This window comes from Ursus americanus, chromosome 9 (genome assembly GCF_024610735.1).
Source record: "Ursus americanus isolate L20-20 chromosome 9, mUrsAme1.1.p, whole genome shotgun sequence".
Lineage (NCBI taxonomy): Eukaryota > Metazoa > Chordata > Mammalia > Carnivora > Ursidae > Ursus > Ursus americanus.
Window position 1 is genome coordinate 40,066,748 of NC_142135.1, and position 132,826 is coordinate 40,199,573.

At 41.7% G+C, this 132,826-nt stretch overlaps 4 protein-coding genes across 8 annotated transcripts; 2 read left to right on the forward strand and 2 right to left on the reverse strand.

The window, feature by feature from the left end:
• Nucleotides 1-4,037: 4,037 nt before the first annotated feature.
• TP53INP1 (tumor protein p53 inducible nuclear protein 1) lies at nucleotides 4,038-21,943 on the forward strand. 3 transcript variants are annotated; one of them, XM_087864718.1, is made up of 6 exons: nucleotides 4,038-4,249; nucleotides 11,628-11,886; nucleotides 12,458-12,815; nucleotides 13,545-13,717; nucleotides 15,872-15,909; nucleotides 17,050-17,142. In XM_087864718.1, exons 2-6 carry the CDS (start codon nucleotides 11,775-11,777, stop codon nucleotides 17,065-17,067), a joined length of 699 nt encoding a protein of 232 aa, XP_087720844.1. In that variant the 5' UTR covers nucleotides 4,038-4,249; nucleotides 11,628-11,774; the 3' UTR covers nucleotides 17,068-17,142. The 3 variants fall into 3 exon arrangements, with proteins under 3 accessions (XP_087720844.1, XP_045661880.1, XP_045661878.1); XM_045805924.2 differs by lacking the exon at nucleotides 13,545-13,717 and having other exon boundaries at nucleotides 17,050-17,190; XM_045805922.2 differs by lacking the exons at nucleotides 13,545-13,717; nucleotides 15,872-15,909 and having other exon boundaries at nucleotides 17,050-21,943.
• Nucleotides 21,944-27,834: 5,891 nt separating this feature from the next.
• Nucleotides 27,835-66,097, forward strand: CCNE2 (cyclin E2). 3 transcript variants are annotated; one of them, XM_045805929.2, is made up of 12 exons: nucleotides 27,835-27,934; nucleotides 54,230-54,269; nucleotides 54,364-54,460; nucleotides 54,540-54,593; nucleotides 55,537-55,688; nucleotides 56,568-56,703; nucleotides 59,138-59,284; nucleotides 60,469-60,564; nucleotides 61,794-61,928; nucleotides 63,514-63,625; nucleotides 64,369-64,526; nucleotides 64,903-66,097. In XM_045805929.2, exons 2-12 carry the CDS (start codon nucleotides 54,256-54,258, stop codon nucleotides 65,014-65,016), a joined length of 1,215 nt encoding a protein of 404 aa, XP_045661885.1. In that variant the 5' UTR covers nucleotides 27,835-27,934; nucleotides 54,230-54,255; the 3' UTR covers nucleotides 65,017-66,097. The 3 variants fall into 3 exon arrangements, with proteins under 3 accessions (XP_045661885.1, XP_045661882.1, XP_045661883.1); XM_045805926.2 differs by lacking the exon at nucleotides 27,835-27,934 and adding an exon at nucleotides 52,925-53,042; XM_045805927.2 differs by lacking the exon at nucleotides 27,835-27,934 and adding an exon at nucleotides 53,260-53,290.
• LOC123797974 (uncharacterized) lies at nucleotides 38,119-54,023 on the reverse strand. Its single transcript, XM_045806103.2, has 4 exons — nucleotides 53,800-54,023; nucleotides 53,290-53,488; nucleotides 52,517-53,146; nucleotides 38,119-42,910 (listed from the first exon to the last, which is right to left on the reverse strand). Exons 1-4 carry the CDS (start codon nucleotides 54,021-54,023, stop codon nucleotides 42,770-42,772), a joined length of 1,194 nt encoding a protein of 397 aa, XP_045662059.1. The 3' UTR covers nucleotides 38,119-42,769.
• A 385-nt stretch (nucleotides 66,098-66,482) lies between the features above and the next one.
• Nucleotides 66,483-110,554, reverse strand: INTS8 (integrator complex subunit 8). Its single transcript, XM_087864719.1, has 27 exons — nucleotides 110,259-110,554; nucleotides 108,962-109,136; nucleotides 107,225-107,365; nucleotides 106,340-106,411; nucleotides 105,369-105,420; nucleotides 104,310-104,492; nucleotides 101,976-102,083; nucleotides 100,373-100,528; nucleotides 98,108-98,208; nucleotides 97,547-97,688; nucleotides 91,604-91,674; nucleotides 91,062-91,237; nucleotides 89,795-89,928; nucleotides 88,511-88,621; nucleotides 84,573-84,774; nucleotides 80,681-80,802; nucleotides 76,023-76,207; nucleotides 75,586-75,619; nucleotides 74,666-74,722; nucleotides 74,515-74,576; nucleotides 71,925-72,043; nucleotides 70,036-70,139; nucleotides 69,251-69,301; nucleotides 67,597-67,670; nucleotides 67,455-67,521; nucleotides 67,269-67,310; nucleotides 66,483-66,678 (listed from the first exon to the last, which is right to left on the reverse strand). The coding sequence occupies exons 1-27, from the start codon at nucleotides 110,386-110,388 to the stop codon at nucleotides 66,562-66,564; spliced, it is 2,988 nt and encodes a 995-aa protein (XP_087720845.1). The 5' UTR covers nucleotides 110,389-110,554; the 3' UTR covers nucleotides 66,483-66,561.
• Nucleotides 110,555-132,826: the final 22,272 nt, after the last annotated feature.

Genomic DNA, 132,826 nt, shown 5'->3' on the forward strand with positions numbered 1-132,826 from the left:
CCTCAGGTAACTGTTGCAATTGCCCTAGGACCGGGTTGGGTTTGCCCCACGGGGCCGGTCCCTTCAAGCTTCATGGCTCCCTGGGGCTGGGACAGTATATGGAGGGACATTCTATAGCGTGTATCTAGGCCACATCCATTAAGGGATGACTCGTTTCCTCACTTTCTGCTCTGCAGTTAAGTTTTAATATAATTTTAAATAAGTGGATACTTATTTGTGCATTCATCTAGAAACTAAAAAACCTTTAAAGTCAGGACTTTACAGGAATTGAAGAAAGCACTGTGGGTCGGGGAGACTGTCACCAATCACTCACAATCTGGCCTATGCCACCACAGCCCCAAGGGCTCTTCTCCCCAAATACTGGCTGCTGAACGGGCTAGACCCCTAGCCTCTCCTTTCTGGTACCTCAGCCAGAACACAGACTCTTTTCATTTTAAGGATTTTGTTTCTAATCACCATGTGGATATAGGATTTAAAAAATGAATATGCAAGAGTTACCAGTTACCCAGGATCTTGGAAAGCTCTTACACCTATGGCCCTGGTATCCTTTCTGACCTCTTCCTGAGATGGGAATGGCAGCCCAGTTAGGTTTCTGTTTTCTGTTTTTACTTCAGAAAGTAGAGGTCACCAAACCTCTTGCTTCCTTCTGTTCCAGGCTTTCTGGAGACCAAGAGACACCCTTTCTTTCCTTCTCTTAGACAATAGATTTCACTGAAATTCCAAGTGACTGTTCTTCTAAAGTGCAATTAAACAGACATTTTTTTCCCCAGACATTTCACAACATGCTGGCTGAATGGTAAAAGCCCAACAGACAGTATTTGCTAATGGACAGGTCGTAAGTTACCTGAGTAGATTTCACTTTCAGATTCTTCTCAGTATAGACTGGTCAACTTGTTGCTTTGTTGTTCTGAGTTGCCCTGAGTAGCCACCCAATGGGGTTCCCCATCTGTGGCTTGGTAGGAAACAACATTCTTTAGCAGCCTTGATGCAACTGGCAGGGCAATGGCCACAGCCTGCCTTTGTAAGCAGGACGCAGGGGCATTAACTGCATTGTTTCTGGATGTTGGCGTAAATGTTGTCCTGCCCTGTAGTCCTTCAGAACAAAACTTGAGGTTGAATCCCTTTTGTTGGGGGTAGATACGGGAGTGTATTGAGCTCCATGGAAAACAGACAGGAGGACTCTGACAGATGGGGAAAGGGTCACCCCCACCACAGGGAGCCAGCCTGGACGTGGGTACTATAGCAACCCACTGAGAATTATCCTGCGAATTAAAGGATGGTTGGATTCACTAGGTCTGCCCAGGCAGGGAACCCGGCTGGGTCTTTGTCAGCCGGCAGATGAGAGGCCGGTGTGCGGCGGTGTGATCTGACAGTTTGGTTGTGCTTAGACAGCTCTATGCTGCGGAGGTGACTTGACTCCGAGTCTCACTGCATGTACGTATGTCAACCAGTGGCACAGCAAGGAGGGAGGCAGTTGGGAGCAACCCACTCCCGGGGCAGGCAAAAAGTATCAAATTTCTGAGTGCGTACATGTCTGTAGAAATTTTTAAAACAATAATAAAACTTAAAGTCCGTTTGCTTTTTATTATTTTCACGTTCCAACAGTTCCAAACAATGTGCGGTGATAGAATACTTCTTCATAGGGGCAGACGTCTCGCATGCCCCTCCCCCACCGCCTTGGTGCACTATGGGGATAAACAAGCACCAGGTGGGAAGATTACAAATCAGTGAGAGAGTAAACAGAAAGCAAATGACCCCTGAGATAAGATAAGAAGTTTTTTTATCCTCCAAATTCCATTTTGTGGAGTTTAGAGAAGGTTGATCTGTCTGCCATGGTCCTTTCTCTTGCTTAGCTTGTGTCCTGGTTATCTATTGCTGCTTTTAAAACCACACCAACATTTAGTGCCTTAAAACAACAATCTTTTGTTTGCTTGTGATTCTGCAGTTTTGACAGGGCTCAGTGCGGATGGCTCATCTCTGTTCCATGTGGTGTCGGCTGGGTTTGGAACTTCCTAGAGTGCTTTTTAGCTCATATGTCTGGTACCTGAGCTGGGATGAGCTAAATATTTAGGGGCTGGCCAGGCATGTGTCTCTCTCTCCATGTGGCCTCTCCATATAGCTGGCTAGCTTGGGCTTCCTCACAGCATGGTGGTCCCTTCTGATGTGGCAGCCGGCTTTCCCCAGCGTGCAAAGCAGCGGTTGTCAGGCTTGCTTAATGTCTGGTCTTGGATGTCCTAGAATGTTTTCTCTGCCACATTCTATTAATCAAAACAGTCCCAAGGCCAGCCCAGATTCAAGGGGAAGGAAAATAGTCTATTTCACAATGAAAAAAATAGTCTATTTCACAATGCTCCTTGGAAGCATCAGCTACCTCGCACTGTTTTCTCTATCATAACAAAGTATTGTATGCATTCACATTTTGCCTTTACTAGTTGATAAACCTTATCAAATTGGAAAAAGTAGGTCTTGATTTGACTTTTTAAAAAATTAGACCTTTAGAATTATCACGCCTTTGTTCTGAATGGGAAGATGGTCTCTTCAGGGATTCCTAAGAAGAAGGAAGAGATTATGGCACTCCAAGGATACCAATAACATTTGAGAGAAAATATGAGGGTGTGCTTGACTTGCCAAAACCTAAAATCTAAAGCACACTCAATTCCATGAGGTTGTCCAGACCAAGTTACAGCCTCAGTCTACCTCCTGAGAAAAAATCAAATGGCCACCATATTTTGGTTATTACTTCTGGGTATCAGACAAATACCTGCACTTTGATTGACATCCTTCAAAACCAGTATTGTTGGAAATGGGCTGACCACAGGATTCTTGGGAGGGTCAGAATGTGAGAGTTCTTCAGACGCTACTGTAGGATATACCTGTCGGTGGGTTGCTATAAATTTCGCCTTGGGTCAGAGAATTGCATCTCAGTCCGAACAGGACCCACATGAAAGTGGAGCTGTACCAACATGACTCCCTTGCCCCTGCCAGACACAGCCAATCCATCTATCCGCATACACAGCTTTGGTTTGGAAAGTATTTTCCAGCCCACTGTCTCATTTTCTTCTCACTATAAATAACCGGTGAGCAGGTTGGCCCCGTGTGAATGCCAACGGTTTGCAGGTATGTAAACAGTAAGACAGAGGTCATCACCTCCCCGGGTCACATGGGAGCTCGGATGCAGAGCCTGGGGAAGAAGCACTCTCCACGCTCTCCTTCCTCCAGGGTTCTTCAGGTCTGCTGGAGCAGAGGGCCCTCCAGACACGGACCTCTCTGCCTTGGGGTCTGGTCTCATGGCCCCTTCTGCCTTGCCCGACTGTAGGTTGAATCCTGAGCCTACAGGCAAGTTCAGTCAGCTCCCCGTGTCAGTTATCACAGGGTGATGGGGTCTGGCTCAAAAACGAGGTTAAGTGGGCCAGCACCCCCTGTATCTGGAGCCAGACTTTCTTTCCCAAGAAGGCCAAGAAGTGGACCTGCCTTTACAGGGCCACGTCTAAGGCTTTACCCCTACAATGGCCTCAGTGGGCCCCTTGGGGCCTTTGGCCTCCATCACTCTCAACGCCCTTAATTTTCCTCTCACAGCAAACACGGCTTTACGTCGCTCTGTGCCCCAAACCCTCGGGCCCTTACTCGGGCAAAGGGTCGCTGGGGTCGGGGCTCTTCCTCTCCTCTCACCCTTCCCGTTCTTCCTCACACTCCTGCGGGCTCCCATTTCTGCTCCCCCCGGCCCTCCCCTGCTCCCCTTCCCGGTAGCCCCAGTGCCGGCACCCGACACACACCCCCTTCTCGCCCTCCCTTCCGCTCGCCCCTCTGGTCGCCCCTCTGGTCGCCCCTCCGCGCCCCGGCTTTTGTTGCCCGGGCTTGTTTCTAACTTGAGAGCGTCGCCCGGCTCGGCGCCAGGTCACGTGCGTTAGTGACAACCTCTCGCAGGGCGGCCCCGGGGCCCCCGCGCCGCCGATTGGTGGGGTCGGGCCTGGCGCGGCCCCGGGGCGGGGCGGCCAGGCGGGCGGGCCCGACGGGCGGGCTCAGCGGCCGATCAGCTGTTCCGAGCGCAGCACAACAACAAAAGGAGCGAGACGGGCGGCCGGCGGCCAGTGGTTCAGCAACGGGACAGGCGGGCAGGCTCCGCGCCCCGCGCCCGCCGTCCGGGAGCCGCAGCTACCTCAGCAGCCCCTGCGCGCCGGTCCCCGCCGGTCCCCGCCGAGCGACGCGCCCGCCGCCTTCGCCGCCCGTCTCCGCTGCCGGTCGGGCCCACGTAAGTGCGGGCGGGGCCGGCGCCCGGGGCCGCTCGCTCCTGCCGGCCCGCGGGCCTCGGACCGGCCGCGGGCCGCGCCTCCCGCCTCTGCCCCTGGCGGCGGCCGGCCCGCGGCCCGGAGGTGCGGGCGGAGGCGGACGAGCCGCGCGCTGGGCGGCGGGTGGGTGTTTGGTTTCTGCCTCCTCCCGCGAGCGTGGCCTGTTTTCTTGGCCGCGGCAGGACCTCCTCCTCTTTCTCCTCCTGCTCCTCCTCACTCCCCTCCACTCCTCCTCCTCCTGCCCTCGGCCGTTGGACTGGCGTCGGGGGCTCCGGGCTCCGGGAGGAGCGACAGCGGCGCCCCGCTCCGCCCGCTCGGCCGCCCCGCGCTCCTCGCCGCCCCCGCCAGCCCTCGACGCCCCGGGTCGCCCTGCGGCCCGGGTCGCCCTCCTCTCTTCCGCGGCCACCAGCGCCTAAAGTGCCCCGGGGGTCCGCCTGCCCGCTGCAAGTCCCCTGACCCTGCTTGATCTTACACCTCGCTCTTTGAGGCTGCACCTGTGGAAGGGGCACTGTACTTGCCCGTCAGGGTCAGATCCTCATCGTTTTCCCCTGCCGCCGATGGAGCGCTTACTCTGTGCCGTATACTATGCTGAGGGCTTTACGTGCACCAGTTATCGCAGTTGCTCCTCACCGAGGCCCTCTGAAGTAGGTTTTATTATCTTGTGGATGGGAAGCCCGAGGCCCAGAGAGATTAAGTTATTTTACTCGAGGCCAACAGCCGATTAAAAGGGAATGGTGTTTTCCATTTCAAAGTTGCAGATGAATTTTATGTGGGCATTCCAAGTTTTGTATTACATTTCCTAGTTGCCTGTTTTCATCATCTTCTGTGTTGATTACAGTTTGGGAGAGGTTAAGGAAGAGCCCCTTCCATCTGTAACTCCCAAGTATTTGGGCATTTGTTGCTAAAAGAGCCTTTTCTAAATGCAGAGTAGTTTTGGAAAAGGGGAGGAGAAAGTGACCCATGGGGTCATTGAACAGAGGTAATAATGAGGTAAGATCCTGAAATCATTTGCTTGGTAATTGAAATACATTGTTGTATTTGTGAAATCCCTGGGAAGCATTTCATTTTAAGTCACAGCCACTATAATTCTGAACTGGCAGCATAGTTTTTAAAGGCTCCTACCTGGAACCAGGACCTCATTAATTTATATGACCAAGGCCTCTTTTGTTTTTTCATCTCATCTTTTGTTCTTTTCTGTGAATGCTTGCTTGCTCTGTTGTTCCCTCATACTTCTCTTGGGAATGGCCCTACCTTAAAAATGGAAGGTTTATAGGCAGGGAATGACGACTTACTGCTGTCTGTGCCCACTGTCGTTCATCCTTCAGGGCAGACAGTGGTGGGTCTCTGGGAGAATAACCCCCTATGACCGGTTGAATAGGCGTTGTAGAAACAGAACAAGCGAAGACAACTTTCTTGGCTCGGTTTTTCTGCAGTTTACAATCCATTCTAAATTACCAGCACATTTATTTTTCTAAACTAAAAAGGGTGGGCTATAAGGAGAAAAATCATTTTGAGGCCGCTTTTCAGTGAAGATGTGTTAGGTTCACCACCTGATATTTCGAAACTGTCAAGAAGCCACAACTGTACACATGGTTCACAAAGTTAGATCATCAAAGTTGTGGGTTTTTGTTTTTTTTGGTTTTTTTTTTTTTTTATTCAAAAATGTTGTTTTTGGAGCCTCCTACTGGCAGTCAAAATCAACTGAAAAGCACTGTTCTCTGAAGTTCATAGAAGCAGAGGTGAGGCTGAAAGGAGCCTGAGCAATCATCATGTGCAGGGAAAAGCAAGACACGTGGACCCACACGGATTTATGCTCTAATGCTGGCTCCACACCTGACCAGCTCTGTCACTTTCGAGCGAGTTACTTAATTTCGGAGCCTCAGTTTCCTGTTAGTGAAACATGACAATTACCTCAACTCACTGTCACGTACAATGAGTATTCAGTAGATTGTAGCTCTAATTATTATATAAACATTTTGCAGATAAAAACATTCAGACCCAAAGATGCTAAGCGGCTTACAGTCACACTGCTGGCTTGGAGTGGATTTAAGTATTCCAAGTTATATTTAATATTCTGAGTTAATATTTACTGGCTGCCTGCTGTGTGTCTGGCACTATTCTGAGGGAGACACACTTAATCCTCACATTGGCACTATCCTCCCCATTTTAGGGATGAGGAAACTGAGGCAGCAAAAGTTTACTAAATACTTAAGTTCATGCAAGCTGCAAACAGCAAAGCCAAGATTTCAAACACAGCAGGGTAATGCCAGAGCCACACTGACTGTTGGTCGCTTGCCTGTCTCAAAAATAAGAAAATAAATTATTCTAACAAGCTCTTCTAGACTAGCAACGGCTTTTCTAAGAATGCCCTTCCCCCTCAGTATTAAACTTAGCCACCTTTCTCTCCCCACAGAGCATTTCTAACTCATGTAATAATACGAAAAGCATTAATGATAAAATGTTAAGTAACAAAGCAGGATACAGTATTGTGCATTCACTAGACGTCCTGATGAAAAGAAACCTTATGTGGAGAAGAAAATGCATAAAATGCTAACAGTGGTTGCAGCAAAGCAGTGAAATAATTATTCTCCCTATTTTCTAAACTGTTTATAATGTAGTTTTGTTTAATTTTAAAATGAAAAAGACTTATTTGGGGAGGGAGGGAGGTCTTTTGAGCCAGGAGAACAGGGACAAAGCTGCCTTCTTGAAATGCTGGGGCCCAGATACTTTGTTTCTTTTCTCCACTGGGGTGAGACTGCCCTGGTAGATTGGCTGAGGTTGGTTAGTTACTGTGGAAAGCTCGCAGATGCCCCAGACAATAGCAGTGCTACCTTACCTAGCCTTCCTTGACCCTACCTCTTTCCGAAATTTCAGAATTGTATTTGTAAATTTGTCCTCTTAGGACACATGCTTTCTCTGGAATTTTCACTTTACTTTTATTATTACCCTAGAGTTGTAAATATCAAAAAGTCCATGACCGGGGCGCGCCTGGCTGACTCAGTTGGTAGAGTGTGAGACTCTTGATCTCAGGGTGATGAGTTTGGGCTCCATGTTGGGGTTGAGTTTACTTTTTAAAAAATTAAAAGAAAATGTCTGTGACATGTAGTGAGAAGTGAAGTCTGAGGCTCTGCTTTGACTTACAGCTCCACATAGAACCAGCCCCATCAGGAGCCTCCATTTCTGGGCAGGAGCGAAGGTGAGGGATAGCAGTGACTGGATAGGGCCAGTCCCTGGGTAATTGGAAGGTTAGACTATCAAGATTTTAGAGAGATTTTTCTAGAAGGCCAGTAGAAGTATATAATGTGAGTTATATGTATGTTTAAGTTTTCTAGTAGCCACATTAAAAAAGAAAAAGAAATAGGTGAAATTAATTTTTTTAATATATTTTATTTATCCTAACATATTCCAAAATTCCTTCTTATTTCAACATATAATTAACATAAGAATTATTGAGATATTTTACGTTATTTTTGAGGGGGCACTAAGCCTTTGGAAATACACTCTGGTGTATATTTTGAACATCACATCTTAATTCATATGTAAAATTTTCATGAGAAATAGTTCATCAGTTGTTCAGAACATACTTGAAAGTTTCCAAAAATTGACTCAATTTTGTCAGCTTTCAAATTTGAATTTGAAGTGGATTAAAATTAAATAAAATCTGAAATTCAGATTTTTGGTCATGCAAGTCCTATTTCAAGTGCTCATTCACCTGATGTGCCTTGCGGCCACCTCACTGAACAGCTTTAGCATGTTGGGGGCTCTCCAGCAGCTCCTGTCCTTTCTGACTCCTCCGGAAAGCAGAGCCAAAGGAACTTTGCATAGTTAGCCCTACCCCACTTCCTCATTGTGCTGGAGGTCTATGGGGAGAGTAAAGAGGTGATCCAACACAGTCTCCCATTTTCCTAATGGTGAGACTGAGGCTCAGAAGGGTTAGATTGTTTAGCTCCAGCCACCTATGGTAGAGAGAGAGCCAGAACCCTCTCCTGCCGGTGCCCAGGCCAGCCCTCTTTCCACCTCTCCCCAGGACTCATCTTTGTCCTTCCCACGGGGCCTCAGCAGGTGTGTCATGTAAATGCCAGCCATGACTCAGGACAGATGAGAATGAGCTCTTCCCGTGCCTGGCGGGGCTCCTGAATACTCTGCCCACCTGAGGTTGGTTGCCCTTGCAGGACATATGGGATATCTCAAGGCAGCCTCTGACTTCAGGAAACTAAAAGAAGATTAACTTGTGCTGCCCCGTGGAAAGTTCCTCCAGAGGCACCTTTTCTGTGGCAGAGTTGTCTATGTTCTAGGCATAAGCTGGCTTCTCTCACCTGGATTTGGAGCTGTAGCCGCGGGGGGTGGGGTGGGGGTGGGCGCAGTTTGCAGTTGGGAACCCGCAGCTGCCCAACCACAATGGCGCCAGCATGGTTTTCTGCCTTGTAGCTGCCACTTAACTGGCCTGGGCCCCAGTAAGTTACCCTCACGTGGCATCGCAGTTGGGGGACAAGGTGCTCCTTCAGGATGAGCAGGGGTTTTCTTGTGGGGTGCTCTGCTTTGCACCCAGCAGCTCCAGCTTCCTAGCTGATGCAGGGCCTGAGGCCAGCCCTGTACTCTGGAGAGTTGGGATTATTCTCTCAACTGGTTCAGCAGACACAGGATTGTACTTGGGGCCGATACATGCCTTCATAATTTAAGAGAAATGGGGGGAAGATTTTTTAAGTATCTTTTTTCCCCTCCTAGCTCATATGCGGAAAACCTTTGTTTACATCAGACCTTATGATAGCTCATCTTTTAGGATGTAACTATGACACCACAGTAGGTCAAGCAAACTGCGCAAGCCCGCTTTTCTTCTGACTTCTCTTACATGGAACGTAAAGCTGAATTTGAATTCTGTACTAGAGCTCCAGCCCTCATGATTTGGCCATGCTGCTTTCCAGAAGGGTTTCTGGAAGACTGGTTATGCAAGTAACATTTCCTGTTTACTCTCTCTTAATAATTAATGGCTGATGATGACGGATTGTGACCACAAAAGTGTTCAAATGTCATTTATTTGAACACAGAGTTGTAGTACTACACATTCGTGGTCGCGTGCCAAACGGTTGTAGCCGTCCCATTTGCACATAAAAAATTCAGCCAAGAGTCTCCTCCACTACAGATTGTAACTACATTTACAGCTAAAAAATGATGATTGTTTTGAAAGTGAAGGATCAAGAGTCTGGACTTAGGGATTCAATCATGAGAAAGAATATCATTTAGTGAAATGCTTTTCACCAGGCCTGGATGGTCTCATCTACTCGTGGTTTCTGTTAGCCCTGTTGTGTTGACGAGTCCCGAATCTGTGCCCCCAGCTGAGACCGTGTCCTTGCACTCCAAAGCCCTGTATATCTTCAGCTGCCTGCTAGACAACACCAAGTACGTGACTTGCAGATTCTCAAATTCAGCATGTCCAAAGTGCCCAGCCTGCACCTTCTGCAGTATGCCTCTTCTACTGAGTGGTCCCACCGTCCCCCCTCCATTGGCTTCTGGTAGAGGGTCATCCTCCACATTGCCCTCCCCGTAACTTCTGGCTTAGAAGGTCCTATAGGATCTGGTTTCTGCTTAGCACCCCCAGCCTGCCGTCATGACCATCCATCTGGATCTTGAGTCAAACAGAAGGGGCCACATTCTCACTCATCTGTAGGCTTCCTCCATTCTTGGTCTTCTCAACCACTGCAGACCAGAGTCATTTACTGCAGGAGTCCTTCCTGACCTCTACCTGCGCGGATCTGAGGAACACCCCGTACGTTTTCCATGGCGTTCATCACATTGGGTTGTTCACACTTGCCGTGGGAGAGCTGAATTCACTGCTGCCTCCCCTGTGCTTAGCACTCTGCCTGATGCATAATAGGTACTCAGTAAATATTTGTAGAAGAATAGTTGACATTGACTGAGAACTTTGTGCCAAGTACCTTGCTAAGTAGGTTTCCTGCGTTATCCCATTTCACAAGAGTAGGGTCAGGGAGACCATCAGGGAGGTAGTGATTGGCAAAGTCCAGAGGGACAGCAGATCGGCTTCAACTAGGAAGACAAATGGCAAGAAGTGGGCAGGTTGAAGGCCCACCCATGGGCCTCTGGAGTCAGCAGGACTTGGTGAAAGTTCGGTTGAGAGGCTGGATGGGAGCAGAAGGAGCCGCTGCTGGGTTGTTGGCCTGGTCACTGCTGGCTGCTGCCGCCCCTTGCTCAGAAGGGAAGGAGGACATGTATGTACGTTTGTGTGGGGAAGGGGGGTATTAAAAGTGCTCTTGGTATGTGTTAGGTTTGATATGGCCATCAGGTAACCAGGCAGAAATGGTTATATAAATCTGGAATTCTGGAATGAGATCAGACAAGGCTGGAGTTCCTCACTTAGAACTCACCATGGGGCGCCTGGGGGCTGAGTTGGTTGAACGTTCTACTCTTAATTTCGGCTTAGGTCATGATCTCAGGGTCATGAAATCGAGCCCCGCATTGGGCTTAGCATGGAAACTGCTTAAAGATTCTCTCTCCTCCCTCTGCCCCTCCCTGCTCCCCTGCTCACATGTGCTCTCCCTTAAAAAAGAAAGAAAGAAAAGAAAGAAAGAACTCACCAGAACTCACTGAGGTGAACTATAGCCAGCGACAGTAGTAGAACTTCCAACTTGCGCGGAGCGTAAGCAGCAGAGCCAGCGTTTGGAGCAGGTGTGCTGACTGCAACACCTTGCTTCTCGCCACCACACGGGGAATGGTTTCGGGGCTCGTGGCTGTCCTCCTCAGTCCGCTTCGGTTTAGATTTCTTGGTGCCAGTGCAGGACTTGTTTTGAAGGTCAAATGATGCTGTACTTGCTGATTTTTACATAGAATTAGGTATGCTTACAGTCACATAGAAGAACAGAACAGAAGAGAAAATGAGCCAAGGAGAGCTGGTGGTCACCCAGTACCGTTGCAGGCTTCCTTCGGCAGCTCCTGGGCCGCTGAGTGTCCTACGGCAAGACCGTTGATTTCTGGTGTTTGCTCTTCTTCTTACAGAAAAGCAGTATTTCAGCGGGAAGTACATGAGTCAGATTTATTCCTTATAAAAGCACAGATGTGAAAAATAACCACCTGCTTCCCTTTCATTTCACATTGCTTTACAGGTTGCATTTGAGTATTCAGTTTGTAACAGTTTATAAATAAAAGCTATTGCATTTCTTGTGCTTGACGCCTGTAGGAAGAGAATAGCTGTAGCTACAGGCTAAGGCCTTGAGCTTTCGTCTATAGGGATGTGTGTGTGTGTGTGGGTACACGCTCTTGAAACCACACACACAGGTTGTATGAATATATGCTGAGTTGAAATAACCTTCCTGTCCTATCTTATTTTAGGGATAACGACTCTTCTTGCTCTCACCTAAGTTGAATAAGCACCTCGTGCACTTTATTCTCCTGTCGTGCCATCAGGCTGACTGAAGACAGTGTTTTGAAATCTCAGCTGTAAAGACATCCCGCCAAAGTCTCAATCTTGCCTTAACAATGTTCCAGAGACTGAATAAAATGTTTGTGGGTGAAGTCAATACTTCTTCCAACCAAGAACCAGAGTTTAGTGAGAAAGAAGATGATGAATGGATTCTTGTTGACTTCATAGGTAAGGTATTCCTAACTGTTCATCATCACAGCAAAAGTGGAAACTCTCGCGTCTCAGTTTTTGCATAAGTAAACAAGTAACTCTGAAGGTTTTGAGGCCTTAAAAGTAAATAAGCAAGAATTTGTCTAAAAAATTGCAGGAAACTTCCTGTGCCAGATGATCAGTCAGTGAAATTGATTGACGTCAGATCTTCCAGTTTTGCAGCTCTCATGCCCTGTTCATATCAGATGCACTTGAATAGGAAATCCTATGCTAGACGAACAGTGACACGCATTGCCCATCACCTTTCCTCAGCAGGACAGAAACAGTCTTCAAAACCCTTCCCGTAAAGCCCCATAATCCATCTGACGCAGGGTTACCCCACACATACACATACATACACTAGGTGCTCAGAAATTATTCTGTAATCATTGTGAGTGACTATAAATGGTTTTGTGTCTCACCTAAATGGCAAGAGGAATGCACCTCAGCTAACGGTATCATCTCTTCTTTTCCCGTGCCCTGAATGTGGTACCGTTGGGATACACGTGTTCCCCTGGGACTTCGCCACTGCCCGTGGACTGTGACGTAGGCGCCTGCGCTGGCTTCTCAGCAGCCGAAGCCAAAGCTGAAGCCATCAGTGAAGAGTCACGTGCTGAGCACCCTTCCGTCTTTTCCTGTTTACCCGCATCTCTTGAGTGCTTGGCTGATACAAGTGATTCCTGCTTGCTCCAGTTTGAGTCCTGTCCGATGGAGGAGAGCTGGTTTATCACCCCTCCCCCATGTTTTACTGCAGGTGGATTAACCACTCTCAAGGTGGAAACCAGTCCTATGGAAAACCTTCTCATTGAACATCCCAGCATGTCTGTCTATGCTGTGCATAACTCCTGCCCTGTTGTCGGGGAGGCCAGCTGTGGCGCTGATGAATGTGCTGACCCGAGCAGCCCCAGGTACGTTGTAAGGACAGCTGACCCTCGAACAGCGTGGGTTTGAACTGCGTGGGTCTACTTACACACACAGTTGTTTTCGATAAGCGGAGCACAGTACTGTAAATGTATTTTGTGTTCCTTATGATTTTCTTAATAACATTTTCTTTTCTCTGGCTTACTTTATTGTAAGAATACAGTAGATAATACCTATAACATGCAAAATATGTGTTAATTGGTGGTTGATGTATCGGTAAACTTCCCAATCAACAGTAGGCTATTAGCAGTTAAGTTTTGGGCAAGTCATAACTTACACATGGATTTTCAACTGCACGGGGTTGGCGCAGCTGACCCTGAGTTGTTCAGGGGTTGACTGTATTTTACTCTGTCCATAAGCGGTCTGTTTGGCGTGCAGTTTATTTATTTCTACTATAATTCAAAGCTAATTTTTTAGAAGATGCAAAGTGGTCTTGTTATAGATTTATGAACGCATGTGCATAGCGCACAAGGTAGTGGATGGTATGAAAAAAGCATGTTCATTTTAGACTTTCAAAAAAAACTCATTAGAACATGGCCCCAATTATATAATGGAGAGACATTGGATTTATAGTACTCTGCTAGTGACAGAGAAGAAAAGACTGGCATTTCTGCTAAGTCTCTCAATGTAACTGGCACTTTATACACTGAGTTATTTGGGGTATCAAATTCAACAAGAGTCGTATATCTTTCTTTCTTTCTTTTTTTTTTTTTTAGAGAGAGCGCGCGAGCAGGGAGGGGCAGAGGGAGAAGGAGAGAGAGTCTTAAGCAGGCTCCCCGCTCAGCGCAGAGCCAGACGAGGGGCTCGATCTCACAACCCCGAGATCATGACCTGAGCCGAAATCAGGAGTCAGACGCTCAACCGACTGAGCCACCCAGGCGCCCCAAGAGTAGTATATCTTAAAATAAAATTCTTATTTTCTTCCAGGTAGTCTTAGCTGGGTCACATCAAATGGCACGTAACCTCAAAAACTTGACAAATCTTAAACATGAAGTAGAATGGCGATTATACTGAAACATGTTGCTCTGCCTTACAGAGGAAAGATTTCATACCCAAACAGTATTTTCTTATGTGGAAGTCCTGATTGGTCTGAAAGGCTCTGTTTGAATGGCAGATAGGCTGAGGGCCTGGAAAGGTTCAGGGCGAGTGCCTGGTCAGTAAAGATTGATACGTTCCAAAACAAACTTATAGACATTCTATGGCCTTTATCCAATGAGTATATTCAAGATTGCTTCCACCTGCTAAATTAAAGCCCATGGCCATGTTAATCAGCTCAAAGTCTGGCTATTCACAATGCATGTTAGTGGAGCGTGCCTATGGTGGTAACAGTATTTGGGGGATGCTGGTCCTAATTCCCTATATACCTGTCAGCACTGCAGGTGAAGTGGAATCTTTGGAGCAGTTCAGAATGTTCCTGTAGTTAGTCCTGGATTCCAGAAGGCCTCTTTTTAGATTATTCGGGCTCTAACTCCACTAACTGGATCATTGTATATATCTTCTACTATTTCCTGTTTGCCAAATACAAACAAAACCCAGGCAGCTCATTAATTTAACTTACCAGAGTTTGCTGCACTCACAAGTCTTAATACTGCAAGTAATCTCATGATCTTCTATGAGGATAAACATATCCTTTACCAAACTGAGAAACAATTTGCTTATATAGTTACCTGGCTTTATACTGAGTAAGATCTTTGGTGGGAAATGTTACTTTAACTGGCACTTGCCAGCGCTTTAAGTTTTATCAAGAGATCAGTGTTTCAGGTATTCCAACAAAAATTTAAAATTTCTTGGACATGGTATTGATTAAATTGCCTTATAGTTGATTCAAATTAATTTCTTCAGTTCTCAGAAATGCTTCCCACCTGATTCTGATCTCACCTCTATGGAATTTCACTCAAGAGTTTAGCATGATTAATAGTCACTTTAAACTTACTGATATTTGTGTATTTACTTCTCAGGGTTTAAAGTGTGTGTATATGTACAGCAGCTTTTAAATAATATTATTATTCCAGAAGCAGTACATATGCATTGATGAAAATTAGAAAATGCAAATATGTAAAAATTAAAAAACTTAAAAAGACATTTGCACCATCCAGAGATGAACACTGTTAACACCCTAGCGCACATCCTTCCAGGTCGTTTTTTCTGCCCACCCGCGTACACACACACACACACACACACACACTTTTAACCTAACGGGGATCAGGCTATATATACTGTTTTATAACCTGCTTCTTTAGGCAATGATCTGCACCTTTTTCTTTTCAGTGAAATTTCACTTCATCTACTACTCACACTATACTCTGCTTTCTGCACTAGAGTCCAGAATATTTCACCTCATTTGTCCAAACCAGCATCCAGTCCAAGACCATGCTCTGTGTCTGGTCATGTGTTCACAGTTTTGATGCAGTCAGAATGATCATTTTTTTGGTATCTTGTTTGTTTTTATATCTTGTTATATGTTTTGATATAACATCTAGGAAAGTTAAACAAATATGTACTTTTCCATATACATAGGATCAAAAGAACACACATCCCTTTCCATGAATTCCTTCTGAACATAGGAAAGTACTGCAAATTATCATAGTTTTATAATAACTAAAATTTTTTTAACATCTTTATTTCTGGATTTCAAGTTCTTATTTAAAAAAACCCACTAAACCAAGATAGATCAGGTGTTACCAAAATTAGGATGGCTATGTAGTAAATATCTATATTTTCTGAGCAGGAAATAAATGATGTCTTTCAAAGTTAGATTGCTTCCATCCTGTCTCTCCTTGGGGATGTTACCATAAAGCATGTAAGAGGAAGGCGCTTCATAATTACAGATGGGCTTCCGAGTGTACATTTTATTGTATTTGGGCCTCTGTAAGTATTGTTTATGAGGTTTATGTGCTATCATAATCTTAAATAATACATGTGCCTTTAATGACCCATAGTAAACCAGTTTTAATACAGAAAATGCACCATGTCCTAACAGTAAAATTAAATAGCATTTTAAATCTTACTAGTGATTTAATAGTTCACCATTTAACATTTGTAGGGCCAGGAAAAGCTGCTTATAAGACTCACGGGCACAGAGTAAGTATACTCCCTTTGAGACTGTGTAATGTGTGTTATCAGTCTGAGCAGGAAGCTAAAGACTCAAAATGCCCACCTTTTAAAACTGCTGTCTTTATATTAACTTCTTTCTATCGGCTTCTTAACGTGACCCCCTTTAATTCTATTTTTAAAAAATCTTTTAAAAAAATAGTGTTTTCCTCTAGTGATTACAGGTACAATCTATAACTACCCTTGTTCTGTAAAATAACCCTCACAGCTCCTACAACTCATGTCATGTGTTGATATAGCTTATATCTATCCTATTAGACAGCTTTTAATGTAGAAAACATAGAATAATCATGTCGTTTGTAGCCATATTTTAAGATGTGTTCTCCACAGGTCTTTGCGACATTACTTTGCAAAGGCCATTCCAAAATGTGCCCTGTTGCGATATCAGTTAAAAACTTAGAGTTGTCTTTTACAATAAGCAGGTAGCTTTTTATCTAGAACAATGTTAAATGAATAGAATTTTCTTACGCATATTTCTATTAAATATCGATTTTAAGCTTGTTTCCTGGAGCATTTACTTATAGACAGAAAACCTGTGTGAAGGTGCGGTTAGCGTATTGCATCAGGGTCAACCCCGCTTCCTAAACACAGTCTTTGGAGTAAAACCTCTATTAGAATCTTGGTTGCCTGAGGTGGTAATTGTGACCTTAACATCACTGAGCCTCAGCTTTCTGATCAAAATTTGGCAATTAAAATATTTTCCTTTTAAGATTATGGTGATAATTAAATACATTAGATTTGCAAAAAAGTTGGCAAATAGAGATAGATATTCAATAAATGTTAGTCCCCCTCACAGAAAAGCTTATCTAAATGCGTTTGCTGCATAATTGAAATTCACTCAAAATGTAAAGCACTTTTCTAAAAAAATGCAGTCTACTTAACTAACCATCTGTGGATATGACCTATTTCTATGAAAAATTGGCTTCTCCTTTCTATCATTATCAGTCAGTGTGGACACAAAATATAAACTTCTCTGTCAGCCATGAGATACTAAGCTTTCATTCAATCATAAACAAATTAGTGTGGCAAATTGAATCACTAAGTACCTTTTTCAAGTTCATTAATAACATACTCTGTTACTTAATACATCCCCATGATTTTCTGTTTCAGAGTGGAAACTCCAGATGAAATGGGGCAGCACATTCATTGCTACGTTGCAGCTCTGGCTGCTCATACAGCTTTTCTGGAACAACCCAAGAGCTTTCGTCCTTCCCAATGGATAAAAGAACATAGTGAAAGACAGTCTTTGAACAGAAATAGCCTTCGTCGCCAAAATCTTACCAGGGATTGCCACTCTAGGCAAGTCAAGCACAATGGCTGGGCTGTCCATCAGCCCTGCCCCCGTCAGTACAATTACTAAGAATTTCAAGATTGGTTGGATTCTCTTGGTTTGTGCATATGTGTGTGGACGTGTGTGGACGGACAATGAAGATGCTGTTTCTTTACAGCCAACTGATGACCAATCACATAGTTTTACTGGTGTGTTTAGACACTATCTTGAAAACCAGATTTACATGCTGTGTATCACATAATGCCTTGCTTTTAACATTTACTTTTTTGTAAATTTTTTCAGAATATTTTTGGAAACATATCAATACAGTTACAGTGTTTGGTGTTTGGGGATGTCTTTAAATCTATTAAGGTGTACATGAGTTAGCATTCTAAAGACATTTCTTCCCAAGTATGAGAATAGGCATCTTTCAATTTCATTTTATTTTGTATTACTTAATCAATATTTTGAGTAAGCAAAAATTTATTCTCAGGGTCAGCCATACACTTTATTGACCAGTACTTGATAATCTTTTCTGTATATAACGAATGCATTTTTACACACTAACATGAGCATTAACAGGTGATAGTTGCCATGGATATAATGGAATTATGGCTGAACTTTCTCTGGAAAGAAAACTTGATACATTTCTGTGTGTATAGGTTCGTTTTTTTGTTTGTTTGGTTTTTTTCCCGGATTAGCCATGCAGTTCACTTTGGAATTCAGGTACATTAAGTGTTAGTGAACAGTGCATTCAGTAATTCCGACGTGACTGTGTGACTGGTACAGAGACATTGCAAGTATCGTGGGACAGAGCACTCGTCTCACACGCAGAGGGATTCAATTAGACCTGTGAAGTTGTATTTGGAAAAACTTATGTCTACAACTAACCCGCTAGTCCACTATTTAACTTGTTGGGAGTCTTTCCTGTCAGCTCTGCCCACTTGCCACCTCCCGTCAGCTGTTGACTCAGAAGTACATGTCCAGGCACTTTAGGGACTTCTTATTTATGACTGTCCAAGGGAAAGGAAGTAGGCTTTGTATTTCTGATGCAGTGATCCATCCTCTGCCGTGGAGACTGTCCTGCCAAGTGGCAAGCAAGGCTGAGGAGGGATTCCTGGTGACATCTTTTCCTAGCATCTAAATGAAGAGTGACAGGTGGGCTCCCTTGAGTTTCCATTTTTTGGTTTTTTTAACTGGGGCTTCAAGCGAAATCTTTAACCACTTTGGCCTCTGTTTCCTCCAGCAACGGGGTGGGGGGGGGAGTAGTAATATTGACTTCCCTCACAGTTGTTGTGAGGGCTGTGGGCTGTCCAGAACTGAACTTTGTGTGAAATTCCAAGGGCCTCTCTACTGAATCTAAGATGGGGTGGGGCCTGTGGCAGTGTTTCTGCCACAACTGTTGTTCCGAGTGTTGGTGCTAATGAGGCCAGGGTTCAGGGCTTGATTCACACCGGAGGCCAGTTAACACAGAGAAAATCTATTTCGTACCTCGTCAATCACTTCATTTTTTAGCAGTTGTGATGGGTTTTGCTGAGCCATCCACATTCACCAGTTTCCTCTCAAACTAAATTAAACAGACACAATCCAAAGCACATTCTACTGACAGAACAGTAGCATAACCTTTGTAATCAAATAGCTTATTTTTCCATCTCCTCTGCAACCCTAATTAAATAAATACATGTCTATCTAAGGTTTTCAAGGGAAAAAGCATATAGTTATGTGAAGTATTATATTTTTCAATAACCCTGTAACAGCTCAGTGCAGGGAACTATGGGAGACTTTTTTTTTCTTTTTTTTTTGTAAGGGAAGAGCTGTGCTCTTTCCTGCCTAGACTGGGATGTTTGGAGCCTGAAAAGGTCAGATAGCATCATTCGATGGTGGTAGGGGGTGGTTCTTCTGCTGGCCGATGAAGTGCCAGCAATGTCTGTCCCTTTAGAACAATAGTCTGCATCCCCCTTCTCTCCTTATTCCCTTTCCATTTCGACTACCCCTTTATTTATTTGTTTTCTAATGAGGGGCCAAGTCTGTAAAGTTTTGTCAAACTGAGCTAGAAGTTATTTTGTTACTCTTTGTGTTTACGAGAGTTGCGAGGTTAAGGTGGAGTTTTCATGAAGGTGTGTGTGTTTTACACCATATCTGTTATAGGGCCATGTGTTGGTAACTTGAAAATAGAACAGCTAAATGTTTTCTGGATGTAAGCCTCTGAATACATGGGGGGCTCTTTTTTCATATATTACATGCAAGTTGTTAGTACCTCACAAGCTACAGACGTTCAGCCATGAGAATTTGTTTGGCACCATGAACAGATTTGTATATAAAAGAGCAATGGTCTTTTCTTTGTTTTTACTATTATTTTTTCAAATTTCTTGATACCTGAAATACATTTACATCTCTATCCGTTATTGACTTTTTGTTTGCCTTATCTAGACCTAGTTTTTTATGGTTTATACCTGGAAAGCAAACACTTTCAGTCTTGGGGATGTTTTCTTAGGCTAACCATGCCATCTGTCATATCAGACTGTGGTTTCTGATCAATATCTAAGGTTTCTGCCTGAAATTGGCACATGTTAGAACTGAAGAAAGTAGTTAATTCGCTTGACGTTCTTGATCATTAGATGTTTGTTACGCATCTACTGTGTGCGAGACACAAGACCAATGATAACAGAACGATGTTGACCTGTTAAGTATTCTTGGAAACATGGCCAAAATGCAATTTATTATAAGTTAATTATTATCTCTGCTGTTGTAAATATTAGTAGTTTACAATGTGCTTTCGTGCATATTTCTTAAAACTTCAAGCAGTGAGAATAAAACCCCTCTCTGAATTTAGTGCTCTGACAGTTTCTAGACTGATAATACAGAATGTTACTTGGAAAAAGTCTGAAGTATGTGGTGCACACAAGAGTGCTTCATGAATGAGCTTCTTAGTTTTTAAAATGCACCATGTTCCTCAAAGTTTGTGTTTTTGTTAATAAAACATTTTATAATGTATTTTCTATGTTTATTACTTTTTCTTTCTCAGCTAACTATGTGTTGCTCTGTAAGTTGAACATGAACCATCCATTATTTATCTTCTGAGACAGTGCATTTATGTGGCTGGGTGGGGAATTTTTTGCAGAAGGTGCACAGTGATTGGATTTTTGACTTTCTCCTCCAGCGAACTTTTTCTGTGTTAATTTTCTGTACATTTTCCCAGTTCCCACGCAGGCTTTTCCTGTTGCCGTGCCTTCTGTTGTATCAGTACTTTGGTTCTAGTGAGAAGACAGTTTACTTAAAACTTGAGAGGGCTGTTCAGCATCACCCGTTGATTTTACTTCCCAAATCTGTGTAGTCCGCTGGTCCGTCATCTTTACATCTCCATTGAATCTGAGTGTCTTTGCTATTTCTCTTCCTCCTCAAGGAAAGATACTGTCTTTCTACACTTTTAGGAAAAAGCAAAAAAAGAGTATCTTTCTTATCCTCATTTTCTTTGAATTGGAAACAAAAGAAAGCAAAAAAAAAAAAAAAGAAGGATTCCAACTGGAAGATAGACATTTAAGTTTAAATAGATTAGTGGAAAAAGTTTAAGAGTTTCCAGGTATTTTTGTTTTTAGAATCAGTAAAAAGACTGCTCCTTGTACTGGAGATACTAGCACATGTTTGTAATGTTACCTTAAAATTAATCTTTTATTTTATAAGGCCCATTCATACCGGTTAAATTCTTTTAAGTCGGGCTACTCTCCTGGATGGCTTCACTGCCATCAGCCATGTTGATGCATTATAAATGGCATCCTTAGCTACTTATTTTAACGCTTAAAATTTTATATGAAATGCTTTATTTAGAAAACCTACCTAATACAGTGGTGTCAGCCTTGCCATGTACCGATTTCACTTGAAATATGACCAGTTACAGTGATTTAGGGTGGAGAAAGAGGTACTAGAAAGCACACAGATAAGGACATCTTTTTCTGTTTGCAGCAGTATCCTTTATGCGGGAGGAGATGTTACTATTCAGAGGAAGGCAGCTTAAGTGGATGTGTTGTATATCATTTAGAATTTTCCTTACAACATGTTTTTTTTAATTGTATAATTATTAAATGCCCCCATTTAGCTCCGTCTTTGCCTGAAGTTTTCATATTTGTTTTCTAGGTGGACTTCTAAAAACCAAATCAGGACTTGGGGAGTTCGATGTGTGCGTAGCCAAGCTTGATGTGTATGAGTGGTTTTGCTTGCCTTTTGGTGGTTTTCCTCCAGAGGTTTGGAACTATAATCAATGTGTGTGTGTGTGTGTGTGTGTTTTAAGTGACTTGGGATTTTTTCTCAAGTATAATTGTGAACACATTTGCTTTTCAAGGGCAGGGCATCCGTTGTAGAAACTGAAGAGTATTCTAGATTGTACTATGTGCCTTCTTGATGTATTTCTGGACACAAATTTTATTCAACTTGAAAACTCAAAAGGGACATTAGGTTCGATTATATACTGTACATCATCTATGCATAAATGGCAGCTTGTTTTCTTGAGCCACTGTCTAAATTTTTTTCTGTTTTTATAGAGTTTTTTATACTGATTGGTTCATAGATGGTCAGTTTTATACACAGACTAAACAATACAGCACTTTGCCAAAAATAAGTGTAGCATTGCTTAAACATTGTGTATTAACACCAGTTCTTTGTATTTGGGCTCAGTGGTGCATTTTGTGCTACTTGCGTTGTGGTTTTTAATGTCAATAAAAAAAATGTTCTTTAACTTCACATTTGTCAGATTCTCTTATTTTATCTTTGTGGTCACAGTCTTAAAACTAGATATAGCTTAGGGGCGCCTGGATGGCACAGCGGTTAAGCGTCTGCCTTCAGCTCGGGGCGTGATCCCGGCGTTATGGGATCGAGCCCCACATCAGGCTCCTCCGCTATGAGCCTGCTTCTTCCTCTCCCACTCCCCCTGCTTGTGTTCCCTCTCTCGCTGGCTGTCTCTATCTCTGTCAAATAAATAAATAAAATCTTTAAAAAAAAAAAACTAGATATAGCTTAATTAAATCACTTGCTGTTTAGTTTTACTTGCCCAAAAGATGTGTTTAATATGCACTTTAAATATTGTTTTTAAAATTTGTATGAAATCAGGATGTTACAATTTTTCACCTGAAATAAATAATCACTTAAGTGAACGTGAGTTTGAGGATGTACCTTTTCCCTCCAACCTGTATGTGTTAAACAAATACAGAATTTAATACACTGGCTCTTAGCCTTTTTTTTTTTTTTTTTTTTTAAGATTTTATTAGCGACAGAGCGAGCATGAGCGTGGGGGAGGGCAGAGGGAGAAGCAGACTTCCCACTGAGCAGGAAGCCTAATGTGGGGCTTAAGCCCAGGACCCCAAGATCACGACCTGAGCTGAAGTCAGACACTTAATCAACTGAGCCACCCAGGTGCCCGTGGTTCGTAGCCTTTTTAAAGCTAGGTGGTTGAATTCTCGATGGCTCTTTCCCAGATGAATACAGACACAATCTTGTATAAACAGTTTAGGGCGGTGCGGACATTCCTGATGTCCATTAATGCCCTTATTGTGGAGCTCTAGTTTAATCAGGCCAGGAAACATTCAGAGAGCCCAAAGAATATCTTCCATGTTAATGAATCCTTGGGGAAGATCTGCATTGTAGAACTAGCCTATTTCAAGACAGAATTTTATCCTCTCTGAGACTCCATGCTGAGATGTATAGATTGGGGATAGGCATGAGGAGGGGTCACCCCAAAGATGGGAAGAGCACCTACTTGGAATAGCAGGTGAATAGCCACTGCTGAAAAGTGTTTACCAGGCCCACTTACAAGGTAAAGGGGTGGCGGAGGGAAGCTAGCAGCACCATCACATCTCAGGGGCAGTGACTGCTTGGAGTCTAAAATAGGTAAGTCAGTGCACGCCTGGGGGGCTCAGTCAGTTGGGCGGCTGCCTTTGGCTTGGGTCATGGGGATCGAGCCCCATATGGGGCTCCCTGCTCAGCGGGGAGTCTGCTTCTCCCTCCGTCCTCCCCCCTGCTCATGCTTGCTCTGTCTCTCTCTCTCTCACTCTCAAATAAATAGAATCTTTAAAAAAAATTAAAAAAAAAATAAAAGTAAGTCAGAAGTGATGGTGTTTTGTAGGGATGGGCATGTCAAAGTTTCAGTTTAACATGTGTCTTCAGATTATCTAGCTCCTTTGTTTGAATTGGTATTGACCAGGAGGTTATTCGTTGTTGCATTGTCTGTAAATGCAACCCTAAAACCACTTAAATGTTTATACGGAGGAGAATGATGGAAAATATGGCACATCCACAGATGAAGGTCTATGCACGTTAATCCAAAAAAAGAAAAATGAGGATGAGCTCTGTGAACTGATCTAGAATGATTTCTGAGACTCTTAGAAGCAAAGCACAAAAGAGTACACTAAGCTGCCCTTCATGTAAGAAAGAATATAAGAAAACACACATTTGGGGGCACTTGGGTGGCTCAGTCAGTTAAGCATCTGCCTTCAGCTCAGGTCATAATCTCAGGGTCCTGAGATCGAGTCCCGCATCAGGCTCCCTGCTCAGCGGAGAGTTTGCTTCTAACTCTTCCTCTGTCCCTCCCCCTGCTCATGCTCGCTCTCTCTCGCTCTCTCTCTCTCTCAAATAAACAAAATCTTTTAAAACTGTGGGAAGAGCCTAGGTGTCCATTGACAGGTGAATGGATAAAGAAGAAGTGGTATATATACACAATGGACTATTACTCAGCTATCAAAAAAATATGAAATCCTACCATTTACAATGATGGATGGAACTAGAGGGTATAATGCCAAGCAAAATAAGTCAATCAAAAAGATTATATGATCATATGATTTCACTTATGTGGAATTTAAGAAACAATGCAGCAGATCCTAGGGAAGGGAGGGAGAAAGAAAATAAGATGAAATCAAAGAGGGAAACGAGAGACCCCTAACTCTAGGGAACAAACTGAGGGTTGCTGGAGGGGAGGTTGTTGTAGGAGGATGGGGTAACTGGGGACAGTAAGGAGGGCACGTGATGTGATGAGCGCTGGGTGTTATATGCAACTGATGAATCACTGAACTCTACCCCTGGAACTAATAATACACTATATGTTAATTAATTGAATTTAAATAAAATTTTTCTTAAAATCTTAAAAAAGAAAACACACATTTGTGCAAAATACTGGAGGAATAAACCTGAAACTACAGAGACTGGTAAGAAAGAGTTGGACCAAAGGAAGGAATTGGAGCAGGTTCGTGAGGATAGGGCGGAGGCGGGGGCTCATTTCTCTGGGCATCCCTGTTCGCACAGCTCTGACTCGTAGAACCATAGAAATGCTTCCAGCACTCCCAATAAAAAATGAAAATCAACCAGGGAGTGAGGAGGGGAGAGGAGGGCCCCTAAATGGGAAGCAAGAGCAATTGAGCCGAACTATTAGAAATGAGGACATAACCTCAGTGAAAGGAAAGGGGAAGGAAAGAAGTCAACTGGGAGTCAGTATTTCCGCTGGAAAAGGAAAGCGAGGACACAATCTCACAAACACACTGCTCTAATTAGTGAATCGGCTTCTCACAGACACAGCAGTTAGCAATTCTGTCATTATATGTGTCACCAGGACTACGCAGTGAAGGCATGAGAGAAAATGAGAGCCGGCTTCCTCCCAGTACACGGTGACACCCCCTCAGGTGACCCCTGTAAGTCACAGCTTCTACAACCAACCCCTGCCCCTTCAGGGGGTTCGAACCTGTTACTTCTTCTTACCGATAGAATACGACAAAGGTGATGGGATGTTGCTCCCAGATTAGTTGACATTCTATGGCGAAGGTGGGGATTTTGCAGACATAATCACAGTCTTAATTAGTTGCTTTTAAGATAAAAAAAAGACATTCTCCTGGATGGGACTGACCAATCAGGCAAACCCTTCGAAAGAGTCTAGAGGTCACGGACTTGAAGCAACAGAGACTCTCTTTCCATTGCTGGATTTGAAAAAGCCAGCTGCTATGAATTCTACAGTTACAAAAAAATCCAGCCGCTAGTGACCCAGGGAGCCTGGGGGCAGATCCTTCCTCACTCAGGCCTGTACCCCCACTGCCATGTGGCTCTTTCTGCCACTTTACCTGCTTCAAGTTGCTAGAAACACTCAGGCTGCCACCCTCTTTCTCCTCGGCCACCCTCCCCCCATTCAGCCTAGACCCCCTTCAGCACCCGTTGGCCATCCGCATGATCGCCTGCCCAACTGAATCTCTTATCTTCCCAACATGCCTGCTCCACTAACCCTCAGTGTCATGTCAGCCTCGGCCCAGGACTTCGTTTCTATGCTCGAGCTGCCCAAGAGCCACTGGAGGGTATCACACAGTTGTGGGGGTCAGGGCCATGCGATACTTCGGGTACACAAGCTCAAGTGCCATTCTTCAGCCATCCTTCTGTGTGCCCCCGGTCAACTCTGTGCACTTCCCCTTCTCTACTCTCTTCAAGCCTCCAAGTCCAGTGCTATCAAACTTTAAAGTGTAAACGAATCATGTGGGAAATCTTAGTAAGAATACAGATTCTGTGGGGCACTTGGGTGGCTCAGTCAGTTGGGAGTCCGACTCCTGATTTCGGCTCAAGTCATGATCTCAGGGTCCGGAGATCGAGGCCCGCCTCAGGCTAGGAGCCTGCTTGAGATTCTCTCTCTCTCTCCCTCTGTCCCTTCCCTCTACCCCTACCTCTGCTCATACATGCACATGGGTATGAATACTCTCTCTCTCTCTCGAAAAATTTTTTAAAAAAATGCAGACTCTGATCCAGTAGGTCTAGGGTGGGGCCAGAGATTCTGCATTTCTAATTAGCTCCCAAGTGATATCCATGCTGTGAGCTCATGGACCACATTTTCTGTAGCAAAGCTCTAGCCCAACGGTTCTCAAACTTGAGTGAGCATCAGAATTACCTGGAGGGCTCTGCAGCCACTCTGGAAAACAATATGGAGGTTTCTCAAAAAGTTAGAAATAAAACTACCCTACGATCCTTGGAATAATACTACTAGGTATCCAAAGGATACAAAAATACTGATTCAAAGGGATACATGCACCCCAAAGTTTGTAGCAGCATTATCAACAATAGCCAAATTATGGAAAGAGCCCAGATGCCCATTGACAGAGGAATGGATAAAGAAGATGTGGTATATATATATAAAATACACAATGGAATATTATTCAGCCCCAAAAAGGAATGAATTCTTGCCATTTACAATGATGTGGATGGGGCTAGAGAGTGTTATGCTAAGTGAAATAAGTCAGTCAGAAAGACAAATACCATATGTGGAATTTAAGGAACCAGTGAACCTGGGGAGGGGGTAAGGAAATCCAAGAAACAGACTATAGAGAACAAACTGAGGGTTGCTGGAAGGGAGGTGGGCAGGGGGATGGGTTAAACGGGCAATGGGGATTAATGAGAGCACTTGTGATGAGCACTGGGTGTTGTGTGTAAGTGATGAATCACTAAATTCTACACCTGAAACTAAGATTACACTGTGTTAACTAACCGGAATTTAAATAAAAACTTGGAGAAAAAAAAAGAATTACCTAGAGGGCTTGTTCAAACACCATCACTGGGTCCCACCTCCCAAGTGTCTAATTAATGGCGGATGGTGGGTAGAAAGGCAGGCAGGGGCAAGGGGCCCCCTGTCCTAAGAGCAAACTAGCCTTAAAAGGCAAAAGCCCCCATCCTGTTATTCTACACCACCCTGAAAGGAGCCCTCCACCCTTTCCCACGTGAACAACTCCCTGATAGGTAGAGGAGGGAGTGGACGACAACCTGATTGGGTGGCAGGTGCAGGGAGGGCTAATCAGATCAAAACAGCCCGCCAGCAAGCCCATAAAAACCCCTCCACTTAGAAACTCCCAGGCAACCGTCCTGGGTCCCCTCTCTCCTCCGGAGCTTCCCACGTTGCTCAGTAAACTGCTGTCCAGCGCCCTTCGTCTGGCCTACCCTACCCCTTCGTTCTTCCAAGCCGCGTGACCAAGAACCATAGGCACTAAAGGAAAAATCCTGAAACATAATCAGTAACTCTGGGGCGGGGCCCAATTATATGTATTTCTAGTAAGTTCCCGGTGTGGCTGCTGCTGTTGGTCCAGGGACCGCACTTTGAGACCACCCCCCAGCCCACAGCTGGCCTTCTCTCTCAGCAGGTGACTGTGTCTTGTCTCTGACAGAGACAACTGAGGCCAGCAAGTGAGGAGCCCGTGTGGGCCCCCGGGACAGCCTTCTCTAACTGACGCCAAGGGTGTTGTTAAGAGGAGAATACATCCGTTATTATGAGAAGCATCGAGGGAAGCAGAAATGTATTGTTTTGTGGACATTCTGTCACCATTTTCCTCTGGACAAGAGCATCGGGATTTTCGTCTAGGGATCGACTGTGCCTGCCCGCGTGCCCCACGTTAGCCGGCATCAGTGACTCGCAGCTCGGGGAGTGAGCGCAGCCCGACCGCGCGCCCCTGGCCACAGCCGTGGGTGGGCCCGGGGACAGGGCTGTGACCCCACGAAAGCGAACGAGATGCGTTCGAGGCTCTTTGTGGGCCTGCAGAGAGCGCCGGAGACCACTTCCACCTGACCGCAGTCCCGCAGCGCGAGAACCTGGAACGACAGGCGTGACCTCAGCCCGCAAGGGGGATGTGCAGGGCCAGAGCCGGCGCGCAGGGCAGCAGAAGGGAAGGCGAGACGGCCCTGCCCCGGACCATGCCTTGACCCCGCTCAACCCCTGGACTGCTGCGTCGGGTGAGCTAGCATTTCTGGGTTTGCTTGAGCCGGTTCGGGCTGGGCTCTGCCGGCTTCCCCGAGAGCCGTCGAAGAGCTTTCGCGCCAGCCGCGTGTGCAGGGGAGGGCGGGGGCGGGGCGCTGTGAGTGCGGCCGAGACCCCGCGACCGGGAGGCGCGGGACGGCCCCGCTGAGTGTGGCACCCCGAATGCGGGACTGCTGCGGGCTGTTTGTGGGGTGTGCACGCGGCCCTTGCGCCGACAGCTGCGTTGCGGCCGCCGGGGGTGCGGAGCTGGGAGGAGGAGTTCTGGAAGGGCACCGGCGCGCCCGCCGCGGGGATGCCGGGAGGGAGGGCAGCCAGCGTGGCCTCCAGCCCCAGCCGGCCCCCTTCTTCTAGACCACCTGCTGGCCTTGCTTGCGGCCGGGAGATGGCCGCCCAGGGACTGCAGCGACGGGGGCCGTTGGCTTTCGTGTGGGCCAGTAAGAGGGGTGCCTGGGACTCCCTGAATAGGACTTGTAGTGGCTTAGCATCTGGTGGGATGGGTCCAAAATATTTTATCGGCTGCGCTTGTTTAAATCGGCTTTTCCTGCTAAGTATTCTATTTCCTCTGAGTTTTCTACAACTTCTTGCTTTCCATTCCCCTCACCGTGGAAACTTCCGTTTTTAAGGGGCGTGTTTAGTCTCACTTGAACACCTGCGACATCCACACGTCTTATACTCCATGGCATGTCCTAGTGTAAGTGACAGTGTTTGTTCTTTCTTAGTGACACATAAGAAGGGCTTTCTTACGACTGGTGGCATCTTAGATGCAATGAGGTGCGATAGAACTCTCTTTCCTTCTCTGGGCCGCACACTCTACCACTCCCAGCACATCCGCTCCTGCTCCACTTAGGGCTTCCCGGCCCTTGGCCAGGGGGGGTGGTCACTCACTGGGCATCAGCAGTGCCTTGCGCACAGCAGACGCTCAACGTGGGCCCTTACCTCACGTTTTCGTTTGAAACGGGGACGATTAACACGCATCCTTCCTGCTTGGCTGCCTCCTCTAACCTTGAAGTGTGACCTGCCAAAGTCAGTAAGGATACAGGAAATTCTGTATCAAAAAATATATATGTATGTATCCCATGGTTCCTCCCTGAATCAGCTCCACTTTATTTAGAAACTTTTGGCCCAAGTGTAGATTGTCAGTGATTCTCTACTGTACTTTATTTTATTTATTTTTAAATTCACCGCTATTTTAGACTTTGTTGGCAACTTGATTCGTTTATAATGTTGATTGTGGATAAGGAATTCAGACAGAACAAACCCTCTGGAACTCAGGACGGCTGCAGCGGTAGAACAGTGGCCTCTCGGAGGGGGGTCTTGTGGCCTGAGAAGCGGGGACATCATTCTCTGAAGGGCTTACAGGCTCCTGTCTGTCACCGGGATAGACTAAGGGTAGCCAAAAGCAGGTGGGTAGACTCAAAGCTAGGAATTCCTGGTCTCTCTGAAGATGATGGGGCAAACCGTGGGGACTGTAGAAAATGAACGGCACTCCGCAGGGTTTGACCTCTCACTTGAGAATACACCACAATCAGTGATTAGGGAGTACATTTAATTAAGGAGTGAACTAATAGCCATTTTTAAATGCTTTTTTTTTTTTTTAGTGGGGTGATAGTTTATTTTCAAGTTCTATAAACTAAAAACCATGTATTCAAAGGAACAGGAATCAAAGGGATTCCTAAAAGAAGTGAGGGATTTATTTCCTCTAGAAGATGAGGGAAAATTAACTGATTTTTTTTTTTTCTGTTGAATGATTTGCCTAAAGAGAATGTGTCCCAAAGTTGCTTCAATACACCCTGGCCTGATGGTCTTATATAAAATTTAACATTTAACTAAATCGAAATTAATCTCCCATCCCGATGTAAGGAATGAAAAGGGAGATGGATATTATCAGTTGCTCAGCATTTACTGAAAACCTCCCCAGTGCGAAAAGCGGAGAATGAGTCGGAGAGGAGGGGTTCGGGGGTCCTGTCACAGAACTGATGTGTGTGATAGAGGTGGAGGTGAAGAGGACAGGAAAAGAAGGAGATTTTGAGTTTGGGCAAAGCTGACAATAGAAAAAGAATCCACTCTAGTCTGTGGACTTCCTCATGGGGCGCTCTTAACAATGAATTACAGGAATAAAATAATTCACGTCAAAGAAACATATAACAACTATATTCAAGAGTAGGTCATAATAGGAGTGCCTGGGTGGCTCAGTCGGTTACGTGTCCAACGCTTGATCTCAGCTCAGGTCTTGATCTCAGGGTCATGAGTTCAAGCCCTGTATTGGGCTGCATGCTGGGCATGGAACCTAGATTTAAAAAAAATAGTAGTAGGTCATAGTACAGAAATCAATGAAGTGAAATTTTATACAGCTATCTCATAGGCTAAAAATAACTGCTAGAGAAGTTTATAAAGGTGAAAAATAGGTTAGTAAAGAGCTGACCAGGCTTATCTGTGATAAAGCCTCTAGAATAATAGTAATAGAGTCAGATGTGGTGGCTTCAACCGACAACTTATTTCTTGGCCATCCTCCCAGGACCTCCCCTGTCACCATTGCCTCAGAAACCCTGAGAGGCCCAGGCCAGCGTTTCCTGCTTCAAACCAAGCCTGGCCCCAGGGGACACGAAGAGCAGCGGCTTCTCCCTGATGAGCCCGCATGGTGTCGATAGCCCCCATCAGGGAGGGGGTCCAACCGGTGAGGTCGACGCACTTAGAAGTCCTTGAGTTTTTACAGGTCAGGCATCTCTTCCGGGGAGAAAAAAAAATTATAAATATCTATCAAGAAATCTATGGCAAGTTAGAAAACCTTGGAACTAAAGAACAACTTGAAACAAAGAGAAAGTTTTGCTGATACTAAAACATTTGACCAAAAAAGCGTCTGACAACATGGGCTAGAGAATGGCCATTTGCAGCCCCAGGGGTCTGCGGAAGTCCGCGGGGACTATTAGCCCAGGGGGGCGGCTCTTGAGGCCTTGTACTTCAGTGGCAGACCTGAGGAAAAGATTGATGTATATTCTTAAAGAAAAGTGAATAAGGTTAAGAATTATTTATCTACCTTGTAATAAAATTGGATTGGTAAACCATTCACCCACGAGGTTATAAAGTTTAGGGGAAGATTTGACAAAGAGTGGATGACGTTACTTTATGTTCCAACTAAAATTTGTGCCCTATTTTTTAATAGAGTTTGTACATTTATTGATGTTTTCTAAAGTCTGTCGTGTTAACACATGAAATTGCTTCTTGGAGATTCTTTGTGGTTGTTTTTTTTTTTTTTTTTTTCCATTTTCTATTTTAAAACCAGTTTGGGGAGGTGCCATTGCCAGTACATTTACTAGTAATTCAACCATCTCGTCATTACACAAAAATCCGTTTCAGACCCAAAGCTTTATATATTTGATTGTCAATTTTGACAGGGTTTATTTCTACTTCTCTCTGTTGTTGCTGCTGTTTAAAGATCTTATTTATTTATTTGAGAGAGAGAGAGAACACAAGTGGGGCGAGGGGCAGAGGGAGAAGCAGACTCCCCCCTAAGCAGAGAGCCTGACCCAGGGCTCGATCCCAGGACCCGGGGATCATGACCTGAGCCGAAGGCAGACGCTTCACCGACGCAGCCACACGGGCGCCCTGTCTGTTGTTATATTGGAGGAAACCGTTCTAGTCTGGCCGCCGGGAGATGTGGGTTCTGGTTGTATCCCACAGCAGTGTCTGTGTTGTAGTTGGAACTCCAGGAAGTGTGTCAGAGTGCCCGGAAGATGTAGGGCCAATGCCAAGACGTTAGAAAGCGCCTCCAGCACCCTCACACGAGGCGACTCTGGCGTGGGTAGAAACCGGAGGGCTGCAGTCCTTAGATTATTGTAGAGGGGCTAATTTTTGCTATAGGAACTTAGAAGTCGATTCCACACTGTCCAGAGATCGGTCTTCTGCATTTATTCCCTGTGGCTGTCTTTGTTTTTCAATCGGTAGAGTAAACTGAAATTGGGCCTACTCGGTAGTAATTCCTTTCAGTGTAAATACTCCATAAACGTAAGTGGCTGACAGGGTGACAGCTGGGATATAAAAGGGACCGGGCTGTTTAGGAGGCAGGGCACTGGCCTTTCCCCTCCGACGGGTGGACTGGTGGACAATGGCTCTATTAAGGAAGTCTCTTGTTGTTGGGTGGTACTGATCCCACGGGACAAGGGTCTGGCTCGCCTCTGTGTTGTTTGTCGTGTTAGGGGCCACCTCAGATGCCGCGGTGAATTGCTATTGAGAAACAACAGAGAGAAAAGTATTGCATCAGGCTCAAAGAAATTGCACGAGGCTTTATTTCTTCTCTTTTCTATACCATCCTGCTACTTCCCTCAGCTACTCCGTGACCTCCAAACGGGGCACACTTTTATGCCTCACTGCCTCAGTTGTATACCCCATTTCTGCTTACATTCCGCTAACCAGAGTGCAGTCAGCGGCCTCTCCTAGCCTCGAGGGAGAAGGGGAAACCTCGTCTTTCTTGCAGCTGAATTAGGAGATCTGTTACTGACTGACCCAGAGGGAGAGCACAGGTGTCGGGGGAGGGGGATCCCCAGGCGTCTCTCCCACCCGCTCACATCCCTCTCATCCTACAAGGTCTCGTACAGGTGTCGCTTCTGATAAGCCTTCCTGTTCCTTCCCTAATTCTTCTGGGTAGACTCTTCATCACTCGTGGCTCTGAAGTCCACCTTTTACTTCTCCGTGGTTTTTGCCTTCTGATGACATGATCTGTGTTCTGTTCAGGTCTCCTGCTAAATTTTAAGTCCCGAACCATGGACACCCATGGCTCACGTCTGTATGTGTGAGCCCACAGGTTACTCACTTTTGTACTTCTAAGTGCCATACATTGATTTCTGGGTGCGGAGCCTGAGACCTATGTGGAAGTTTGCAGCGTAATACCCTTGGACTTCTGGTAAAACTAGTAGAAGTCATCTGTGCTATTTTCACTATGTATTTAAACCATGTTATAAAGCCAATAAGTTTTATGTATAACCTGGATTGCAGTGCCAGTCCAGATGTTTCTTTCTACAAATGACATCATTTCAGTGTGATGAGGCGGGTTATCCAGGCATTCGATATGTTTGGTCATTAGACATATGTTGTGCCAAGACTAAAGGGGTCTCTGGTTTAAAAAAAAAAAAGATAGGGGAGAAGAGTTCCTGTTGTAGGTGCCCAGGAAGCATTTCTTCATACAGCAGGAAACTGATATTTCTTCCACTGCATAAAAAATTCTCTACCAAAAAATTAGGTCCACAATTCCTTATCTACCATTCTGATCTGAAAAGCCCTTAAAACCAAAACTTATTTTGCGGCAAAACGGGCTTGAACTGACCAAAGACTCCGCTGTTACAACATCCCTCTCAAAATATCTGCCGAGTGCTGGTATTTTGTTGCTTTTTTTTTTGTTCTTTTGAAACCATGAAAACCAGAGTCAAAGATACCCTCCTGGTAATAGTGAGAAGATAGAAGAAAAGAAGCATCTCTCATTAACAATATAGCCAAGAGAGTGAAGTCATTACAGAAGCTCAATCCTGGAGCATTTGTGAGGTATTTTATTAAAGATTATGAAGTAGAATCATTACAAGAAACAGAAGTTGTGTAAGTTTTATAGTGATGATGAACAAGAATTAGTAAAAACAAGAAAACATTGCATAAGACAAAAATTAAAGACTTTAAAATTTTTTTTAAGTAATCTAGGGACTCCTGGGTGGCTCAGTCAATTAAGCATCTGCCTTCGGCTCAGGTCAGGATCCCAGGGTCCTGAGCTCCGGTCAAGCATCGGGCTCCCTGCTGAGCGGGGAGCCTGCTTCTCCTTCTACCTGCCGCTCCCCCTGCTTGTGCTCTCTCTCTCTCTCTGAAAAATAAATAAATGAAATCTTTAAAAAACTTTTTAGAGTAATCTCTACCCCCAACGTGGGACTCGAACTCACGACCCTGAGATCAAGAGTCACAGGCTCTACTGACTGAGCCAGCCAGCCGCCCCCCAAAATGTAAGCTCTTGACCACATGTTGGCTGAGTGGATTCAACAAGAAGTGACTATAACTAGAACAGGCTAGAATCTACCATGAAGAACTGAACCTGGAAGATGTGCCCGAGCCTTCGTCAGGTTGGCTCCGCAGCTCAGCAAGCATCGTTGCAGAAGACGGCCTGCACATCAGGCGGGAGGAGCTTCTGAGGATCAGCAAGCATCAGAAATGGATGAATCTGGTAAAATCATATGTGATGAAAACATTTGAGCACACTGACAGTGCTGATGAAACGCTCTTTCCTGGAACGACACCCCTGAGAAGCTCAACAACACGGGGCAGTGAGTGTTGAACTGGATAGAGCAACCGGCAAGGGAGTCAAAGGTATATAGCGGCTCCCCGGGCTTTTCTCTGCAAACAAAGCATGGGTGCGGTGCCTGGGGGCTCCCTCGGTACAGCCTGTGACTCTTGATCTCAGGGTCATGAGTTTGAGCCCCAAGCTGGGTGTAGAGATTACTTACAAATAAAATCTTAAAAAAAAAAAAAGAAAGAAAGAAATGCAGGGCGCCTGGGTGGCTTAGTCATAAGCGTCTGTCTTCGGCTCAGGTCCTGATCCCGATCCCAGGGTCCTGGGATCGAGCCCCACATCAGGCTTCCTGCACAGCGGGAAGCCTGCTTGTCCCCATACTTGTGTTCCCTCTCTCACTGTTTCTTTCTGTCAAATAAATAAAATCTTAAAAAAAATGCTTGGCTTTGATATGATGCATAACCACACGTTGATTATGAGAAAAATTAGACTCAAATTGAGGGACATTTTACAAAATACGTGACCAGTATTCATCAAAAGTTTCAAGGTTGTGGAAAGCAAGGGAAGACTGATGAAAGTACCACAAACTAGAGGGGGCTCAGGAGACATGATGATTAAATGCAGTGAAGTATCCTGGATTGGATCCTAGAACAGAAAAAGAAAAAGGCTATTAGTGGGGAAACTGGTGAAATCTGATAAAACGTTGGACGTTAGTTAACAGTACTATACGACTACGAATTTCTTAGTTTTGACAAACATGCCATGGTTATTTAATGTTAGTGGAAGATGGGTGCAGAACTCACGGAAACTCTACTATTTTTGCAACCCATCTGTAACTCTAAGATTACTTTGAAATTAGAAATTTATTTTTAAAAATGCTTGGTGTGGACTTTAGGTTACAGTGATGTTTGAAACCCAATCTATGAAGGCTTCGAAGGATTTCATATTACTAATGAGAAGAGAAATTTTGCCCAAAGTTTGTCAACCAGCATATAAAGCTGACACCAAAGAAATGTTCCACATCAACACTGACCTTTCAATTGTGCATGTCTTGAGTGAGAACATTGCTCGAGTGTTGTTGTTTTTTAAGATTTTTGTATGTACACATTTTTTAATTGTGGTAAAATACACATAAAATTTACCATTTTAACCATTTTTAAGTGCACAGTTAGGTGGTATTAAATACACTCACACTGTTGTGCAACCATTGCTGCTAACCATCCCCATTACTCCTCTCATCTTGTAAAATGGGAACTCTATACCTATCAACAACTCCCTAGTCTTCCTCCCCACCTCCCAAGTCCCTGGCAACCACCATTACAACTTCTGTCTTTATGATTTTTGACTACTTGAAGCATCTTATAGGAATGGAGTCATACAATATTTGTCTTTATTGTGCCTGGCCTATTTCACTTTGCATTGGGACCCCCAAGGTTCATCCATGTTGTGGCGTAATGCAGGACTTCCTTCTTTTTTAAGGCTATATAATATTCCATTGTATGGGGCGCCAGGCTGGGTCCATCGGTAGAGGTGGAGTGTGTGACTCTTGATCTCTGACTTGTGAGTTCAAGCCCCACGTTGGGTGTGGAGATTACTTAAAATCTTAAAAAGAAAGATTCCATTGTATGCTTTCCTACATTTTGCTTATCCATTCGTCAGTCAATGGACACTTTGGTTGCTTCTATATTTTAGCTATTGTGAATAATGCTGTTATGAAAGTGGGTACACATTATATATGAGACCCTGCTTCCAATTCTTTTGAGTGTCCGGAAGTCTGACTGTATGGAATTGCTGATTATATGATAATTCTATGTTCTTGAAGAAACGCCTTACTGTTCTCCACAGTGACTGCGCCATTTTTACATTTCCACCAACAGTGCACAAGGGCTCCCATTTCTCCATCTTGCCAACACTTGTTCTGTTTTAGAGTAGCTAACCAAATGGGTGTGTGAAGTGGTTTTAAATATAGATAACCGTGAGGATAATAGTGCTGATGAAGATGAAATTGTGAACAGGTGGAAAAAACCTACATGATATGGTGCAAATATGTGAGGAGTCAACAGCTGGCCTTGAACCACGCACATTTATCAATGTATGTGAGTTTATGGCGGTTTTGGTACTTAAAGAGGAACTGCTTAGTTGGAAACCTAAATTAATGAACCATTGGGCATGAGAAGTCCTTAAAGAGGCCCCTATTAGAATGCTTCCCTTAACCCAGCTCCTGCGGTCACGGGGCCACCTCCAGCCTGCTTCCGGTGAGGCACTGAGGCTCCTCTCCTCTGATGCCCTCCTCCTCCTCAGGCAGCCAGAGCCGGTACATGATCGTGGTTTGCATACGCACGGGCATATTTAGCTGAATTTGAACCTGCATGTATTTAAAGATTTACAAAATGTTTTCTTAGAAAGTATTAGAGGACACACTATTTGTCCTAATGACTGTTTCACTGTAGAAGTATTAGTATGTTCGATTCTGATTTGCTGCCTTAGACCCTGCTAGAGCCGTTCCATAGCATACAGTGTTATATCCATACTACCTTTCAAGAAATCTGAAAAATTCTGAGTTCCAAAATTCCCCAGGCCCCAAGGATTTTGGAGTATAGATTGTAGACCTTATTTTAGCAAAAAGGCAAATAACACACTTGTAGGAAATCATTCCATTGTTCCAGGTTAATATCCTTTTTGAACAATTTTTATTTTATTTTGTTTTATTTATTTAACAGAGAGAGACAGCCAGCGACAGAGGGAACACAGCAGGGGGAGTGGGAGAGGAAGAAGCAGGCTCCCAGCAGAGAGCCTGCTTGTGGGGCTTGATCCCAGAACACCTGATGTGGGGCTTGATCCCAGAACACCGGGATGTGGGGCTTGATCCCAGAACACCGGGATCACGCCCTGAGCCGAAGGCAGACGCTTAACGACTGCGCCACCCAGGCGCCCCTGAACAATTTCTAATACCTGTCACTCTTGGCTATGCAGATTTCTATATTTCCCTCATTGGATAAAGACCTCTGTTATATTCTGGCACTAATATGAAACCAATACTTGTACTTTTTAAGCAGCAAAACTGAAAAAGTTTGATCCTCTCTGCTAGTAATACTTCTAGACTGCATTATACTCCGATTAGGGGCATTTTTAAGATTACATGAAGCATGAGGGATGCCGGGCTGGCTCACTTGGAAGAGCATGTGATTTGCGATCTCAGGGTCATGAGTTCGAGCCACATGTTGGGTGTAGAGATTACTTGAGTAAATAATTTTTAAAATATTATGTAAAGAATGAATTAATTTCTCCCTAATAATTCAGCATTGCCGTTATGAAGATGAGTTATTCACTATGAAAACAGGGCCTGGCTCCAGGCCGTCCAGCTCGCTGAGTCCTTGCATCTTCCATGCAGCCCTGGGCTCGGACCAGCTCCCCCCCCCCCCCCCCCGCCCTCCGCGGCTGCTGTCAGGGTGCGGCCTGTTGTAACGTCCTCACTCATGTGCCAGGGCTGGAAAAGCTGCTTTGGGTCGTCTAAAATAAGAATGATCCAGTAAGAGCTGGAACTTTAGAACAGCTGTTTCGGCTACTCAGAGGCTCTCTTCGGCTCTCCGACTTCTCAGCTGGGTCACTGACCGAGGTCCTGGGTCAATAACGCCCAGAGGGCCAAGGCGCAATTGTGAATCATTCTTACTTTGTCTGTATAAAGATTAAGGAGGGAACTAGAGATTATCACCCAGATATTTTTTCCCAGAGAGACACTAGTCCACATCTTTGGTAGACCAATGTCAAGTTGAGAACATTGGGCTAACATACCGGTTATCACAAACTGGTAGCATTGCCAACACGTTTTGCTATGTTTTAATATTCTGCAGATCGCTTGTGTAGAAGGAAAAAGGAAAAGAAGGATTACAGTGGAAGACATGCTTTGTATACTTCTTTAATCGAACACAGTGACGTAGATATTATCCCCTTTTACAGATGAGGACTGAGGTTAGGTAATTAACCAAACCTCTCACAACTAGTAAGCGACAGAAACTAGATTATAACCCATCTGTCTATTTCTCAAACCCATTCTCTGAATTTTTTTCACTTTATTAAAAAAATCACAATTATCAATGCATGCTTGTTGTAACAAGTCCAATAACAGAAATGTGTTAATGTCTCCGTCCCCATCTCAATTCTAACCTCAAGATTACAAATTTTACTAGCTGAGATGGTATCCTGCCCCTTCTTTCTCCATAGTCATGTAATCACATAAACACACATATAAAGATTTCTTTATTAACCCCAGACTGTAAGATCATTTCATTAATGTTAATCTATAACGTTTACTATTATACTCACATGATAACATTCAGAGCTTTCTCAGTCCACACATGTAAGCCTAACTCAGTTCTGAAAAAATAACTGCATGATATGTTCTGTACTACAGACAAACCACAATTTATTCAACACTTCCTGACAGAAATTCAAATTGTTTTTAGGCTTCTGTAATTACAAATAGACTTGTGGTAAACTTTCCTGAACATGTGACTTTACAAACTGGAACCTTGATTTCCACAGGATGAAGGAACAAGAATAACATTACTTAATGTCATCGCTGTAGTTTTTATTTTAATAATAGTAGGCTACATTCCCAAGAAGTAACAGTAATTCATATTTACAACAGCAATGTATGAGGGCTCATTTTCTCATCCTCTTGCCAGCACAAAAGATTAGCAATCTCTCTCTCTCTTTCTTTTCTTTCTTTCCTTTTTTTTTTTTTTTTGTCTCTTGGATGGTTGAAAAATGCACGTCCTTGCATTTCTCTGATTGGTAAGATTGGGGTCTGTGCTCTGGTTCGTCAGGCTCAACTCAAAGACAGAGTGACGTGCAAGGCCAGTGAATGGAATGATTTTCTCTAAGGCCTGGTAGAGTCATTCCTACTGGATGGAGGCAAGATTCCGTGCAACATGAACCCTCAGTTAGCAGGCAGGGTCTATACCAGGAGGCATCAGAGAAAGGAAGAAAAACAAAACTAGGTTCTGAGTTGTGAACAGTTCAAAAACACTAAATAAATGGAGAGTGAAATGAGCTTACTCTTACTTTCAAACTCCACAACCTTTATCAAAACCAGATCTTACAGGGGCGGGAGCAGGCAACCTTGGCTGGATGCCTCTTCCACAACTCTCACCCCTCACCTGCAAGGTAAATAAGGAAGAAAGAAAAAGAAATGACAGAAAGAGGGAGAGAGAAAAAAACCAAGTTTCTTTCAGTTGGGGCCACGCTCCTGTCAGAGCTGGAGGCTTCTGGGGGGCTGGGTTCCCAGGGGCTCGGCTGCAGGAAAGCAGAGGGCAGCTTGGTCTCCTGCAAGTTCAGTCCACGGTCTCCGGGTGAGAGTGAAACCTGAGGACAAAGCAGAGGCAGGAAGTGGAGGAGCCAGCTTCAGTGTAATTACTCCTTCGGCTGGAGATGTGCCTTGAGATCCATCACACCACCTCTCCAAATCTTACTTTCCTAGTTTGAAAAATGAGGGAGGGGTTTGAGATTTTTGATGTACAAGGCTACCTCCAACTCCAAGATCCTACAGTTCAAATGATAAAATGTTGATTGTTTTCTATTACTTTTGTCTCACCTTCTATTGGTATCCGTGAAAAAGGAGAATGATCATGAAACTTGGAATCAAATCTTGGGTTCAAGTTCCAACCTGCAATCTATGTAATCTTAGACAAGCCCTTTGATTCCTGTGAGCCTTTTCCCTCATCTATAAAGCTTACCAAATAGACCTTGTAGGGTTGGTGCAAGACTCAAGAGAGGGGTATTTGTGAGAGCATTTATAAACTCTACCAGTGTTAAAACAGACGTAGTATAGTATTCTTACGAAATCTAAGCCACTCACTTCCATTTCTTTGCTCAATTTAAACTTCACTCACCAAATACTTCAATCATCGATTCCATAAATACTGACCGAATGTTTGGGGCACTAGAGTTCCTTAGTGAATAAGATCCGAATAAGATACTGGAAGTGACTGACCTCATGGGACTTGGACTTGAAAGTTCTTCTATCTGGATCAGATCAGGGAATCTGGGCACATAAGTATTTTAGCAAGGCACGTCGAAGGTAAATAAGCTGCATCCAGTATGTATGTCCAGTAGGGAGATGGAGTCAAGCCATGTGTACCGAGCTCCTCTTAAGCCTCCCTGGCGACCAGGCGCAGTTTCAGGTATTAGGAGACTGAACACCGCGCAACGCAGACCAAGTCCCTGGCCTTTCGGAACTTACATTCTATCAGATTGAATCAGGGGGCGCCTGGGTAGCGCAGTCGTTAAGCGTCTGCCTTCGGCTCAGGGCATTATCCCGGCGTTCTGGGATCGAGTCCCACATCGGGCTCCTCCGCTGGGAGCCTGCTTCTTCCTCTCCCACTCCCCTGCTGTGTTCCCCCTCTCTCTGGCTGTCTCTCTGTCACATAAATAAATAAAATCTTTAAAAAAAAAAAAAAAAAAGAAGATTGAATCAGTTGGACGATACGAATCCTACGTGGAAGATACAAAGGAAGGTATGAGGCCGGTTGCGAGAGGTCGAAAACCTAGGCCTGGACCCGGAGCTTCTGACCTCTTGGCAACACTCAGCTTCCCCTCACCAGAGCCAAGGGCATTGTAAACTCTGACTCCTCACGCCTCATTTCTAATTCCAAGTCCTCAGAGCCTGGACAAGGTTAGAGTCTTTACCAAGGAGAGAGACGTTTGGGGCGGTGGTCATCCCAGCCCTTCTCCAGCCATGGTCAGCCGTCATGGCTTCAATAGATTTTCAAACAGCATTCATTCCTACATCTGCAAAAGTAGGATTCAGCTTCCCCTTTTTACAGGTTCCTCCGGATCCACTCCACGACTCACTTAACATGACGACCCCCGGAAAGCATCACAGGCCGCCAGCTTCCCTGTAAGCTCAAAAGGCTTGACCAATGTGCATCCCGCGGGGTTTTCCACAACTGCACGTGCTAGCTCCTTGCTTCCCGGCATCTACAATACCTGGAAACTTACAAGAGAAATGCAAATAAGTCCAATATAAGACAGTACAGGTAGATGCCACTGGATTAAATGAGATAAAGGAGCTGCAAGGAGGGAGACCTCGCGTCTGAGTTGAGGAAGTCGGGGCACGAAGGCTGGGGCTCTGCTCACAGTCTGTTTTGTGCTGCACACAGCGCTGGACGCTTTACCTGGATTCTCTCACTTCATGTGGAAGGCTCCGTGAAGGCCTTGGACTCTAAGACCTTGACTGATGGGAGGAATTAGGAAAGGCAGATGTTTCAAATGAATATTCATTGCCCAGTGCTGGCCAGGCACCATCCAGTCACTGGGCACCCCACGGTGAACAGGCGTGGGTCCTGCAGTAAAGGGCTTTCAGTGGGGGATACAGACCGATACAATAACCAGGCAACGACAGGGACCATACAGTGTGTTGTGTGTTACAACAGGTACAAGTACCAGGATGACAGGAGACGAAGGTGCTTTCTGTTGCACCTGGCAAAACGGACTCAGTTTCTTAAGCTAAACTGTAATAGACTGGCTCACGCTCTTAGGAAGCTCAGGGTGGATCCAGGACTTAAGGAAACCCTCTCTCTCTGCGTCACCATAGCTTTTCATGTTGCAGATGGGGTGTTCCTCCAGATGAACATTGATACGGTGACCTCGGAGCAAGAGGCAGGCTTCTTAGCTAGCTCTCAGGGAAGGAATATTCAGGGAGGGACTCTGGCCCTGCTTGGACCATTTGGCTTTGCCTGAAACAGTCGCTGTCGCCCACCGAAGGGCACCATGATTCGCGCACCTATCCTTGTTGGCGGATGATGGGTAGGTTCTGACACAGCAGAAAAGGAGAGGGAGGCATGCCTGCGGGCTGAGTCACCCAAAACAACAGCTACCATAAAGAGGCCCCTGAAGGGAACATTACAGTCATGGAAAAAGCAGGAACACAGAGAAAGAAATTTGCACACCGAGTTCCTGGATGGTGAGCAGCCCAGTCTGGCTGGAGCCATGGTCACACCTAAGAGCTGGAAGGACAACCAGACTGTGGGGGGCTTTGAAGGCCGACGAAGGACTCCAGAGCCGCCTGAGCAGAGCACGCTGACAGCTTTGTGCAGAATCTTCCCAGTTCTCCAGGAAATCCTTCAGAGCCACGAGAATGAAGGTTTGAGACCACTACCAACTTCCATCTTCAGTGAAACGAGGAAGTGAGAGAGGTCAGAAACTTCGTGTTGTATGTGGCGTCACCCCTGCACCAGCAGTGAACTCCAGCATGCGGTTTGCCAGCCGCCCCAGGGGAGACCAGAAACTGCCCGGGAGTCTGGGGGTGCAGGTCCCAGCAATCCCCAGCGAAAATTCAGCCCCCGCAGGAGAAGCCTCAGAGGACTAGGAAGAGGAAGAAAGAAATCACTCAAGTGCCTGGAGGGCTCATGGCGGCAGGTGAAGAAAGAGCGAGGAGCGCGCTGGCAGGAAGGGCAGGACCCTTGGAGCCCGTGGCTCTGTCAGGAGAAGGAACCAGGGAAGCTTCCTACTGGTGGTGGGAGCCTTCTGGAGCCAGGCTGGGCTCCTAAATTCAGGCGAGGAGCCGTATGGTAAAGAAAGCATACATCCCTGTAGTAACAGAAGAGGGAGCCCTCGAGCCGAGAAAGGAGCCAAGCTTCCCCAGTCCGGTCAGGATTCTCTTGCAAACCGCTGGTTTTGAAAAATCCAACTCCTGCAAAAATAAATGATAAAAAGTTGTGACTCAACATCCAATCAGAGGCACCATAAGAAAAACATCCGTACAAAGGCACTGCCAGAAAAAAAAAATTCTGAAAAGGAGCAGAACTTCCCTGCAGACTGTGAAGACTCATCAGAAAACGGTTGCCACAGAGCAGAAGAAAAATTTAATCAACATTCTATTATAACATTTAAAAAATGTAACCAGGCAGTGGCAACTACGCAAGAGGCCGACGGGGCAGAAATCAGTCCAGGAAGGGATGGCCAGGCGGCAGGAGGCCACAGACAACAGGAAGACGTGAAACAGGAACTGGGAGAGTAGAAAATAAGGGTAAGAAAAACACAACAGTGTTTCAGAAACCAAATGCAAGAAACACAAGCGAGAAGAGGCACCACTCTAGAGGATGCTGTGGAAAACAGAGAAGAAAGGTGAAGAAGATAAAGTGGAAATAAATAAAAATCATTAGAGAAGGCATGATAGGGAAGACAGGCAGGCAAAGGAAATCGCACACATGTAAAGTTAGAGCCCCTGAAGAAAAAGCCCTGAACAGTGGAACAAAGCAAATACTTTAAAATATGGCTCAATTTTAAGTAGGGTTTGGACCCGGGACTGGATGCAGAGCTGGGCCCAGATCACAGGCCTAAATTTAGGAAGCAGGTGGGAAAGAAGGGCTGGAAGTCGTAGGTGGTAGTAGCCTCCCAGGTCCGAGGGGCTCTACCGGCCAGGTCCCCCCCCCCCGGGGGGGCCTCCGGGAGCTTCTCCTGCACTGTGGCCGCCCCACCCGAGAGGGGGCTCGGGAGCGGGTGAGCAGCTCTGTTCCCTGAACCCCGACTCTGCCCAGTCTCAACTACCTTCAGAAGTAGAGGCCTGGGGCCAAGGAGTAAATGTGAAGGAGATAAATGCTTCAGGAGAAGCTCCTTAGACACAAGTCAGAAATCAGACAAACAGAAAGCATAAAGATGAATAAAACGAACGTGTATTCATCACTCAGCTTTATAAAATCTTAACATTTTTACCGTGTTTGCTTCAGAAGATTTTAAGGAAATACAACTTTAATGATACAGGTGAAGCCTATCACAGACCCCTCTGATCCCATTCGTCCTCTGCCCCTGCCAAGATACCACTACCCTGAAATCGATGACTTTCACAAAACCTGCTTTTATGCCATTACTAAGTATGTATCAATAACTATATGTAATACTTGTTTCACATGCTTTCCAACTTTATATAAATGGTATCATACTGAATGTTTCCATCTACAATTTGCTTTTCCCCCAAATATTATATTTTTGAGAAGCATCCATGTGATACACGTGGCTCTACCTCATTTTAACCACAGCGCAGCACCCCACAATGTGACCCCACCGTGTATTTACCCATCCCCTTGTTGATGGACCTTTGAAAAAAGGCCTGACAGGTTTGTTGGGTTTTTTTCAGTTTTCAAGTTTTTATTCGAATTCCAGTTAGTGAACATACAGTGTAATAGTGGTTTCAGGTGTAGAATTTAGTGATTCATCACTTACAACACCCGGTGCTCATCCCAACAAGTTGGTGGTGGTTGTTTTTTCAATAAAACTGAAACCTATTCCTACTCTATGACCCAGAAATTCTACTCTTAGGTATATGTTTGAATGAATATGTTTGTCCACAAGTGTTCACAGCAGGAATGTTCACATACAAGAAAGGTCCAAAGCTCCTTGACTTAAAATAGCCACAACCTAAAAAATAAACTGGGGTACACAGTGCAATACTAAGCCATAAAAAGGAACAAAGGACGGGCATATGCAGCAGCATGGATGAGAGTCAAAAACGTGTTGAGTGCAGACGCCACTGTGGTTCCATGTGTCTGTGTGTATACACCGTACACACATATATAATATGAAGTTCTAGCTTCGAACTAGTAAAACCAGTCTATGGTGGAAAAACTCAGACCAGTGGCTTCCTGACGGTGGAAGGTGGAATGGGGGGATTGCCAGGGAAAGGGAGCTTTCCAGGGGTGATGGTGATGTTTATAACTCGACAGGAGTTTGGGTTGTGAAAGTGTGTCCGTTAAGAATATATATGTAGTGCTTGTACTTTTCATTTTAAGTATGTTTTAGCTCTAAAAAAACCCCTAAACAAATATTGAACTCTGTTAATGCTAGGCACGCTGAAGTATTCAGGGGGAAATACACTGGTATCTCTAGTTTTGTTGGAAATGCACCCAAAGATAAGACGGAATAGTGGGTGGATAGATGGAGAGAACTATGATTAGTAGGCATAGCAAAATGTTGGTGGAATTTAGGTGCTGGGTATATGGGTATTTATTATAAATTCTTTCAACTTTAATGGGCATTTGAAGTTTTCATACTAGGGGCGCCTGGGTGGTGCAGTCAGTGGGGCATCCGACTCTTGGTTTCAGCTCAGGTCATGACCTCAGGGTCGTGAGATACAGCCCTGTGTCACTCAGTGTAGAATCCGCTTAAGATTTTCTCTCCCTCCCTCTCTCCCCCTCCCCCCAAGATCTCTCTGGCTCTCTCTCTAAAATAAATAAATAAATCTTTAAAATTTTCGTGATAAAATGTAGGGAAAGATTTTAAGATTTAATCTGTCCAAAACCCACTCTTGATTTCATTCTGCCCTAAAGCCACTCTTCCCTTCACCTTCCCAGTTCCAATAAATGCCATTCGACAGTTATTCACCTGTGCGTTGTCTCGGTCCCGTACACCGACTCCGTCAGCACAGCCTTTCAGCTCTACCTTCAACACACATTCTGGAAGCAAACAGCTTTCATCAGCCCTACCACCCGAGCCTGTTCCAAGTCGCCATCGCCCCTCACCTGGATCACTCTAGTCTATGACTGGGCTCCCTGTGGGGTCTGTTTTCCACACCGCAGTCCCACGGGTCATTTTTAAACGCTCCCTCCTGCTGCCTCTCCTCCCACCCTCACCACATTCCAGCCGTACTGACTTCCTTGTAGTCCATTAAATAAGCCAAGGTCCTCGGGACTTCCTGTTCCCCTGCCTGGAATGTTCTTCCTCCTTATCTGCCTGGCTTGTTCTCTCACTTCACAGTTCTCAGATCAAATGTCACACTAATTAGTATTCCCTGAACATCTGTCTAATATAGCACCTCACAGCACATTATACCGCTTTTATTTTTCTTATTATCTGATATGTTTGTTTGTTTTCTATACCCCTTGACTAGAATTAAGCTCCAAGGAGGCAGGAATTCTTGTTTGCTTCATACTATGTCCTAGTGTTTGTTGAATTAATGAATGAAATAGACAAAATGTCACCACCTCTAGGAGTCCTTCCCAGATCACTCCCCACCCCTTACAGCTTAATAGTCCCCTCTATCATATTACTTTTTTCTTTTCTCTATTGCTTAATGGTAGTTATGCAGTTAACAAGGACGGTGCCTGGCCCAGGGCAGGCTGATCAACCCTGCATCTACCTGCCAACTTCATCCTCTTCCTGGAGCTTCTGGATTTGCAACACTGCCCTGTTTATCACTGTTCTTTCTCTGCACCACGGAGTACGACAAACCCTGCAGGAGCTGGACCGGCCACCTCTAAGGGGCTCTAGCTCCCACATGTTAAGATGCTTTCCTTCTCAAGTGCACCCCCTAGCCCCCTAGGGTGGCCAAAGACAGCTCCCACAGAGCCAGGCTCTCTCTGCCTAGACTCCCAGGTGCTTCTGGAATCCCAGATGCCAGAAACAGCTCTGCCTCTAGAGGGCAGCACTCAGCCATGACCCTACTGAGTCCTCCAACAGGCCGGCCACAAAGGGAGTGGTCCCTGGAGTCTGGTTTAGGAGGGCCTACTGGATGGGCACACTTCTGCCGCCCCCTGCATTCGTTCCACAACGGGCACTGTGGTTGGTCAGGCCCCAGGCCAGGCAGGTGGGTGTCAGGTATGAAAGAGGCAGTTCCTGCCCCCAGAGGTAGAGGCTGGCATGGGGGAAAAGGAGGAAGTGGGAAGAAAGGAGTGTGAAGAGCCCCGCCTCAGAGCTGTACAGCTTTCTGGAAGAGGTGGTGTCTGAGTAGTAACGGATCTGTGGGAATTAGTTGAGGGAAGGCAGTGGAGGGGGAGAATGAGAGGTGCAGGTACAAAGGTCCAAATGAGAAGGGCAAGGCGTGTGTAGAACAGCTCTGCAGCTGGATCTCCCAGGTGCAAAAGGCTTTGTGTGTTAAGTTAAGGGCTCCGGCCTTTACCCCAAGGCAATCGATAACAGGGTGGGCAAATCCGTGCTTGAGAAAGAGCTTTGGGGGCCCCTGGAGGGCTCAGTGGGTTAAGCGTCTGCCTTCGGCTCAGGCCATGATCCCAGGATCCTGGGATCCAGCCCTGTATCAGGCTCCCCGCTCAGCAGCGTGTCTGCCTCTCCTTCTCCCTCTGCCTCTCCCTCTGCTCATGCTCTCTCTCGCTCTCTCTCTCAAATAAATAAAATCTTAAAAAAAAAAAAAAAAGAAAAGAAGGAAAGAGAGCTTTGGCAAGACATTGCAAGGCAGATAGACGGGGCAACACACGTCAGGAGAACCAGTTAGGAGCTCACTGCACCGAGGAGAGATTGGAGTCGTACTGAACTAAGGCGAAGGAAAAAACTGGATTAATTTGGAAATGACCTGGTGGTAACTGGAGGCCGCACAGAGCAGGAGAGCTGGAGTCAGACTCCACCATGGGTCCTGGGCAAATTACACTGTGTCTATCTGTGAGGTGGGGAGGACGGTAACAGCACGTGCCTCGCGGTGTGGATAGAGGATTGCAAGGAGTTAATACAATGGAAAAGCTCCGAGTAGAGCTTAGCCCCTCACCTCACTCAGGAAGTACTAATTATGAGGATCAGAAAGAAGAAGAAAGGAATAACTAAGATGACTCCTAGCATTCTGGTTTGGAAACTAATCTGCAGTTCTCAGTGTATGGTCTGGGAACCTTGGGGGTCCCAAAGACCCTTTCAGGGAGACCACAAGGTCAAAACTATTTTCACGGTGTTAATATTTGCTGCGATGATGCAGACGGCAGTGGTGGTGAAAACTGCCAGTGCCCTAGCATAAATGAAGACAGTGGTGAACTATACCGGTAGTCATTGTACCACCACTCACCATCACGAAGAAAAAAAAGGTTTACTGAAAAATGTCTTTGATGAGGCACTAAAAGGAATAGTCTAATAGGCAATTCAGTATTAAAAATGTGAAAAGTTTTTTTTTCTGTTGATGTGTTTTGGCTAAATGGACAATAAACCAGTTTAATGTTTTATTCCTCTCTTCATATGAGATATACTGGTTATCATTTAACCATATTCATTTTTGCTTAACTTCAAATCAGCTCTATGACAAAAAAATATTAAAAATACCCTGGCCAAGGCTAGGACAATTTGAGCCACAAGATAAAGTACTATTGAATTTTACTTCAAAATGTAAAAACAAAACAAAGTATAAATATCCATGAGTGTATACAGATATAAATAAATCATTGAATAAGTTAATAAATGGGAGAGAAGAGACAAATCTAGAAGAATTCCCAATAAATAATGTAGATATTTTACCTTAAAGGCAGGGGGCGTAACTCCCCACTCCTTCCCTGTGGGCTGCACAGAGTGACTTCTGTCCAAACCGGACAGTATCTGAGGGTGGGGATGGGGGAAGTAACTCTACAACGTGAAAGCCCAGCAAACACTACTAGGTGATCAAGGTCAACATCAACAGTCATAAACCATGATGATAATATGTACTCTGGATATGATGAAAATGGCACTTTGCCTCTGTGATATTCTTCCTCCAAACCTATAACCTCAGTTTAACCATTAGAAAAACGTAAGACAAATTCCACTAGAAAGGGATCCTACAGGGGTGCCTAGGTGCTCAGTGGGTTGAGTGTCTGCCTTTGGCTTGGGTCATGATCCTGGGTCCTGGAATTGAGTCCCGTATTGGGCTCCCTTTGCCCTCCCGCCCACTCCTGCTCAAATAAATACATAAAACTAAAAAAAAAAAAAAAAAAAAAAAAGCATCCTACAAAATAGTTGGCCAGCACTCCTCAAAACTGTCAAGGACATAAAAAAATAAGGAAAATCTAAGAAACTGTCAGAGCCAAGAGGAACCTCAAGGAGACATGAGTTCTAAATGCGATGGGTTTGGATCCAGCAGCAATAAGAAGACATTAGGGAAAAACTGATGAAATCTGAATAAAGCATGGGCTTTAGTTAATAATAACGCATTGACATTGATTTACATAGTAATAAATGTACCACGCTAATGTGTCAATAATAGGAAAAACTGGGGCGCCTGGGTGGCACAGCGGTTAAGCGTCTGCCTTCGGCTCAGGGCGTGATCCCGGCATTGTGGGATCGAGCCCCATATCAGGCTCCTCTGCTATGAGCCTGCTTCTTCCTCTCCCACTCCCCCTGCTTGTGTTCCCTCTCTCGCTGGCTGTCTCTATCTCTGTTGAATAAATAAATAAGATATTTAAAAAAAATAAGAAGAAAAACTATGTGAGGTGGTCAGGGAGGGTGAAGGAATATATGGAAGCTTTGTCCTACCTTCTCAATTTTTCTATAAGTCTAAAACCTTATAAAAGTCTAAAAATAGAATTTTGAAAAACCTTATTATTAATCAGTGAATAATTCTAGCATCCATCACTCTAGCCTTAGAGAATTAAAATTCTATAATGGGGGGCGCCAGGGTGGCTCAGTTGTTAAGCATCTGCCTTTGGCTCAGGGCGTGATCCCGGGGTTCTGAGATCGAGCCCTGCATCAGGCTCGGCTGCTGGGAGCCTGCTTCTTCCTCTCCCACTCCCCCTGCTTGTGGTCCCTCTCTAGCTGGCTGTCTCTCTGTCAAATAAATAAAATCTTAAAAAAAAAAAAAAAAGTTCTATAATGGGATATCCTATGCATAATTCAACTCAGTATTTACCAAGGTCCTACTTTGTATGCCTCTGAACTGCTGGGTACTGACTATATAAAGATGAACAAAATAAGATCCAAGGCCTAGTTGGAGATAAAAGACATTTTGATAGGTGATTATTGTACTGTGAAGTGAGCAGAACTGAAGAGCACAGAAAAAGGGGTTTAGGAAGATTGCACAGAGGACACATGGAGAGGAAAATGTACAGAAGCAAGAAATAAGTGGGCTGGGCCCAATTTTTTTTTAAACCTGTTCCTCTAAAAATCTTATTGTTTTTCTCTCCACCATTTTCCCCCTGAAAACAAAAGCACGGTAGAGGCCAATACTTTATTTAACATGGTGTTTTAACTTTGCATGAACAATGGGGAAAATATACTTTAGAAAATGCCCAAATTTCTAAAATTATCACAAGCATGAAAGAATATCATACATTTCAAAGTAAGTGAATTTTTAAAAGATTTATTTATTTGAGAGAAAGAGAGCACAAGTGGGAGATGGAGAAAGAATCTCAAGCAAGACTGTGCTGAGCACAGAGCACAACGCAGTGCTGGATCTCACAATCCTGAGATCATGCAAAATAAGTGAATTTTAAAACTGGGATCAGTGGGAAATGAGGGAACTAAAAGGGAACGTATAAAAATCTGAAACAAAGATAACATATTGAAAGATGATGTCTAGGGGCATCTGGCTGGCTCAGATGGAAGAGCCTGGGACTCTTGATCTTCGGGATGGGGGGGTCGTGAGTTCAAGCCCCATGTTGGATGCAGAGATTACTTAAATTAAAAAAAAATTTAACTTTTAAAAAATGTCTAAAGTAAGTATCCAAAAGGATGACTACATGAACAAAATTCTGGGAAACAGCAATTTTGTAATTCAGCTTTGTTTTACTGCAGATTTTCAAACAACTCAATTTCTATGGGTGTAAACTAGTAAGGGGGGTGGACAAAAGACAGAAGAGCTAGCCCTGAGCATCTGCTCTGTGACAAGTACATACACGAGAGGGTCTCTATAAACATTATCAAATGTAATCTTTAGAAAGAGCCTTGAAATGAATGTCTTCTATGTTTTCTGGAGAAACCCCTGCTCAGAGGAATTCAGTAACTTGCAGCAGAGCAGGATTGGAACCTGGGTCCATCTAAGAGTAAACCCATGGCCTTTTTAGTCCCACTGAACCATTGGCCAGCTACTTGTAATGTGGCAGAAATCACCCTGTTGGTTCCAGACAAAGCAGTCTTGAGACTGCTTCTAGTTTCTCCTTTACTATGATTGCACTGTATTCACTGCATAGTCAAGGGCACTGACCAAAGTACATTTCTAATTACATGTCTTGTTTACAAGTAATTTAGTAATTAGCTCAGTGCTGGGCATGCAATACATACATACCCCAAGATTAATCCTATAAATGTTCGACATACCTAGTTCTCAGGATATTTTGATTACCTTATTCCCTCATTTAGGCCACCAGTTTTGCGTACGTCAAGGTAACATACATTTGTTGGAAGACCTCCCTTTTCTTATCATCATGCTGTTAGAGCTCTAAGCTTCACACCGCGAGTGTTATGAAGTGACTGCAAAAGGAGGCAACTCCTCCCGGAACGAGAGCGCCATCATAAGCATTATAATGTTATCAAGCTTCTTGGGACTGACAAGATTCTGGGCCTCTCCGGCTTCTATGTCACCTGAGGCAAGGCTCTTACTATTTCCTCCGGCGTTAGTAGCGGGAGAAAAATAATTATTTTGCCGGCGTCGCGAGCCTATCGTAAGAGTCAGAATCCAAAGAGGGAACGTAAAAAAAGAGTTGGCCTTGCGGGCCCGAAACCCCGAAGAGCAGCGGTTATTTCTAGGCTCCCAGAGCCGCACCGACCGAGCGGCACAAAGGGCCCCGGGCGGGGGCGCGGGGAGAGGTCCCGGGTCGGTCCCGGCCGCCGCCGCCGCCTCCTGGTGCATCTCGGGAAAGGCTCCCGCCCGGGCCGCGCCACCGCGCCAGCCCGAGCGCCTTCGTCTCCGGCCTTACCCCAGCAGCTCGCGCCGGGCCAGGGCAGAGCGCCGAACCCGGGCAGCCCACGGCCGGCCCGAGCTGCCGCGAGTTCCGGGAAGCCTGCGCTCGGCTCCTCCACCGCGGGGGTCTTTGTTCCCGTAGGCGTCCCCGCCCCACCGCTCCCGCCGCAAAACCTGTCGGCGCAGTATCAACGGCATGTCCTACTTGGAGATGTCCAGTCTGGGGCGCGCTGGACAGGGGCGGCAATAGAGGTAGCGAGGGCATCCCTGTTTAGCGAGGGCGGAAAGAGAAGGAAACGCGTCGGGCCCGCCTCCCGCTATTATAGCTCAGAGGCGGGCGGCTCCCTCCTGCGCGGGCAACTCGCGCGGGCTCCGCAGGGCGCGCTGGCGGGAGCGGGGCGGGGCGCGGCGGGCCGGCCCGGGGCCTGCACGTGGTGGCGGCAGTTCTCCCGGCCCAACCCGGGAGAGCCACTGCTCTCAAGGGGAAGGCGGAATGCCGTCCCCGGCCCCGCTCTTGAGAGACGTTTACTCTTGAGAAGCCCCGGAACTGCAGGTCCGGAGGACAGGAAGGGAGGGTGCGGCCTGGCGCGAGCGTTTTCTGCGCGCGGGGACTTCGGGGTGGGAAGCCGCAAGGCAGCGGAAAGGCGGCGGGGTGCGGAGAGACCCACCCATGGGAGGTAACCCGGTCGGCGGAGCAGGCAGCGGGAAAAGAGGGTTGATACGAACCTCCATCGCCGGGCTGGAGCAAAATGCAAAACAGGCATCCCTGAGAATGGCTGCCCTGGGGTGCCACGGCCGGCCCCGGTGGTCCCAGACCCGACGGGTGGCGCGCGGGGACACACGTGGCCCGCCGCGCGCCCGGCTGTGTTTACATTCTGCAGCAGCTCCACGTTGTGCTGCCGTCCTCGCCTCCCATTGGCCAGCTCGCCAGCCAAAGCGGCGCTCCTCCCGCAGGGGCGGGCTCTCCTGGTCCCGGCGTCTTTTCCGAAAGAACCCGGTTCCTTGAGGCCTTAGCGGGACAGCCATGGTGCGCCGCAGGATGGCCACTTCCTGACTATGCTCGCCCGTGCAGCCTCCACCTGGCCGTAGACCTGGACTGAGCCGCGGCCTCACACGGCCGGGGTCCGGGAGTTGAGGGCGGGAGGGAACTGGAAAGTACTGGCGGGAGATGCGGAAGCAGAGCGGCGGGGAGCTAGACCTCGGAGGAGGAGCCTCTGAGAGACTCCCTCCGGCCTCCGGGCCGCGCAGGCAGGTGAAGTGGAGCGCAGGTGAACGCGGACTGAGGGCCAGGACGAGCGGGCCCCTGCCCCTCCGGGTGGGCGGGCGCGGACTGAGAGCAGGGCGCGGCGCGCGGGCCTGCGGGGAGGGCGCGCGGGAGAGGGGAGCGCGCAGTCCGGAGGTGTCAGTCTGAGGCGCATGCGTGCGGGGCGGGCCCGGCCCGGCCTATATATTGGGTTGGCGCCGGCGCCAGCTGAGAGCGGAGCGGTAGCGGGTCTAGCGGTGAGGAGGTGCTGGGCGTAGGGCGGAGTGCGGGAGGAAAGAAAGCCCCCGGGGCCGATTCTTCCCGCGGGCGGGAGTCGAGGGGAGGAAAACTGGGACGGCTGAGAATTAGGCGGCTTGGGGGGATGGCTCCCCGCGTTGCGTCCTGTCAGGATCTTTGGCAGGGGGCCGGGGAAGCGGCGGCGGTGGAGAACTGCCCTGAGGGGGGAGGCCACGGAAAATGCCCTCGTTCTAGGGGCTTCTCTCCCCCACCCTCGTTAGGGGAACTCTCCCGCGGAAGAGAGGATAGGGGTCTGGGTTCCCTTCACGGGGAGAAGAGCTCCCTGACCAACCCAGTTTCCCCCTTTCTTTAACTCCCTTTCCTTTCACTCCCACCCCCCCATCTGGAGTCGGGGTCCCGGTGCCCCTTCAAGAGACAGGCAGGGCCCGGTGGGGCTGGGAAGGAGGGAAAGGAGACTGAAGGACGTGACACAAGTCTCAGTTCCCTCCGCCCCCTGCTTCCCCGCCACCGCCGCTCTCCAAATTGGCGCGGAACCGGCTTCTCCACAGCGTTTCGCCTCCACAACCCCCTCTGTCTCCGCGGCTCGTCCAGGGTGGAAGGGGGAACATGGGGGCGCTGCCCAAGCCCCCCCTCGGGGTTCCGGGAGAGGATGGAGGGCGCAGAAAAGACCCATTTGGGGGAGATCTGCCTTCTTGCTGGGGGTGCTTTGTAAGTTCTGGAAGACACTCGCATCCGGGCTGTACCTTCAGTTGAGACGCAGGCATGTGTCCAAAATTAATATCGTGAGATATCCATTGTAGTGCATAAGACAGCATGGTAAAATGGCTCAGGCCATCTCCTGAGGGACTTAGCCATAACCCCTGAATGAGCGTCTGATTGGCACTTCGGAGAATTTGGGTGACAATATATTTGACTCATTTTTTCTCTTTCCCCTCCAGAGATTTCACACACCTGAAAGAAGAGAATGTCAAGACGCAGGTAACATGATTTATCTTGTAGATATGTTTAAAAGTTGGGTGCTGCGCTTGAAACTCATGACTTATTAAACTTTCTTTTAAAAATTGCACCGTAGTAGCCGTTTACAAGCTAAGCAACAGTCCCAGCCCAACCAGACGGATTCCCCCCAAGAAGCCCAGATAATTCAGGCCAAGAAGAGAAAAACAGCTCAGGTGAGTTAAGGGAAAAGAGGAGCGAGAAGAAATCATTTGCTGGGACTTTAGTTTAACAGCGGTCTTTTTTATTTTCCAGGATGTCAAAAAAAGAAAAGAGGAGGTCACCAAGAAACATCAGTATGAGATTAGGGTAATGCAGAACTGGATTGGGTGGGTTTGGGGGAAACAAATGCAGAACAAATAAGAATGGAATTGTGTTATTGCTATGCAATAGAAAGATACCTCTGACACTTTTACTTTGAACGCCCCTAGAGGTCAGCAGGAAGGCGGGTATCTTTGGGTGGTTTGTCTGTGCCTGAATCCTACTACAGCTGCAGAGTAAGTTTGCCTTGAAGCAGCTGGTTCCTCTTTGTAAATCCCTCCCTCTTGGAGTCGCCTGGTGCACCAGGGCCCGCCTAATCTGCCCAATGTACTGCTCTTTGTTCCCTCTCTGACTATAGTGGAGGGTCCTAATAGCTGTTCTTGGGGCATATAAATAGGAGTGAAGTCACTGACAAACTGGCACCCAGCCCTTTGCTACCTATTCTCCCTATGTGTGGTGCAGAGAACACTAGAGACAGTGGTTCTCTTTGACACCAGCATTGGTTGGGGAAAGGGTCCTTTAAAAAATATTTAAGTAATTGACTTCAGTAGATTTCATTTGTAAGGTTTTGCCTTATAGTATTCTGAAGTATGGGAGCAGGCTTAACTGGGATGTGGGGAGGAGCTTTTTACAAAACTAGGTGCCCTTGCTACTCTTATAAACAGAGGGAGAATTTCAGTTTTATAATCTTGAAAGTGATTAGTGTTTGACTACAGATGCATTTTGTTATTACTCCCTTCCCCCAGTACCTAATGTCTTGTATTTCCAGGATTGTGTTTTGTTCTTTAAAACATCCCACCTGTTACTATTTATGAAGATCACTATGAACTATGTCTTATTTCTAAAACATGAATGTCAACTAGATTGTCAGCCATGAATAACTAATGATGGTGTTGGGGAAAACTATGGGCTGTTTAGAGATACTAGCTTCCATTTATGAAAGATCCAAGAGCTGATTTTCTTTTGCACAAATTTTTGTTTTAAATGACAGAATTGTTGGCCACCTGTATTATCTGGGGGGATCAGTCCTTGTATTATCATTGAAACACCCCACAAGGAAATAGGAACAAGTGACTTCTCCAGATTTACAAATTACAGATTTAAAAATCTTTTTATTAATCCTTCACCTTTGCCTGATTTAAGGTAAGAAAATTTTGTAATTTAATATCAAAGATTAAAATTGTACTAATATATTACACTACTTTGAGTCATATTTTGCCTTCATTTTAAGATAGTAAAGGAAGCAATTTTTGGATGTTTTTCTAATATTTATGCATGTATTGAAAATGGTGATGTTTGCAAAGGATATGGGTATTTAAAATACTGATTTTATGAAGTAATTTTCATTTACTTGCTGAATACTGTAAGCCTTATTAGAGGCTTTTTAAATGAGGTTTAAATGATTTTTCTAAATTGTTAAGATGGAAGCACTTTAACATGTACATTTCATTTGCTATATCAACTTTATTTCTTACCAAGCTTAGGAAGATCTATACTCAATTCTTTTTTGTTAGTGTGACTAAGAGGTACAGCTTTTACAAAACATGTAGTGTAAGTGTATTTGGCTCTAAGACACACATTAATGAGCAGGCATTTAAACTCACCATCCCCCCTTCACTATATTCTGTCCCAGCTACCACTTTAGGTGAGTCTGCTATTGATCTATTTGGAGATGACTGGAACTTGTCTCTACTGGGATTATATGCTTAAATATTTAAATTTTCATTGTTGCTCTTGAGAAAATATTGTTATCTTAAATGGGAGACGTTATAATTTATAAATAGGGAAAGCACTCTTGAAAGCCATTGTCTAAGTTCTTGCTGTACAACTTCAGGCTTCTGCTTTTTTAATGCTAAAGAAATGGTTTCTAAAAGTTACAGTAGCAATTTTTTCCTATTTTAAGAGCTTCTCCTTCCAAGTTCTAATTGAAAGTTCTATTTCAATGCCTGAAGTTTATTCTTTGTAAAACAGATAGTTTGAATATTATGTAGGTTACATATTCTTTTCTCCTCCTTTCTATAGTTGGGGATGTTCAAAGGATGTTTGGCTAAACATGCTAAAAAAAGAGACCAGATATGTTCATGACAAACATTTTGAAGTTCTGCATTCTGACTTGGAACCACAGATGAGGTCAATACTTCTAGACTGGCTTTTAGAGGTATGTTCCATCGATACAAATTTCTTTTATCTCTGAATAATGGAAAAGTATTTAGATGTACATGTGCTTTCCATGTGCCCTTGGCATATTTTTCATTTCCAGCAGCCATCTTTTTGGGGGTACATACTGCAGTTGATGGTACCAAAATGGAAAATGTCTGCTTTGTGAGAATAAAATAGCACAGCCACTGCATCCCATACAACCCAAACCTAATTCAGAATTCCTGGTGTCTGTGGGTATTACTGTGTACCAGGCACTAGGTGCTGAGGATAGTCAAGATGAACAGTATATATAATTGACAAGGTTTTGAATTCTGCTATGCAAAGAGAAGAACCAGGACTAGGCTTCAGAGCCCTCAGAAGTCCTTTTCTGCATCACCAAAATCGAATTATAATTTGGAATCCTGATTTCTAGGTCCTAAATGATAAGGCTTTGAATATCCAGAGGTGCTAAGCCCTCTAGGCTTCATGTAGTTTCCCTTTATTACATACCTTTATTCCTTTTCAAAATACACTGTACCATTAATCTAAAGGAGTAACAGTGATCTCCAAGTCTGTAAAGATCTGTGCCAGAATGTTCTCTTGTTTAGGCCCATTCCTTTTCTCTGGATAGTAATTCCAAGAGTCTCTAAAATTATTGAGAAAACGATTACTTGTGTAAATGACAAACTGATTTTCCTCCAGCCCTTGGATATTTGCTCTGTAGTTTCCCTGTGTTTGATAGAGATGATGCATTCTAAGGGAGAAACACTATAGACTTTTTGGAGGAGTAATACATGGCAGAGTAGATCTCAGAAGCTTTCAGAAGAGTTTTTAAGGCTATAAAACACAGTCTTATTGAGTCAGGTTATCATTTCTTATTCTGAGTAGAAGGGAAGATATTTCAATCATGTGGGTACAAGAAGGTGGCTGAGTTTTGACTTCTGGAGTGCCTAGTGATCATGGAAGCAACCTAAGTCCAATTATGTAGATTTTTTTCCTTTTTATGTTAGATTGACTTTTTATCCAGTAGTTGTCCATCAAATTTACTGCTATTTTCCCTTAAACAGGATTATATGCAAAACTTTATAGAATATAATAAATCTAGCAGTGTTAAACTCTAGTTTTTCTTAGTATATCCTTTTAGTCTAGGGAATGCAAAGATGGTTCAACATTACCTTAACAGTTTAAAGGAGAAAAATCAAAGTCTCAATAGACGTGAAAAACATTTTTTGAAATTCAGTTTCCATTCCTCATTTCAAAATATGTAGTAACCTAAGATTTCCTTAACACAGTGTTTATTAGAAACTCATGTATTTCGGGGCGCCTGGGTGGCACAGCGGTTAAGCGTCTGCCTTCGGCTCAGGGCGTGATCCCAGCGTTCTGGGATCGAGCCCCACATCAGGCTCCTCCACTATGAGCCTGCTTCTTCCTCTCCCACTCCCCCTGCTTGTGTTCCCTCTCTCGCTGGCTGTCTCTATCTCTGTCAAATAAATAAATAAAATCTAAAAAAAAAAAAAAAAAAAAAAGAAACTCATGTATTTCCATCCCTGTTTCCTCATCTTCAAAATGGGGATAAAGCTGCTACTTCCTGGAGTTCAGAATTTAAAGCTTTCCCTATAATAAGTATGGAAATGACAGATACTGTTTATTATTAATAACAATAGTGAAACATTAGGGAAATTCCCATTACAGTCAGAAACAAGGGAAGAGATCAAGACTTTGCCTATCACCAATGTTGTTCATTGTTTTCTTCTATGAAAATTCTTTTAGCCAATGGAGTAAAACATGAAAAAAATGAAGTCAAAAACATTGAAAGGACTGTTATCATTTTGTAGTTAAATGTCTACCTAGAACAGTGAAGAGAATCATTTGGAGCTGTTCGAATTAAAAATATAAACTAGCCATGAAAACTTAACCATTTACCAGCAATAAACAATTAGGAAATTAATGGAAAAAAGTTCTCACTCGTCAGCAAAAGTATAAATGTATCTGGGAATAAGTTAAGTCCATATGGGAGGGGAAAAAAAACCTGTAGAACTAGTAAGAAAAGGGACGCCGGGGTAGCTCAGTTGGTTAAGCATCTGCCATGCCTTCAGCTCACGTCATGATCCGAGGACCCAAGTCGGGCTCCTTGCTCAGCAGGGAACCTGCTTCTCCCTCTGCCTGCAACTCTCCCTGCTTGTAAGTGTGCGTGCACTCTGACATATAAAATCTTTTAAAAATAGCTTTAAAAAAATGAGGATGGTAATAGATTCTTTTATCCTATATCCTAGTACATGTTAATATCTGCTCCCCTCCCTACCCCCGCCCAATCTTAGCTTTGGTATCCTAAAAAGCAAAGTTGGTCTTAGACGTATTCTAAAGACTGGTATTTTAGGAGAGAACTTTCTGATCTGTAGAAATGCTATTTTCCCTTAAATACAGAATATTTAAATGTTTGGATTCTTCTCTAGGTATGTGAAGTATACACACTTCATAGAGAAACATTTTACCTTGCGCAAGACTTTTTTGATAGATTTATGTTGACACAAAAGGATATAAATAAAAATATGCTTCAACTCATTGGAATTACCTCATTATTCATCGCTTCTAAACTTGAGGTAAGTTCTCAAGGTTTATCCATAGATATATTTCCCTCACTTTAAAATCAACACAGTAGTAATCCCAGCAAATAAGCTTTTGACATTATAGGAAAGATGAGTGGGTTGCTTTTTCCCTAAAACATTTTCTGAATATTATTGATTTGGATGGATAAATATAGTATCTGAGCCTATCATAAGCATCTGGTTTAGATTCTGGAAACATCTAGGTGAAATATCCTATGGCTCATTCTGTTGGAAAAAATATACCAGTGTGATCTCTGTACATAATTATGGCACTTGGATTCAATAGAATGGTCTTTGAAAACTAACTGACCCATCAAATGAAATTAAGTACTATGCTGGGTTAAAATAATGGGTCTATATCTATATACTGAATGGTCTATGTTCTGTATCTGGGTGGTGGTACCAGGATAGAAGGCAACTCTTTTCTTTCCTGAGGTTTTCTTGCACACAATCTCAATCTATTTTTCTTAAGCAGTACATTTTGGATACCATACTTTCTTCTGAAAGTTTTGAAACCTGTTATTTTGAGGGTAGGAGAGGGACTGTGAATCATGCCTTAATTTAAGTGTATTTTTCTTCCAAATTTGTCTTTTGAGCATTAAGAGCGATCTCCTAATTCTGCCAAATTTGGTGAATAATTAATTTTGTAGTCTATCCTTACCTGGAATCATACTGTGTGTTTCAGGTATTTTTCTAGACTGAAATCTTGATTTTTAGCCTGTTCTCATCTGTAGCAGGCCTCTCTTCTACTCTAATCATTCTGTTTGTTCTCTGGGCTAAGACAGACCTTTTAGCCAAACGCACAATGTATTTCTTGATTTACCATACTTTTATAGTAAAGGTTTCAGCAGTTTCTAGACCTTGTTTAAGTGTCTTGTTTTGGTCTGGCCACTATACTAAGCAATCTTAAAATAAGTTGGGCTTTTTATTTTTTAACTGAAATATTTTAAGATATTCTAGTTGTTTATTAACTGAAATTCAAGATCAAGTCTATGAAAATAAGTCTCAATGTAGCTAGCTAATTTAGACTCCTACATCCTTGAAAAATATCTTGTTACTAAGACACATAATCACTTGATAAAGCTGTCCTTAAAAATGAAGCCTGTATGTGGTTTCTGTATAACTTGCTTTAATCTGTCTCAACTGTGCTTAATTTTTTTAAAAAATCCATTTTAAAGGAAATATATGCTCCTAAGCTCCAAGAGTTTGCTTATGTCACTGATGGTGCCTGCAGTGAAGAGGATATCTTAAGAATGGAACTTATTATATTAAAGGTAATAAATTTATGTCTAATTGCAATTTAGTAACTTCATAGTTACTACTGAATCTAAAAGACCTCAATGTAAACAGTAGGTTTCATTCAGCATTCGGATCCAGTTCAAAGAGGTTAATGCTTCAAAACACTAACAATGGTATGGACGGAGGGGAATTTACTTAACCTGTAGACTCCTTTTTCTGTGTCTCTGAAGTTTTCTATATTGAGAATATTACCTTCTTAATTTAAAGTGATTAAGGACAACAACGCTTTGAAAAGTATAATTAGTGTAGCATGTATATATATAAATGAATTCCAACAATGGCTCTTAAATCTCAGTTCTGACATTCCCCTTCCAACAGTAGAGAATGAGAAAAAATATTTCATTGCCTTTTTTTCTTTCTATATGCAAAAAAGGGCTATTAACAGAAGCATGGAGAAGAGAAGCATAAAGGTGTTTAATCAGGCCCTGAATTAAAGTAAAGCCTGAATGTTAGCTACTAGAAAGTATGTTATTAAATTTGAACACCGTGAGTTTATATATGACATAAAAGAAAACAAGGACTTTTTATAGATTAACTATATGTATTATAAATTCATGTATTTTGTAAATTATGTTTACAATCTATAAACATTCGTATTCATAGCTCTGTTAAATATCAAGTATCCAGAAAGATCTCTTTCTAACAATAAACTGACTCAGATTCAGGCTTGAAGCACAGCATAAGGAATATGTAAAGTGGAGATGGAATTTTCCATAACACTGTTCTCACCTAATTATTTTAGACTGCTTGTAAATGATAAAGTCCCAGGGCTTCATGGAGGAGAGGATATCATAAATCAGGATTTATCTTTTCGTTCTCAACTTTTAAATTTGACAAGAAACCACCAAAGATCATGAAAAGAAAAAGTGTAGAATCAGTTCTTGGAAGATCTGAACGGAATTAGCTTGGTCACTGAATACAATTTTACAAAGGCAGTTTCAATAAATAATAGATGTAGAAGACCAGGGGCTGCAAGAAATGAGAAAAGGAGGAATGAATACGAGGCTCAATGAGCTTTCTAAATAAATAAAGACAACCAGAGAATTATAAAGGGGCCTATATTAATAGACTGTAAAATGTAAGCACGTTTACATCCTGAGGTATCTATATTTTTAGTAAAAGGGTCAAAATAAAATAAAGTAGCTGTGTATTACAGCGTATATATAGCTACATTTATTAACAGGTATTTTAATTCCATTAACAGGCTTTAAAATGGGAACTCTGTCCTGTAACAGTCATCTCCTGGCTAAATCTCTTCCTCCAAGTTGATGCTCTTAAAGATGCTCCGAAAGTTCTTCTACCTCAGTATTCTCAGGAAAAGTTCATTCAAATAGCTCAGGTATTTTCACTGAATATATGCTCATGTTTATTATAGCCGTTTAGTGCATTTATAGTCTTAAATAAGCTATACAACAAAAAGCATAATGAATTAAATTCACTCAATTGATGAGAAAACTGCTGATACATAAAATTCTGTTCCCAATATTTATATTGCTTAATAATTCTAGAAACCAAACTTTTTAAACTTTGAGTTTAAATGTATTATGAATACTTCAAGTCCAAAATAGAGAGTTAAATACATCATTTTGATATATAAAGTGGAAAAAGACATTTAGCCAGTTGCCTTTAGTACGGTATGAAATTATTCTGTATGATTATCTTATTCTCATATTTGAATACACAGGGTACCTATTTTGTACATTAGAATTAAGATTACCTTATTTTTTAAAAATTAGGTTCAAATTTCGCTCTCCTAGGCCAGCATAACAAATGTTCTTTCCTGCCTGCTTCGCATAAGTATCTTAAAGGCTATTTTAACCACCATATAATGTGAGGAAAAATCCATGTTCTAATTCTGTGTAGGATATGAAAAGCTTACATATGGAATTAAAGGAACTGCGGTATATTGGGATGGGTTTTAAATAACCTAGGTTGAAATTTAGCTGTATTTTAAATCTAGTCAACACATTATAAACACTAAAACTGAATTACCAGTAAGATATTAGAATTGGTTCATTTTACAAAACTTTCTAATGAAGGCTTATTTTTTCTATCAATTCCCAGCATTCCAAATTATCTTAGGGAGCTATACCCTTTGGTAGAGAACATTTGATAAGCGGTAATTAGTGTCTACATTGTTTATTTCTAAGTCTTCTACTCAATAGTTCTATCTTGTGGACCAACGTGAGCAAACATAATTTTATTCCACTAGACAGGAATCACCTTAGGCCTCTGAAATCTAGCCCTTTTCCACCATTCTGCTCTTTATGCAGCTCTTAGTACCTGGATTATACTGCCTTTTAACTAATCTCACTGTTTAGCCTACAGTGAAGCAGATACACAGGGAACATGTTTCTAAAGGATCATTTTAAAAATATTATCTTTCCTGATTTAAAATCCTCCAGTAATTTCAGTCATCAGAACTAAAATTCTTAAGGACCCTTTATAATCTAACCTAGGCTAATCTATGATCTAATCTATCCCTTTCCAGCTACTGCCCCCCCCCCCAAATAAGGAATGAGGGAAAGGAATTCCTTTGTTCTGAACTAGGAGTTCCAAGGGAAGGGAATACTTTCTCATTTATCTTTGCAAATGCTGTTCCCTATATGTAGAATACTCTACCTTCCAATCTTCCTAGCTACCTTGTCTTTTACGATTTAAGCAGCACAAGTCTTCCCCACTCTGGATGAGGTGCCCTTCCTACCACTTCACATCACGCTGCATCCTAACAATCCTTGTCTATTCACTGAAGCCACCACTCTCGAGGAAGTTATGTTTGGATCCCTGCAGTTTTAGCAATTCTTGGCATATGAGTCCACAGCATAAGTATTCCCAAACTGTAGCTGACTGATCTTTAGTAGAAACATGTATCACTCATCCTTTCTCCTCTTAAATATGTGTACTTTTGCTCTTTCTTTCGCTAGCTTTTAGATCTGTGTATTCTAGCTATCGACTCATTAGAGTTCCAGTACAGAATATTGGCTGCCGCTGCCTTGTGCCATTTTACCTCTATTGAAGTGGTTAAGAAAGCCTCAGGTAAGGCACTATATTTTGTTACCTTCTTACATGTTCACAACTTTTAAAGGGACTTTTATCAACTTTAGCTTCCTATTAAAATGGAAGAAAATTAGTTTAGCCATTACCTTCCCTTTTGTTGTTAGAAGTATTTTTAATCTTCAATATATATCCATAAACAAAAAATGTCAAATGGATTATATCCATTTGAAGTTAGTCAATATGGATATAGCTCTGCTTTAAGAGTTCTTTGGGTTTTGATAATTATTTTCACATATAGAAGGTATTGGTTAAGAAGCTCCAGTCTTGGGGCACCTGGGTGGCTCAGTTGGTTAAAGGTCCAACTCTTGGTTTTGGCTCAGGTCATGATCTCAGGTTGGTGGGATCAAGTCCTCTTTGGGCTCTGCATTCAGCGGGGAGTCTGCTCCTCTGCCCCACCCCCTTTACCCCCTTCCCTGCTCGTGTGTTCTCAAAAAAAAAAAAAAAAGGCTCTAAGTTGTTTTCAACCTCAAAACGGTCACATTATTAAAAGGCCAAAATCAGGGCATCTGAGCAGCTCATGGGATCAAGTCCCGTGTTGGGCTCCACCACTCAGCATGGAGTCTGCTTGTCCCTCTCCCTCTGGTCCTCCCCCTGCTATCATTTAAAAATTTTAAAAAGGCCAAAATCAAGTTCCAACAAGTTAAAGCAGCTTAGCACTCTCAAACTACGGTTAAATAGTTTCTGATGGAACCTTCACATTTTCCTAACTTTCCTCTGTCTAGGTTTGGAATGGGACAACATTTCTGAATGCGTAGACTGGATGGTGCCTTTTGTCAGTGTAGTAAAAAGTACTAGTCCCGTGAAGCTGAAGATTTTTAAGAAGATTTCTATGGAAGATAGACACAATATCCAGACCCATACAAATTATCTGGCTATGCTGGTATGTTTCTTGTGGGGCTTCTCGGTTTTTTATCTAGTAAGTCACTGAAACTGATAGTAAGGATACTAGAAATACTTCAGGGCAGTGATTTAAGCTACTAGGGGATAGAAAGTTCTAATGGGCACACTAACGTCACAGCAAGATTTGTGGAGTGTCTCAAGATGAATGCCAGCAGTCCAGGTAAGAGTTTTTAAAAACACAGTTGTAGGCATTTCAAACTGAATCTCTAAAATGTGACTAGTCATGCTTGCAAAGACAGAGGCCACTACATGATGCCTAAGTAGTCTCAATACCTAAAAAAAATCTGGTTTGACTTTTACTCTATCAGTGCTTTATCTTACCTGTTAATCTCTGCATGATTTCTTCACATATATAGGATGAAGTAAATTACGTAAACACCTTCAGAAAAGGAGGACAGTTGTCACCAGTGTGCAGTGGAGGCATTATGACCCCACCGAAGAGCACTGAAAAACCACCAGGAAAACACTAAAGAAGTTAACTAAAGCAAAGAAGTTGGAATTGACTCTTGGGTAGAATTTCATAAACTGAACTACTAAAGCTTTCAGGAAAGTAGTGCTATGACTCTCCTAGCCAATTCAGAAGTTTCACTGCCATTCTTTGATTTTTAAACCACTTAAAATTGGCATTAAGGAAGAAATTCCTAGGTTAGCTGTTTAAACAGCAGGACTTGTTTACAAAGATGACTTCATTCCCAATGTGACTGGATAGAAGCCAGCCACCATTTATGCCGTAACAATTTTTTTTGATCCAGTGTTACTATGTTTATCTTGATGAACTAAGAATTTTATCATTGGAGTTTTAGACTAGATAAGTGCAACCTTAAAGGGGACATTGAGTAATACAACAATACTTTGAATCTAGTTTTTAGGTTCTCAAAATTCATATTCTTGACTAGTGCAATTTGGTTTTTGAAAATTAAATTTAAACTTGTTTACAAAGGTTTAGTTTTATAATAAGGTGACTATCTATAGCTGCTGTAGCAAGCTATTATAAAACTTGAATTTTTACAAATGGTGAACATTAATCTGTTTTTTAACTGATACATTTGCCTTGCCGTAACATTTTTTAACCAGTAAGGCTTAAACTGTGCTCTAAAAAAGGGGAATACCAAAGAAGTTTTAAATAAGATAAATGCTGTAGCTCCTCCTTTGGGCTTTGACACAGACGTTGCTTTATAATAACTTTCTATACATCACAATTTAAGTGAAGTACCCTTCAACCTATTTATATGAGAAAGTCACTTTATTAACTCCAAGATATCCCTAAGGACTTTTTCTTAATTTAGTGTGACTAAGACTATTTATATTTGCGAAACTATTAAGGTCCTTTTTAAATTCCTACATTATGGGGGCGCCTGGGTGGCTCAGTCGTTAAGCGTCTGCCTTCGGCTCAGGGCGTGATCCCGGAGTTATGGGATCGAGCCCCACATCGGGCTCCTCTGCTGGGAGCCTGCTTCTTCCTCTCCTACTCCCCCTGCTTGTGTTCCCTCTCTCGCTGGCTGTCTCTATCTCTGTCAAATAAATAAATAAAATCTTAAAAAAAAAAAAAAATCCTACATTATGAGTTAAGGACAGTGTCAAAGTGATAAACTTCTATTTTCATAAGGCAGAAAAATAGTAATGTATACTGACTCCTAGATTATTTATTAAAAACAAAAAAACCTGACATAAGAACTTGCTGTATATAGACTAGTGACTTCTACATAAATATTTTAGTTTTTTGGTTTTTTTTAAATGAAATTTCAGCCTGAAGAGTGGGTCTAAATAGAAAACAAATTATACTAAGTTGCTAGTTTATTCTGTTACTGGACATGTGAATCTCTTCCTTTGAAGAAATTATAAATTTAAGCTATGGTTATGGTATGAAGTCTTCTGTATAGTTGTTTTTAAACTGTTTCAGTATTGTCTGAAAAGAAAACACCACTAAATGTGTACATATGTATTATATAATCTAATACTGTTTATTTTTAGCCCATTGTTTAAAAAATAAAAGTTAAAAAATTTTAACTAACTGCTTAAAAGTAAAGTTTTGCCATTGCTTGGAGAAACTTTTTTTTCCTTCTCTGCGCTGCCAGCTGTAACACTTCTTCTGGGTTGCTTGCGTTCAATTCTGTCTGGCCGATGGCTTTGATCTTCCAAAACAAAAAAGTGATGTTATTACAGGTGTGGTCAAAAATAAAGTCTTGCTAGTATACATAACATAAAACTACATGCTAAAAGTCAGTTTAATGATTAGCTGAACCTCTAATTGTCAGTGATAAGAGCTGTGGAAGAAATTAACAAAGACAGACTAGAGCCACTCTTAAAAATCTGATGCTGAGCCATTGTTTATGGAATTACAATAGGTCCCCCTTTATCTGAAGGCAACCATGGTCCAGAAGCAGATGATCCTCCTCCTGACATATCTTAGAAAACCAACAGTAGGGGGGCCTATGTGGCTCAGCCGGTTAAGCGTCTGCTAGTTAGAGGTCAAGTCATCTGCAGCCCTGTAGGCCACTATAAGAATTCTGACATTGCATGAGCTGGGAAACCATTTAAAGGTCTGAAGCAGACAACATTTTAATAAACTGGAGGTAAAAGCTCTAATATCAAAATAGGACCCGTTAAAAGTAAACATGGATAACCAAATTCTGGCAATACCTTCTGTTGCTCCAAATCTTAACAGTGGTTTAACACCAGGGAAATTAAGTATATCACTGAAGAAAGGCATAAAGTAACTTACTGCAATTTGTCTTTTATCTGTTTCTCCTCTCTTATGATGAAGATCTAAACAAATCAGTTAAGAATAAATTTGATACTATTAAATACCATGACAGAATCCTAATTGTTCCTCAACTTTGATTTAGGAAATATTTTTTTAATTTACAGAAATGAACTGTGCTAATATCACATATACTGAAGAAAGGATATAAGTCAAGTATTCCAAAATCGTAACATCCCATATGTAGTCGTAGTAGGAGTCCATAGCATCATGACTGCAAAATAGAATTTAGTTACTTCCTTTTTCTTAAGCAGAGAAATTTCAACTTCATTTTAAAAATCATTCATACCTGTTTTGTTCCTGCAATGATTTAAAGGCTGTCTTGTAGTCAATCTCTCTGAGGAACTGACATAAAATTGCCACCTACATAAACAAAGATTTGAAAATGGTTTCACGTAACCAGTGTCAACAATAACTCTTTGGGGGGGTAAATTTTTTTTAAGTTTATTTATTTTTTAATCATCTCTACACCCAATGTGCGGTTTGAACTCACAAACCCAAGATCAAGAGTTGCGTGCTCCTCCAACTGAGCCAGCCAGGTGACCCTGGGAGGGGTAATTTTTAATGATTCTTATATCAAGAATAAATTAAAGAGGATTTGCAGATTATACTGAGTGGGTGGATCAGCTCGTATTTATGGATTCCACCTAATTGCAAAAACTTTACACAAGAAGTCTGTCTGCTTGGGGCGCCTGGGTGGCTGAGGGGGGGGGCTAAGCGTCTGCCTTCCACTCAGGTCATGATCTCAGGGTCCTGGGATGGAGTTCCTCATGGGGGGGGGCGGGGGGGGGTCCCTGCTCAGTGGGGAGCCTGCTTTTCCCTCTCCCTCTGCCCCTCCCCCTGCTTGTATGTGCACGTGCGCACTCTTGCGCGCTCTCTCTTGTGCTCTCAAATCTTTAAAAAATCTGCCCAATATTTTTTTAATTAATGACCTAAAAATCATAAATTTTTATACTTTTATTTGAGAAACTGGCAAAAAACCAGTTCAGAAAACTGAAAGGAATGGAAAACTGCCAAACAAAAGTATTACATAATGACTTTCAAGGCCATACAGAACATGCAATTAAACCTGTCACGGCTAGTCCATTCCTCCACCCCTCGGTCTCTGGCAACCACTAATCTACATTCTGACTATAGATTTGCCTATTCTGGACATTTCATATGAATGAAATCATAATACAAAGCATGTGTATGTGGCTTTTTTTCACTTGACATAATACTTCTAAGATTCATCCCTGTTGTAGCACATATCAGCCCTTCATTTGCTTTTATGGCTAAATAATATTCTACTGTAGGAGCTACCAAATTTTATCTATTCACCAACTGATGGATATCTGGGATGTTTCTACTTTTGGGGTATTATGAATAATGATACTGTGCACATTCATGTACAGATTTTTCTATGGACAGATTTTCCATTTTCTTGGTTATAAACCTAGGGATTGAACTGCTAGGTCACATAGTAATCTTACGCTTAAATTTTTTGAGTAACGGCCAAGTTGTTTTCCAAAGTAGTTGCCCCATTTTATATTCCTACCAGCAATGTATGAGGGTTACAATTGCTCCACACTTCACCAACACTGTGTTACTGTCTTTCAATTACAGCCATCCCAGTGAATATGAAGGGGTCTCCCATTGCCATATTGATTTGTATTTCCTTAGTTGACTAATGTACATACCCACTTAAAAAAAAACAAAAAACAAACTTGAAAATGCAAAGACCAATGTTTTCATACTTTCATACTTGGAATTCATACCAATGAATTCATACTTTCATTTTAGTTAAAATTTACTAAAATAAATTTAAAGAATATGTCAAATTCTTAAAACCATAAACTTTATGACACGGAAACTAAAGGCTACTTCCCAGTCCAATGCTTTATATTTACAATAAACTCAAATATACATAAAAATAAACCAACAACATAATATCATAAACTAACCTGTGTGTGGCAATTCAGCAAAGAACAGCATTTTATCATTCGTTTTATTACCTACAAAAACACACTGATTACTTTCAAAAACTAGTTAACACCAACTGTAACCAATTTACCTGATGTGGAACAGTGGCAAAAATTTTGCGTATGTGGAAATGGTGGGTACAGGAGAACTCTATTTTTTGCTCAATTTTGCTGTGAATCTAAAACTGCTCTAAAAAAATAGAATTTTTAATTAAAAATAGTTACTAAAAAATGTAAGATCTCATTTCAAAAGCCATTTATTACTGAAGTACTGAAAAATACCATTTAGTAAGTTGTGACATTGGTGGCCTAAACCAGAGCAAAGAGCAATACATATAGAAAGAAAATGAAATAAATTTGAGATTTGAGAGAATCAATATGTCTTGAAGGCTGACTCAATTTTGGTGGGAGCACTGGTGAAAAAAATAGGACACTCAGGATTTGGGTTTGGTCAACTCAAATGGTCGAACAAAAGGTGTTTTGGTATTTTGGTGTTGTGTTGTTCTTTTTGTGGAAAAAGCTCGTGCGGAGGGAGACTGTAAGGTAATATGCTGAAATCAGTTTTGGACAGGTTGAGTTTTAGTGTTTTGGGAGAGCAAAGCAGCAATGATCTATGGGCCCTAGAAACATGGCGAGGAACTGCGTCTAAAGCATTCCATTTGGGAGTTACCACCACATACATGGAAAGATATAAACTCACCCAAAAAGGGGCCCAGAAAAAACAAACTGTAAAAGTAGACAAGAGCGAGCCCACAAAAACAGCTTACCTGGTCTGTATATACATCAGGGGGCACAGCCTTATTGAAGAAATCAGAACACACGGCTCCAGCCTGCAGGTAATAGTGGAGAGCTGCCGAATACTGATTTGTTGCTAAAGCAGAAAACGGAAGGAAGAATTACCTATCATGAGACGTAACAGGTGAAAAAACAGAGAGGGCCTCTTTTGTGAAGAGTCCGATATTATTACTTCATGAGTTGACAAAAGCAGATTCAAACCACAGGGTTAGGGAGAACACTCAGGACAACACACACACACACACACACACACACACACACACACTCACATTTTTTTAAAAGACTACTTTAAAGAAGCAATATAATATGCTCCTTACTTTCTAAAACTGATTAGCCAAAAATTTAGCTCAGACTTTGTCAACCTTACTAGCACAGAATTTAGTACTGGAGGTATTTGTTTCCCAAACACCCATCCTAGAAACATACCTGAATTTTCTGAGGTAGTTTATAACCAGTAAATCTAGTCTTTTTTTTTTTTTTTTAAGATTTTATTTATTTGACAAAGAGAGCGACAGCCAGTGAGAGAGGGAACACAAGCAGGGGAGTGGGAAAGGGAGAAGCAGGCTCATAGCGGAGGAGCCCAATATGGGGCTCAACCCCAGAAGGCTGGGATTACGCCCTGAGCCGAAGGCAGACGCTTAACGACTGAGCCACCCAGGCGCCCCAGTAAATCTATTCTGAACATGGATATTAAGATCTTGAGAAAAAGTTCTTTGGGGGGTTAGGGTGAAAACGAGCATGAAAACTAGTAGTTATTTGCTTCAAAAAGAATCCAGGAGAGAGGGGGGATGATGCAGGTGAGGGTACAGATGGAAAGAAGCTGGGCATGAATTCATTACTGTTAAAGCTGGGTGACAGGTACATGGGGGTTCATTATACTATTCTTTTATTTTAAAATTTCTCTTTAAAAATTTCAACTCCTAAAGAAAACTGATCTTGAAATGACAGTCGGAAATTTGTCTTGATCCATACAGTAATAGAAATATTGGAACTTTTATATCAAGTGGGAAAATCTATCACATATAATGAGAGTGGGGAGGAGTCAGGAATCTATTTCCAAGAGTACAAATAATTATCAAGAGTGCCAAGACAGATATTAGAATAGCATATTTAGAATAGAATATTTCTTTAAATTTTTTTATTAAAGATTTTTATTTATTTATTTGAAAGAGAGAGAGAGCACAAGCAGGAGGAGGGACAGAGGGAGAAGGAGAAGCAGACTCCCTGCTGAGCTGGGAGCCTGACGCACGGTTCGATCCCAGGACCCTGAGATCAGGACCTGAGCCGAAGGCAGATGCTTAACCGACTGAGCCACCCAGCCAGCCACTCCACCTAAAATACAGTATTTTAAAATAGCAATTTTATAGGGGCACCTGGGTGGTTCAGTCGGTTAAATGTCCAATTCTTGGTTTTGGCTCAGGTCATGATCTCAGGGTCCTGGGATCAGGCCCCACATCAGGCTCCTGGCTCAGCGGGGAGTCCGCTTATAGATTCTCTCCTCCTCCCTTTGTCCCTCCCCCCACTCACGCACATGCTCTCTAAAAATAAATCTTAAAAAAAAAAAAAAAAGAAATTTTACAAACTAAACTTTAACTTCTTTCCCTAAGAATGCTTCAACCAACTTAGATGAACATTCAACATTTTTTAAAAAAACAGAAAAAAGGTAGTCAACATAAAAAATTAACAGTATCTGCACCAAATGTTCAGCATGGAAGAATGAATATGTAAGTACATCTAGGAAGAAGAGTTAGAGGTCAGAAACAAGACTTAAAGTACTGGGGGAAAATGTGTCCAGTATTTATTTTCACTTCTAAAAGCATTACAAAAAACAAAACACAAAGCAACCATACATCTCACTTACCAAAATAAATGTCTGCCTGAATAATTAACCAGGAATGGGTGTTTGGGTTTATACTGAGGGCGTACCGAACTAGCTCTTTCACCGTGATTGCCACAGCTTCAAAGTCCACAGACTGAAGGCTTAAAAAAAAAAAAAAAAAAAAAAAAAAAAGACAATGAACACTAATCTCTATTTTTCAACTTCAAATTCCAGACGCATTTATTAAAAACAAAGACTTAGCCAAAATTTAGATGACCATAAATATAATACTAAGTATTACTAAGAGTAACGCTATGAAAACTATCACAACAACTAAGTCTAAGAAAGCAGTAAGGGGAGGGAATGGGGCCAGCTGCTATGAGCCTGGTTAAACCTGGAAGTCCTTTGACACAGAAATACAAGATGGAACTGTGGGGATAAAAGCCAGCCCAGCACCCAAGAAACACAGCTGACGGGTGCCTACCTCCCAGAAGCAGCAAGGCATTCTGGGAGAGAACACAGGCTCTGGATTCAGATACACACGAGGTTCAAGATCTAACCATAATTCACCAGCGTTCCCAGTACAGTGGGAAAGGAACTGTGGTATTAACCAGCAAACACGATTACACATTTACAGCTAAATGAGTTAAACTGGTTTGTGATACAAAAACTTCTAAAATGTTAACAAGAATTCTATCTACATATCAAACAACTGATCTTAAAATAGTAATGCTTAGTCCAGGACTTTCTCATGCTATCTTTGGAGTCAATAAAGACTCTTGCTCAAGAGAAATGCTTTTTCTGGTCATTTAGTCACACTTTATTTTCTCTGGGTCAATTTACATTAAAGTAACTTTATCATGAAGAGAATGGTCATTAAAAGCCTATTATGTGCCAGTCCTTATTCTAAACACCTAGTTTAGAAAATGTATTAACTTATTTAATCCTTTCAAATCTGAGGTAGGTACTATTCTTACACCCATCTAATAAACGAGGAAATTGGCAGAGAAAGCAACTTCAGGTAACTGAAAAAGAGGCTGGGACTTGAACCCTACCAATCTAGCTCAAAGCCTCTATGGTAAACTATTCTTTTGCCTCATTTATAAACACACACTGAAAATCGATCATTAAGTTACAATCTTAACTTAGGATAAAGAAGCAACATCACAGATATGCTACCAACCATCAATTAAAAAGGCAGAAAGATTTCTACCTGATTTTTGGACTGCTACCTAACATACTAAATTTTGTATAAGGCACCCCTGGGTGGCTCAATCGGGTTAAGCATCCAACTCTTGATTTCGGCTGGAGTCATGATCTCCAGGTCGAGAGATCGAGCCACATGTCAGGCACCTGCTTAAGATTCTCTCCCTCTGCCGCCCCCCACCTGGTTCATGCATGTGCGCTAAGAAAAAAAATTTCAGTGGCACCTAGGTGGCTCAGTCTGTTGGGTGTCTACCTTCAGCTTGGGTCATGATCCCAGGATCCTGGGATCAAGCCCCGCATCGGGCTCCCTCTCCCTCTGCCTGCTGCTCCCTCTGCTTGCGCTCTCTGTCAAATCAATGAATAATCTTTAAAAATAAAAATTTGCAGTTACAGGATGTCTGGCTGGCTCAGTCAGTAAAGCATGCGACTTTTGCTGATGGGGTTGAAAATTCAACCCCACGATGGGTGTAGAAATTACTTAAAAATCTTGAAAAAATAACAAAAACAAAAACACCCTGCAGTTACAATATTGTGTATTATGCCCACTTGCTTCATGAAGCCTGGTGATCCCTTGGGAAACAAGCCTCAGGAAGCGGAGTAAAGGGTCACTTGCCCACTTCTGACCCTCCGAGCCTCCACGAGATGCACAACCACTTCCAATCTCTAAGACTGAGATGAAAGCAAATTATTCTCATTCTACAGACTGCTTATCTACCTACTAAAATCTTCTTCAAAGACGCCACTAAGAGCAATAAAATGAGGCCTAGTCCTGCCCTTCAGGCACAAAAAAAAAAAAAAAAACAAAAAACAATTGCAGGTGGAGAAGGAAGGAAAAGTAACTTTTGTGAGGAAAGAAATTGGACTCCTGAATGAGAAGTTGCTATTTGTAGGGAGAGAAATGTGTAGATGGTTTCTTCTTCCAGAAAAAGAACATTTTCTTCTCCCGCTCCAAAATTCCATCATCTTACTGTGATTCTCGGGAGATGAAAGAAAGAACATTTCTTAAATACCCAAGAACTTCTTAGTAACGAAAAAGGGTTTGGGGGCCTCTGACAATCAGTGTTAGAAGAGACCTACAAAGAATTATAAAAAAAAGTCCATTTTCAAATAGATACTTGTAAAAGACATAAAATGCTGGAAACCTAGCAGGAAATCATTTTTTTTGCCTCGATTTTCTAATTCTACCCATTGACAAGTCATCAGGATCACTTAGGGATCTTTTGTTCGACCGAAGGCTAGTATACCTTAGCTCTTAGAGTTACGCCATATTCATTTTTAGGAAAATAATGACTGCAAAGAGAAACAAACTTGGCTGTAGAATCCTAACAGACTGTACCCTTTTATAAAGTCAAATTATTCAAGGTTATCTGTATCAGGATGGTTTCTAAATACATAAATAATAAATATAAGCTATAATACATCTTACTTGGGGATGGAGGATGGCCAAATAGAAATGTGCTCAGCTGTAATATCATTCACAATGTCCTCCTTAGAAGAAAAAAGATACATATTTTTTTAAAGTGTGATTTTAAAAGGAAATTTCTTTTAAAGATTTAATGAGATTATGAAATACTGACCCGAACATTGTGAAGTTTCACAAAGAGTGACAAAATAATAGTCAAAACCAATGGTTCCTACAAGAAAGAAAATACAGAATCCTTAAATATTATATATATTTAATATTCCTCCTTTCAACCTCAGGGATACCAAAGTATTTTCTCTCAAAAAATTCTTTCACTTTTGAAATGTACCATCTTTATAGCATACACTACAGGTCAAGTTTATTTTTAATCAAGCATATAATTTACACAAAAATTACCCTACTGGGGTGTTTGGGTGACTCAGTCAGTTGACCGTCCAACTCTCAGTTTCGGTTCAGGTCATGATCTTAACAGTCGTGGGATCGAGCCCTGAGTTGGGTTCCACACTCAGCATGGAATCTGCTTGAGATTTTCTCCCTCTCCCTCTGCCTCTAGCCCTCCCCCTGTGAATGTGCTCACGTGTGCACGTGCTCTCTAAAATAAATCTTAAAAGAAAAATTACCATATTTAGGTGACTGGCTTATGGTGCTCAAATCCTCAGATGACTTTTGAAATTGAGTAAATGGATCTCTTTCCAATTAGTACTTCCAGCTATCTCTAAAAAGATTAACTTTTTATTCCTTACAATAATATTTAAAGGATGGAATCTAAGTCATGCCCAGTAAATAGATGTAATATTAACGCTAACAAAAACCAAAGTTAGGCTTCACACATCCGGCCCTATTAAGAAGGCCTCTTTAAAATTGAAAAAAATACGTGTTCTATTCACTAAAACATGTTAAGGTAATGCAAAATAAACGTCTCCATTCAGACCAACTCATTTTCAGGAAGATCACTGAAGATAGTAAGCACATTATACAGAGCACTTAAATAATAAGCATGTAAACACTCCATTTTTCAGTCCTATTTTATGAAAATCAGCAGTAATAATTAGATCAACTTTAAATAAAACTTACCCGTAATTTTTTGATAAAAGAAAGTAGCTCGCTCCTATAAAAAACACAAATTTTGTATATACATTTACTATCAGAATTAAAAAGAAAGTATAGATGGTTTATTCCTAACTCTCCGGTTCTACACGTATGAAAGAATGTAATGTTCTATTATCATATTAACCTAATAAAACTCAGTTTTAATCATATCTGACATCTTCAGTACAACGCAATCACAGGCATCACTGATTCTGAATTCTGGTAGACATTAAATGATTAACAATCTCTTAAAATAACATAAACAGAAGATATCTCCAAAGGTGGCCATGTCAGTCCAGAGATCGGTACCACAGAACTCTAACACTGTCCATTTTTTGATATACAAAGATAAAGGTCGATGTTCTTGAAACAGTACAAACGGTACAGATAACAACTCAAGAAATAAACTGATAAAAACATACCGATACATTATACCTAATGTAGATTCCCTCTGTTTTATTAAACTAACTCTGCCATCATTTCCTCGTTTGTGTTGACTGGACACACTACAGATCTGAACAACAACTTCCCAGAGGTCTTTAGCAGTCCGTCTACTTTCTTTAGGGCCAGGAAGTTCCTTGCATGTAGCGGCTAAAAGCTGTCCAAGCTATAACATGAAAAACAGAAAATACACAAATAATTTGTAACAATACCAGAACCACCGATGTAAGTTCTATTATTAAGGCACACCTGAAGAAGGAAGGATAACCACCCAAATACACCAAAGGTACTTTATACTGTGCCTTCCATCCAACCACGGAGGAATTCAGAGCTCACTGTTTACTGACAGATAGGAAATCTGAATGGGGAAGAGGACGCTCTGGTTCTGCCACGTTATAAAGCTCATTTTTTCTACACAATTAAAGTCTAATGAGGACAAAAACAAGTATAGTCTAGTAAGAACAAAACTAAGACAAAGCAAAGAGGTATGTGATTTATTAAGGGTATGTGTGTGGGGGGAACCAACCTGGGAAATAGTATGATCCCACTTAAAAGGGGTGGGGGGTGGGGTGTGTGTGTGTGTGTGTGTGTGTGTGTGTGTGTGATGGAATGTATATACAGTGTTAACTGTGGTAAAGCCCAGAGAAGCAATTAAAATAGCGCTTTAACTTCACACACATATACTTAAAAAAAGTGTTTTTTTTTTTAATGAAAAGATGAGAGGAGAAATCTGGAAACTGAAGTTGGCAGAATAAGGGAGCAAGATTTAGAACCACCTTTGTCTAAGAAAAATGGCAGTCGCTGACCGAAGCTATTGCAGATGTGAGAAGGCAGAAGGAAGGACAGATTACTGAAAGTGAATGATCTGAATAAAGGAAGCCTTAAGGACCAAAAATGCAAGAAGAACCCATAAAGAGTGGAAGGGCTGAAAGCAAAAGGCAGAGAAAAGGCAGGCCCAAAACGTAGAGGAAAAAATTGGCTTAAGTGAAATTCAGCATTTCTTTCCCTCCGCAATTTCAAACAAGAAAGGGCCCCTCCATCCTTTGTTCTTATTAAATCTTGTAACGTCATTGCTCTTTTAGAGGGTGAAATGGCAAGGATAATTTCAAGTCCATCAGGAAACCCCAGATCCCTTACTGGACCTAGAAAATATTCATAATGGGGTCCCCACTGCTTAAGGCAGTGTCTTTAAGAAGGTGGCCATATTATGAGAAAGATGAAAACTGATACTTTCCCCAATTTTTTTATACTAAAAAATTTCAAAAATAGAAAATCTGAATAGTTCAATACTTGCATACTTGGACTTATTGTGAATATTCTGCCACACTTACTTTACACATCTACATATACTCTTTGTCAACCAGTAAGCTGCAGACACCACACCTCATCCCTAAATGCTTCAATAAGTATCTTCTAAGGACAAGAATGTTCTCCTATGTAACCACAACTTGTAACCACTACTCCACGATCACACCTAAAAAAATGTAGAACACTGGTGCTTCCTAAGGTAGTAAAAATGACATAAAAACCCTAGCTGTGGGGCGCCTGGGTGGCTCAGCTGTTTAAGCCCCGGTCATGATCTCAGGGTTATGCGATGGAGCCCTCATAGGACTCGGCGCTGGCCGTGGAGCCCACTTAGGATTCTCTCTCTCCCTCCCACTCACCGCCCCCTCTACCCCCACACTGCTCGCACTAACAAAAAAACCAACCCTAGCTGTGCTATGTGAGTGGAAATCAAGAGTCCACAGTCTAATAGAACATTTCATCTTGCATGCCTACTGAACGTAAGTCGGCTCCGACAACCAGGCCCACCATACATGCAGCTTGGACTGCAGCGCAATGCAGGGCCTCCTGTATGTAGCTCCTGGTCTCAAGTCATTGTCTGTTGTCAAGAATCACATGCTTAGCTGAAGCTCACTACATTAATTTACTTGAAAGTAAAACTTTTCAGAAATCTTGGGCCCCAGGGGAACCTGGCTGGCTCAGTCAGAAGAACATGTGACTCTTGACCTTGGGGTGGTGAGTTCAAGTCCCATACTGGGTACCAAGATTACGTAAATAAATAAACTTAAAAAAAAAAGTCTTACACCCCAAGTCGACTGAATTCCACAAACATTCTTAAACATCTACTATGTGTGGGCACCAAGTAAAGCACTGAGAATATAAAAAGTAACTATCAAGATTACACAGGGTAAGTGCAACAAAAATGTATGTCCATGGCTCAAAAGTAACAAGACCAGTAGCACAGTTCACAGATAAAAAGAGGAGAAAGTGATTTACTCATTTGCAGAGAAAGGAATAAGGCAAAGCGTCAAAGAAACCACACCAGGAGCGCCTGGGTGGCTCAGCTGGTTAAGCGTCTGCCTTCAGCTCAGGTCATGATCCCAGGGTCCTGGGGTCAACCCAGCAGCAGGCTCCTTGCTCAGCGGGGAGCCTGCTTCTCCCTCTCCCTGCCGTTCCCCCTGCTTGCGCTGTCAAATAAATAAATAAAATCTTAAAAAAAAAAAGAAACCACATCAACAGGCGAAGGGGGAAGGGCATCCGGCTAAATGACCAAGTGCACGTGCTTAAGCTCTGAGGCGGAGAAAGCATCCTGCGCAGAGCCCCCCCGCTGGTACCACCGGCACGGAGCTGGCATGGCAGAGCAGGAGACAGCAACCTGGGGAGGAAGCACCTGACCCTAAAAGGCCTTGCAGGCCACATTAAAAACCTTGGTCTTTACCCTGTGCTATTACTACTATTATTATCAGTCTTTTATAACCCAGGTGTCCGTAAATCCTGCACACTTTCCAGTATACTATATGCTGCCTCCTCTCCGGATCCAAGGGGGGAGACTGTACAGTTCTGTATTATTTCAAAATGTTACATGCTTAAGATTTTTCCTTTTTGTGATTACAGAGTATTTAAATAAATAAGAAAATATGGAAAATAAAACTGATTAAAATCACCTAATCTTACATTATCCAGAGATAATGACCGTTAATATCCTTCCAGACTTCCGTACGCACACGTACACATATTCCATGCCAAATTCCAAGCTTGGAAACTGCTCCAAATTATAGTATTTTCAAAACAAAGTCCCTTACTCTAGACTTCCTTCTCGGATTCCTTCTTCTTTAACAGACAAGGGAGCAAGGGGCCAACTAGGGAAGGGGACACACAAACCCTAACCAGATGAGATGATGAGAAGCCTCAGTGACTCCTCAAGGTCACCAGCTATTCTCTGTCCCTTTGGGCCAGATCAGGGGGACTGCATGAAGCAGTGAGATCACCCAGCCCAAGGTCAGGGAACTTGCAGCACGACACCCTGTGCCCTTCCACACTGCAAGCCCTCAAACATACACCTAGTCCTGCTGCGGCACCAGCTCCACAGAATACATTGTGGAGAGAAGCAAAGAGAAGCTACTGTACTGTCCTGAGCAACAAGCTAGGATCCTAAGTGGAAATATCTTGGAACAAAACGGTTCTCTCATCTGAGAGAACAATACATTTTAGGAACAATTGTAGAGAAAACAAACAGGAGGAAAATCCTTACAAAAGAAATCAGTAAATCTTCGAAGGGTTGAAATGAAATGAGCTCAGTTTTTAAAAAGACATACATGAAATTAGGAGGAAAAAACAAATAACCAAAGACAAACATAAAAAAGTGACAAGAGTCTTGTAAGGGTTCCCAGATAACCATCGATTTAAAAGACTATGTACTAAAGATGAGAGCAGATGAAGAACAAAAAGTATACAAACAATAAGGAGGAAATCTGAAAAACCAAATGTACACACAGAAAAATGTTAATCACAAAATGTTATTTTAACAATAAGACCAGAAACGGAAAAAAGCCCACTGTTTATTCAGGGCATACATAATGTTTGCACAAAACAGACGTAGTCCTAGCGAAAACTCCAGTCTTTGTGTTTTCTCCACCCAGAAACATTTCCAGTTGCACAGGACAGATATAACTAAGAAAGGAGAATAAACAACTGAGCACCAATCCACTGAAGGAATTCTTTCACTGGGGTGTAATGACATATACACTAACAAGAATCAGGCCCAAATCTAGAGGAGGAAATAGGCTCTAAAGAAGGTAAGGTGCTCAGAGGGAAAGCAGCTGGAAATGTACCTTCACAACTCCACCAGTTCACACACAGGTATGCCCATGTATTCCAGACCTTAAAACTAGAGTTTGATTCTTTTGATCAAAGCAAGAAAAGCTAACCTCTCACTAGCTTAGGGTTATACCAAAATGTTGTCTGTTACCTAATTTTTGCTTGTGTTCTCATGAACGCAAAACTATACTTTTAACCACAAACCAACGAAATTTGTCCAATCTTCCACTGTATTATAGAAATTGGACAAATTCCCTAAGTTGTACAGATCTAAAGAAACAGGGGCACCTGGGTGGCTCCATCAGTTAAGCATCTGCTTTCAGCTCTGGTCATGATCCCAGGGGTCTGGGATCAAGCCCCGCATCAGGCTCCTTGCTCAGAGGAGAGTTTGCTTCTCCCTTACTCTCTCCCTCTGCCTCTCCCTCTACTCATGCTCTAAGGAAATAAACCTTAAAAAAAAAAAAAAAAAAGATCTAAAGAAACAGGTACAATAATCCCAGCCTAATAATCCCTTTATTTAGATTAAAACACAAGTTACCTTTACATACGGATTATTCTGAAGCAGAAACGCGGGAACTTGCAGGGTAAGGTATTCATTTTCCCTCCAGTTTAACATAAAAGCAACACACTCTTCCGCAATCACTTGACGAAGAGGAATATCTAAAAAGCCAAAGAAAGCAGTTAGAATTACCATCATAACACTAAAATGACAACAAAGCAAACATGTACTAAGATTTCAGTGGAACAAATTAAAAACAACAGTTACAGATGGAAAAATTCTAACATTTTATATTTTTCTCTAGAAAGTTAAGGTTTCCCAACAGACTGCGTGGTCCCCACTACTAATCAACAGAATCATCTACTACGAATACTTTCCATGGCCAACCCCCTACTGAGGAAGTCCACAGCACCTGTCCTCCAGAAATTTGTAATTCAAACAAGCAGAGAATAAACACACAAAACAAGTATGATGGTACCATATAAACTTTTAGCATATTTAGAGCATAGAAATGGCTAAAAATATTTAAAATTATAACAAATCCGAGTAAATATACCATTTTAAATATTTCTTCTGATTAATACGTAATAAATACTCCTCAGAAGCAAGTCCTTCACTTTCAAAAAAATATTTACTGTACCAAAAACAGTTTTAAATAAAAAGTGATAACGAAAAAAAAAATCACCCAGAATTGTTTTGGACAAAAAAAGAAAAAGAAGAACTGCTGTGTACATAATTTCCCTTGAAATATTAAATATACCTTAATATTAAATATGTTGCAAATTTTCAGAGCTCCAAGTATATAATATTCAGGTTTTAATGTACTTCAGCAAAAAGAAAAATCCCAGAGAATGCTAAATCACAATGTTAACTTAAAATAGGGAGAGCTATTAAACTTTTTGAGTACCTATATTTATATTTTAGTCTTTCTAAAAATGACTGCCTGTGGCTCTTAGTTTATATCTCACCTTAACCAAAAAAGGATTTGAAAGGACAAAGAGAGTTATAGGAACACAGCAAAATATACATCTGCATCATCGTCAAGAAAGAACGAAGTGAAATTAGTACCCCCGATGCATGCAGGCCATGGAGTTCTTTACGTTTTGCCAAAGGCAGATCACACAGCGTTTGGCTCTAAGGCTTCCTTTATTCACCCGGCACTCCCCAATAATATATGGATTTTAAAGATACACTAGAATCTAGGGAGAATTCTGATAGAGCCTGAAAAGCAGTGATTTGGAGATTAAACTTCTCTTTAAGCATCTGCAACGCAATTAATCATTATTTCTAAATGCAGAGTCCTATGCTGTAACAGGCACCCAGAGTAGGCCTAGAATTCAATTTTGTTGAAATCCTAGGAACATAACAAAGACACGTCTCAACAGAAAGTAAGTTGTTAATACGAAGGTATTAAAAGTTGGGGAATTTCGGGGCATCTGAGTGGCTGGGTGGGTTGAGCGTCCAACTCTTGATTTCAGCTGGGGTCATGATCTCAGGGTCATGGGATCAAGCCCCGTGTTGGGCTCTGTGCTCAGTGGGGAGTCTGCTTGAGATTCTCTCTCTCCCTCTGTACCCGCCCTCACTTGTGCACATGCATTCATGTGCACGTTCTAAAATAAATCTTTTTTTTTTTTTAAATAAAAGTTGGGGAATTTCTCCCAAAAGACATCACTGGTTTTAGAATAATTAACCTGTAGCCCTTATTTATAAACGGAAGGTTGGATCTGTTGTCAATTAAGATCATCTAATTCCTATTCCTGATAGAACCAGGCTAATCCACCTTACACCCTCTTCTACAGAGGGCATGCATCTAATTTGATCAAAATTGGCCCAATAACATCTTTAAAAAAAAAAAAAAAGAGGGAGGAGGGGCACCTGGGTGGTACAGTCAGGTGTCTGACTCCTGATTTCAGCTCAGCTGGTGGAATTGAGCTTGTGCTGGGCTCTGCACTGGGCGTGGAGCCTGCTTTTCTTGCTCTCCTTTCTCCCTGCCCAACCCACTTCCCCATGCTCTCTCAAATGAATAAACCTTAAAAAAAAAAAAAAAAAAAGAGGGAGGAGTATTCGGCAGATGACACCTTTTGGCACCCCTCCCCCTATCCTGACCCATGGGGAGACCATCCTACCACCCTGACTCTCACAATGGCAGTGGAGTGCACCCAGATGTCAGGGCATCGAGCCAGGTGTCTGCTGAACTCAGGGCCGTTAGTCTGTAATTGAGGCTCAAAGGCAAGGCACTGCGCCCGCGCTTGTTCCTCGTAACAATAAATGACATCCTTGCCTTTCCATTTAAACACTACTTGCAACACAAACTATGGGACAAGCAGCTGAACACCCAACAAGGTAAAAATTTACATAATTTATGTGTAGCACTAGGAGTCTTGGACCAAAAACAAAACAAAACAAACTAATGTCAATTTCAAACTACTTAAAGGTCAAAAAGGTAGTACAAATGGACCTGTGCTTATTTAAAGGCATTTCCACCTATTTCAAAGAGTAAGAGCAGAGGCTTAACGAGGACTGATGGATTCAAATCACTGTTCTGTCTCTTACTGCGTGACTTTGGCCAAATTCCTTAACCCTCTGTACCTGCTTCCTGATTCATGAACAGGAATAATTAAAGTAGCTACTTCACAGAGCTGCCATGAGGACTAAATGAGCTCTGTGCCTAAAGCTCTTACATCTGACGTGCAGCTAACACTCAGCAAACGCTAACATTTTAAAAATTCCTTTTACTTTTCATTTTAGAGAAATCATATATGCAAAATCAAACTTCCACCTTTAAAAAGAAAACACACCCAGCAGCATGTGTCAGTTGATAGTGCCAGTATACTACCAGTCAATTTTTCAGACATTAAAGGGCACTCACACATTAAAGCTCAAAGGTATTCTCCCAATAGAGTGCTAAAAGCTGTAATATCTGCTAGAAATCAGAATGTAATAACAAATTAATCCAAAAGACCCCAAAGGGCCAGAAGCCATTTCTGTTTTGGCACATTACTAACACCTTCCTTTATACTTCAATTTTACAGCTTTAAATGTATACAAATATGATTTAATTGTTCTAAATATTACTAAAACATGTAAAATTAAACTGCTTTAACGAAGATTTACGTACAGGGAGAATTTATATAAGTCCCTTTTCATAACATATTTACACTTACAACTGGACATGGGTCTGTCCCTAAAGTGATGGGTTCCTGACACACTGGCAGCCATTTTGATGATTTCTATGACGGTAATGAGGAATTAAATGTTCAACTTATATCTACAAGGACATTTTAATTCTTTGTTAACAGAGTATCTTAAAATTGTAATATAGTTTTGTAGTGTGTTGAACAGTGTTCCCTCAAAATTCATTTCCACCCGAGACCTGAGTTTCCTCACTTGGGAACAGGGTCTTCACAGATATACTTAGTTTAGACGAGATCACACAGAATTAGGACACACCCTAAACCCAATGACTGGTCCCTTTATGAGAAGAGACACACACACACACACACACACACACACACACACACAATGGGAAAGCCATGTAACAAAGGAGGCAGAGACGGGAGTGTGAAGCTACAGGCTAAGGAATGCCAAACACTGCTGGCAGCCACTGAAGCTAGAAAAACCCAAGAGAAGATTCTTCCCCAGAGCCTTCAGAGGATACCTTGATTTCAGATATCTCGTCTCCAAAAAGTGAGAGAATAATTTTCTGTTTTACATCATCTAGCTTGTGGTACTTTGTTATGGTGACCCCAGGAAATGAATAGTTTCCTACATGATCGTCAATGTTCTCAAGAGAACCCCGAATCTGAATTGTTTTGGGAGAGCAAGGACTTTTTTTAAGATGGCAAAAAGCCAAGAAAATGTTTTTTTAAGATTCTTCCCTACGATTACTTGAGTACTGCATTTCTGAAAGTTGGCTTTGTGAACATCTTACCAGGAAGCCTCATTTCCAGATATCCCCGCACCCTACTAATAAGATCAGAAGGAGGCCTCTCTCCTGATTGCCCCGTTCCAGCTTCATGTGTATGAATATCCAAAAGCAGCATCTCATTTAGCATGACCTGACGAAGTTTCGGTGAGAACTCTGTTACCAGCTCCAAACAAGCAGCAAACAGCTGTTTGGCATGGGAAAAGTCCTATAGAAAGAAATAACAGATCACTGGATCATTTTTCCTCTGAAATGAAAAAATGTGCATCTTTATGAGTACAAAGAGAAGAATTAGTTTAAATGGTTAACCAGGGTTGTCTTGGAGAGTGAGGCTAGATTATCTTTATCATCTGTCACTGATTTATTCTGATAAATACTTAATTCTTTTATAATTAAAAAAATCCAATAAACAGAATAAAAACATGCTGTACTACTAAACAAGTTTTACATAAACTGTAAAACCAAAAAAAGCTTTCACATAACTTATATACATATCATATACACATATTCTCTATATAAGCTATACATATCATAACACACACATATATACACATACACAAATTATACATGTCACTGTATACACAGAATGCATACGGATTCTATGACAAGTACTCTACTATACTTAGGCTATTCAGAATTGGGTCTTACACTGTTAACAAGGTTTCACACTCTAAAATCTTTGTACACGACCTTACTAGTTCACATAATTGGCTAATAAATAAATTCACTACAATCCAACCCTTTTCTTACATATCTGCTTCTAATTTTTTCAAAGAGTAGTCTTCATTCGTTCATTCTTTCTCTCCTCCCACGTGCCTCCTTGACTACTACAATCTGGCTCCTACCCCCATCACGATGAAAAAAATAGTTCTCACTAAACAAAGATCTTCTAATTGTGCAAGCTACTGAACGCTTTTTAGTTATCTTACAGGACTTAAGGGCCGCATCCTGGTGCTGCCCACTCCCTTATTCTTGACAGTCTCTCTCTCCCCTTGGCTATCATGACTCCACCTCTGTTTGGTCCTCGTACTCATCATGCCACTGTTTCTTGGACCCAATGCTGGATCCCCTAGATCCTGTATACTCTTCCTGGATGATCTCTGAGGCCTCCTAAATCTGTATCTCTAGCCCAGACCATTCCCCAAGCTTCAGGCTGTTTCCAATTACAGGCCCAAATTAACCACTGTAAAAATGAATAATCCTTCAAAAATGTTTTTCTGCATAATCACTTGCTGGCATCCAAAGCAGAAAGCTGAGCATTGTTCTCCATTCTTTTCTCCCTCTTGCCTTCCACAGCACATCAGTAAGCAATCAATTCTAGATTTTACCTCCTAAATGTTTCCCTCGGTTCTCTCCTATCCTTTCTAACATGTGTGCCACTTACCAGCTGTGTGACCTTAGACAATACCTTTGACACTGATTTCTCACCTATAAAACTGAGCTAACACCTTCTACACAGTGGGTGGGTGTGTGTGTGTGTGTGTGTGTGTGTGTGTGTGTGTGTGTGGAGAATAAGAATAAATATATATGAAACCTGCAGAAGAGACTCCATGCCCAATAAATGTTAGTTATTTCAGGGGTGGAAAGAGAAAAGCTGCCAATGACATGCCCCCTATTATAAACTTTCCAACAGCTCCACAACTGTCTAGGGCTGTATGGTCCAATATGGTAGCCACTAGCTATACGTGGCTACTGAGCATGTGAACTGTGACCAGTACAAATTGGGAAGTGTTTTAAGTGTAAAATAACAGATTTTGAGTGAAGACCTAGCACACGCATTTAAAAAAAAAAAAAAAAAAAAGGAAGAAAAATCTCAATTTTTATATTGCTTATTTGTTGAAACGATAGTTTAGATATACTGGGTTAAAATGTATTAAAATCACTTTTGTACTTCTTTTGGTATTTCTAAAAATGTGCTACTGGAAAATCATAAATTACATATGTGGTTTGCATTTTATTTCCATTGGAAGTGTCGGTCTAGAAACAGTTCTCAAACTTTAGCATGCATCAGAATTACCTGATGGGCTTATTAAAACAGACTGCTCAGCCCTCTCCGAAGTTCCTGATTCAGTAGGTCTAGGCTGAGACCCAACATTTTGCATTTCTACCAAGTTCCCAAATGTGGCCAATGCTGCTGGTGTGGCAATCACACTTTGAGGACCTCTGGTTTACAGCACTATCTACAAAAGGTTCTTTGCTCACTATCCTCTTAAAAACAGCTTTACATAAAAATTCATATCAGGAAGTGAATATTTAAGCTTAGAAATTTTTTTTGGAAGAGTTTAAGGAGATGCTACAGTGTAGTATTAATACAAACTTTTTGAATAATGAATTACAATATATTTTATTTTAAAACATACATGCAGTTAGGGATAAATCTAACAAAATACATGTAAGACTTGCACACTAAAAATTATAGAACTTGATGAGATAAAGATATAAATAAACGGAGACCTAAGTAAACGAAGACATATTAAGTTCATGGATTAAAAGACATAATATTGCCATCAATTTCAATTGTCCCCTGATTTAGAGATTCATTGCAATCTGAATCAAAATCCCAGCAAGCTTTTTTTTTTTTTTTTTTAAGTAAACACTGAAAAGCTGATTTTAACATTTATATTAAAAAGCAAAGGGGAGGGGTACCTGGCGGGCTCAGTACAGCATGTGACTCTTGATCTCAGGGTCATTTGAGCCTCACACTGGGTGTAGAGATTACTTAAAAATCTTAAAAATAAGTAAATAAATAAAAAGCAAAGGCGGGGGGGGGGGGAGGAGCACCTGGCTGGTCCAGTCAATACAGCATGCAACTCTTGATCTTGGAGTGGAAAATTCAAGCCCCACATTGGGCATACAGTTTACTTAAATCCTTCTAAAAAATAAAATAAGCAAAGGACCTAAGATAGCCAAAATCACTTTGAAGTACAATAAAACTGGAGGACTTGACAGCACTTGGTTTCAAAACTTACTATAAAGCTCAAGTATGGCTCCTCTCCCATCTTTTTAAAGTAAGCTGGAAAAGGACAATTGTGAAAAGAGAAAGGAATGTGAACAGAAAACATCAAGAGATGGGAACTGTAACAGTATTTTCAGGCAGATCGATTTTAAGGAAAGAGAAGAAAAGCTGGGAACTGCTTCCCTTAAAACGAGGGTCTACATGCTGGACTTCTAGCTAGAAGACTGCTGGTCTAGAAAAACCAACCACCTTAACAAAGCTCACGGAGTCTGTACGTTATGCATCTAACTTCCCCCTCCAGCCTCATCATGGCCTCCCCTTACATACCAAATGGCAGTCTAACATCAGCTTACTGCTTCCAGGCCCCAGGTATACCATCCTTTTACTTATCTTTGATCTTTTCCACAGGATGCCATCCTTTTTACCTCAATAACTTATTCACGCCTCCAGGCTTAGCTCAGGATTTCTGCCTGAACTAAATTTGGAAATGCCAACTTTAACCTGCCTACAGAATTTTCTGTACTACTACTTGCACAATTATACCATCTTGTATCATTTAACATTTCACTTCTGTCTCGACTTCCCCAATAGATTACAAACTCCTTATGTAAAACAAACTACAAAAGTAATTTTAAGGTATCTGGAACACAATTTTACTAAATGAACCCTAAAAGACATAATAATTTTTCATGGTCTCTGTATTTTTTAAAAGGAATGGAGCTGTATCCATATATCCAAGGCCACTTTGGTTCAGTTATGAGGGTAAAGGAAAAAGAACTACAACACCTTTTAAAATGTACTTTTAGAGGGGGGGAAAAATAACCTTTTTAGGCCTAGAACTATATTTTAAGATCAAGAAAATATGGGAAATTCTGATTCCTGGGTTTTATGATAAAATTAATAAAGCATTTTTGTTTTTGTTTTTTTAGGTCAGACCCTGAATATAAAGCATATTCTTAACCAGTAGCTACTGTACACTTTGACTCACCTTAACAGTACTGCAGTGTAAACCTTTGGCCAGGAGAATGTAAACCAAATCTCTTGTTAAATTGTCTTTAATGCCCAGGATAACCCCACTATACACAGAAGGTACTTCCCACTAGAAGAGATAAAAATACGTAAATACACACACACACACACACACACACACACACACACACAAATCTAATGGAAAAAAGCCAAATCTGGGAAGAATCTTTCAATAATCTTCAATCGAGGACTTTAAAAAGTCCTGCAAGGGTCACTTTTGTAGGGAAAGGAAAATGACAGCCATAATGAAATGTTCATCAAAATGAACATATTCACTACAAGCCATTAATAAATTAAATGGATTGGAGCTTTCTAAAGGATAATCTATAGGAAAAAAAGCCCTAGGAGTATATGTATTAATTTATGTGATCCTCGCCAAAATACTATGAAGTAGGTACTATTATCCTCATTTTACAGATAAGAAAAATGGAACACACAAATGTCAGATAACTTGCCCAAGAATGATTACACAGCTAGTGAGTATAGAGACTGGGATTCGAACTCACGCAGTCAGATCAGAACCCCCTCTTTACTATGCTATACTTCCTCATCTATAAAACTGAGCACTAATAATAACATTAACAATAATGGAGCCCAACACCAATGTCCAGAGAAATTTTCCATTTCACTGAGCTTACATGTTCAAAGCCCATAAAACACACACAAATTTCTGGCTGCTTTTTTACTATATTTTCACCAGAGAAGTATGCAGTGAGTTAGAAGAACTGCCATACTATTTTAATTTCTCCCATCTATGTGCTATTTCCCTTTTATCTTTAGCTACATTCCACTGAAATGGTGTTCTAAAAGTAATTTTCATGTGCACTCTGCATGCAGGAAAGCTTTTAAATAGATAACCTCAGAAACAGGTAAATCCATTCATTTTTAAATGAACACATAAAGCCAAAAATGTCCTACAAAGTTTTAATGAAATTAGTTCCAACCTTCAGGCTTTAGACTTCAAGAGGATATTAATAAAAAGAAAAATACTCTATAAGCACATGGCAAGTAGCAGCTACAGGCTGCAGAAAGAATATTCCTTATACATATACCTACAGCTTTATTTAAAATATACAGAGATGCTTTGACAATAAACAGGACATAAACTTATTTTTAGAGGTTATGGAGACTCTCCCCCCACTCCTGTGCATACACTCTAACAAATAAATAAAAATTTTTAAAATAAATTACATCAGAAAATAAGTGTAATTTTCTTATCTGTTCTTGACAAAGGGTTTCTAACCTTGTTAGACACTGTCCAGAACTGACGCTCTGAAGTCATACCATGTAATTCGATTAAAATCTGTCGAATCCTCCAGGGATCCACTGACAATATCAGCTGATGCTCCAACTGACCAATGTTGACACTTGCTGAAGCTAAGAAAGAAGAGATTTCCATTTTACTAATGACTTAATTCAAAGAAATCCTTAATCCTACAAATGTGAGAATGATAATTTGTTGAGAGATTGTATATGTTTGTTAAGTATTATAAGTGAGAAACAGCTCTCATCTTCAGAACTCATTCAACATAATGTAAATTACATATTAATTTTATCCTCATACAGAAAACCTAAGAGTTTGTATTAAGTCTGCATTTAATAAATAAATAGAATGAAAATATAAACAAAGATAAAAACCAGTAACTGGTTCACAGAAAGAACTAGGTGGGATATATGGGAAAAATTTATGCAGACAGTCTCCTACTTTCAAACATAATGTGTTAATAAAGGTATGTGTAAATATATTTTTGTTTTAATAAACACTAAAAATGTGTTTAAAGGGAGAGGAAGAGAAGGTGGAGACACTGCCTTCCCAGAAAACCAAGATCATTAAAATCCCTAATTACAATTCGACTTTCAGATGTAGTCTTCATTAATCCATTCCCAGCATTTTAGGTATTAATGTCATTTTCCTAGTGAGGTTCAAAGCAGCTACAATTTTGTTTTTATTAAACCAAGTGAATTCTTTCTCACCTATATTAAGCTTTAAAGCTTGTTTCTTATTAATGAAGAGCACTGTATTTTCTACTTGTATTCATAAAATAAAAGCAAAAAATGGAAGAAAATCGTCAAATAAATAAGGCAAAAAGAGCAATGTTGCCAAAGAGGAATGCTTAGCCAGCAGATAGCATCCATCACACAGTGCTATAGGCTGAAATGCAGGAGAACCTGTACTTTTTGTGAGTCTCAGGACCCTTTACCACTCCCCACCCAGCTCTTATTTTTACCTCCAAGAACACAGCAGCAGCAGCAGAATCACCTTGGTCTACTTCCCCAGCTAGAATCTTGTATGTAACTAGGCCTCAATCTCCATTAACCACAGACTCAGCAGAGTTCGGCACTTAATGCTTAGACAGAAATACGACTACAGAAGACTGGTAAATTTCTAATTAATTACTGACAAATATAAGTTAAAACAAGTGAGAGGGCATCCTCAAATACACTGAGGGGCAGATATAATAGAGGGGCAAAATGTGCCAACATTTTCGCTAGCAGACTAGAGAGCTAACCTGGGATATCATAAAATGAAGTTACAGGTTTAATGCACAGATTTACTCTAGGGGATCTCTTCCTCATCTGATCAACAAGTAGCTTTCGTTCTTCATCTTTCAACAATGTAATGAAAAGCTCATGTGAAGAAATCATGAAAACATACTGCAGATCTTCCAACCCCAGACACACATTCCTAGATCAGTAAAAATATTATAAAACAAAAAAAGTTTATAATTTAGTTTGGGTAAAACAATCATATTAACCAATCTTTATTAATAAACCATTTAACAAGCTACCACTTCATAAACTATAATATTTGAAATAGATTTTAAAAATTTTTTGGTCCTTATTTAAAATTGTGATGTCAATGTCAAAATATACAAAAAGAGTAACTAATATAAATCCTAAGTTTTGTGTTACTACACAAATCTGAACTTAACTGGCTCTCAAATGACCGCCTGGTTATAAGACATGCAGGATAAATACAAAAAGTAATGAAAGTTATCTTTCTCATAGGACTAACCTGAAAGTTAAAGGGGGGAAAAAAAAAGGCACTTACTTTAGAAAAGCAGCCATGTTTCCTTTCAAAGAATCTGAAGCTTTTTCTAAATTTATTGATCTTGAACATACCTAGGAATTTGAGTAATTTTTATTTGAATATTGGCACTTTAAAAAGCATACCCTACAGTTTGCAGTTTACATTTAGGAACAACCACATTCTCCTTCTTCAGACACTTATCAATCACAGATTTACCTAAGTAATTTAAAAGATGAGACTAAGAATCATTATTGGGAGAGGGAGTGGAATGTGATCATTTCAACAACTGCTGGTATTTATATGAAATAAAGAATAACCTACCTAGCATGGTACAGAGTTTTCCCAGAATGCATAAAGTACATTAACCAATTTTATGAGGTGATAAACTCTACAGCAGCTCCGGTCAGAAAAGTGAAAGAAGATTCATCTGAGATAGCTGCATGATCAGTAAAAGCTAAAGTATATAGAACCAACGATTAAGAAGGTAACCAAGGTTTTAAAAATACACAGTGAAATTAAAGAACAAAAACTAGTTGTGGAAATGTTAGTTACCTACAAATAACAGTCTCATAATATTCTGAGTTTATTCATCAGATTAAGATTTCTCCCATAGATAACTTACAAGAAACCAAAATAAAGCAATCAGTATAAAAGTCCCTAACCTATGGAAATTGTCAAATATTCCCTAATATGTTAACAAAAAATACAGAATGTTCATAGCAGCATTACTCATAATAGCCAAGAACTGGAATATCCCTAAAGTCCATCAACTGATAGACACACAAAATCAACTATATCCATTCAATGGAGTACTATTCAGCCACAAAAAATAATGAAGCACTGATATTTGCTACAATGTGGATGAACCTTGAAGACATTTAGTAAAGAAGTCAGTTAAGGGGCGCCTGGGTGGCGCAGTCATTAAGCGTCTGCCTTCAGCTCAGGGCGTGATCCCGGTGTTCTGGGATCGAGCCCCGCATCAGGCTCCTCCGCTAGGAGTCTGCTTCTTCCTCTCCCACTCCCCCTGCTTGTGTTCCCTCTCTCGCTGGCTGTCTTTCTCTGTCAAATAAATAAATAAAATCTAAAAAAAAAAAAAAAAAAAAGTTAAAACAAAAACCACAAAGGGGCGCCTGGGTGGCTCAGTCGTTTAGGTGTATGATTCTTGGTTTTGGCTCAGGTCATGATCTGGGGTCCTGGGATAGGGCCCCTGCACTGGGCTCTGCACTCAGTGTGGAGTCTGCTTGGGATTTTCTCCCTCTCTCTGCCCCTACCCCACTCACTCTCTCTCTAAAATGAATCTTTAAAAAAAAAAAAAAAAAAAAAGGACCACACATTATTTTCCTTCATATGAAATGCCCAGAAGAGGCAAATCCAAAGTTAAAATTAGATTAGTAGTTGCCCAGGGTTAAGGGGATTGAGGAAAAATGAGGGAGGACTACTAATGGGTAAGTTTTGTTGTGGGGTAGAAGAGGGAGGATGAAAAATTCTAAAACTGACTGGAGGTAGTAGTTGCACAAAATCTATGAACATACTTTAAAAAATCACTGGATTGTACACTTTAAATGGGTGAATCGTACGATATGCGATTATACCTCAATAAAGCTGTTATTAAGGGGGGGATGAGCACCTGGGTGGTGCAGTTGGTTAAGTGTCCGACTCTTGATTTAGGTTCAGGTCATAATCTCAAGATTGTGAGATCGAGCCCCACATCAGGCTCCAAGCTGGGTGTGGAGCCTGCTTAAGATGCTCTCCTACCTCTCTCCCTCCCTCTCTAAAAAAGAAATATCATAATTCTTCGAGTACCATGCTCAGAAACAGCATTGTAAAAGTACTATGTTCAGATGAATAGATTATCAGCATACAGCACATCTGAACATCTTGATGTACAAAACACTTCCATCGTACTAATTTTGCTCCACACTATAAACAGTAACGATCTTATAATAAGTAATACCTGAATATGCTTTCACGATAGCTTATTCATACATAGTGATGCATTGTACACGTGTCATGAAACTTAGGGAATAGGTGTTAACTTCTGATAAGCAATATAACAAATGTGTTAATTAAGCTCAATTCTTAAAACCTATTTGGCTCAATTCTTAAAACAATTAAAACATGAAATAGGGGACATCTCTATAAATACTGTAAACATTTTTTAAAGATTTTATTTATTTGAGAGAGCCCGAGCGGAGGGGGTGGAGGGTGTATGTTGAGGGCAGGGGTAGTGGGAGAGGCAGACTTCCCACATGAGCAGGGAGCCCAACATGGGGCGTAACCCCAGGACTCTGAGATCATGACCTGAGCCAAAGGCAGATGTTTAACCAACTGAGCCACCCAGGCACCCCAATGCTGTAAACATTAAAACTTAATAAACTTAAAAAAGTAGGTGAAGTGGGGGTGCCTGGGTAGCTCAGTTGGTTGAGCGTCTGACTCTTGATCATAGGCTCAGGTCTTGATTTCAGGGTTTTGAGTTCAAGCCCTGCATCAGGCTCCAGGCTGTGCATGGAGCCTACTTCAAAAAATAAATTCTTAGAAAATAACCTCCTAAAAATAACAGGAAAAATAGACTACCCCTATCCACCGATGAAAATGAAGCAATGCCAGAGATCTTCCCTGACACAAAAAATCTCCAGGCCCAAATATTTCATTGGTAAGGTCTACCAAACACTTAAAGAAGCAATGAATTTGTTTTTATGGGAACTTTTCCAGGCAAGGAAAAAAGATACCCCAATTTCTGTATGAGGTAAGCATGACCTTGGTACCAAAATCAAAAGGTAGGACATGAAAAAAAAAATTGATGTATCAATCTCATACACGACCTTAAAGTATTATCAAACTAAATCCTGCAATATATATTTTAAAAAGATAACATATACCCAAAACTAATACAATGCTGTATGTCAATTATATCTCAAAAAAAAGTCATGACTTAGCTGAGTTTACTACAAACAAGTCAAGGTAGTTTAACACTTAAAATTAACATATTTCTGCAGCCACTGCAGAAGACAGGATGGAGATTCCTCAAAAAGTACAAAACAGAACTACCACGTAATCCAGTAATTACACTCCTGGCTATTTACCCAAAGAATACAAAAACACTAATTCGAAAGTATATATGCACCGCCATGTTTACTTCAGCATTATTCACAATAGCCAAACTATGGAAGCAGCCCAAATGTCCACTGATAGATGAATGGATAAAGAAGATGTGTATATATACAACAGAATATTGCTCAGCTATAATAAAGAATGAAATCTTGCCATCTGCAACAATGTGGATAGAATGAAGTATTATGCTAAGCAAAATAAGTCAGTCAGAGAAAGATAAATACCATGTAATTTCACTCATATGTGGAACTCAACAAATGAACGAGAGAAAGAGACAAACCAGACTCTTAACTACAGAGAATATCTAGGTCTAGACTACCAGAGAGGAGGTGGGGGGGGATGGATGAAAAAGGTGAAGGGGATTAACAGTACATTTATCTTGAAGAGCACTGAATAATACACGGAATTTTGAATCACAATATTGTACGCCTGAAACGAATATAACACTGTATGTTAACTGGAATTAAAATTTTTAAAAATTTAGAGCGTCTAGGTGGTTCAGCTGGTTAAGTGTCTGCCTTTGGCTCAGATCATGATCCCAGGATCCTGGGCGTGTCTTGGGCGCCCTGCTCAGCAAGGAGCCTGCTTCTCCCTCTCCCTCTGCTTGCTGCTCCCCCTGCTTGTGCTCTCTGTCAAATAAAAAATATCTTGAAATTTTTTATTTTAAAAATTAATGTATTTCACCAGACACTGGAAGTGAAAAATTAAATTACAAGAGCATCGTAACAAACAGAAAGCATTTAATAAAATCTAAAAATCATTCATGATAAAAAGAGACAAAGTACAACATTCACTCACGATAAAAACCCTCAAAGTCGTTTAGAGGGAATATACCTCAACATATTAAAGGCCATATATGAAAACCCACAGCTTAACATCATCCTCAATGGGGAAAAACTCAGAGCCTTTCCCCTAAGGTCAGGAACATGACAAGGACGTCCACGCTCACCACTTTTATTCCTCACAGTACTGGAAATCCTAGCCACAGCAATCAGACAACAAAAAGAATAAAAGGCATCAAACTGGTAAGGAAGTAAAACTTTCACTATTTGCAGAGGACATGATACCATATATATAAAACCCGAAAGACTCCACCAAAAAACTGTTAGAAGTGATAAACCAATTCAGTAAACTTAAGTAAAGGAGCAGGATACAAAAATCAATCCACAGAAATTTGTTGCATTTCTATACTCCAATAATGAAGCACAAGAAAAATTAAGAAAACAATCCCATTTACAACTACACCAAAAATATTAAGACATCTAGGAGAATAAACTTAACCAAAAAGGTGAAAGACCTGTACTCTAAAAACTATAAAACACTGATGAAAGAAATTGAAGAGGACACAAAGAAATGGAAAGAAATGTTCATGGATTAGAAAAACAAGTATTGTTAAAATGTCTATACTACCCAAAGCAATCTACGCATTAAATGTAATTCCTATCAAAACACCAATAGCATTTTTCATACAGCTAGAATAAACAATCCTAAAATTTGTATGGAACCACAAAAAACCCTGAAAGCCAAAGCAGTCTCGAAAAAGAAAAGCAAGGCTAGAGGCATCAAAATTCCAGATTTCAACTTCTATTACAAAGCTATAGTAATCAAAACAGTATGGTAGTGGCACAAAAATAGACACATTAATGGAACAGAACAGAAAGCCTAGAAATCAACCCCAAATTATATGGTCAATTAATCTCTGACAAAGCAGGCAAGACGATCCAATGGGGAAAAAGACAGTCTGTTCAACAAATGGTGTTGGAAAAACTGGACAGCCACCTGCAGAAGACTGAAACTGGACCACTACTGTATACCATACACAAATTAACTCAAAATGGATAAAGGCTTGAATATAAGACCTGAAACCATAAAACTAGAAGAAAACATAGGTGGTAAGCTTTTCGACCTCAGTCTTAATGATTTTTTTTTTTTTTTTTTTTTTTGGAGCTGAATCCAAAGGCAAGGGCAACAAAGCAAAACAAAAACAAATGTGACTACATCTGCTTCTGCATAGCAAAGAAAGCCATCAACAAAATGAAAAGGTAGAAAATAGTTGCAAATCACATATCCACTAAGGGGTTAACATAGCAATGAAAAAATCAACTATAAATGCATATAACTTGGGGAAAAATATGATAAACATATTTAGTGAAGGAAAATAAATACATTTTGTATGATTTCATTTCTATAAAGTTCAAAACAGGCAAATTAAAGAATATTCCTTAGGATGCATAAAAGGAGAACATAAATATATTCTTTAGGGTACATAAAAAACTGTACAGAAAAGCAAAAAAAGATTATCACAAAAGGCAGGACAGTGGTTTCCTCAAGGGGATATGGAGAGAGTTTGGTAAAGGGCATAAAAAGGACTTCTAAAGTGTTGGCAACCTTGTATTTTTGGAGCTAGGTGGTATTAATTGTGCTTTATGTATTTCTCTCAATGTGTGTTACATTAAGACAGTTAAAGAGGTAGAAAGAGCCACCACACAGATTCAGGAGCTCACAGGAGTGGTTAGAGTTATGATTTGGGAATGTTTAGTCAACAGGTGACTGAAGCTTTAAATTAAAATTAAAAAATGGAATGAGAAGATGAGTGAGCCAAAAACAAAATGACTGTAAACAGAAACACTAAAGGGAGAGCAAAAGAGACACTGATGAAGGACCAAGGGAAACCCAGTAATGGAGAACCAGCAAAGAGCTCTAGCAGAAGATAAGGTCAGAGAGTGCTGTCAGGAGTAGCCAACACTGGCAAGTCAGACGGAGAGAGAAAAGAGGGCACTGGATTAGCCAACCAAGAGATCACTGGTAAGTTTACAGCAAAATTATACACCAAAAATGGAAAAAATGTCTTACCTCAAGAAGAAAGTCTATTTTCTCTTTATTAGGTCTAAGAAATAGCTGGTTAAATTGAACACTAATCGCTCTACCTTCCAGTATATCACGGACTGTGTTACAGGCACAGACTTTAAAACAGATTTCATCTAGAGCTTCATTTCTGTAGAATACAAAAGTAGATCCACTAATACATTCTTTTTAATAAAAGAAAGGTATATATTACAAAACCAAATTCACAAGAATGAGTTATTTATCCTTGAGAGGTAAGATTTTAGGTTATTCAGGCACATGTCAAGGGTGGGGACAGAGAAGAACAGAGAAGTTTTAAATCTCTCAAGGGATGATTTAGTTACAGCTTAGGTAACAGAACCAAATTGTGCTGGTTTTTCCCAAGTGCTTTTAAAATGGATTAGATGAACATTAAAATGGCTCCTCTGGCTGTGTTAATTTCCCATTTACTAATAAACGTGAAATTATTGTCACAGACTTACAGGTAATTTGGAGGTATATTTTTGATAAACCCAAAATGCACTTGCTCTTTTATCCAAAAATAAGAAAGTAATTCTTCAATTTACTTACCCCTGTTGAGCTTTCTGGAAGAGTTCCCTTAGTACTGACTGCCGGAACTGGACAGGTAAACTGAAGTTTAAGTTATCTTCAATGAAAATCTTTACTACGTCCTAGAACACAGACATAAAATTGCATCCAGTTCAAAAATCATGGCAAAGTTTCTTTACTTTAAAAGTCTTTCCAAAAAGGGGGGGAAAAAAGTCTTTCTATAATAGAAAATATATACTGAAGAAAATCACGAAAATACCTTTCTAGGAAAATCTTTCCTAAAACTTTAACATTAGATTGAAGATAAAAACAGACACCCAACCCCTCCTTTTCAAACTGAAGATCATGGACCAAAAATGAGAGGTGAAGGAAGACTCAATCAATAAGAAGCAATTCAGGTATATTATCAGAACTTGTAAAAACTCAGGGCGCCTGGGTGGCTCAGGTCACGATCCTGGGGGTCCTATGATCAAGCCCTGCTCGTGGGGAGTCTGCTTCTCCCTCTCCCTCTGTCCTTGCTCACTCACTTTCTCTGCAAATTTTTTAAAAATCTTAAAAAAAAAAAAAAGTTGTAAAAATTCTTCTCATCCACTTTAAACACAGGTTCATACAACAAACTTTTAAAAATACTAAAACAGTTAAAATAACTCAGCTGGAAAAAGCATGCAAAGAAACAATTACGATAAATTTAAATGGTTTAAAATAGCTAGTGAGTGACAGAAAATATTCGTTATCATTCCATACAGACTTTGTCTCGAGACGGCTCTTTATCAAATCAAGCCATGTAAGAGGAGGAGAAAGCAGCGACAAAGTAGGGAGACAGGGAAGAGGATTTCCAGAAACATTTAATCAGCTGCCAGTACAAAAGTACTGACGAAAGTGGTTTCATAACTACAGAGCAAGCACTGTTTCACCCCCATAGCAGAACATGAACAGGCTAGGCCTACACACGGGCAAGACAGCCTCTTCTCACATGTGAGAAGACACATTTGTTACAGCTGTTCAAATAACTACATTCATTCATTCCCTGGGAGTGGGGGGCAGAGGGAGAGAGAGAACTCCAAGTAGGCTCACCCCAGTGCACAGAGTTGGAACACGGCTCAGATCTCATACAAGCCCAAGATCATGACCTGAGCCAAAATCAAGAGTTGGACACTTAACTGACTGAGCCACCCAGGCGCCATCAAATAACTACTTGATCAGCACAAAAAAAATACAGTTTATATAAACAGACCCGATTTTTAAAAACAGGCTAAATATGATTTCTACGATACTCCTGTATATATAACTGTAGTGATAAATTTCAGAGTTGCAATAAAATTGTGACTTTCCTCTTCCTGGCTACTCATTATAATACCTTCTGATTTATAAATATTGGCTCTTCATTATATTCCCAGTTAACATATGCCTATCCATGAGTAATATTTCTAAAGTCTTGTTTACATAGGTTTACCACTCCAGAGAGCTTCTTAAAAGATTCTGTATCTTAACCATAACCGATGCCCACCCTCCATAAGCCTGTATTAGGGATATATAACTAAAAGATATTTAAATAAATTCATCTGTATCTAATCTGTCCTTAACAAAGTTTAGTTTTCTTCCCTAAGGCAAAGCAGAATTTGAAAGGCGGGCAGAAGTAGGGGAGGAAATACTATCCCCTCTCTTCTATTTTCTGTTGGGGGGAGGGAATCGATTCTATTTAAGAGTGAACTAAAAAGCGTGGCTAAGGGGCTCCTGGGTGGCTCAGTCTTAAGCATCTGCCTTCAGCTCAGGTCATGATCCCAGGGTCCTGGGATCGAGCCCCGTGTTGGGCTCCCTGATGTGGGGAGCCTACCAACACCACTTTGCTCACTTCTTCAGTCTTAATATTTGCAATGGCTAACAAGGCCGGGCTAAGGTCATAATTCTAAGTCAGACACAAAACTTAAGGCTCCACAAAACTAACAATTCTCTACCTTTAACTTTAAAAATTAAGAGTTCCACTTACAGAGTTTTTTAAAGAATTTACTTAACATGGGCAAATTCTATACCTTCAAGAAAGGATATTATCAAAACAAGTCAACATCTGTGTAGTGCACTGCTTAGTTTATAAACTGTAACGTCTCACTCGATTCTCATAGGGAGCCTATGAAATGAGTTAATTCTTACCACCATTTTAGAGGCCAATCTGTTTTACTTGCCCCTACTCACACAACTGGTAAATGGTGGTGCCAGAATTTGAACTCAGTTCTACGAGCTTTCCAAAGCTTTTCCACTGCCCTATTACTTCCCCATCCTACATCTTACCTGATAGTTGCCAGATCTCAAACAAATATGGACTTGACTATATGGAGTTAATTGTTGAGACGTACTATCAGAAGAAGGTACAAGAACATCACACGCTTGACAATAGCCCGCTAACCGCTTCTCATCTATGGTACAATGAAGAGATAATGAACCTATCTGTAAAGTAAGAAGTATACATCATTATCCATCAATGTAACAGAAACAACAGTCTAGTACCCACTCAATGCATTTTAACATTACAAGAAAACATAATGGAAAGTTCAGAGCTGGAGAAACCATAAAAAACAAAAAGGTGAAAAGTTTAGAGCACAGGTTAGCAAACTGTTGTTCACAGGCCAAATCTGGCCTATGGCCAATTTCTGTAGAGCCCTTGAGCGACATTTAAGGATGTAAAAGGAAAACAGCAACAACAAAACCACACACTACAACAAATGAGTATATGCAACATAAACTGAATATAGCCCACAAAACCTAAAATATCTAGTATTTGGCCTTTTACAAAAGTTTGCTGTCTCCTGGTTTAGTTTTCAGGCCAACATACAAAAGGTAGACATCACCAGTACTCTAAGTAGATATGATATTTAAGACATTAAAACAAAGAGCAAATACTGTTAAAAACAACCTTAAGATATTTAAAAATACATAAGAGGAGAACGAATCTGATGAGATGCCCGGACAAAGTAAAATGCGGATTCCCAATAGGTCTAGAACAGATTTAAAGTAAATCTCTTTGTGCTCTCTCGTTCTTTCTACTTCAAATAAATAAAATCTTAAAAAAAAAAAAAAGGTAAATCTCTTGAACGTTTCATCTATTTCTCTGATGAGGAGACTGAAATGGGAATTTTTCTAGGCACCAAGCACATAGAAACCTAGTCATATACTTTAGAATTCAGTTGCCCGAATCATAAAAACAAAAATGCAAGTAATAAACATATGAAAAAGTTCACCCTAAGAATTAAGGAAATGCAAATGTTTCAAAGTTACTGTTATTTCACCCAACCAAATTAGCAATTGGAGGGGGGAGAAAAAAGGAAAAACACCTCGCAGTGCAGATCAGCGTACCCTGAGAGAAATGTACCTGGAAAGCAACTTGGTTTTATGTTTTACAGCCTTTACAAAATTAATAATCATTGACATGATAATTCTACTTGTAGGAATTTAACTTGAAAGTATCTAAAACCAAGCAAAAACTTATGCTTGGAGATGGAAATATCACAGTTTTACAATAAATAAAAACAACAAACATAAATGCCCAAATATTAGGGAAATGAAGGAAATCACGGTACATCTATACAGCAGAAGAGAACGCATTTAAATGTCTATCCAAAGATTGAAGCATGGTAACAATAATAGTAAATATAGTTAGTGTAAGCTTATCTGTATAAAAACAAAGAATGAAAACAGGAAGAAAATAAGCTAACATGACAAAAGGGGTAATTTCTAAGCAGTAGTATTACAGATTTTCAAAATGTTTTCAGTATTTTTTAAAACTCACCAAATGTACTACAATGAACACTTGTGTTTATTATCACCAGAAAAACTAAAGCCAAAAAATATATAAGCCTTTAAAGGACTTTTATGTGCCTGTTATCACTATACTTACCTCTGCAATTAGTTCTTTGGTTCTAAAAAACTTTTCTCTGGCATGTTCATAGACAGCTGAATTTGTAGAGCCCTGCTGGAAGTATGCGGCACCCAAATCGTAACACACCTAAAATGGTAACGAATACCAATTTGCTCAGTAACTTTTCATTTCTAAGAGCTGACAAAACTCAAAATGTTTACCTCAGCAAAACACAGGTACATATACTGGGGGAAAAAAAAACCCAACACATTTCAGTGAGCAATGAAACGACGTTCTTAGTCATAAGCAACAGGATCCAGTGGACTGATTTTAAGCAGAACGGAGATTTAACTGGTAAGATTTCAGGTGGCCTTTAGAATTTCTGGGCCAAAGAATCAGGCTTGGAAAAGAAAAGGGGCAAGAGAGGCAAGAAGCCAAGATGAGAGCCCAAACTGACCTAGTGAGCATGGCAGCCATCTCAACACATCTTATCAGCCGCGGCCACCAGCACCACACAGAGCAGCAGCCAGCTACACTCTTGCTAGGGCTGCCTCTGGAAACCGATGTCACTGTCACCGTTGCTACTACTCACCATCTTCATGGATCCTCTACCATCTCCACTTCTCTAATTTTTTTTTTTTATGATTTTATTTTAGAGACAGAGAGAGTGACAAGCATGTGCACAAGCGGGGGAAGGGGCAGGAGAGAATGATCGGAATCAAAACCAAGAGTCTAATAACACTTAACCAACGGCGCCACCCAGGCGCCCCAATATCCACTTCTTTTTAAAGTAGGGGAGAGCAACTGACTGACCAGAGTGAAATATTGAGAAGTCTGAACTGCAGAAGAATAGAAAAAGACAACTGAAAAAGTACTAATAGAATTTGTGTACTTCTTCAAGAATCTTCTTAAATTTGACGCTACTAGATTCACCAAATGCAGAACTCAAAGACTCAGATTATTTAATTCAACTTGAACGTTTGATGAACAGGAACAAGGCCCAGAAAGTGACAATATCTGCTTAAAGGCACAGAACCAAGTACTGGCAGGGCCCAGGCTCATACCCAGACCCCCACAGCTCCTTATATCCTGTCTCGAGTTTATTCTACACATGGCTGACAGATTTTTTAAGATTTATCTGAGAGGGACGCCTGGGTGGTTCAGTTGTTAAGCATCTGCCTTTGGCTCGGGTCGTGATCACAGGGTCCTGGGATCGAGCCCTGCTTCTGGTTCCCTGCTCGGTGAGCCTGCTTTTTCCTCTCCCTCAGCTAATCTGAAAAGGCACCTCCCAACACTGTCATGGTTATTCCTGGCCACTTCAGAATGGGAAACAATGATTACAGAAATCATGCAAGGGCTGCCTGGCTGGCACAGTGGGTAGGGCATGAGACTCTTGATCTCAGGGTTGTGAGGTCGACCCCCACTTTGCGGGTAAAGTTTAATTTTTTACAAAGAAACTGCCAACTGTTAAAAAAACAAAACAAAAAAAAAATGAAAAAAAACAATGACGTGCCAATTCACACAAAAGAATACAGAATATAAAATGCACTATCCTCGTGGCCCTCTTTAGGGTTTGAATGTTTTAAAATTTCTATTATACTCAAGGTTCTGTGCTAAAAAGTGAGGAAGACGTGAAATACACATTAAAAAAAAAAAAAAAAGACACCTCAGAGAGTCTACAATCCAACAGAGAAAACGACAACATGAATACGTAATTTCTCACAACAACATTAACTAAAAGCTGTCAAAGGGATTAGAGCCCCAGAGCTACAGAAAGCAGACAATCTTAAGATTCTTAAAAAACTAGTTACTTTCTCTAGGAGCCTACAGTTTTCAAAGCATATTATTTGTTTTTCAGAGGTTTTTTTGGTCTAATTAAATGTCTCATAATATGAATGAACTCTAAAATCAGTTACATGCTCACTGCATTTTCAGTATTTAAACTCCTTCCTAAACATAACTGGGAAATGATTTCAGAGACGATAAATTAAACAAAATTTCCCTTCCATTTCTTTCAGAAATATTTGAGTGAAGTCTTATAAAATTTACAAATTAAATATGATACAAAAGGCACCTGGGTGGCTCAGTCATGATGCCAGAGTCCTGGGATGGAGCCCAGCATTGGGCTCCCTGCTCAGCGGGGAGTCTGCTTTTCCTTCTGCCTCTCCCCTTCCCCCAACCACCCCCCAACTTGTGCAGGTGCTCATGCGCCCTCTCTCAAATAAAATCTCTTTGATAAATATGATGCAAAGTTTTAATAGCATCTGAAGTCAAAATCAGAGAGACAAAGGCAGAAATTAAAAATACTAGAATGATCTCATTTAAGATTTTCCAAAAATTTGCCATGCATTGATTAAATACAGACGTAAATACCTGGCACTGCATCTCCTCAGTTCTGATTTTCAATCCAGCAGTAGAACTCTCAGTTTCTCCATTTACCATGCCTGGCTCCACTGCCAATAAATCTAGTGTCCTCATCGTGTGGACATAAAGATCCTTGTTTAATTTAAGGGCTGCCTCTAGTACCAAAATAGAATCAGAAGCTTGCTCTTTTAGCTACAAAAATTCAACAAAAAAAAATTATTAAAATACAGAAATCACAGAAAATTAACCAAAATTATTTACAGGATACTCAGTAGCTTGTTGTACTAAGCTATTAAAAATTTTTTTAACACAGGAGCGCAATTAGATCTGTTGAGATCATTATCATGAATTTTAAAAACACAGTAAAAGTTCCTATTGTGAAATCAGAAAATACAAAGCAGAAAATATTTTTTTTAACAGAAAATTGAAAGAAAAATGCTTTAAAGATTTGCTTCCACTGATTTATTCAAGAAACGTTTGTATGCATCACTGTGTCAGCCATTTAGGGGGCACTAGTAACAAAAATAAAATGATGCATGTTTTTTCTTCCACATTCAAAATACTACAGCATGTTAATTTTATACAGACACAGAACGCTTATCTTCTTCTCTCCCAGCTCCTGGACTTTACATAGTATCTCTGGCACACTGTAGGTGTTAAAGAATTAGATCATTTTTAAATTATGGTAACTCCCACATTTCTACTTTTATACTAATTAGATTTAAAAAAACTGCTACATTTTTCTGACTGCAGAATTTTAAAATATGTGTTTATTGTAGAATTTTGGGAAAATATTAAAGAATATAAAGATATCACCTGTAAGAGTCATTTCTCTTACCTGCTCGAGTATCATGAAAATTTGACAAAGAATTAACGGCAAAGCACCACCATTAACACCGAAAAGCTGTACAATTTACAATTACCAAACTACGTTCCGTACAATAAAAACCTAAACGTCACTGCTTCTAGACCTTGCCAATTCTCATATACCTAAGGTGAGAAGAAGCATGTGAACAGACTCTACATGCGCCCCAGAAATATGACAGTGTAACTGATGCCGATACTCACTACTTTCAAAATATTTTCTGTTAGCTCTTTCTCCTGTTGCATCTGATTCATACTAAAAGAGAAATGATTGAAAAGCAACAAATGTTACTCAAAAGACTGAAAATTCTAAGCTTCAGAGCGTTATTTTTCACAGTGAAGTGAAATTTAAATAAAAGTGTTTTTAATACTATTTCTTTTCAAATAAATAATAAATAAATAAATACAAACAAACAAACAAACTCCGGGTGCCTGGGTGGCTCAGTCGGTTAAGCATCTAACTCTTGATTTCTGCTCAGGTCATAATCTCAGGGTCCTGGGATCAGGCCCTGAGTCAAGCTCAGTTTGAAGATTCTCTCCCTCTGCCCCTCTCCCCACTTGCACACTCTCTAAAATAAATCAATCTTGAAAAAAACCACAAAAGACTCAAAAATTCAATTACGATGCTTACTTAACGATTATTTTCCCATTTGCTTTGTGTTTAAAAAATAATAACCCTCAATTTTAGACTAAAATTTACTGGCAGCAGAAGCTCATTTAAATCAAGTTAGAAACGATGCTCTCTAGCTCCAAATTCGGGTAAACTGCTACTGAGAATTAAAGAATTAGGTTTAAAACTCCACATACAGAGAAATTCAGTAATTAACTTTTGGACTCTAATTCAAATTTGCAAATTAAAACAATTTCCCTATACACAGAACAAATACACCTTCACATAAATTTAATTCTATAAAAAAAGCGTATACTTCAGAGCAGGTGAGCTAACACCAAAGATGAAAGGCACAACGCACAAAGCACCCCCCTTATCTTTCCAGAGCTTTCTATTCTACATGTCCAGAGCCCTACCTGATTCTCTCACCCTTCCAACTCCTCAAAACCCTCTGGGTTCTACTCTACACCTTCTGTAGCAGGGGTTTTTAAAAACTCGCAAGAAAAAAAATTTTTTTAACTCTGATGAAAAAAGTGCCAACAAAGGGTCGTATCTGCCAACTTACACACTTAACTGAGGAGGTCCAGGTTTTGCCTGTTTGACAGGAAAACTACTTTGAACAATTGTCCTAATTGCCCTGAAGAAAAGACAAGAAAAAGAAAATTTAATACATAATAAATGTTTATTTTTTTCAAGTACTCCTTAGAACATTTGTATTATAAATTATCTGAAGTTTTGGGCGCCTGGGTGGCTCAGCCGTTAAGCGTCTGCCTTCAGCTCAGGTCATGATCCCAGGGTCCTGGGATAGAGCCCCGCATCAGGTTTCCTACTCCGCGGGAAGCCTGCTTCTCCCTCTCACACTCCCCTTGCTTGTGTTCCCTCTCTCGCTATCTCTCTCTGTCAAATAAATAAATAAAATCTTAAAAAAAGAAAGAAAGAAAAGAAAAGAAAAGAAAAGAAAAGAAAAGAAAAGAAAGAAAGAAAGAAAGAAAGAAAGAAAGAAAGAAAGAAAGAAAGAAAGAAAACTACTTAAAAAAAATTATCTGAAGTTTTAATTCAGATAAAAACTTCCTAAGTCATTCACGTTTTTATCAGAATGCTCTTCTCATCTATGCAGTCATAAACTTTCTCCACCATCAGACTCACAGTTTACAAGATCCTCTGAGAGATCTCTAGGCTATAGGGAACACTTAAAAGCATACCCCTGAAGGACGCCTGGGTGGCTCAGTCGGTTGAGCACCTGCCTTCGGCTCGGGTTATGATCTGGGCCAGGGTTGGGCTCCCTGCTGAGCGGGGAGTCTGCTTCTCCCTCTGCCTCTCCCCCACAGCTTGTGCTCTTTCTCCCTCTCTCTCTGATAAATAAAATCTTTAAAAAAAAGCATACCCCTGAAAGCCAGAGTGCAATTAAACAGAGGCTGCCAACACATTTTACGTCTATGAAAAAACTTACCATCTGTTGTAGAGAAGGATGGCCATGGCAGTGGTTGGAGGTAAAGTGGCCAGATCCATGTCCACATGCTTTGTCCCAGGAGGAACTTTACTGATGCACAGCAATTCATTTAGTAGCATATTCAACACTGGAACAGACAAACTTAAAGGAAAGAAGCAAAAAGTTCACATCTGCATAAGCATAAAATACACAATTCAGTATTTTCACTGAAAATAATTACGTTGTTAAAGTACTACATCCACAGGGCCACTTTATTCACCTGTCTCAATAACTTATATGAAAATATTAAATTTCAAAATTTTTTAAAAATCTCATTATGAAAACAATTTAAACACACACAAAAGTAGTCAGAATATAATGAACCCCCATGTGCCCATCATCTAGTTTCAACAATTAGCAACTGAGAGCTAATCTGGTCTCATCTCTATTCTTACTTCCCTTCTTCCCACACTATTGTGAAGCAAATTTTTTACATTAAATCATTTCTTCCTTAAGTGTTTTAGAACAGATCTCCAAAAAATTAACTCAACAAGGGTGCCTGGCTGGCTTAGTTGGAAGAGCATGTGACTCTTGATCTTGGGTTCATGAGTTTGAGCCCCACCTTGCATGTAGAGATTACTTAAATAAAAAACTTTTAAAAATTAACATATTCACATTAATTTCACTAAGAAGTTTTCAGTTGCTTATCAAATATCCCAGTGTTCAATTTCCAACTGTATCATATACATCTTTCCTTATACACATTACTATCTCTTGATATGCCTCCAGTCTATTAACGGATAGGCTCTCCCTCAGATTAAAGAATTCTTTCCTTTAATTCTAATGCTTAATGCTGCAGAAGGGTGGTGGAAAGGGTTTAAACACTACCAGTGAGAGTGTAAACTAGTACACTTAGTAATCTGTACTAAGGACATAACCAAAAATTCAGATAAAATTTAAGGACAAAGATATTTAAGGTTCTGTGATTTATTAGAGCAAAATGTATGTATACATACACAGATATGTATATATATGTGTGTGTGTGTGTATATGTGTATGGAGAGGGGTGCCTAGCTGGCTCAGTCAATAGAGCATCCAACTCTTGATCTCAGGGTTGTGAGTATGAGCCCCATGCTGGGTGCAGAGATTACTTAAAAAAAAAAGGGAGAAAAAAACAAAAGTTACACAAAGATGTTAGAAGTACGTGTCTCCCCTCCCCTATTATTTCCTAGTTTCTGAATTTTACAAGGTATTTTCTCTTTACATTGGGAGAAAAAGGGGATGAAAACAAGTCATTTTCTAAGCGTAGCCTTGACTGTACGTATTTGTTAACAAATAAGCACAGACTCTAAGATATTCTAATAGTTTGGGAGACAGTGATTGGTTTATGACCAGTAAAAAAAAACTGAATTATTTAACAGCAATAACTATCATTAATTTTCATTCATTTTCTTCAGATATGTAAAAATAGACTGAAACATTTAAAACTGTAGGTGTGGATTTTCCCTAGTTACCACATCAAATAATAATGATAAACTGTCATTATGGATAAGTCTATACTTTAAAAGGTGATTTAAATTCATCTAACATTCAAGTATTTTATACCTTTTGAAAAACTGCTGCATATTTTACCATGTTTTTCTGTATAGAAAAATAATTTGCATTTTAAGGGCCGGTTCTCTATATAAGCATATATAGAAATAACCCAAAATATCTAAACAGTACTTCAAAAATAGATTTCTTTTAAATCTTGTATACCTTTTCTCTAATATGTCTAAATCCCACTTCAAATGTGCAGCAACTTTAAGAGCAAGTAGTTTTAAGATACGATTTCTCTTGTTATCAGGCGGAGGTTGCACCTGGTTTTGTTCGTTAACAGAAGGTTTGGAAGCCTGTTCCAAAAACTGAACAATAAGTTGAACTGGTGCAGGATCTAGGATGTAAAAGAAAAAAATTCTTAAATTTCAGTTTTAATTATGAAGACGCAAAAGGTTTCACTGTACTGGTTTTTGGCCACAGAAAGAACCCCAACAGCTCTCTAGTTATATTACTAAGGAATATGATTTCTAAGAAGTATGCTTCGGGATTACAGGGAAGATCAGGAAAGGTGGTAAGGAGAAAGGGTATCAGACTGGTGCAGAAGAAAACACCTTACAAGTAAGAACATAACAGTTTTAAGTATCCAGGTCAGCAAATAACCAATGTCAATTAGAGGAAAGACAGGTCATCTTTAGAACTGTTTTAACACTTAATTATCGTGACCTGCATCAAGTTACCTCTCTGCACCTGTTTCCATCAATGCAAAATAGAAGATACCACCACCTAAACTAAATTATGAAGACTAAATGAGAACAGATGAGAAGCATTAAGCCTGGCACCCACAAAGCACTCAATAAATGTGTGCGAAAAGCAGTGAATTAAAAGAACAAAATATGATACTGGCGGTAAAACTGCCGGAGTGAAACCACTAACTTCTGGCAGAGTTGTCTCCACAATTAAGGCTGATGCAGACTGAACAAGCTACATCTTTACGAACTTTGTGAGCAAAATACTATTCAAGGAACGTACTTTTTCATGCCAGTACCTCCTTCCAGAAATGCCTGGAGTTTTCCTCTTTCCCTAACTGCGCTCATTAACTGAGATATTAATCATGATCATCATTAAACAACCATGTTACAACTGTATAGCATTTCCTACTCAGAGATTTTTCTCATTTTGATCACAGGACGGAGTTCTACAGGGGTGTGTCAGAGCCAGCCTCCCCAACCCATGCAATCTCACAAGACCACCTCGCAGATGCTAAAACCCCAAACAGTAAAAGGACCAAGGGGGAAGGGGGCGGGAGGGTCTTTGTTCTGCGTTTTTAAGCCCTCCACGGCGGTGACCCCGCTCTGGGATGCTCAATGCTTAGCGAGAGGGCCGGGCCAGAGCTCGACTCAGGCCGGCGCCCCCCGGGCCCGCAGCTTCGTGGCCAGGAGGTGCGGGTCCTGAGAGCCAGACAAGCGCCGCCAGTGCCCGGGTCCCGGTCCCCTCGAGGCGCAGGCGCCGCGCTTACCCGGGCATGGCTTGCGCAGATGTTTCTCCAACAGCGACTCCTCCAGCAGGAACTCGAACCAGCTGGTCTGCGGCGGGGTGCAGGGCCGGCTGGAGGTGGCCGCCTCCCGGTCCGCCGCCTCCGCGCTCATCCTGCCCCCGCCGCCGCTACCCCCAGGGACGCTTCCCGGCTCCAACCTGACACTCGGACGCGTGCCTCTGGCCTGTGATCTACGGAACCTCCCGGGGCGAGGCCACACTCTAAACGTCCTGGAAACCCACACAACTCAAAATGGCGACGCGGCCCAGCAGGAGCTGGGGCGCTTAAGCCCTCCTCCTTGAGCCGCCGCCGCGCCTCCAAACCAATCGTGGCTCGAGTTGTAGGGAAAGGGGCGGGTCCAACCCTTAGATCACGCCTCCTCCCCGGTTGCCATGGGAGACGACAGGCAAAGAAGCTTGAGTTGCAGGTGGGCTTTCCTCCTTCCTTGGGAGATTCTCATCAAGAAAATGCAACAGCATCATCCAGGATTACAGCGGGCGTCAATGTCCACATAGAAGACAGCGAAGACTACACGTGTAAACTGTGATCCAGGCAAAGCCTGTCTTCGGTGCTTTCAATTTCCCCATTTCCATTTCCTAGATTTCCTCCCACTTAGGTCCTCTCGGAGGAGGCGCCCTACTGGCTTGGGCACTAGCGTCCCTGACCACCCTTCCTCGAAGGATGACGGAAGGATGGCCCACAGTGAGATCCAGCTTTTCTATTACTTCTCAGGACTAGCTCTCAATATTTAGCTCCTAATAAATCCTCTTGATATCCCAGCTAGAGATATTGTTAATCCCATTTTACACTTACCTCCATTCTGTAATATTCTTATGTTTTTTTAATTAACAATTAAAATCGGGAAAAGTGTATTCGTAGATCCTGCACACGCTCTCTGTAAAGAGTGCAGACTCGTCTAGGTTAAGCTGTTTAGCCTCTCTGAACCTTAGTTTCCATATTTGTGCCTAATCTTAGGGTTAATAAGAGAATTCAAGGTAGAGCTTGAGATAATACAGGTAAATTAGGTAATACAGGTAAATGAAATAATGCAGTTAAGCTTTTTAAGATTTTGTTTATAAGAGAGAGAGAACATCAGCAGGGGACGGGCAGAAGGAGAAGCAGACTCCCCACCGAGCAGGGAGCCCCACAGGGGTCTCCATCCCAGGGCCGGGGGATCATGACCTGAGCCCAAGGCACAGGCTTAACCAACTGAGCCAGCTTGGTGCCCCCAGTTAGGCTTTTTAAACCAGCCCTGACGTTTAGAACATCCATATTAGCTGATCTCCTATAGCGCTTTTTTTTTTTTTGCAAATTATTTTCATACACGAGTCTAATTTTCTCCTACAAACTCATTATACACCTTTTAACCAATGAAGAAACTGAGGTTCCAGTTATCATCTGCCCAGCATTTCCCAACAAAGAAGGGGCTGAGCCACAGCTTTGTGAACTTTCAGCTGAATCCAGGCTGCTTCCAACATGGGCTAGCAAGGATAAGATCAAGTGCTCATGGTCATTTCAGAATGAAGAAGGAAGGCATTCATAAGTTTTAAGAAAAATAAATGGAAGTAACTCCTCCATAAGTGAAAGTAAGTCAAATACTTCAGTGGCAATTCTTGCCTTATTCTTCTCTTCCGGCCCAATCATCTTTCTGGGCTCTGTGCTGCCTCTCCTCTTTCATTTTAGTGTTCCCTGGGGTCCTGTTCCTTGACCTCTTCTCACCGTAAAAACCATCCCTGGGTCACTACCCCCAATTAGTGCAATTCTATCCCAGGCTCTAAAGAAATCATTCATGTATTAGACTAATAAAACCATGAGGACTAAATTAATAAAATACAAACAGGGAGATTAAACAGTTATTTTCAGGGAAGATTTGGCATGTTTTACTCACCAGTTAAGCATAAAAAGATGAGGGGGAAAAGGATGGATCCCATTTTCCTGACTCCGGTGGTAAGGGAGCTGACCTGTGACTCCATCCTTTATCAGTACAGTGAATAGCTAAGGGACAGGTTTGAAATTCATGTTGGGAATGTTTGAATATGAACCACCTGTCAGGTGTCAGAATGGAAATGTCCAGAGGGCACTGCATTTTAGACAGATGATTCGTATACAGAAAAAAAAATAATCTGGTAATAGTAGCAAATGCTCATGTGTGAACTCACCGTGGGCACTGATTTCAGCACTTTGTGCATTGTCGTAGTCCATTCAGGCTGCTAAATGAGATACCATAAACTGAATGGCTTATAAACAACAGCAATGTATTTCTCACAGTTCTGGGGCTCAGGGTCCAAGATCAGGGTGCCAACATGGTTAAGATCTAGTAACACCCCTTTTCTGGGGTGCCCACTTCTCATTGTATCCTCAACTGACAAAGCGGAAAGGGAGCAAGTTCTTTCCCAAGGGCATTAATCCCATCCAGGAGGTCTCCACCATTATGAACTCATCTAATCCTAATTATTTCCCAAAGCTCCTGCCTACTAATACAATCAGGTTAGGTGATAGAGTTTCAACATTTCAACATGTAAATGGGAAGAGTACAAACATTCAGTCCATAACGTGCATATTAGCTCATTCGAACCCTGTGAGGTGGGTTTCACTATTATCTTCATTTTCAGGTGTTCAAACAGGCACAGAGACATTTTTACAACTTTCCTAAAGTCACACAGCTATTAAGTGCCAGATGCTAAGCATGAATTTAAGCAGCATGACTGCGGAATTAAAATCTTACCCTATGCACTATGTGCCTAAGAAAAGACCAAACGAAACAAAACAGTCCATTAGAAAACTGGGCTGAGGTCAGGAAAAGGCAATCTACAAAAGAAGATACCTGAATCCAAGTTAAACACTGAAGAAAATATTCAGGCTCATCAATGATCAATGAGCAGAGTCTGAAAATTTAATCGACATGATTGCAGATTCCAAATTACAACTAACCTTTTTAAAAAAAAAAACACCACTTTCTTGAGTTTTGGTGTAGTATCAAAGAAGGAAATCCGTAATTATCTGAAAAGACTTAAAATACTCCTTTTTTGGGGCGCCTGGGTGGCTCAGTCATTAAGCGTCTGCCTTCCGCTCAGGGTGTGATCCAGAATCCTGGGATCGAGCTCCGCATCCGGCTCCCTGCTCTGCTGGGGGCCTGCTTCTTCCTCTCGCACTCCCCCTGCTTGTGTTCCCTCTCTCGCTGGCTGTCTCTCTCTGTCAAATAAATAAATAAAATCTTAAAAAAAAAAATACTCCTTTTTCTTTTTCTTTTTTCTTTTTTTAAGTAAGCTGTGCACCCAACATGGGTCTTGAACTCACATGCTTTACCAACTAAGCCAGCAAAGCACCCCAACATACTCCTTTTCAACTACACATTTATGTGAAGCTGGATTTTATTCATGTATTTTTACCGAAAGAATGTGTAGTAATAGTTCGAATACAAAAGCAGATATGAGAACCCACTGTCCTCTACTAGCCAAACATGAAAGAGATTTGCAAAAATGTCAAACAAAGCCATCTTCTTACCAGAGTTTTAAATGAAAATAAAGTTATTTTACATAAAAATTATATCAACTTACAATAGGCTTGTGATTTGTATTATTTTTATTATTTATTTATTTATTTTAATTCCAATTAGTTAACATACAGTGTTATATTAGTTTCAGGTATACAATATAGTGATTCAACAGATTTTTTATTTTTAAGCGAGTTTAGGATTACCAGCTCCACTGGGCCACGCCACCATTTTGGATTGTGTGGGTTTCTAGAATGTTCTAAGCCCAGCCTTGTTCCCTGGATCCCTGAGGTTTTTAAAGGAACTAAATATTTTTAAAATTTCTCAGTTTTAATTTTTAATATGGTAAATATCAATAAACATAACTCATAAATAAAGACTGTTTATCACTTATGAACCAGGCACTGTGCCGAGTATTTTACACACACCTTCTCAGTTAAGCCTCATAACAACCCTATTGCCATTAGCAGTACTATACCCATCTTACAGATGAGAAAATTGAGTCTCAGGGGTGTTAAGTGACTTGCCCAGTATCACACACCTAGTTAGTAGATCCCAGAGCCCAAACTCACCACTCCATCAAGAAGATCTCTTGCTGTTGATTTTGTGGTTTGCTTTTTAATAGTGATAAACCTACAAAAAAAGTTGCAAGAATCATATAAAGAACTCTTTTTTTTTTAAGATTTTATTTATTTATTTGAGAGAGAGAGAGCATGAGCAGGGGGAAGGGCAGAGGGAGAAGGACAAGCAGGCTCCCCACTGAGCAGGGAGCCTGACTCCGGGCTCAATCCCAGGACCCTGAGATCATGACCTGTACCCTGAGGTCATGACCTGAGCTGAAGGCAGTCACTCAAACGACTGAGCCACCCTGGGACCCCCATATAAAGAACCCTTACAACCACTTCACCCAGATGTCTCAACTAGTATTTTACTGCATTTCCTCCATTGCCCTCTCTCTCCAACTCCTCTATGTATCATCCTGCTTCTTTAGACACCAATAGGGTGACCAACTCATCTGAGTTTGGTCGGGCCTGCCCCAGTTTTAACAGTGAAAATCTACATCCCAACACCTCCCTACCTTCCTTCTAGGCAAACCCTAACCTCGGGCATGTTGCCCATGCAACATCACCCCCTCACTTTGCTTCCAGTTGCTTGGGTGCTGGGGGATGACATCTCGACTTGGAGAAGGAAGATGGGAAGAAAAAGGAAGACGGGAAGAGAAGCTTGTAGTCAGTTATTAATTAACGTGGCCTGAAAGATGCCAGAGTGCTTAACTTTAGAATAAGGGAAAATCACAAATTAGGTGATTCCAGATTTAATAATATCATAAGAATAAGTGAAATTCTAGCAAACATTTTTGCAATGGTGATTTGTAATTACAGAACATCTTGCAAGGTTCATATACTATATACATTCAACAATTATTCAAGCAGGAGTTTCTGTTTTATGCTCGTAACAGACTGCTGTACCTGGTCTTATTCTCCTCTTCCTTCTTTATGATAGTTTAAAGGATTTTCTCTTACATCCTTCCAGCATTCTTACTTTTTTAAAGATTTTATTTATTTGAGAGAGAGGGAGAGAGGGAGGGAGAGAGAGCGAGCACAAGCATGAGGAGGGGCAGAGGATGCAGGACTCAATCCCAGGATCATGACTCGAGCCAAAGGCAGGCGCTTAACCGACTGAGTCACCCAAGCGCCCCTGCAGCATTCTTATTTTTCAGTAGGTCACAGACTCTTCCCTTCTGAAATCTGGGCCTCTGCCACTGACAGCATAGAATAGGAAACTAGAGCTACAGTGGGGAAAAAATGCATAGAGGGATTATTACTATTAATTTTTAAAAGATTTTATTTATTTATTTGAGTGAGAGCAAGCAAGCAGGGGGAGGAGCAGAGGGGGAAGGAGAAGGGGATAGAATCTCAAGAGGACTCAGAGCTGAACACAGAGCCCAATGTGGGGCTGGATCCCATGATCCCGAGATCGGGACCTGAGCTGAAACCAAGAGTCAGATGCTCAACCGACTGAGCCACCCAGGCGCCCCAAGATATTATTACTGTTATGCACTCTAATGATGAAGATGTTTTTCACATCATCTGATAATCACATCAATAAAAATCCATTCGAATTCGGTTCATATATTTGAGGTTGTTTTTTTTTTTTCTTAAAGCAAATGCACTACAATTCAATTATGAGCAAATAATTTAAAACTTTTTTCAGTAAGTATTTTGGGGGTGGGGCCCCTGGCAGTCTCAGTCTGTAGAGCATGCGACTTTTGATCTCTGGGTTGTGAGTTCAAGCCCCAAGCTGGGCATAGTGCTTACTTAAAATAATAATAATAATAATAATAATAATAATAATAATAATAATAATAGTGGGGTACAGAACTATGCTAATGGTTACACTGCCATCTTGTGGCCTTTGGGGGTAGTGTCCATATCTACTAGTTCTAGATATCTTTCCCTGATAACTTCCCAGAGTAGAAGAAGGAATATGACACGAGGCTCATGATTGGAAGTTATCTATTCTTTACACAAGCTATCTGGCTACATCTAACTGAATCACATCTTCATAGGGACTTCCAAAAACAGACCTTTCAAGACAGATAATGAATCCTGTAGCTATCAAACATTACTTCCTGGGGAATCTGGTTGGCTCAAGTCAGTAGAGCACGGGACCTCTGATCTCAGGGTCATGAGTTCGAGCCCCATGTTGGGTGTAGAGCTTACTAAAAACAATAAAAATAAATGCTTCCAAACTTAAAAAAAAATTACTTCTTTACACTTACATTTAATTTCTCTAGGGCTTTCCCTTGCCTCCTTGACCAGCTTGGCACCCGTTACATGCTGCCATAGCACTGAGCGTCAGCGTCCTGGCCCTCAACTCACCTGCTTGCAATTAATTAGCAGCCTACCTTCCCTGCTAGACTCTAAGCTCTTAGGTGCGTGGTGGGGAGGAACAGGATAGTGGTTGTATTGTTTACCTAGTACAGTCCTTGGTACGTACGGTCCTTGGTACATAAGAGGCACCCAATAAATATTTGCTAACTGAAGAAGTTGTTGGACTGAACATGTAGCACCTACATTTCACACGCATGCAAATAGTATAAACCAGAGCTACAAACCTTTACTTAATCTCTCCTTTATCTGACCTGCTCCTAAAACATGATTCACTGCTGTGTTCCAGGTTTTACAACCAGCAATGAACTTAAACCTCATATAAGGCAGCGTTCATGTCATAAACTTCTGTCTTTTGATTACTCCTGCATAATTCTAGCTGAATGGATAGCCGCATGCGACCCTATTTACTTAAAAAAGGGAACAGGCATACGCTGATGGCCACGACGGCCAGAGCCGAGCGCCCAAGGTCTTTCCGCCTTCACCAGGTCAACCGCACACCACCTTCCTTTATAACCCTTCCTACGATGGCAGACAAACTTGGTCAGGGACTGGACCAGGCAGGTGCCTCCATTTCTGCACTTCCAGGTTCCATGGGGAGAAGGGGCGCAGCCCTTCAGAGTGGCTGGAGGTCTATGACTTCCATTCTGGCAGCCAGATATCTGGGGAACAAGAAGTCATGAGAACTTTCATTTTGGTCTCTCATTGGTTTATTTCCAAGTTCTATACTTTTACACTTAGGCTTTAAAACATAGCAATCCCTCTGCATACAGATAAGACAAAAATTCAAGCTTCACTTTTAGAATTGGACCCTAGAACTTTACTGACATTCTTAGTAGCTAAGACCATATTGTCATATTAACATATCAACCAGGGCACTAAAGGCCATATTTTACTCCCTATTTCGTCATGTGGTTGAAGAATCCTAAGTCACTAAGGCGGACACTCAGCTCTTAATAAGCAGTTGACTTCATCCAATACAATGGCATAAGCAGTTTCCAAAGTTTTACCCAAACAGTCTCAGAATCAAGACAGATGAGAATGTGGTAGCAAATAATGTGATCGCTTTAAATAATCTGCTTTCAAACCACACACGCACACACGCACACACAAAATCAGAGAACAGAGATGTTTAAAGTGTGCTCTGGGGGCGCCTGGGTGGCTCAGTCAGTTAAGCATCTGCCTTCGGCTCAGGTCGTGATCTCAGGGTCCCGGGATCGAGCCCCGTATCGGACTTCCGGCTCAGTGGGGAGTCTGTTTCTCCCTCTCCCCCTGCTTGTGCTCTCTGTCTCTCTCTGTCAAATAAATAAATAAAATCTTTAAAAAACAAAGAAATAAAGTGTGCTCTGCAGACTGGTGTCATGCCTCCAGCTGCTTGTTACTGGTCTGCGTTGAGCTAAGTCCTGGATTGACAATGTGCGTTGAGAAGTGTTTACAGCAATCGGACATCCTCCTGACACCCAAATGCGTGATCAGTGGCGCTTCTAGTCGAGCACTTCTAGAAGAGTTTGGGTGCTGGGGAGCTTGGGTCGTGAGTTCAGCATGTAGTGTGAGCTGCCAGCTAGTCCTAAACAGCAGACCCACCTATCAGTCTGGATTGGAAATTAACACACACAGACACAAACCGGTTCCTCGCCACAGATGGTTCGAGAAGCAGTAGGCCAGCACTTCCAAGAAAGGTATTCTCAGCCACACTCAACAAGCTTGAAGTTCAACTGTACCCAATAAACAACCAAACCCACGAAGGACCTCTACGAAAGAAAAGTCACTCGGTTTGTTATTCCAGCCAGACCAGAACGGACACAACTCCTTCAGACACTCCTCTATGCATGATTTTTCTTCTTTTTCTTAAAGCAAGCTCTACTCCTTCATATACGTCTTTGGGAGCCACATTACCTCTGTGTGGAGGCGGGTCGGCAGTGAGGCAGGAAGGAAGAGTGCTCTGCATACCACCTCGTGCTTTCTGCACAAGGCCCCACGGTGAAAAGGATCTGGTGTGGCCCACCGAGGCGGAGCAGCTCCTAATTCTTACTGTCCAGAGGCACGCTCTTCCCTGTAGCTGCCCAGCAAGCAAGCGACCTAGACGGCAAGAGAAAGACACAGGACTAGCGATGAGGAGCCAGCAGCCTGTCACGGGGAACTAGAAACCTACGTGCTGGACCAACTCCAACCCAGCAGCACTGTCACCATGAGCCACATGCCCGTTTGCAGACCTGCAGGGAGCCCAGCTCTTGGCCCTAACTAGGAACAAAGCCCTTGCTCTTTGGGGGACTTTGTCTGCGCTGAGAAGGGAAGCAGGTCATTTCTGGGACGCTGCTATCCTCTACTTGGACAGTTCCAGGGGTGCGGCCTCCCGAGAGCTCCTAGGAGAGCCAGGGATAGTCGACTCCCCGAAGGCGGGCAGCCCGTTGGCTGGTCAGTAAGCTGTGACTTCTGCCACATGCCTTCCACGGATACCCTGAGGCTCAGAGACTAATGCTAGCTTGTGGTGGGCGCTGAACCTGGAGGACCGTGAGGACGAGGAGTTGGAAGCAGTCATCTGTAGGCAGAAAAAACAGGTCTACAGAGGTAAGGGAATGGAGCAGACATGCGAAGAGAAGAGAGATAAGAGACCAAGTCCCCAGTGAGACAGAAAGTAGCTAACTGCTTGAAGATTTTTTTTAAAGTTTGTTTAAGTAATCTCGACACCCAACGTGGGGCTTGAACTCACGATCTGGAGATCGAGAGTCACCTGCTCTTCCAACTGAGCCAGCCAGGTGCCCCTTGATTTTTTTTTTTATCCATTTCAGGCCTATTGCTGGGCATAGAATTAGAGATTCTTTTTTTTTTTTTTAAAGATTTTATTTATTTATTTGACAGAGATAGAGACAGCCAGTGAGAGAGGGAACACAAGCAGGGGGAGTGGGAGAGGAAGAAGCAGGCTCATAGTGGAGGAGCCCGATGTGGGGCTCGATACCGTAACGCTGGGATCACGCCCTGAGCCGAAGGCAGACGATTTAACCGCTGTGCCACCCAGGCGCCCCTAGAATTAGAGATTCTGAGCAGTGTTCTTTCTATCCTGAGTTTCCTGTTCTCAGGTTCCTGGAGATTTGTTTCTGTCCATGACCATGACCGTTTCTGCTCTTTATAATCCCTAAAGCTTGGCATACCTTGTTGTTGCCAATTCCCAGCGTGGGAAACTGCCTCACGAGAACACTTTGTCCCTGTAATATGTCCACCATCCATTTCCACAAGGCATTCATTGCACAATGCTGCATGCCACTGTGCACCCCTGCTCGACGTGTCCCAGCCCATGGGCTGGATGACCTTGCCTCTGAGGAGTGAAACGTTCCTTGCTGTCAAGAGTCTACTTTCTTACTGAACATGAGGCTCATCTTACTGCCACAACATAATTTCGGTTTCTAAATGATTATATATTGAACTTAACTAGATAGTATTAACATTACAGCAACAAAATTCCCATAGAAATTCCTAGAACACAGCGGAGTGCCTAATTCTGACCAAGGAAAAATTCACAGTACAATTTACAATTCTACCATACAAAGAGAAAGACATCTCTCTCTCTCTCTCTCTTTTTTAAAGATTTTATGTATTTATTTGACAGAGAGAAAGAGAGCACAAGCAGGGGGAGGAGCAGGCAGAGGGAGGGGGAGAAGCAGACTCCCTGCCGGGCAGGGAGCCCGATGTGGCTCAATCCCAGGACCCCACGATCATGACCTGAGCCAAAGGCAGGCACTTAACTAACTGAGCCACCCAGGCACCCCAGAAAGACATATTTCCTTGCTGGTCATGAAGTTATCCATGGCCAAGGATGATTTATGCCTTATAATCTGCCTCTTGGGGCACCTGGGTGGCTCAGTCAGTTAAGCGTCTGACTTCGGCTCAGGTCATGATCGTGGGGTCCTGAGATCCAGTCCCACATCGGGCTCTCCACTCAGCAGGGAGCCTGCTTCTCCTTCCCACTCTATCTCTGAGCTCTCTCTCTCTCTCCCATTCACTCTCTCGCAAATAAATAAAAATCTTTAAAAAAAAAATCTGCCTCTTAAAAGAAGTAGGGGGTGATGCACCTGGCAGCTTAGTTGGGTTGAGCATCTGACTCTTGATTTCAGCTGGGATGGTGATCTCACGTCATGGTCTCAGGGTCGTGGAGTAAGCCTTGCATTGGGCTCTGCACTAGGCATGGAGCCTGCTTGCGATTCTCTCTCTCCCTTTGCCCGCCCTCCGCCCCCCCACCCCCCCACCCCCCATTCCATGTGTTCACTTAACCTCCCTCTGTCTATGTCTCTCTCTCTCAAGAAGAAGAAGGAGGAGGAGAAGAAGGAGGAGGAGGAGGAAGCAGTTTTAAGCTGTGTTTTCTAGGGCGTGAAGTATGACCCAGCCGGATTGCCCAGGGAGTGCCTGAATGTCACTACTAGACCAGCCGCGTTCCCGTCTCCCCTAAATCAACAGTGACACTGGCTCTCTAGACCAAGCATTCTCAAAGGGGTGATATCAGACCCAAAGGGGTGAAAACTGGTCCTTGGAGGGGTGCCAAGTTCTTTTTTTATGTAAAAAGCACAATATACATTTAGTACATAAACAGACATAGAGTTTATGGGGGAGATCATTCCAAAAAAGATCTCTAAAAAGGCTTCCTAGGGGACCGTAAGAACAAGAAGTTGAGAAACATTTGTTTAGAATCAAGCTAAATCCCGAGTGTTCTACATGGAATGGTACAGAGAAGAGAACATTAAACAAGGTAGAAGTCAGAAATTCAGTTCTAGATTCAGCTCTGGCACAGCTGTGGAAACTTGAGCAAACCAATCTCTCTGAACCTCTGTTTTGTCATTTCTAAAATAAAGACAACAATGACCATAGAGTTGTCATCAGGCTCAAATAAAATTATGGATATGACTGTGTCCTGCCCTCATTCCTTTTAAAAAAATATTTTATTTATTTGAGAGAGAAAAAGTGAGAGGGCACGAGCGAGCACGGACAGGGGGAGGGGCAGAGGTTGAGGGATGAGAAGACTCCCTGCTGAACGGGGAGCCCGACATGGGGCTCGATCCCAGGACCCTGGGATCATGACCTGAGCAGAAGTCAGATGCTCAACTGACTGAACCACCCAGGTGCCCCTCTTTTTTTTTTTTTTAATAGAGTTTTTTTAATTTATGTGAGAGAGAGCGAGAGAGAGAGAAAGAGCAGGGGGAGGAGCAGAGAGAGGGGGACAAGCAAACTCCATGCTAAGTATGGAGCCCAATGCAGGGCTCGATTGCACAACCCCGAGATCATGACCTGAGCCAAAATCAAGAGTTGGACACTCAACCAACTCAGCCACCCAGGTGGCCCTGCCCTCATTCTGAAGCCCTTTTCTTGACCTTTCTGACATGCCATTGCTGGTAGGATCCATAGTATGGACGGTAGCTACTAAGGACCAGCATCTTCCGAGACAAATATTTTATAACTAAAGGAAAGAAGAATGTTTGAATACCATCATGAGTGTCGTAGCGAGGACAGGAATTAATCAGTCTCAGCTATAAAATGAGCTAATTTACTATTATAGGCTATGTTCCTTTGGGCATTTGGGATTTTTGGAAAAATTATTCTGACCAGAATTGTACAATTCTATAAAAGCTCAATCACCTTCTTTAATTACCAGTGCATACAATTTACAAAGTTCACTCATTCATTCATCTACCTTGTCCTAAAAAGATTTAATGTGGCCTCATTCTCCATTGCATGTCCCATATGGTCTGCTCACAAGTATCCTTTGATTTAAGGGGCTACTGAGAGTACTAATCCCTTCCAGGTACTTGTAGATACAATTCTGTATCAGCCAAGGCTTTCCTGTGCTTCAGAGGAGTGTTCACTACTATTTGTACTTTGTTCGTTGCTCACATAGTTAAACCTGTATATCTAATAAACACATGTTTGAAGATCAATTTTTCTTAAATACTTAGATAGTCTTGTAAAGAATGTGAACTACAATTAGCAAATTTAGTGTGGCTGATTCAAATACGTTAAAAAAAGCAGTCAAAACATACAAGAATTACAAAATGTATTCCTCCTTATACTTTAATCTAAAATATTAACATTCTTCTAATTAACTTCATTTGTTCAAATGACTTCTAGGGTTACAATAGTTGTGTTGCTACCTTTCTGAGGTATAGTAACACTTGTTTCCATACCCTCTGAAGGTTACAGATGTCTGAACACAGAGAATTTGGAAAAGGGAGCTCACAGGTTTGGGGATGGGACTCAGACGTAGTTACCTTTCTTTAGATGATTCAAATGCAAGCTACAATCAACTGGCTGGGTCCATTTTTATATTTTGCCTTTGTTTGCTCATAAGACTTCTAAGCTTAATACCTTTCTCATAGGATATACGTAGCTACATATATATATATATATATGATCTTTTATCTATTGACACAAACTGAGATCTTCCTTGAAATGAGATGTTTCCAATAAAGTTTTCCCTATCCACCATTCTGGGGTACATTGTTTTCGTTACTGTAAAGTTATTTATGCCTCAATAATATCTCATGGTCTGTAGGGTTATCTAGAGATTTCCCTTCCTGGGTGATGGACTCAATTTGTCACAGCGCCCTCTTGAGGACATTGGCTGAGCCATCATCTTGGAACAATGCCTTCTTTTTGTGACCGTCAGTACTGATCAGTGCTTTCTTCTCTGTTTTTTCTTTTTAAATTTTTTATTCATTTATCTGACAGAGAGAGGAAGAGAGAGCGCACAAGCAGGGGCAGCGGCAGGCAGAGGGAGGAGCAGGCTTCCCACCGAGTGGGAGCCCGATGTGGGACTCGATCCCAGGCCCCTGAGATCATGACCTCAGCTGAAAGCAGAGGCTTAAGTGACTGAGCCACCCAGGCACCCCAGTGCTTCCTTCTCTTGCTGTGGGTTCCGCTATTTTCTGGGATTAATCTACATATCAAATCTATGACAGCATTTATTGTAAGATACACGCCACTTTCAGAGATGTGAAAATGTGGAACAATATGCACTTTAGAATCATTGAATTATGATCTTGAGTTTCTCTAGTTCCTCATACTCATCCTTTTTTTTTTCTTTTTTTTAAAGATTTTATCCATTCATTTGACAGAGCACAAGCGGGGCAGCAGCAGAGGGAGAGAGAGAAGCAGGCTCCCTGTTGAGCAGAGAGCAGAACATGGAGCACAATCCCAGGACCCTGAGATCATGACCTGAGCAGAAGGCAGGTGCTTAACTACTGAGCCACCCAGGCGTCCCTCATCCTTCTTTTTAAAAATTTTTATTTTTTTTATTTAAATTCAATTAATTCACACACAATGTATTATTGGTTTCAGAGGTAGAGGTCAGGGATTCATCAGTCTTATATAACACCCAGTGCTCATTATATTGTGTGCCCTCCTTAATGTCCATCACCCAGTTACCCCATGGCTCCATCCCCTCCCCTCCAGCAACCCTCAGTTTGTTTCCTATGATTAAGAGTCTCCTATGGTTTGTCTTCCTCTCCGATTTTGTCTTGTTTTACTTTTTCCTCACTTCCCCTATCATTCTCTGTTTTGTTTCTTAAATTCCACACGAGTGAGGTCATATAATTGTCTTTCTCTGATTGACTTATTTCGCTTAGCATGATACCCTCTAGTTCCACCCACATCGTTGCAAATGGCAAGATTTCATTTTTTATGGCTGAGTAGTATTCCACTACATATATATTATGTGTGTGTGTATATATATATATATATATATATATATATATATATATATATCCCCTCTTCTTTATCCATTCATCTGTCGATGGACACCTGGGCTCTTTCCATAGTTTGGCTATTGTGGACATTGCTGTTATAAATATTGGGGTGCAGGTGCCCCTTTGGATCACTACATTTGTATCTTTGGGGTAAATACCTAGTGGTGCAATTGCTGGGCCATAGGGCAGACTCATCCTTCTTAACAGAGAGAATGAGTATATAGCTATACATGATAGTCATAAACTTAATAAAAGAAATGAACTACCTGTGTATTAACAGTCCCTTACTTAAACAATAACAAAGTACACCCTACTACCGTCACATCCTGTTATATCCATCCTTCTTTCATATCACAACCACCAAATTGTACACTTTGTATTAACCTTCTCATTTGAGGATCTATCAAAGACTCAATGTATTTCAACTTACTATATTTACTATTTTCTTACTGATGTTCAAATGGCCATAATTTGGGCTGAATTATATTCCTACTAGGTGATACTGATCTGGCTCCACCTTGATTTTTTTCCCTGCCTCGAGATGTGGAACTAACCATCACAAGTCTTTATTCCTTTGTTGCAGAAAACATTTTAAAAACCCAAATGTGGTTGAGGGGTGCCTAGCTGGCTCAGTTGGTGGAACGAGACACTCTTGATCCTGGGGTTGTAAAAGTTCAAGCCCCACATTGGGCATAGAGATTACTTAAAATAAAATCTTAAAAAAAAAAATCTGGATGAAATGGGTACACTTAAGAAGTGGTGGTGAGGGGCGCCTGGGTGGCTCAGTCGTTAAGCGTCTGCCTTCGGCTCAGGGTGTGATCCTGGAGTTCTGGGATCAAGCCCCATGTCGGGCTCTTCCACTGGGAGCCTGCTTCTTCCTCTCCCACTCCCCCTGTTTGTGTTCCCTCTCTCGCTGGCTGTTTCTCTGTCTGTCAAATGAATAAATAAAAATCTTAAAAAAAAAAAAAGCAGTGGTGAATCAAATGTTGCTGCTGCCACTTGGTGGGAACTGAGTGGCATAATCAGTTCACACTGATCTTTCCATTAAAATATTGGGCTGTTGATTCGACTTTTTTTAGACAATGAGGTTTAATCAATCATGATATGTTTCCATTATATTAATAGTATTGAAGCACCAAAGATCAGTGTCAGTTCTTCAGAGCCTCCTCTCCACACCCCCTCCCAAAAAAGACTTAACGGGCATTTGCGAATACTTACATCTGCAGCAATATTGTACAGTTCTATTCTTCTAAAATTTTTATGTTTTGTTGCTTTTTAAATTGCAAAATCAGTCCATATTTATGGAATTAAACTTAGAAAATACAAACAAAAAGAATAAATTACAAATTGCCAATAATTTTACCACCTTACCATTATCAACACTTTGGTATACAAGCAGTCTTTGTACAGCAGTGCGGAACCACAGAAATGACCAGGCAAGCTGAAATGATGCAAAACTGATCTCGATAATCGATGGAAACTTGCTACTGTTCCATGATCTTTAAATTTTAAAACTTTTTCAAAAAGATGTATTTATTTGAGAGAGAGAGAGAGAGATGAGAGAGAGAGAGAGAGGGTGTGTGTGTGTGCAAGAGTGGGGGGAGGGGCAGAGGGAGAGACTCTTCAAGCAGATTCCCCGCTGAGTGTAGAGCCCCAACACCGGGCTCAATCTCAACCCGTGAGTTCATGACCTGAGCTGAAACCAAGAGTCGGAAGCTTAACTGCCTTTGCCCCCCAGGCACCTCTGATTCTAAAACTTTGAAAAATTTAATGTCAAAACATTAAAAAACTCTCTAACTGGTGGTGTACCAGTTAAGTAAACACGGAAGTAAGAGAATGGTAGAAGTAATATTTAGCACATTATAATTTAAACACTAAAAACTTTGGGTATTAAAGTATTTTATTTCTCCATAAAAAACTTACCAAAAGTAGTTTCAGCAGTACTTGCCTTCTTCTCATATAACTCGTGATACGGAGCAAGCACATGTTCTCTGTCTTGGCAAATTCTCATAATCCTTTCTAAGCTCGGATCAGCTTTCATAATTTTATCTTTAGTGTTTTCAATGTCATGAAAGATCTCTGAGAATTCCTTTAGTCTTAAGTTTTGTTGTTAGTGTGACTTCCTCTGGGACGTATTCATTTTTTCTCATATCAGTATATTCACAAAGCCCCTTTGGTGGCATGTCTGGAATCTCTGAATAGTGGCAGGGCTGATATATCCAGAGGCACGTATTTATTCTATAACTTTATTTACACTTGGTTCAAATTTCATTCAAACATTATCACTTTCTCTTTGGTGTACTTTTATCTTTCTTTGGCTAATTCCCTCTTTCAATTACCCGTTTTTGTAAGATGTCACTTGGGTTTATCACTCAAAAGGGAGACACGAAGGCGACATCATCATGGGCTTTGCTGTCTGTGAACTGGAAAACAGATGTGCAGTTACCAATCACAGATTTTGAAAGAAGTGATCATGGCATGTATCTGTTATTCATATAGTACCTTGTGGACCGAAGAACTGGCAGTGAAGGTCGTACTTTATGTGATTACAGTTACTGTACCACGGTAACTAAAATTTGAATTGTGTTGCTGGAGGACTGGTGTTAACTAAACCATGGTTGCTGACATCAGTGTATGTCAAAGCAAGGAAAGCCTGCATATCCTTCCCGTCTTCTTCTATTCAACTGTATGCATAATTATTAAAAATTGGGTCATCCTTGTGGCACATATAATAAACCGGCTATCATCACTCACCCCAAAGACCCACTATTGGCTTCTTTTCTGTAGGAAAGCTAAAGTCTACATTCTCCAGTTCCCATCTAGAACTCTGCATGTGACCTCAGGTCCAAGCAGAGGCAGTAAGATTTGTTCTAAATAGTTTCATGGTGTGATTCTTGTTTTTCCTGGCTTTTTCTGTCTTCCTAAAGCCCCTTAAAGCTATAACGTTATAGTAATTAAGACAGGGTGGCATTGGTGAAAGAATAGACAAATAGATCAATGGGACACAATAGAGACCCACGTAGATACAGGCAACCGATCTTTGACAACAGAGCCAAGACAATTCAATAGAGCAAAGATAGCTGTTTCAACAAATGGTGCTGGAACATCCACATGCAACAAACAAAAACACCAAACCTAGACACAGACCTTACATACGTCACAAAAATTAACTTGAAATGGACCATAGGCCTGAGTGTAAAACACAAAATTATAAAACACGTAGGAGATAACACAGGAGAATATCTAGATGACCTTGGATGTGGTGATGACTTTTTAGATAAAATACCAAAGGCACGATCCATGAAAGTCATAGCTGATAGGCTGAATTTCACTGAAATTAAAAACTTTTGTTCTGTGAAAGGCAATGTCAAGAAAATGAGAAGACAAGCCACAGACTGGGAGAAAATATTTGCAAAAGATGGATGAAGCACTGCTATCCAAAATTATACGAAGAATTCTGCCCTAAAGAGAAACTATTAAACCAGAGCTTAACAGCTAGGGCTTTCTCAGAGCCTAACTGACTTGGGAGAAGGTAAATAACCAACCCTAGCCCATGCTAGCCATCCTGTGCCACCCACAGGGAGAAGAATGAGGAGCACTTGTGAAGTTCACAGTCTAGTGGCACGGGCTCACTAAGAGTCCAGGACCTGATCATAGGACTGTAGCATGCTTCCCCTTCCCCCACACGTTACCACTACATTACTAAAAGCTTATTTATAGCAATTCCTTTTTCCCAGACTATGCCTGCCTATCAAGAAAAAATTACAAGACATACCAAAAGGCAAACAACACTATTTGATGAGACATAGCAAGCATCAGAATCAGACATAGCAGGGATCTTGGAATTATCTATAATATAAAAGAATTTAAAACAAGTATGATTAATATGCTAAGGGCTCTAATGGATGGACAGCATGCAAGAACAGATGAGCAATGTAAGCAGAGAGATGGAAACCTTAAGAAAAAAACAAGAAATACTAGAGATCAAAAATACTGTAACAAAAATGGAGAAAGTCTTTGATGGACTTATTATTGCTAGTTACTTTGTCCAGTATACTTAGATTTCATTTAATTTAATAAGCCAACCTTTGGGGTTAACTTTTGAAGAATTAATTTCTAATGTAATATTCAATGATTTTATTTTTAAAAAGATTTTATTTATTTGAGAGAGAGAGAGAGAGAGAGAGGACAAGCAGGGGGAGGGGCAGAGGGAGAGGCAGACACCCCCCTGAGCAGGGAGCCCGATGTGGTGCTCGATCCCAGGACCGCAGATCATGACTGACCCAAAGACAGATGCTTAATCAACTGAGCTACCCAGGTACCCCGATTCAATGATTTTAAAAGATAATACTGAGGGCACCTGGGTGGCTCAGTCATTAAGCATCTGCCTTCGGCTCAGGTCATGATTCCAGGGTCCTGGGATCGAGCCCCGGCATTGGTCTCCCTGCTCAGCAGAAAGCCTGCTTCTCCCTCTCCCACTCCCCCTGCTTGTGTTCCCTCTCTTGCTGCGTCACTCTCTGTCAAATAAATTAAATTTAAAAAAAAAGAAAAGGAAAAAGACAATACTGAATAAGCGCTGTGAAAGTGCTAACATTGCTATGTACCAGGCACTGGGCCAGACTTGATATTCACCTCATAAAAGCTGAAATTTACAAACACCTCCTTCCTGGCAGGAATTGAAAATGTTTTACTTGGTATCAAATTTTTATTTCTCACCAATTACCCTATGGGGTAAACATTTTCCTAATTTCACTGTATTTTGTCACTGTGGTTATAAAAACCACTAAATAGGATTATAACTGAATATTTGCAGTTGTTACTTGAGCCTTGTTCATTGTTTTGACATGTAGTTTATCAGATTGACAAATAGCCAGTCCTTCATTTCAACAGCCCTAGTCATAATTTTTCAGGTAAGTAGTAACTGTTAATTAATTCTATTTCCTTACCAATGATACTACCAAAAAGAAACCCAATTAATAAGTATTGTAAATGATCAGCTAAATTTTTTCCCAGTCATCAATAGCCTTAAAGTTCATGGACACAGTCTCACATCTGGAACGGCAGTGTGAAGAGCTCTCATGAAACAAGCCTAAATGGTGACAATTATTTTTTTTAAAAACAACCACTTAAAAATCTCTGGAAATTCACCTAAGGGCATATGGCAAGTGAAGAAATATTTATTCAAAAAAATCTACTAAAGCTGAGTAAGAACAGCCAGTCTATAGCATTTGAACCCATGTGGCATTTGAACCGCTATCCACCCCTCCCCCCCAGCTCAGCATGATGGCAAATCCACTCCAGTACAGCCAGGAATACAGGGCTACCTCTCCCACTCCGTGCCCCATTGAGGGCTACAGGATCTTCCTGGGAGAGGCAGCCACCAGAATTTCCCACTTCTCCCAGCCATGTGTTGCAAAGGCTTAATTCCAAGCAAGTGAGGCCAAGAGGTGAGGAGTTACCTTCTTTCACCTGTCAACACAATCTGAACAAACCTTTTAGAATCTCTAAAAGGAAAAAAGAGAGTTTTATCAGAGCCCAAGTCAGGACAGCTGCCCAGGAAACACTCCTCACAGAGAAAAAAGTGTTCTGGGGGCCCCTGGCTGGCTCAGTCAGTGGCGTGTGCAACTCTTGATCACCCGGGTTGTGGATCGGAGCCCCACGCTGGGTGCAGAAATTACTTAAATTCTTAAAAAAAAAAAAAAAAAAGTGTTCTTGAAAATGAACAGTTTTCACAGGGTTATACACTTTTTCACATCTTATAAAAGCTCAAAAGATGACAGATTACCATACAAGCAGGAATCACAAGTTTTACTATAAAGGAATGCAGGGACTAGTAACACTGACCATAGGTATGTCAAGGACAAGATGGTTTTCCTTTACGCTACTCACTCACAAAGCAGATGTACAATACATATGTGCTGGGCCACAGACCAAAGTTTATGTACAGTCATGTTGACTTAGAAAGAAATCTAAGATGGTTTCCCTTGTGTACTAGGCCTTTAAAGAGTTTTTCTCTCATCACAACCAGCCACGCTCTTAAGAGGAGACACTATCTCAGGCATGGTACGCTGGTCATTCTTATCCCAGCTAATTTGTAGGGTGAAGGTTCCGCATCGGGAGAGCCCCGGCAAGACCAGGGAGGGCATCATCTCCACGCCGAAGCCTGCTCCTACTGTAGGAGCGCCATGTAGACACGTAACTCTGCCTCCACTCCCAGCTCCAGAGCTGGGGCTCGGTAATTTTTGCCTACAGAGAAAACCAGGATGTAAAACAGAGAGCTGCACAGCTATCTCCAAAAGAACTGCCTTTATCTGAAACAGAGTATAGGGAAGTTCAAACTTAAGGGCACAACAAAAATTGTGGTGGAAAGCAATTAAGAAGAAGCTGGTAGCTTCGTAAAAGATACAAGCTAAATCATAGCCCACATAGTTTACCAGAGGCAAGCAGGGAGACAGCAAAGAAGAGCCCTCTTGGCATTAGAACAAACCACAATCATTGCCCCCCCCCCAAAACTATCCCTTCGAAGTAGACAGGATTTAATTGGATCAGGTTGTGCAGCAATTTATGCCCCAGGGGATTGTTGAAAACAACAATCAGTGGACGCTAGTGGAGTTTCACGGCTGAATAAGATCAAAGAAAGAGACAGTAAGGAGCCCTGCTAAAGCCACTGTCACCCCAGGGTGATTACGTACAGGCTCAAGGCAGGGATGTCTGAGGACCCACATCAGAGGTGCCATAATGTGGAGGAAACAGACACCACTAAAACAGTCCAGCCAAAACTAAGGAAATAAACAGCCAACTCTAGTAACAGGCTCCAGGGGACGGGAGGGAGACCAATATCCAGTCACTATAAACAGAGAACATCAAGAGAGATAAAAATGGTACAGGCACGTGCGCGAAAGCATACACACACACAAATGGAAATTCAGAAAGGTTCAAAAGTAGATTTGAACTGACAGAATTAGCAAACTTGAAGATAGATAGAGATTATGCAATTCAAAGAACAAAGAAAAACCTTTAAGAAAATTGAACAGAGCCTCAGAGAAATGTGGGACACCATTAAACACACCAACATATGTAAAATAGGAATGTATAAGAAGTTGCAAATTTGATTTAAAGAAAAGTCTTAATGTATATAACTAAGACGCTCAACAAACTCCAAGTAGGATACATGTAGATCTATGTCAAACACATCACAGTAAAAACGCTATATCGGGGCGCCTGGGGGGCTCAGTCACTTAGCATCCAACTCTTGATTTCAGCTCAGGTCATGATCAGGCTCCATGCTCTGCAGAGTGTCTGCCTGAGATTCTCTTTCTCCCTCTCTCTTGGCCCCTCCTCTTCTGCTCTCTAAAATAAATAGTTTTTTAAAATGCTATCTCAATAATATCAAATGTGATTAACAATACAATCTAAATTAAAAGCATTTGTGCTTCAAAGGACACTATCCAGGAAGCTATCAAAGAAGTGAAGCAAACCCAAAGAATGGAAGGAAATATTTCCAAATCATGTATCTTACGAGCGACTTAGATCTAGAATATATAAAGAGCCTTACAATTCAATAATAAAAAGACAACCCAATTTTTTAAAAAATGGGCAAAGAATTTGAATGAACATTACTCCAAAGAAAATATACAAATGGCCAGTAAGCACATAAAAAGATGTTCGACATCATTAGCCATAATGGAAATGTGGATGAAAACCACAATAATATACCACTCACATCCACGAGGATGGCTACAATCAAGAAGCAAGGTAATAAGCAAGTGTTGACAAGGACAGGGAGAAATTGGAAACCTCACACATTGCTGCAGGGATTGTTAAAGTGGTACAGCCATTTTGAAAATCAGTCTGGCAGTTCCTCAGTTACCATAGTTATCATATAACCCAAAAATTCTACTCCTAGACATATACTCAAGAAAAATGAAAACCTATATCCACCCAAATATTTGTACACAAATGTTCATAGCAGCATTGTTCATGATAGCCAAAAAGTGGAAACCTAAACATCCACCAAATGATGAACGGATAAGCAAAATGTGGTACGTCCATACAATGGAATATTACTTGGCAATAAAAAAGATACATACAACAACATGAATGAACTTTGAAAACGTTATGCTAAATGAAAGAAGCCAGTCACAAAAGACCATATATCATGATTCCATCTATGTGAAATGTCCAAACAGGCAAATACAGACACAGAAAAATATATTAGTAAGAGTTGCCTAAGGATAGAGTGGTTAGGGACGACAGCCAAAAAGTATGGGGTTTCTTTCTGGGGTGATAAAAATGTTCCAAAATTAATCATGGTGATAAACGCACAACGCAGTATACTAAAAACCGTCAAATTGTACACTTTAAATGGGTGAATTGATTGGTTTTTAAATTATGTCTCATTAAAGCTACAACAAAAAAGATACATATATATAAATACAA

What these genes read in the sequence shown, in the direction of transcription:
- TP53INP1 (XM_045805922.2), top strand. Translation starts at nt 11,775, where the DNA reads ATGTTCCAGAGACTGAATAAAATGTTTGTGGGTGAAGTCAATACTTCT. An exon ending in GATTCTTGTTGACTTCATAG is followed by an intron (nt 11,887 to 12,457) that starts GTAAGGTATTCC and finishes ACTGTGACGTAG; the next exon opens with GCGCCTGCGCTGGCTTCTCA. An exon ending in GCTGACCCGAGCAGCCCCAG is followed by an intron (nt 12,816 to 17,049) that starts GTACGTTGTAAG and finishes TTTCTGTTTCAG; the next exon opens with AGTGGAAACTCCAGATGAAA.
- LOC123797974 (XM_045806103.2), bottom strand. Translation starts at nt 54,023, where the DNA reads ATGCGAGTGTCTTCCAGAACTTACAAAGCACCCCCAGCAAGAAGGCAG. An exon ending in ACGCCCAGCACCTCCTCACC is followed by an intron (nt 53,147 to 53,289) that starts GCTAGACCCGCT and finishes CCCTCCCCGCAG; the next exon opens with GCCCGCGCGCCGCGCCCTGC. An exon ending in GCTCCAGCCCGGCGATGGAG is followed by an intron (nt 42,911 to 52,516) that starts GTTCGTATCAAC and finishes TTATTTTTGCAG; the next exon opens with GAGTTGGATTTTTCAAAACC.
- CCNE2 (XM_045805929.2), top strand. An exon ending in TCATCGCTTCTAAACTTGAG is followed by an intron (nt 59,285 to 60,468) that starts GTAAGTTCTCAA and finishes TCCATTTTAAAG; the next exon opens with GAAATATATGCTCCTAAGCT. An exon ending in TGGAACTTATTATATTAAAG is followed by an intron (nt 60,565 to 61,793) that starts GTAATAAATTTA and finishes TTCCATTAACAG; the next exon opens with GCTTTAAAATGGGAACTCTG.
- INTS8 (XM_087864719.1), bottom strand. Translation starts at nt 110,388, where the DNA reads ATGAGCGCGGAGGCGGCGGACCGGGAGGCGGCCACCTCCAGCCGGCCC. An exon ending in CTTTTATCAAAAAATTACGG is followed by an intron (nt 74,723 to 75,585) that starts GTAAGTTTTATT and finishes TCTTTCTTGTAG; the next exon opens with GAACCATTGGTTTTGACTAT. An exon ending in CAGATAAAAGACAAATTGCA is followed by an intron (nt 66,679 to 67,268) that starts GTAAGTTACTTT and finishes TTGTTTTGGAAG; the next exon opens with ATCAAAGCCATCGGCCAGAC.